This window comes from Rhynchophorus ferrugineus, unplaced genomic scaffold, assembly GCF_030347505.1.
Source record: "Rhynchophorus ferrugineus isolate W39M unplaced genomic scaffold, kcgeb_rfMv2 rfM4, whole genome shotgun sequence".
NCBI lineage: Eukaryota > Metazoa > Arthropoda > Insecta > Coleoptera > Curculionidae > Rhynchophorus > Rhynchophorus ferrugineus.
In genome coordinates, this window is record NW_027472583.1 from 52,167,791 (window position 1) to 52,304,647 (window position 136,857).

The following is a 136,857-nucleotide window of genomic DNA, read 5'->3' on the forward strand; positions in this document are numbered from 1 at the left end:
ACTCACCAAACATAGAGCCCTCTCATTATCACTTGCTCAGATCGATGAATTTGGCTTGGCTGATGCACGATTTCAATATCACCCAAACTAATATCTTTTTTTCGACGTGATATTGTTTCCATGAACCATGTTCATATTTCTCCACCATGTGTCCAGAAAGATGAGAAAAAGCTTTGTTACACCAACATTTCTCAATAAATAACTTTTTAAAGTGAAAAAAAAACGATTAGAATACATGCCGGCACCTAAGAGTTCCGTTATATGACTTCAATAATAAAGAAAAATATTTAGCTTTATTCTTATCGGAAAAAAGAAACAATAACAAAAATATTTTTTGTTTTGTTGTGGCATAACAATTGTCACGCTGGAGAAGGTCAAATTGTTTGCGCACACATGGAGTGTTATTTAATATTTACACCAAATACCTTTTGGGCTGTGGATATTTGAGATTAAAGCGCACTTAAAATTTGTATTCAAACTTGTAGAGACGATACAATAATGTGAGTTTCTTATGGGCGGTATTATTTCATATCTAACAGACTTACTTATTTTAGATGAAAATATCTTTGATTTTTTGGTTGCTGACATCACTGATGTTTATACAAATAGATAGTGAGCCGTGGGGCAGGTCTTTTGGATGGAACAGATGGAAAAGTTCCAATTTGGCTAGACACCTGAATAGAAAACGCTTTGGAGGAAAAGGATTCATTTCATTTGCAGCAGGCTTTGGATGAATATAATTTTACTCTATTTTATTTTAGGTTCTGAATTGTATTATAATTTCCTTAGTTAATGTAAGTTAGTGTTTTAATATAGTTTAAAAATATATGTATTATTATGAATAAAGGTAGATAAAGCTTTGTGTGTTTCAAATTATTTTTACAATCAATATAAATTTTATTTTAGTTTTGGCATTGACTTGTTATATCATTTCATTTATATATCCTTTTTCATTCATACATATCTAGAGTTTCTTATTCCCTTTAGAAGCTTTTAAAACACAATGTTCTTATCCATTAATACAAAAACTATTATTTAGAATGCTTTTTGCTTGCTGTTTAAAATGTCGATTTCGATATAGAAGCTTGCGAAAAAATACGATTTTTTATTATTTACTTCTCATTCAACTTGGTAACGGGAGAAATAGTATATATGGTTTTAAAACAACCTTACCCAATTATATTTGAGTTGAGAGAAAGAATAAAAATAGTTTAAAAGAACAAAAAATGCGACAATATATCTTTTAAATATAGTAAAACTGTATATAATGATACATAAAAATACTTGGAAAAATCACTCAATGAATCTATGTTCTAAGATTTAGTTATACACGGATTATTAACAGGGGCATCTACTAATCTAAATGATACGTGTTATAATTGCATGTTATTTCAACTATTAGTTGGTTTTTGTTAACACATGGTTTCTGATTGAGAGAAATAATAAAAAAAAAAGAAAAGTATGTTGAATTTTAACATATTTTTAAAAATATTATTGGTATTTAAGGCTCTGGTCTGCGTCATCAAATCTTTGTATTGATTAATGGAAAGAATAGAAAAAATTCTTCAATTTTGACTTGAATTGCTTCACTACTCGCTATATTTTTCAGATTTGGTTCCCAGGAACAAGCCAGTTTAAAAAAAGTGACCTAAAGAAATTATTTTGTTTCCAATGAAGAAGTGATTAACTAAATTGAGGTCCATTATGAGAACAGACAAATTGTTCATTAAAAAGGCAAATAAAAGTTAGAGGATCATTGGAAAGAATGAATAAGGTCGATTTTTTGTAAACAAAAGTTTTTCTTGTTTATCCAATCTGATTTATTCACCAGCATTGCAATTAATATATTGCATGAAAGTTTTTTTTATTCAACATAATTCTCTTCAAGGGTAGTCACTATAATCAGGATCCTCCAACTTTTTGATACCATTTGTCTTGTACCATTTGTCATTTGCTTCAAAATAGGCCTCAGTTTCGGCAATTTCATCTTCATTCGAAATCAGGAAATATTCGCTGGGGGCGAGATCTGGAGAATACGGTGGATGAGGAAGCAACTCGAAGCCCAATACATGGATTTTTGCCATTGTTTTCACTTATTTGTGATAGAGTGCATAGTCTTGGTGAAGCAGCACTCTCTTTTTCTTCAACTACGGCCGTTTTTTGACGATTTCGTCCTTCAAACGGTCCAATAACATATGTACCAGTCGCTGTTGATGGTCCTTCCTTTTTCAAGGTAGTCAATGAAAATTATTCGATGCGCATCCCAAATAATACAGACGCATAACCTTGTCAGCCGACTGTTTTCCCACGCTTTGGACCGGGTTCATCGTTTGCAGCCCACTCGGATGACTGTCGATTGGATTTCCGAGTGAAATGATGGAGCCATGTTTCATCCATTGTCACATATCGACGCAAAATTTCGGGTTTATTACGATTTATCATCTTTAAACACTACTCCGAATAATCAACTCGTCGTTGTTTTTGGTTAAAAGTGAGCTCGCGGGGCACCCAATTTGCACAGAGCTTTTTCATTCCCAAATATTCGTGAATGATATGATGTATACGTTCAGTTGCTATGTTTAGAGTGTCTGTTATTTCATTAAATTACAATTTACGGTCTTTCAAAATCATTTTGTTGATTTTTTAAGTGTTTTCGTCGTTAACAACTTCTTTTGAGCGTCTATTGCGTTCACAGTCTTCGCTGCTCATTTTACTACTTCTAAACTTAGCATACCAATCCTTTAAGGTAGATTTTCCCGGGACACTGTCAGGAAACTCAGTTCAAGCCAGCTTTTTCTTCAACTGTATTTTTCCCTTCAAAAAGCAATATTTTATCAACACGCGAAATTCCTTTTATCCATTTTTTTCACAATAATAAAAGTTGCTTCATTCAAAATGCTATAATTCATAAACTAATGATCCGACATCTGTCAAATTTATACACGCATTTTTTGAGGGTTAGGGCTAACTAAAAACATTTGGATTCTAGTAGCCCCATCTATGTGTCAGGCCGGGGACTTTTCAATTGGGTTTTTAGAACGACACAGAAGCGGAATGTTTACGGATATAATTTCTTGATGGGATATAAAGCTGCTGAAATCGACTTAAATTGTTACGTTTATGCCCACTGACTTCTTTCATTGAACAAATTGAACAAAATATTGGTATAAAAAAAGTAGCTATATCAATTGTCTACAATTTTACAACTAGTATCTTGCGTATGTCAAGACTTTGCATCTAGTATCAATATCTCTCTTATATCACAATGCTCGTACATAAGTGAAGAGTTTTGAAGTATACTGTTGCGTCTCGAATGGAAAGTGTTGTCGCACGCAACATACCCAACAGGTATATCACTTGATCTATTTTGAAATTCTGAATGTTCTTTTTCCAGTGAATCGCCATGTTGTCAGAAACATATTTTGATTAACATATATAGCAACAACTTTTTTTAATAAATGTATTTTTGAAGGGAAAAATGATTAGAGTACCTGCAAGCATTTAATATATTCAAAACATAATAAAGCCTTGAATTTACGAAAAACTGTCTTTAAATTAATTGAGAGTTCTTAAATAATAATATTTTTTATTTTCTAGAATTAATAGAAACAGATATACAATGCTTGTGATTTATTTTTTAAGGAAAACATTTTTTTTGCTCGGTAAATACCAAACTGGTTTCGATAGATGTTAATGAACAGTTTTTCGATTTTATTTCAAGGACCAAAATATTGTCGAGTACCCAGAAATTGACCAAAACAATTCTCATCTTTCCTCAAGGCCGTTTCTGTACCATGGTATTTAGTATCAGTTATTTTCGCGTTTATTGTTTCGTAAGAGTGACAGCACAAAATAGATCATGACTGAATGCTGTCAAATAAAAAAAGGGTAAGTTGTTTCTCGTTTTTTTTTCATCTCTTTCATTTTCATTATCCCGAAGGTTTTAACTTGTAATTTTTTAGTTATCGATTGTTACTGTTAGTGATAGTTTTGTTGATATTAGCGGAAGCAAAATCGTGGGATGACGGATCACCGAGTACCAGGTGGAGGAGAGGACCGAGACCTGGCAGTGGTCGTTCTGGTCGTAAACGTTTCGGTGGCACTGGTTTCATAACTTTCGCGATTCCAGGTTTAGGATGATAACCAAGAATTTTTCAGTAAAACTGTATTTATTCATATTTTATTTATTGAAATATATGTAATAAGCGTAAGATAATACGATATATATGTGTAGAATTATATTATACTTTATAACATAACTTTACAGGGTAATTTTAGAACAACAGTTGAGTCAAAACATTTGTAAATACAGCTATTTTTTAAAAAATTTCCATTGTTTCATTGTCCATTTATCGAAATAAATGTTAATCTGTGAATGCAATATCTTGTAAATATGTTTTTTTTTTCTACATCAGGTTTATATTCTTTTAGCAAAGTTATCAATAGGTGATTTGGTACATTCATGTTTTATAAGATGTCGAGAAGACATTAGTACAATATATATTAATCAAAATATTTTCTATCCGTTTCTATAATTTTTTAACCATCTTTGTTATGACATGGAACATGGAATGATTTACATGAGCTGAATAAGAAGTATAGGACAAGAAAACAAGACTAGAAGATAACAGAGGAGATTCTGTTGAAACGGTATAGGTTCTTCTAAAACCAAACGCGGTGGAAGCGTGGAATACTACTGCAATTGTAGCGACCGCTACAACCCTTTAGGCCACCACGTATTCACCTGCATCAAGTTCAAAGGTTGGCAATGCTGGTGGATTGGTACAATGCGGTTCCCAGCTATAAAATACCACCATAATGACGTCTCGCAATCTTTTCTTTTCTCTGTCCCCTTGTAACGGTACCACTTCCACAGCGCTACCGTACTTCCTTTACCTAACGTAATATCCTGTCCATTCTCCCGTCAACCACATGTATCATTTAATATCATAATGAACAAGTTTTTATTCAACCAGTATTTTCAGTTTATATACGAATTCCTTCCACAAAATAGTAGTGAGTGTTCGGACAAACAATCGCATCGACAGCCAACATTCCTACAATTGGTGACCCCGACGTGTTCGAAGTGCCTAACAAATAAATCAGCTCAACATAAGTCACTCGACAGGTGTTTGACAGGTAAATGGAAGGATAGCACGAGGAACGGAACTCATCAACATGGTTGACGTTATCCCACGAGACTAACGCGATGGACGAAGACCACATAAGCTCATCATGCATGACATCAACGCATGAACACCCTTGCATCACGAAATGAGACACCTAATTCACCACACTTATAGGTACCCTCAAACAAATCGGAACGCCCCAAGATGAACGACGTCCTGTTACAACTTCGATGTCAGCTGATCCCGTAAAACTCGTCACTCAGGTTGAGACTCCCATCTCATAAGCAGTCTCTGGGCGATTCATTGCGTGATTGCGGGTACACTCCCGAACCTGCTTCCACGGAAGTTCCACTAGGAGGGGAGTGATGTAGCGACCGTTACAACACTTTAGGCCACAACAAATTCAACTACACCATGTTCAAATGTTGGCAACGCTGGTGGATTGGTACCATGCCGTTCCCGACTATAAAAGACCATCACGACGACTTGTCGCTCTCTTTTCTTTTCTCGGCCCTCTTGTAACAGTACCACTTCCACAGCGCTACCGTACTTCCTTCACCTTAACCTAATATTCTGTCTATTCTCCCGTCGACCACATGTATCATTTAATATCGCAATAAACAAGTTTTTATTCAACCAGTGTTTTCAGTTCCCGTACGAATTCCTTCCACAAAATAGTAGTGGGTGTTCGGAAAAACAATCGCATCGACATCTATACATTCCATTTGCTGCGAAACCATCACAGATAAGCTTTTTGACTATTTACAACTACTTTTAGACATCTCACTCGTTACACCATTCTTAACAGATTGCAGTGCAGGCCGTGGCCTGCTAGTCCCTTGATATAACATCTCCCTCTTAAGGGAAAGACCACAGGGGTGGATGTCGTTATGGTCCTATCTGGACAGCTTATGGTTCTAATAATATTATGTTTGAGTATTGCCTGTACATTTGCCCGCTAGTTTGTTTTTGAAATGGCATTGGTTCTAACCAAATTTCCGTGGTGTGTCTCTATAAATTGAATTTCCAAGTTTTGTTGACTCCAAATTCTATTACTCGACTAAGAAACTGAGCTACTACCAACTGATTTTGGTGACCGTTTTTTTTTTGAACTGCAAGCTCCTATCTAAATTCCAGTAGGTATCAAGTCTAGGGGTGTTTTTCAAAGTTTGAATGTTTTCTACTTGGAATAGTTTATGGCTAGGTGTCATACGATAGATATAGCATGTCATGTATTGGTGTCCAGCTGCAATACTTTTGCCCGAATTCCATTTAACTGTCCCAAAGGATTCTTCGACTAATTACGAAACGGTTGCCAATCCAACGTCAACCTAGTTTTTTTTCTTGATAATTGCAATTTTTTTTCTTGATAATAATTCTGGTTAATTGGATGAATTCAAAAAAGAGCAGTGTTATAATCGATATATAATATAACGAGGAATTTATTATATGCCAAGTTAGTGGGACCAATTAATAAAACATTAATGTAAATATTAATATTAACTAATAGTTCTAAAAAATACACATATTTTTATTAATAAATGAAAAATTCTTTGTAACTTCAGGAGTATAAATTTATTTTTAAAAATATTACTACATATAATTGCCAGAGTTTTAGAGCGATAATAGACTTTATGTTTGGTGTTAAGCTATCCTGGTATTTCCATCACGATCTCCAGATCCTAAACCGCCTTTGTCCGCAGCTCCACCAGCTCCGCCTTTGCCACCTTTGCCGCCGGAGCTGCCGCCTTTACCTCCACCACTGCTGCTTGAACCACCTTTAGATCCTCCCGTACTCTTCGAGGGGAAACCCAAGATGCCTTGTAGGGCTAGGAGCACGAGAATGAAGAAAAACTACAAAAGAAAATGTTTATTCAGGTTTTCGTATATTTAATATTAAAGTAATTCACTCTCAGAAATAGCAATTTATTTGCTTGACAAGAAATTAATTACGGAATTTTGTAAATGCTATTTTTCTTAAGAAGGTATTCTAATCTAATAATTAAAAAAAAAATCATATTTTCGAAGCTTAAATGCCCTTTAAAGGTTTTTCAAAATTTAAACTTTTTTTTTACTTAAACGATATAGTAAAATAAAGTTCTATTGACTTTAGTCACATCAACCGCTTGGATTTTTAAGTGATTTACAGCTTAACCTGGGCTCCGCACCAGGGTCCTCGGCATTAAACCTACCGATTGACGAGTGACCAATTTTGGAAATCATCCCAGAATACATCCGGTCTTACCCAGCCTGGTTACTGGCGTGACTGGGATCATTTTCCTTATCGGATTTTACAATCTTGCCTAGACCAATCACAAATATTAAACAATCACAATCAAATACATTTTACGATCATGCCTAAGCATCATTCGAACCCGTGACTAGAGCAACAGAGGAGGACCTTCCTGTCGCCTTTACCACTGCGCCACAAGGCCGGCTTCGGAGATATAGGTGTTTTAGTGATGCGGCATCTAAGAACGAAATTTTAAACGCGTTTTTCTTGAAACTGCTTTTTTCGAGACGGTTGACGTGTGACCTCAAGTTCTACTCAACCGATTTACTTGAAATTTGATGTGAGTTTTCTCGAAATGAGACTTATAAAACATACAACTAAGCAACAATTTCTTACTCATCAAAAGATTTATATCATCAGACACGAACCATTCCAACAAACTGATTAAAAATTCAGGAAAACTTAACCTTATTACTGAATCCCAAATACAATACAAACACAAGATAAGGTAACAAGTTGATGTTATATTACACCAATGAACTAAATAAGGAAGACAAGTATAATAAAGAATTGTCTCGTCACTGGAAATAATTAGGTATTAAATGCCTATGACGATGGGAATGAAGAGATAATGAAAGACGATATGATTTTATTAAAAAACGTCTTTATTTATCGAATGAGTGGCTTTCTCTCAGAGAAATTTACTAATATGAAAATTGGCAACCATTAATAAATGATGGATAATTATTTTTAAACATTTTAAATTTTTTGGTATCACTAGGTTCGACGTTAACGATATTAAGTATATAATGGATATGAAGAAATATTTATAAGTTCATGAGTTCTAAGAAAGCCATGTGGTTATTTATACAGTACAAAGGTTTAATTCATTGGAAACATATCGAAAAAATCATTCCATTCGGGCTAAATATGCAGGTGTTTAACCAGCTATAAAATAAATGCTTTTAAGATAATTAGTGCTTTAAGTGGTTACCGTAAGCATATTGTATAGTGGTTGTAATTATTAATTTATAATAACTAAAAGGTAAATGTTCACGTATTAATCTATATTTATATATTATAACCTTCAACAAGTTATTGCTGATTGTGTGTATATTTTACGATAACAATTCATTTATATGCAAATAGTATATATAAGAAATTCACCGTCTTTGTAAAAACTATTATAAACTAAACTTTGTAAACTAGTAGAAAAAAAATGTGTTTATTATTATATTGAACAGCCATATTTTTTGACACTTGAGAAATAATTCCTTTTTATATTTATTTTGTAACATCGATAGAAGTTCCTTTTAAATCAGATTCAAATACATGTGAGGGAGTACTAATTGTACTGCTAAATGAAATGAAGTATAACAAAGTTGCTGTTATAGTTAGACATGCCACGAGTACAATTATTTGTAGCTGAAGTACACTGTGACTCTATCGAAGGCATCTTTATGCCGCACACACTTAGAAACCATCCTTGAAAAACAAGCCGACATACTATTATCCCCAGGACAATCAATAAGCCCTTAATCTATCTATATATTTTACTACAATATGTTCATTATTGTTGGTTAATAAGATATACTGGGTGTACAAATAAATTTTCACCCACATTTATAGTTAAACTTGTCTGATGTAAAACATCTTATTGAAATTTGCTGACTATCAATACATACTCTTAAAATAGTAGCAATAAATATTGCTTGAAATATGATTTTTTTATATGAATCCTCTATGGGAACTTCTGGTTGACCATCTAATTTGAATTCCGATTATGATTGTTTGTAGAATTATATGGTCAGACTCATTTGAGTGAGAAATAATTGCATTGAGTGATTTAAATAGTTTAAGAAGGGTTTTGTATCGAAGAGAATGAATGCAGTAAAAATTGAAACTGCGTGGTTAATCGAATTACGAATAATATTCAGTCTCAAATTCTTAATATTACCACGATGTCTTTTTATCCGAAATTGTTTGAAATCGACCTTCGGCAAGTTCATTGCCTCACCGAATCTCGAAATGTTATAACAGCGAAATAAACAAACTTGTTTTCCTCTTTATCAAAGCGTTTTGTTGTGTTTAGGTGTTTAGTGGCCTTTAATATGATATATACAGTTTTTTTTAATTCTATATATAGAATTGACTTACATATTAATAACATAAATCTAAATTTACAAAGATTATAATGATATAATTACTTATGACAATTGTTTGAAACACTTACCCACAATTTCATTTTGAATATTGCAGTAACGAGCAGCAAACTTGTAATTTATATAGCCGTTAAGGGGACTTACAACAAATACGTCATTATGCATATTGATATTTGAATCACATGTGTCTTCGTCTGGCTTATGTAAATGGGTTGAAAAAAAAGTGGCCACAGCTAATAATGGTTGGTTTGTTTACATGAGATATTCTTGGAACAAATCGCATTAATATTTTTATATAAACAAATGTTAATATATTTGATACGTTTTATAAACAATAACAATAAATTTAAATGTGGTTATACAATAAGAGAGTTTTAAGAGTAAATTTTATAGTAAGAATAAAGTTGGAAATAATGTTATAGTAGTGTGATCAACTAATCGTAATAGTTTTTCCAACAGATAGGTTGAAAAGACCAGTTATGAAATGATATAAGTTGACTAGTTTATGATAAATTCGTTAAAATAAAATAATAGAGACTTAGAGGCTCTTAATTTTTTAACAGCCACTTGTTATTGAAGTTGAAGTTGCTGCTTGAAATGTTATTTTTGTGTTGAATTTAAAAGGCACATGGTACACATATTGAAACTAATTATTCGTCATCTAATAATTTTTGCTTAATATTGTTCTTAACGTAGGATATTTAAGATTTCGGACCCAAACTTTAACTAGCCTTTGATGGACGTACTCCTTCAATTTGTTAGAGTTTGCCTTTTCAATATTTTTATTGAAAAGAGAAATACTGGAAATAAAAAAACAAATTCATAAATGACTATGTCAGAAATTTAAAAGATGATAAAGAAACTGACTACTCACTCTAGAAAGCCACAAAGTATAAGAGACCTATGTGGGAATTGAGCACGTGATAATCGCCAAAAAGCAGAAGCATTTGCTGAATATCTAGAAAAAACTTTCAAACCAAACGAAGCTAATATTGAACATAATTTATCGGACATAGAAGCTGAAAATACGATTACTTAATTAGTCACGCCGAAAGAGTTAACCAAAATTATCAAAACTGACATTAACCCCAGGTAATCACCAGGCTACGATTTAATAACAGGAGAGTTAATGCAAAAACTAACAAGAAAGAGAATTATAAAACTCACCAACTTGATCAATACAGCATTTAGATTAAAACATGTGCAAGATATTCCCAGGCATTTGCAAGATGGCGGAAATTATAATGATTCCAAAACCTGGGAAGTCACCAAAACGAAATAAAATCCTATATATCTATATCACTACTGCCAGTAATATCTAAGGTTTTTGAAAAACTCTTGTTGAAAAGAATAAAACCCATCATAGAGAGAAAAAACCTAATACCAACACACCAGTTTGGGTTTATTAACAAACACTCAATAATTGACCAGGTCCACAAAATAACAGATGTTATTGAAAAAGCCTACAAAAGTGAAAAAGTATACTCAGCTATATTCTTAGATGTAGCACAAGCCTTCGATAAGGTTTGGCATGAAGGCCTTGTTCATAAACTACAGAGAATGCTACCACAACAACACACCGAACTATTAAAATCATACATTACAACCAGAATGTTTAGAACAGTCAAAGAGTCAACAAGAAGAAGCTTACTCTACAATAAAAGAAGCCAAAGTAGGTGTAACTCAAGGAAGTGTATTGGGGCCAAGGCCTTATTTACATTACACTTGTGATATACCACAAATGAAAAATATCACGATGGCTACATTTGCTGGTGATACTGCGATTATAGCTGTCGGAGACAATAGTGAAGAAGACTCACGAAAATTACAACAGGTAAGTGACAATATAAATAATTGGACACAAGCTTGGAAAATAAGAATTAATGAAAGTAAATCTGTACATGTGCAGTTCACCTATAAACAGATCGTACAAGCACCAATAACATTAAATAACATTATCATTCTATATAGCAACAACGCTAAATATCTCGAAATGAATCTTGATGGAAAACTTCACTAGAAGGAACATATAAAGAAGAAAAGAAAAGAACTGGAATTGAAATATAGGAAAATGTACTGGCTAATTGGAAGAAAATCTCAATTATCAGTATATAATAAATTGCTATTATATAAGCAAATATTGAAACCTATATGGACATACCCGAGTTCAATTATGAGGATGTTCTGCAAAGAGTAACATTAATAAAATACAAATTTTTCAGAACAAAGTCCTGAGAGGTATTGTGGGTGCACCCAAATACTATAGGACTGATTACCTACATCGAGACCTTCAGATACCCACAGTCAGTCAAGAAATCAAGAGAATTGCAAGGGGGCATGAGGAAAGACTCCACTCTCATACTAATATTGAAATATTGCAACTTTTGGATACCACCAGAACAGGACACAGACTCAAAAGAATCAAACCATCTGATCTTGTGTAGTGTTGTGTAGTTAAGTGCATATATTAAAAAATTCAGTAGTGACATGTATAAACATTATTTCACAAGAGAGTTAGGGCCGATGGGTCCTCCTAGTTATATACATAGATTTAAGTTAGCATAAGGACAAATTGTAGGTTAGACGGAAACGACTAGTAACAATGTATTAATTAAATAATAATAAAAAAAATTATCATCACACCATCTTACTTGGTGTTTTTTCGCAGACCATTTAAGTTATATCCTATATATCTTATCCTCATTTCTACCATGGATATGGAGCATTAACAATTTTCTGATGAATTTTTTTGGATAATTTGGGTCATATTGATATTAGATTTCTTTGTCCGACCCTATAATTGCACACTGTAGGCCCACACTCGTTTCAAAATTTGTTTATATAATGCATGGGATCAAAAGTCTCGGGCCTAACACATTGATGGCGCTAATTTTGTTGCACTAAACGCTTTTTCAGTTGGTACTAACATTTAAAAGAAAGCTATTAACATTTCATGGTATTTTACTCATAAGTTAGTGAGTTATTGTGTTAAGAGTGATACTACTTTTATTATTTTCAAAACAATGGATCAAAAATGAATTCCTGTTTTGATTTTACACTGTTTATAGATGGGAAAAGCGATAACGGCAAAGCAAAGCAATGACTTGAAAAATGTTATAACGACTCCGCTCTACCAGAAACAACAATAAAACGTTGGTTGACTTTCAAATGAGGTGGTAACTCCAGAAAACATTAAAAAAATCAACAAAATCGTTTTGAATCTTCAAAAATTAAAGTTTAGTGAGTTAGTTAACATCGTAAATATATCAAAAGGACGTGTTGGTTTTATATTGCACGAGCATTTGACTATAAGAAAGCTCTGTTCAAAGTGAGTGCCGCGTTTGTTCACTGTTGACCAAAAACAAGAACGCGTTAATGATTCTGAGCAGTGTTTGGCAATATTTAAACGGAATTTTTGGAAAACATGGACTCATCACTTTACTCCGGAATCAATACGATCGTCATATGATTGGACAGCAACTGGTGAACCTCGCTCAAAGCGCCTGAAAGCACAACAATCGGCTGGAAGAGTGTTGGCCTAGGTATTTTGGGATGTGCGTGGTGTGATATTCATCGACTATCTTGAGAAGGGAGGTACCATCAACAGTGAATATTATATAGCATTATTGGAGCGTTTGAAGGGCGAAATTACAAGGAAACCACTGCATATGGCAAATAAATAAAAATTGTTTCATCAAGATAACGCACTGTGTCACAAGTGAATCAAAGCAATGGCAAAACTACATAAATTGGCCTTCAAATTGCTCCCACATCCACTGTATCCGCCAGACTTGACTCCCAGCGACTACTGGCTATTCGCAGGCCTAAAAAATAATCGTCGGTAAAAAATTCCGCTTGAATGAAGGGCTTAACGCTAAAACTGAGGCCTATTTTGCGGCAAAAGATAAATCATTCTACAAAACTGGTACTGCAATGTTAGATGGGACTGGAATGATTGTGTGGCTCTTGATTGAGATTACGTTGATGAATAAAGCAAATTTTGATAAATTGCGTTTTCTTCCGCTGGGGACTTTTCAGCCCATGTAATAATATAAATTTGTTGTGAAGTGATAATTCGGATTATGGCTCAAGTAATCGCCTCCTTGAGCCTCATAGGAAGTCCTGCTCGTTTCTTCTTAACAGAACATAACATAACTATCCATTTAAGTTTGGCGTATAGTATCAATACCCAATTATTTTGCTGTGTTCGCATATGGAGTTACTCTAGAACTATTTACCGGGCAGGTAATTTATGTTTTGTTTGTAAAATCTACATGTGTACACTTCGTAACATATAATCTTATTTTCGATTTTTTAACCCTTTTAGGAATGTTACCAAAGTCAGTTTGTAATCTATTTAGTTTTGTTTTGTAACGAGTAGGACAATATCATCAGAAAAAGTTGTCAGACTTTTTTACATTTAGAATTATTATTGATATAAAGTAACAGGTCAATTGAAGTCTCCGGCTTGACACATACATGGCGCTACTAGAATTATATCCATATGTTTTTTAGTTAGCACTAACCCTCAAAAGATGCTAAGTTTAGCCGTGGTGAAATGAGCACCCAAGATGGAGAACGCAGTGGACACTCAACAGAAGTTGAATTTGACTTACTGTAAATTGAAATTGAAAGACATAGCAGACATTCCGAGTGGACTGCAAACGATGAACTCGCTCCAAAGAGTGGGAAAACGCAACAGTCGACTGGCAAGTTTATGGCGTCTGTATTTTGGGATGCGCATAGAATAATTTCCATTGACTACCTTGAAAAAGGAAGGACCATCAACAGAGACTATTACATAGCGTTATTGGACCATTTAAAAGACATCTAAAGGAAATTGCCGAAAAACGGCTGCATTTGAAGAAAAAGACAATGCACACAACTGTTGCTTCACCAAGACAATGCACCGTGTCACAAGTCAGTGAAACGGATGACAAAAATATATGAATTGGGCTTCCAATTGCTTCACCGTATTCTCCAGATCTGGTCCCCAGCGAATATTTCCTGTTCTCAGATCTCAAAATAATGCTCGCTGGAAGTAATTTTCGTCAAATGAAGAGGTGATCGCCAAAACTGAGGCCTATTTTGAAGCAATGGACAAATCTTACTAAAAAATGGTATTGAAAAGTTAGAGGTTCGCTATAATCAGTGTATCACCTTTGAAGTGAATTATGTTGAATAAAAAAACTAATTTTGCCAAAAAAGATGTTTAGTAGTAGTACTAGTTAATGAGTATACTATTTCATCTCAGATAGTCATTAATACGTCTATATATTATGAATAACTACATTTCAAAAACTGGAACACGGGTACACCCAACAAGGAAAGGAGCCTCGCATAATTCTCTTCAAGGTTGAATATTGACCATTTTAATACGACTTCTTTAAAAGACATATTTAATATTCATACATGGTAGTCGTTATGGTCATACATCAGAATTCATTTCATTAAAATTAAACCCTTATTACTGTTTTTACTTTCATTTAAAATAAAAATGTGTATTTGTTCACGAATTATTGCAAGTAAAATCAAATCAGAAACAAAGCAATAAAAATCCCCTTGATTGGTAGAATAAATAAGATATTCAGTAAAGTACTGTAATGATCAGAATACAAATTACTGCTATATTGTAACATATTTTTAAATTCATAACATGACACAATAGGATTAAAAATTATTAAAGTTTATGCATTAATATAGTAGTATAATATTTTATAAATCCGTCTTCACTTTTCAGGATGTGTCATTTCGTCGAAGTGTAAACAAATTTTTTTTCAGTACGTTGAAAATGTTGCTGTAATTTGCTGAGAAAGATGCATTTACAACACATTTTACCTTTTACTTCAATTTGCAATAAGAAAAAGGCGACTGAAGGCTACCGAATGCTGTGTGAAACTTTTGGCATATGAATACTGGCTTGGGCGTTTTAAAAATGACTTTGAGACCGAAGATATAGAACGTTCTGCACAACAGAAAAATTTGAAGAAGATAAGTTAAAGACATTCTCGACGACATTCTATATAAACTGCAAGAATATTTCACGGAATTGTTGGAAAAAATACAACAAATCATATCCAGTCGCTTCAAATTTTCGAATGACCCAAAAGCTTGCGTATTTTATGCTACTGCGATTCTTTTCGTGATTGCGGGTGCATTCCGGAACCTGAACCATATAGAGGTACGTTCCACGGCAGCTCCACTAGGAGGGGAGTGATGTAGCGACCGCTATGACCCTGTAGGCCACCACGCATTCACTTACAGCAAGTTCAAAGGTTGGCAACGCCGGTGGATTGGTACCATGCGGTTTCCGGCTGTAAAAAACCACCATGACGACGTCTCGCTCTCTTTTCTTTTCTCTACCCATTTGTAACAGTACCACTTCCATAGGGCTACTGTATTTCCTTTACTTTAACCTAATGTCCTGTCAATTTTCCTTTCGACCACATGTATCATTTAATATCGAAATAAACAAGTTTTTGTTCAATCAGTTTTTCAATTCCCGTGCGAATTTCTTCCACAAAATAGTAGTGAGTGTTCGGACAAACAATCGCATCGACAGCCACACATTCTGACCGACCAGAAGAACATTTCTACATTAGGAACAACTTAACCTAATTTTTAAATTCGATGGTTTTAACATTAATCTACACAAAACAACGGCTTTGCATTTTTATTATTCTTCCAGTGTTATTCATTTCTTCATTGCACCCCATTGTATTTTCGACATTCGTTACTTTTGTTACTTGATTTGAAGAAATCTACTGCTAAAGCCCATCAACTATTTTTAAAATCCGCTGGCTAGATCACATGACAACTGTTGACTTTGAAACGATTTAATATTGAGGATTTTGATATCGATGACACTGAACGGTCTAGAGGACCTAAAAAGTTTGAAGATAATAAATTGCAATATAGATCGGGCGAGAACCCAGCTTAAAATTTCAAAGTTTTTAGACAGCTTAATGAACCTACTAGTTTTAAACATTTGCATGCAATTTTGGAAAGAGTAACCACGGCAGAAATTGATTGAAAATCTGTTTTCGAGCTATTTTAGCATCGGTGGTTTTATTTCTTGCTAGAAATAAAATATTTTTTTGTGAGATATTGTTACTCTAGATGAAAAGAGAGTCCCTACAAGTTCCAAGAGCAAAAAGTCATGAGTTAGTCCGGGAGGGTTAATATATATCGACGCCGAAGTGGATTATTAATGGACATAGAGTCTTTATGGCAATTGATAGGATTAGCAAGGTGCAGTGTAACAGATCAAGTGAAAAATCCCCGGTTTGGCAAAATGAGTTTTTTTATTCAACATAATTTCTTTCAAGGATGATACACTGATTATAGCGACCCTTTAACTTTTCGATACCATTTTTGAAGTACGATTTGTCGTTGGATTCAAAATATGCTTCAATTTCGACGATCACCTCTTCATTCGACAAAAATTTCTTCCTAACGAGCATTCTTTTGAGATCTGAGAATAGAAAATTGTTGCTGGCGTGCCAGATCTGGAGAATACGGTGGGTGAGGAAGCAATTGGAAGCCCAATTCATGGATTTTTGCCATCGTTTTCACTGACTTGTGACACGGTACATTGCCTTGGCATCACATTCTTTTTCTTCAAATGCGGCCGTCTTTCGACGATTTCGTCCTATAAACGGTCCAATAACGCTATATAATAGTCGATGTTGATGATACTTTCTTTTTCAAGGTAGTCAATGGAAATCATTCCATACGGATCCCAAAATACAGACGCCATAACCTTGTCAGCCGACTATTGTGTTTTCCCACGCTTTGGAGCGGGCTCATCATTTGCAGTCCATTCGGATGACTCTCAATTGGACTTAAAGGAGTAAAATGACAGAGTTATGTTTGATTCATTATCACATATCGATGCAAAAACTCGGGTTTATTACGCTTGCTCATCTTTACACATTGCTCCGGATCATCAACTTGTCGTTAATAACCGAAAAGTTTACAAGTGAGCTCGCGCGACACCCACTTTGCACAGAGCTTCCTCATACTCAAATATTCGTGAATGATATAATGTACTTCTTCAGTTGATATCTTTAGAGTGCCTGCTATTTCATTCAGTTTTCATTTAAGGTCATTTCAAATCATTTTGTGGATGTTTTTAATGTTTTAGTCTGAAAGAACCTCTTTTGGTCGTCCACTGCGGTCACCGTCATGCGATGCTCATTTCACCACGTCTAAACTTAGCATGTTTCATGTTACTTGATGTATGATTTCCTTGGGACAGTGTCCGGAAACTCGGCATCAAGTCAAGTTTTTGCTTCAAGTGTATTTTTTACCTTCAAAAAGCAATATTCAACACGCGAAATTCTTTTTTATCCATTTTTTACACAATAACAAAAGTTGCTTCACTAAAAATGTTATAATTTACAAACTAATGATCCGACAGCTGTCAAATTTATAAACGCATTTTTTGAGAGTTAGGACTCACTAATAAATATATGTATTTAATTCTAGTAGCGCCATAAATGTGTCAGGCCGGGGACTTTTCAATTTATTTTTATTACGAGATTCTAAAATCGGACGGTTTGACCGTTACTGCAGACGTCTTGGAATTCAAAGATTCAAAACTCATCAATATAAACCGTAGAAATGAAACTGCACTTTACAATTAACAAAGCAATTTTATTAAGCATAATTCCTTTATATCACAGTTTTTCAAGCTACTCTACTATTTCCACTTCTATCTCCGGCTCCATGGCCTCCATGTTGTGCACCTCCACGGTTTCCGCCAGAACCTCCTCTTCCTCCATTAGCTCCACTGCTGCCACCTCTCTGTCCACCACCGCGGCTGTCTTTGGATGGCGTAGCCAGCATTCCTTGCACAGCCAAGAGGACAATCAAAAAGAATACCTAAATTAAAATAAAAAATTAAGCAAAAACATTGAGAAATAAAAACAATTAATATTTTCAACTTTTTATCAATCAAAACTTATTAAGCCATAACAAAAATGAAAACGTTTACTTACGAATAGTTTCATGTTTAAGATTATTTTTCTATCTACCAGGCGTCAACTTTTCACTGTCTTTAAGTACAAGATGAGATGTGGGGATTTACACTGCTGTTATATATGCAGAAGTCGTCTCTGTATATAACAAGTTATGAGGTCAAGCGTGATAATGAACAATAACAAAAATATACATAAAGTTTTATTTGTTTATTAATTATCTTCGATGTATTCTTAGAATATCAATATTGTTTGTTTCAGTAATTAATTTATACTTTGGTTTATATCATTCATATTAAAATGATGCAATTTTATTTACAAATATGTAAGAAAGTCTTGTGAGGTATATGGTATTAAAGTAACATTAATATAGATATAGTTATATAGAGTGAGTGATTCGTTAGTTTATTCTTGAAGTTATTATTTCGAAATAGCTAATGATGATTTTCTTTCGGTTCTTCTAGCATTCTCATTTTTATTGTGCTTGGGTATTGACGTAAGTACAACATAATAGTAATAAATCAATTTGTAAATTAAGATTCTACTAAGTATATCTAATGTAAGATGTAATAAAAAATATGAGTAACAATACGATTGAATAACGACGTATTTTTCTAGTACTGAACCGGGACTTCAGACATACAATATTTCCTTTCAATGTTTTTCGATTTTTCCTGGCCCGTAAAAGTGAAAATAATTGATTGAGCAACATTTAATGATTCTACAACTTATTATTTTGTTTGGCATGAGTTTTCGCTCAGATCCTATTCTGTATCTCCATACTATTGTATATATCGAAATGATAATTACTGATGCTTTGATGGCATTTTTTAAAAGTGGCTTTAGGTAAAGAACGTTTAATATAAACTTCCATAAAAAATACGATGTCTTGTAAGTCTAAAGGAGAAATTCGTTTTTTCATCGAGATTTCGTCTTATCTGCTTTGGAAAAATTATCAACGACCTTGTCAGTACTGATATTATCGGACTGTATGAACAAGAATCACATATTTTTGGGTTCTCCCTCAAAGGAGAATACGTGAAAACGAATGAGCCGATCTTCTGGCGGGGGCAGAAAAGAGGACTCGATCAGTCAGAACGTTGTGCATTGAAGAAAATATGCTAAAAAGTATATGAAAGGTATTATAGACAACTGGATGAACTGAATTGGGAACTTCCTTTGAACAGCAATAAACTATGGGAGGATGAGAAGATCTTTTACCACCATCCCATCATTGATATTATCAGTAGGTTCAAATTGAGAATCCTTATTCGACTGAGTATAGGGCACTGCAAACTCACCCATGAGCACTTGGTGAAAGGACAAATCCCCCATGTATGGCTATTGTCAAACGCAGCTGAGTGTCAAACACATCCTTTTAGGCGGTCGGAAGCATGAAACCATGAGACAGCAGCTCAAGGTGCCAAAATAATTGGAATAATTATCCCAAATGGAGGAAGTCGACCTGCTGATTGACAATTTGACAGCCGCGAACCTGCTCCAACATTTATAGTGTTCTCTGAGGGACTAGTTATTTTATTAATGTCTTCTTACGGTCTAAATTATTTGTTTTAAATGTGCTATCTATTCTTGTTACTTTACACTCATGTTATATTTATACCATATTTTACAATACAATATTATTTTATTTTCACAAATAATGTTCTACTGTGTAATGTCCCATATTTGGATTAAGCTTTTATAAAGGGTTTTATAAAAGGTTTAAATACCATATTGTAACCGATCCTAAATAGCCCAAGAGGTTGGCTGCAAATAAATAAATAAATACAGGACTGATTACTTACACTGAGACCTTCAAATGCCGACTGTCATTAAGGAAATCAAGATAATTGCAAGGAGATATGAGAACATACTCAATTCTCATGTCAATATCGAAGTAATCGTAATACAGTAACACTTGGATAACACTAGAACAGGACACGGACTCAAAAAAAAAAAACAAAAATGTTTATTTTATGTAGTATAGTAGAGAGAAGTGCCTTTAATAAAAAAACAGCACTGTTAATATGCTCATTAACTATTGCATAAAAGACTAAGATAGGGCTGATGGGTCCTCCTATATATATGCCTAAATTTAAGTTTTTGTAAAGACAAATTGTAGGTTAGTCGGCAACGACTAGTAACAATGTAATACATAAATTAAAAAAAAAACACAATATTTGACTTTTTAATACAACAAAGTAATATTATGAGAAACCTTAAGTACTGCTTAGACAAAATTGTACATCTTTAGACAAAATAACGGTTTTATCCTTTTCAATGCAAATTCTAAACCATTTCATTACCATCATATCCTATGAGGAGCCCTTTTACAGCTTGTATATCCGTTTTTTTTCTTTTCTGGCTATGGATATTAGCCTAACATGTTGAACCAATGATCCTTAGACGTTTGGTTCGCGGCTTCTTTCCATTTCATAATTCGTAGGGACTAACACCATCTACAGATAAAAAACAATAACAAACTACATCTAACAAATAAAAAATTATTTACCACAGAACCAATTGAAGTTACTGCTATTTCACATCAAAAAACAATAAATGGAATAAATAATTATTCCAGTAAATAATAATATTTAGAATATGTAGAGGCTTGTCAATACAGAATAATAGAAACCACAAAAACGATACTAAATGTTATTGAAAATGACAACGGATAAGGTAATTATATTAATATGTCCCAGTTACAAAAATTTAGACATTCATATATTAAATTTATTCTGTGAAAGTGAATCATGATCTGTTATTAAAAGTTAATGTAATCTATATTTAATCTGGTAGAAAACCGGATATCTTCTGGAATGATAGCTAAGCCGGTCAATCGTCAGTCAGTAAGATTACTGTAGTTGAATAATAAAAATTACGTATTTGATTTATATTATTTCCACGTTGTCTAGGAAAAGCTTCTACTGATCTTGCGGCGCATATTTTTCTTAAAACAAAATCTTATCAAAATTTGAACTAAATTAAAGTTAAATAAACAGGATCAGAATTCCATTTTTTACCGACTTCAAAAAAGGAGGAGGGGTTAATGTATGTTGACCGATTTCTCCGTCAATTACGGACCGACTTTCAAAATTCTTTTTTATTTGAAAAAGTGCACTTCCGAGATGATCCTATTAGAACCAAGTCAGGATCTGGTCGGGGAAGGGGGTTGGGAGATCGAGGGAAAAACTCAAATTTCAATGGCAAGTACGATTACAATCCTATTTTTTATCTAAAATAATTAGGTATTTGGGTATAATGTTATTGCTGAGCTGACGTGACGGAAAATCGGAAGTCGTTTTGTGCAAAAGCCATTCAGTTTGCTTTTTAAGCACTAAACTATAGCATATAAAACTTCGTAGAAATATTGTAGACAGCTGCTTCTATCGTGTAATGGTTAAATCGTTTAGTTTCCAAACGGAGGTCGCGGGTTCTATTTCCGGCGAAGACAATAACTTTTTGTTGTTGTTAAGTTAGAACATTTGTCAAATCACCTAGCGGACCGCGGGGCCTAACACTAAAAAGATAAAAATAAAATATTTTTAACAAAAAAATTGAACTGACTTCGAAATATAAATAATGAACTCACCAAAAATTAATAAAATAATCATCAAACTTAGACTTTTAATACAAAAAAAAGCATTTTAAAATAAAACATGTATATAATAATCGTTGTAATAACTAAATAAAAATAACCAAAATCTTTGTTTAATCTATCTACTACATGTATTTTATATTTTATATATTTTATATTTATCTATTTACAATATTATTTTAACTACTACCAACTGATCAGTTGGAAGTCGGTGCTGAGCTCAAACTATACAAAAATAGTAATAGTAATGTAAGTTTCTGACATATATACAAAACTAATTTACGAAACACACACACAAATAAATGTTCATTATGTGATTATAGTACAGAATATGAAATTCATTTTGATTATTAATCCTAACCTGAAGATATAGCATGGGCGCAACCAGCACAAAAACCACTAGGAATATTACATGGCCATAATCACGTCTAAGGGGATTCCCATCTACAAGAAAAAACCCACTAACGCTTCGAGAACTCAATTAAACCCGTTGCCGCTCTCGTGCGTTTTGAAATTGCTTATTACTGTCGTCTATTAATCAACGGTATGCGTTTTGAATAGTCTATACGAGCGATCATAATATTTTTTACGTTGTCAGCTATAAAAAAACATAATTTTCATGAAAAAAAAAAGCGTTTAATTATAAAAATACAATAAAATATAGTTTTCTGACCGTTTATTCTGAAAGCATCCAGTCGATAAGATGGGATCGCTGACCTTGGCTTTGAATTGCCACCGTAACCACAATCAGCCTAATATTGTAAAATTATATGGCGAATGCGCCGCATTCAGCGAATTTTATTGCTAACTATTACAGTGGATATGATGACAGTAACACATAATTAAAAAAATATTGATTTATAATAATACAGGGTCGAGAGATTCTAGATTTTAGCAGAAAGAGCGGCACACATTTTAAAAATACCAATCAGATACGTCGAAACACTGACGTCATTTCATTTCACAAATTTAAATTAAATATATTAAATATATAATAAATTTTGAGGTTACGTTTAACAAATAGCTTTATTAAATACACCTATCTAAATAGTTGAAGACTGTGTATAAACGAACTAATGAATTAATCTATATACAACAACAAACAACAATGTGTTTTTTCTCTTGACTGAAACTTATATTTGTCTGACAACTACATAACTTTAAAGTCGCTAGAAACTAGAAAGAAATATTTACTTTAACACTTTCCGTAAGTTAAGTACAATAATCAAATACAAATACATAAATTCTACAGCAACCATAATTCACCACACAAAACTCGCAAATGACTCCTCTGAAGTAGTTTGGTCATGATGTCTGGTAGCTGCGACTCTGTCGACACATGTTGAATTCCGTTGTTAGTTGTTCCTGACTGTAGGCCTGATCTGGTCGAGTCTCAAGAATTAGATACATTAATGCTTCGATTGCTTCTCTAGAAACTTCTGCTTTGTATTATCTTCTTTCCCTGATTGCAAGGAATATAATCATTCAAAGACTGAGGCTTTTTTAAGTTGACCCATCTCTTAGCCTGGAATCTAGTCCCTTTTCTTGAAGCTCTGAAACAACTTCATTAAAGTCTTCTTTTGAACTGTTTCTCTCACAATATTGTGATTCATCATTAGCAGTTTCCTTATCTGGTTTCACATCTTGAAATGGTAGTTTGATATTTTCATTAAAACCTCCAGATTTCTCTTCAAGTTGTACATCTTTAGACAATATAACGCTTTCATCATATCAACGATATCATCATCACCATCATATCTTATGAGGCGCCCTTTTACGGCTTTTATATCTGTTTTTCTGTTTTTCTGGCTATGGATATTAGCATAACATGTTGAACCAATGATCCTTAGATGTTTGGTTCGCGGCTTCTTTCCATTCCATAATTCGTCTAGACTATAGAGATATATATATAAGACGTCTAGACGTCGGGACTAACACCATCTACAGATGATTGCCCCGTTCTGTTATAATAATTCTGTAATATATAGCGCGATGTTAACTAATTCAGCCCATAATCCTGAAGGATAGGTCATTTCTGGATTTGAATATTTCAAGGTCCTGGTCATTTCAAATACAGTTCTATTGTCTCGCTCACAAACTCCATTCTGCTCAGGAGTGTGGGGTACCGTCAACCTTTGTGTAATTTCGTTTTTGCGTAAGATAAATCACTCAATATCTCATTTTCTGAATGCCCCAATGTCTGCCTTAGAAAGTCCTTCAGTGCTTCAATTACCTCTGGATTTTGTGATATAAAATAACAATACCTAAATCTTATATAATTATCGTTAATAAAAACAAAGTACCGCTTCTTTTCGAATGATTCAGCAAAAGGTCCACACATATCTGTTGATATTAGTTCACCTGGAGTTGACATCTCTCTTGTACCAAATGGTGAACGATGTGCCTTTTCATATGTACATGGTTCACAGATTTCTGCTTCATCTATCTTGACATCAATACAAAAATCTTTCTTGAGTTTTTCTTTTACATGATGTTTATCTTAGTGACCCCATCTCTCATTACACAACTGTAACAGATCAGATTTACCTTCGACAACAGAACATAATTAACTCGATGTTCAGGTACTACTGGCTTAATGGAAACCACATAACTTCAATTCACCATGAATCTTTATAGAACAGGACATAGGCGTTGACTCAAACTTACTATACTTATGTCGGTCATGAGCAGCTAGAATAGAAAACACATTTTTGGAAATATTCGGTACATACCAGACATCCTTTTCAATGTTATTTCCTTACATCTGTCTTTAACTGTTGATGAAAACCGAATTGTTCCTTTTCCATAAACATTTAAAAATTCTATTCCAACACTTTTACTGCATTGTGGTTGACTGAAAGCTTCATAGCTGACAAAATAATTTGGCCTATTTGTCACATGCTTCATAGCCACACTTCTGCAGAAAAATCTCACCGCACGTCGTTAATAGTACTGTGTTTGTCTCCACTGTCTTGTCCTTTTTCTCCTTCCGTGTTTCATCCTTAGACAGTCGTCCGTCGGCAATCCACTTTTGAACTTTGCGTACTAACATTAAATCAGGTAATTAATTTTCGTTGTTTGACTTTAAGTCCATTATATAATTCATTCGACAAACCTGTCAGTTTTGTAATATATGTTGCGACATCTTCTCCTTGAATCCAACCAATCCAAGCGTCTGCCGCCAACGCGCTCGGTTTCACCAACTTGACGTAGATTGCATCTAAAGCTCCCTCGTGGTAATCTAGCAAACAAATCCATTTAACAGAATTAATAAGAGCACTTTCAATTACAACACTTTAAATACAATACATAATCTGTGATTGGATATGTTTAGCATTCACTTATAATCTAATTATCTTTTTTATTCTTTAACATGAAATCTTAAACTATCTTTCTACGTAATTTCTTTAACTTTACTCGGCTTTTACCGTAACATCACTTAGGTGCCTGGCAGTACACAGACACACACACACACATACATACACACACATATATATATATATATATATATATATATATATATATATATATATATATATAAGGTTGTAAAAATATTAAAGTTTTCTTTTTTTTTAATTTCCATTTATTACTTATTAAATTTTCATCTAAAATTATCCACCTATTATTTTCTTTTTTATATTCTCAATTCATTGTCTACTATTTATTTATTTATTTATCCATTTGTCGTTATCTATTTTATTCTACTCTATTTTATTATTTCTTAGAATTCCCCATAATTCTTACATTATTGTAATCAAAAATAATACTTTTATGGTTGAAACTGTAATATAAATTAAAACTATTTTATAAACCAGAAACAAACGCCAAACTGATGGTGTCATTTGTTCTGGACAGTCTGTTGTAGCAATAAATATTTAAAGCGCTAGAAATTTTCAAAGATATAGTGGTCGTAAAAAGTCTGATGGATGTTAAGTAAAAGCGTGAATGTCACAGGATTCCAACAACTTTCCAATCACACCAGGATGATTTTTTAAATTGTTTTTCTCTGCTCACCAATTGGTAAGCTTAATAACGTGGATAGTGGTTCAATAAGTCATTTTCGACCTCATTTTAAACAGTAAGTCAAATCTAAGTTAGCTTAAATTAACAAAAGCTGGACTCCTAGATTGCTAACATCTTAGATATATTAAAAATACTTTTAGGACCTTATGAGGGGTCGACGATAGCGCATTATTCGGTAGATCAAATTGTCATGGTATAAAATAATACTTAAAACATCCTTATTAATATATTTAATTAAAAATAAAAACTTTCAATTAAACAAAGCCCTATTTTTATTTACATTTTTATCAGTTTAATTCAGTCTAAACTGCTAGCGTCTAAAAGTTGGTGATGACAGGTTTGACGCCACCATAGCCGGAGGAAGGTCCTGAAAATTAAGGAAACCATATTAAATACTATTTAATCCAAAACTGTTAAATGAATATACAAATTGGCAAATTCGTGTCAACTTCTTAACTTTATTTGATGCACTGAACTCAGATCTTCAATCCTTGTATCAAGAATTGTTCTAGTTTTACAGTTCTAGCATGGTGACAATACTACGCTTTTATAACTGCTGTTAGCTGACGACATTGCGTCACACATCATTTAAAACTTGTTTTTGTTCTGTGATTGTGCTTCAGAATGCGTGAAAATGCAAAGACAAAATTACAAAGTCTATTCAAAGTGTTTTTGTTAAGTTTGTGGAGGTCGTATGCTCGATAAACGTGGAAAAATCAAGACAAATGCGCTCAAAGATGCGTATTTTCAGTACTTGGGATTTGTTGTTGTAAACAATGAGAATTCATGGGTACCAACATTATAACGCGTGAAGAACAAAGCTGTGCAGGTGAGAATGTATACTTTTCATTTTCTGTTCAAATGTTATGGAGAGAACAGGAATATTATATAGAAAATTGCTACTTTTACTTTATTGTTCAAAACTTTCTCCTTAAACACCAGTCACCGGATTACAAGTATGTAATTGGTAATTTGAATTGGCAATTGGAACTCGAATGGGTTTAAACATTTATTTTGTCAAATCATATCTGATTTTTTCTCACAAAACTTAACAAAGCCACATGAGCGACGAGTTAGGAGAATGATTACACCAAGATATAGCGCAATGAGCTGTCATTGTTCGACCCTAATGTTTGAAACGGATCACAAGAAGCATAAAGGACTTTTTTCAACCTCTGTGCATTTCTCATTTATAGTTTTTAATTCAATAAATATCCGTTAATGATTAAAAACAGTAAATTGATGCATTATTATTCGAAAACTAGAAACTAGAAACAATTAAAAAATTTGGCTCTTCAGGTCCAAAACCATGTATACTTGTGATATTAAAGCTTATTAACTCGACTTTGTCTAGTAGCTCTTAAAATAAATATAAAGATGTAATATTAGACTATATATATATTAAACTAAAATAATAATAAACACGTTTTTAAAAATGTACAATTACGTTGTACTTTTGCATTTCAATAATTTTATTTTAAAATTTGCTTAGAAACGCTATCTATTTCATGTTCATTTCATCTATTTCATATGTTCATTAACATCTTTAATGGCAAATAATATAATTATTAGTTAGAATTGTTAGTAGCAAAGAAGAATATTAAATAAGAAGAATATTAATAAAGTTAGAAATGGTTTTTTTGGAATGATATAACTTGAAACTATAACTTAGTCGCATGATTCAAGTAATGTGACAAAATAACCTGAATTAGACAATATTAGAGGTATTAGTACGAGGAATGAATTAGTTATACACTCGAACAGGAATAGGAATGAAAGTTAGATTAATTAAACATATTTTCCTCATTTGCTATTATTTTTCATATTTTTGGCAATATTGTGTTAATAGAACTCTGTCAGTTTTCTCGCTATATATTCGGTTGCCTATTATCGTACTTGTTCAGCAATTTGGGAGCGTATATAGGTCAAACCAGGCAAAATCGATCTGTTTGGTAGTTAAGCGAGTTATGTAATATAACTTTATTCGATTAACGTGTAGTTGACTTATTCAACAGTGGTAGTTTGTTAGTTTCTAGCCATTCTTTACATAGTTGCACATTAATTTTTCATCACCAGTAACACTTTTTCTTCAAACTTATGAACAAAGAAACAAAATTCATAGAACAAAGTTGTTCATCAGCGAAAACGTCAATTCCCAACACATTTGCAAGTTGTAGATAACTGCAAGTTACTAAACCAAACTAAACCCATCGACTGGGATATGATGGTGTAGCATCACCACCACTGGCTTCCATGCGTGTCTGATGGTTTTTATCAAACAGAAAACAGAATAAATGTAACATAATATTGGAGGATAAAGAACATTAATATTAAAATCGCGACTAATGGATGATATTGATTACTCCTTCTAATATTGTATGACCTATTTAATACTGTGGCAATTGTGGCAGGAATTTGGCTACAAAATGGAAAAATAAGGACGCTACGGTAGAGAAAAATGAAATTACCACAAATGGCAGGAAGGATGTGACAATTCTTAAACGATATCTCAGATTGTAACATAAAAGATAGTATATTACCTCACCCAACTTTAACCTAATTTAAAGGTTATATATTTTACTGTATTGATACCGATAATGTGTTTGTTAATACTGAATATATTTTTTTAAATATTAGATAATATAACAAACCTAAATGAGTGTTAGGGGCTGGTCCTAAATGGCTGCTTCCAGCCCTTGGTGGTCCGGCATGAGAACTGCCAGCTGTTGGTGGTCCAGCATGAGAACTGCCATATCCTTGTGGGACTGGACTAGAGAGAACACTACCAAATAATCCCAGAATAACAAACAATACAGAAACCTAAAAATAAATAAACACATAGATGTATTAATTAACAAATATATATAAAAAACAAACATTCCTTGTTCACAAAAACAAAATATTTGTTTAATTTATTACATTAGTCCACATATTATAATTAAGATTAAGTAGTAGATATTTAGATTAAGAGCTTTAAAAAATAACTTTAAACCTTTAATAACATGTAATAATATGCAAGAATATTTTATAAAACTTTTGTTATTATTTTCGGAGTTTATAATAGTGATTTTTGTATTTTTCTTGTTCTGTTGCTTTTAAAGAAGCTAGAACAATTCCTTTAACTGAAATAATTTAAACGAGAAAATGTTAATTTTGAAGTAGAAGTATTAAGTACCACGTAATAGGTACAGAATTACTATTTAAAAAAAATTTGGAAATGAATTAAAAAGGACAAGGACAAAAATTATATGGTGAGAGAAGAAATCAGTTTCTTCCATCAAGTTAATGCATTGCAGTTTTAAAGAATAATACCATGGAATAGAAATTCGAATTATTTCAGGATATCTAGGATTTGTGCTCTGCTGGCTATTTTTGATTTCTAAATTTAATAAAGAGAAGGTCATTTGAAATTTTACTTCTAAAATCGTCTAAAATTACTAAAACGCTAGAAAAAGTACTTTGTCATAAACAAAATAGGAGATGAAACTGTTCGAGGACGAGTTTTTATTTGTATTTATGTAAATGTAAACAAGCAGAATAAGCAAATTGAGAGTGAGAATGGTCCTCAAGAAATTCACCAAGTGTTCTCATATTTCTCTAAAAATGAAGTTAATAGAATTTTGTCTTTAGAGGGTTATTTACAAGATTTAAGTACTGTAACATTATTTAATGTTAATTATTAAAAAATAATTTTAGTTTGTTTCTAGGCTCTGTATTATTTAACAAAATATAAAGTAATACATAAAATTAAATAATGTATATCATATTATATATATATTTTTATTCAAGTTTATATAAATAATATATAAACACATATATAATATATAAATAAAATATACAAAATTTTACGAGAACTACAGTTCATAAATCTTTAAAATATTAAACTTACGATTATTTTGTAGACTGTAGCCATTTTACAATCACTCTGTACCAGTATACCAATCGAAATATTAATAACTATATGATAGACAACGATTTTTGTATGTTCTTTTTTATGGCACAGTAAATATTCGACTATTAACAGTACTAGATTACTCCGGCATTACATAAGCGTAGTCAAATATAATTAATTTTTCGTCAATATTTTTTAGATTAAAGAAAATTATCAAAAATATTTTGTTAACGTTCTTACTCTACTATTAATTAACACATGTTTTTTCAATTATTATTTTTTTGGAATCTACAACGAATTACAATGTAATATTGTTTTTTATTATGTTTGGTTGTGAACACTGTAATGGTTACTTTATAACTTCACAATGTTTGCGTTGTTGTTTCGCAGTCGAATATGGTCATATAGCATTTATATGTTAATTGTTGCTAATATTGCGAAAGTGTTTAGAAGATACTGAATTAACATATTTATTAACATATAATTGTTTACATATAGATGATCAAGGATTATCATGATTGTTTTCATAGATCAAGGTGTGTGTTATTACTTGGGCATTCAATAAGTTCGCTAATGTGGAAAACAAATTTTCGGAAACGGAAATGAGAAATAGATTTATTATTTGTAAAAATAACTTTCTCCAATGCTCCTGTAACTTATAAATTCAGGGGGCTTGTGAAACATTCTTCTGCTGTAGTTATTACCTCTTCTTTTACTGTAAATCGCTTCATATGAAAAAATTTTTTGACGTTCTGGAAAAGTGGGAAGCTACATTGAGGTAAATTTTGAGAAAATGCGAAATGTTGAGGCAATTCACTAATTTTGTTTTTGATTGTTTGTTTTTAATGTGTAAGCAGGTGAGTGGTGTTGATGGAAAATTATGTTTTCTTCTAAAAATTTGGTATTTTTTGCGAATTTCTTGACATATTAATATTTTTTGACACATTTTTAAACACAAGTTCACTTGGATGTTAAAAATTTTAGTTAATACTAGTTCTTAGCCTCAAGTAGTTTTCATTCAAGATCACGACTGCAGGCTAAGGTTCATTTATAGTAAGTGAACCTTTAATAGCTGTCAAAATAACAAGACTCAAATGAAAATTCGAGAAACTGTTGAAAAGCATGCTATGATGTTGAATTAGTTTTTCACTATGTCGCCAATTAATTGGTTTATATTATAGAATATTATAGAATGACTAGTCTGGTACTAAGTATAAAATCTAATTAAATTTTCTACAAGAAGTATGTTATTGAATTCCATCTCATTAAGCCATATCTCTACTTTTATAACTCTATTACTTCATATTTCCATTAGGTTTAACAGTTATTATATTTTAGCCAAATAAATGCAATACTTTCAGTGTCAAAATGGGAATATTTTTATCTCCAATCTTTAAGATGAATTTATTTAACAAACTTTATCAGATGTTTTATAGTGAGGGAATTATAGTTATACCAGAAAAAGGGAAAAAGACCGTTGATCAAAACGACACATATATTACTGATCAGTGTTGGAAATTTATATGAATAAAATTGATTTGAAAATTAATGAAAAAATAGCTTTTTTTCCAACCCATTATTTATGAGAATGCTTGTCTCTCCATTGTTGTTCAAATTTTGGTTGAATTTATAATGATTTATATTGTTATTTCATAATATAAAAAAAAAGAAATTTTATTATGAGCCTTTATTTGTTAGGTGGTTTTTTATTCCATTGTAAATAATATATGTTCAAAGATGTTGGAGAAATTTCAGTTTGTTTTTTAATTAAAGGATTTTGGATAAAGATTTTACGATATTGTTAATAACATATATTGGTGAAGTAGTAAAGTTCAAAGAAAAAACAGAATCAGCACGAAATAAACCTTCACATAGGTTACACTAGATTAAACAGATTAGTTTTCATTCAGAAATGGGTCATAGTAGTTTTCGAACATGGCAAAGCTTAGATACAATGAGATTTTAATTATTTTTTTTAATTAAATAAGAAAATCCACCAGCAGCAATAAAGCACCAGCAAAAATATAAGTTTTTGCTACTATAAATTTTTTTAAATCACATCTCCTGATATGTGTTAAATGGTCTGAAAGAAGCAATTATATTTTTATTGATGGCACTCTCTACGGTTTTTATTTTGCTGGTACACTTGTTCACTTTGTTGTCTTCATAATATCCTTTCTCATTCCCATCTACAACCACTACATCTCTACGAAAGTTGTGAAACAATAAAAACTATAGTAAAATTTTCAATAAAGTCTTTTAATTAAAATGAAATGATCAATAATCTTTAATTAATATAAAGACAGTTCCAATGAATACATTAAAATATTTTTGATTTTATCTACTTTATCTTATTAATATTAATATAAATTCTATATGAAATTAATTCAATTCAATAGATAAATAAAGTATAATGAGTATTAATATTTACAGTAGAATTCCATTGTTTATTTAGATTTTTATCCTTTTTGATAACAAAGCACATATTACTATGTTTGTTTAGTAGTTGTTTTTTTCTCTACATGTAAATCGTTTTACTCGTCTAACACGCTTGATGATCGATGGCTAGAGTTTATCACCGAAAGGTTATCTAAACAATAGCCATGGTTCCATGAAACTTTTTATTTATTTAAACATATTAGCATCGTTTAATAACCGCCTAAAATTTCTCAAATGCGTATAATCTTTTTAAACTTGTTTCTTCGATTTTTTTTCATTTTACCTGCTTTCGAAGGTCAATGTTAAAAGATCTAATGAATGATATCTAACATAAAGATTTCTATCTTTAATTTTATTCACATTTATAGGTCTCAAGTTTAAGTTATTTAAGATTCTGTGTTATAATTACATTTAATTTAATACCACTCAAGATAGTTGTTGTATTAGTTAAGTAATTTGCTTTAAGAGAATTTCCTTTTGAAAGATCGTTTTGGAATAGCAAGAAATGATTTAGTGGAGATGATATGACGGGTGCAACGTGCCATCAAGGTTCAAATCCGGTTCATAACGCAAATTAAAGTGGTTTGTGTGATCACGTACCTGTGTGTCTACTTATTAAGTTCTTGCAGTAGTTTTTTCGATTGGAAGGTTTAACGACCAATGCGGATGAAGATAAAAGCAAGCGATTTAAAGAAAATTAATCGTTATTATAGCAATTATAGTAGGCTGTTCGATAAGTTTATGGAACACCATTTATTCGCCAATAGTTTTAAATTAACATATACCCTGACATATGAGATTTTACGTAATTTAGTTTATTTTAGCTTGGATATATAACATCATTTTAATATAAATAAAATAATGAAACAGCAATGTTATAAAACATAATTTATTCTAACGTTACAGTACATCTAATGCATATATTATCGAAGGACTTAAACTACATTTCATTAAACAACCACAATAATTTGTAGGTTAGAGTTATTTTATTCTATTTACATTGAGCTCTTTTCTAAACCACCTATGATATCCCCTGGACGCTTAATCTATCTAATTAATAATTGTACATCGAAGTAATGTATTTTATTTTCATTAGAGAACATACTTATCTATTTATGTTTAGTTCTTGTTTCCGTTGTTGGTTTGTTTCCTTGTCAAATCATCTTTATATTACTGTATTTCTCCTTGGATTCTTCTGTTATTACCTGTGCACATTTTTCTTGATGAAATTTGATTTAATTACTGTATTCTCCCTAATGGACTAATGTCTGAAAAACACTCAGTAAAAAAGTAATCATTGCCTTCTCTTGTGTGTCTGATAGAGTTCATGTAAACCGAAGGGTGTTGTTTTACACAATATATTGCTTTCAACAAATAATTCTTTGCCACATCCCATAACAATTCAGTTTGATCAAATAAGCAGTGATACGTTGACGAATACGTTGCACTATGTGGCCATATTATTCAGTCATCTGATCTACTGTGTATCTTTTTTCTAAACTATTTCTAATGAAGTAAATTTTATACAACACAATTAATCTCAATTATATTTACCAAGTGACAATTTTAAATATTTCAGTCTTTAACATGGTATCCTCTAAACTCCTCTAAAAGCTTCTAGAATGAAGGATAAAATATCTGCAATGAATTATTAAAAAATATTATGATTTACAAAGCCCAATCAAATGTTATTCTAACTTTTATCATTTTCCATCAAGTTTTGTTTTCTTTATACTCATTTTATTAGCATCTTACCAAGAGCAGCCTAATGTTCTATTTTGAAATACCTATGTCTGTACGCAAGTGGTAACTTATATCCCTCAAAGAGCTGCATGTCCCTAAGTTTTCTATAGACACTTTCTATAATAAAAGTTATCTCTGAAATAATTGTATTAAATTATTTTTATATTAAAAAAACTACTCATCGTTTCCATAATTCCATAACTTTAATCTTGATTGGATTATTATTTTTTTTAGTATTTTCTTTTTGCTGAATCCAAAATTATATTATCTCGCTTTAATTTGATTTTTAGTGACCATACTAATATTCTATATACTTCAAGTTCAGTTCAAGTTCAACAAATTGTTACAATTTTTCGACATTTTCAACCGGAATATTCAAAAATATTAAAGTTTTTGAATAATATTGGTTTTATTTTATAATTTGTTTAATTTTTAATTTATAATTTGAAATTTATCAAAACAACCACAGCGCCAAACCGACGTTTGACAACCGAACGACAACTACTTCAGGCTGTTTCGGTTACATGTTAGAACTTTTCTGAGAGCATTGTGTCTCTTTTTAACTAGAAGAAAATGAGAAGGAAAATATTGACCGGCACTAAAACGAATTTACAAACTGCAGTAGGCAATACATCATACATCTTGATAACGTAAGATTACGTAAGTATGTATTTGTGGCTGCTCAAACCGTATTTGATATCTGTTTTTATCACTCACAATTTTTCACTAAAAATTGGGATGATTCGGAGAGTGCAAAGATTCTTGCTTAGCTTTTTGTCCGATGTAAATTTTTTTACTCTCTGTTATACTTTACACCATAATTAATCACTCATAAGGTTGATGATTTATCGTCCCTAGTATCTCCATTCGACTCCTTTTTGTCCTGATGAAAATATTCCATGTACTGTTCCCACACATTATCTAAGTTTCTCAGGAGAAGTTTTATAAAGGTTGTGCTTTGGCGCTCATCAGACAACCAACAGTTTTGAACTTGTATTAGTTAATTTCTAGTTCATGATTATCTGATCTTAGTCATTAAACATCAGGCCCAACAAAAATATCTTTTTTACGTTCTGGTTCGGATAAATTTATAAATTTACGATCTAATATAAGTTAAATATCATATTTGGGTAAAACACAACAAATTTGAATAACTATGCCAAGCAAATTTATTTTATATTATATATTCGGTTCCAAACTGTGGAAGATAACCATAGATACAATAAATTAGGTCATGGGTCAAACCTGATTGCATTGCCTGTAAAAATTGATGTTTATATTTTGAATTAAAACGTCGATATTAGTATGTCGTTAACATATAGAAATCTAAAACTTTGATTCTTTATAATTGAGTTTCTCTATATATAACGAATATTGTGTATATTGGAAAAATGTATTTATTAAAAATGTTGGCCATTTGATTCTATACATGTTGCCCATCTTTCATGCAATTCTTGGATCCCATCCCAAAAAAAACTGTTTTTCCCTTGAGCAAAACCATTTATACAGCCATTTCCTAACTTCATCGAAATGAGCGAAGTGCTGATCTGTAAGCACGTGTCTCATTGATATAAAATGTTGATAGTCGGACGGGGCAAGACCTGCTGAGTACGGCGGGTGCAATAATATGTCCCATCCAAGCGATTTCAGCGCTTGCTTGACCGATTTTGCTATATGAGATGGCTCGTTATAGTGTTGTAAAATCACTTTACCGTGTCTCCGGGCACATTCTGGGCGTTTTTCGATCAATGCATGGTTCAAATTGATCATTTGTTATCGGTAACGATCACTATTAAGTGTTTCACCAAGTTTCAACAGTTTCTAATACACCACGCCATTCTGGTCCCACCAAACACAAAGCATTGTCTTGCGAACAAAACGATTTGGCCTTGGAGTGTATAGGCCGGCTTCGCCACTTCCTATTGAATAATTATAGAAATTTGAAGGTATTTCTGTTATATTTAGATGTTAATAACGTGGATTACTTTTTCATTCTAGTTACATTTCATTAGTTCTATTTATTCGCCAATAAACCAAGTGGAATTTCCAGATATGCAATAGCAAAAAATTATTTATAGTTGCCAAAAATTGCTTTTCTTCTTAGGATAATTTCACTCAATTCCAATACTCTTACGAGTATTTCAACAGTCTTTCAATTTTCTAGATATTCCTATCCCCGTAGTATTTTTTGATGCAATACAAAATACTCCTCTAGATGTCTTACCTTCTCATTTATTAAAAAAACATTTAGGAAAAATAGGAGTATATTTGTTGTCCTTGAAAGATTAATTATATAGAGAAGCATCAAAATGAATTTTGGGAATTGACACAATTATCACACACAAATATACATTGAAGTAATAGTGATTAATTCTTAACAACATGACCTTATTTTTAAAAATATTAACTACAAGCATCCAAAAAGATGATAACACGAAATTCCATAATATTATTCGTAACTATGTACAAAATAAACAATAGAGAGTGCGGACTTTTTATAGGGAGTCTCAACATTAACGTATTAATGAATATTTATACGTGAAAATTTGAATACATTCGATTATAATGACTATATGCGATTTTTTACGTCATATATTCTTAATATAATTGCTTATTTATGCGAAGAACAACTTTATAGGGCATCCTAGTAATTTCCGGGATTTTGCTCTAGAGCATATTTTAATTTTTGTCCCATTAATTCAGTTTGATACTGCTTAATTTATTCTTAAACATCTATCTTATTCAAATGATCGTTAGTATTCTGAAATTAATTTTCATTACCTGAGATAACAGGTTAATTGAAAAGTCCCCGGCCTACAATACTAAAACACATTTTTTTGGAAAAATTAGTTTTTTTAATCAACATAATTCCCTGCAAGGGTGATACACTGATTATAGCGACCCTCCAACATTTCGATACCATTTTTGTGGTACGATTTGTTTCTTGCTTCAAAATTGGCCTCAGTTTCGTCGATCACCTCTTCATTCGACGACAATTTCTTCCCGGCGAGCATTCTTTTGAGATCTGAGAATAGAATAGAAGCTGGGGGCCAGATCTGGAGAACACGGTGGATGAGGAAGCAATTGGAAGCCCAATTTATGGATTTTTGCCATGGTTTTCACTGACTTGTGACACGGCGCATTGTCTTGGTGAGGCAGCACTTTGTTTTTCTTCAAATGCGGCCGTTTTTCGACGGTAGAGGCGCCATAATCTTTCCAGCCGAGTGTTGAGTTTTCCCACGCATTGGAGCGGGTTCATCATGTGCAGTCCACTCGAATGACTGTCGATTGGGTTTTGGAGTGAAATGATGAAGCCAAGTGTCATCCACTGTCACATATCGATGCAAAAATTCATGCTTATTACGCTTGATCATCTTCAAATACGGCCCCGAATCATCAAGTCGTCATTGTTTTTAGTCAAAAGTGAGCTCGCGCGGCACCCACTTTTAGATTTCTCATACCTAAATATTCAATTTACGGTCATTCGAAATCCTTTTGTGGATTTCTTAAATGTTTTCGTCGGGAACGGCCACTTTTGGGCGTCCACTGCGTTCACCGTCTTCGGTGTGCTCATTTGACCACGTCTAAAGTTAGCATACCAATCGTTGATGGTTGATTTTCCTAGGGCGTTGTCCGGAAACTCGGCATCAAGCCAAGTTTTTACTTCAACTGTATTTCTTACCTTCATAAAGCAATATTTTATCAACACGCAAAGTTCCTTTTTATCAATTTTTTTCACAATGACAAAAGTTGCTTCAAAATGCTATAATTCACAAACTAATGATCCCACAGCTGTTAAATTTATACACGCATCTTTTGAGGGTCAGAGCTAACTAAAAAATATAGGGATGTAATTCTAGTAGCGCCATCTATGTGTCAGGCCGGGAACCTTTCAATTGACCTGTTATATCGCAATTGCATAATTTCTATATATGCAACTCACCATTTAAAAGAAACAATAAATATGATGATGTTTTAGTAATAAAGTGGTAACATAAATTTAATATATATGAATATTGGTTATGCATTCAATAATTATGATTAGTTGTGCTGATATATGGAAGGGATTTGTGATTGATTTTTGATACAAATATAGATAGATAGGTACGTTGAATTAGGGGGATGGGGGCGTTAATTATATAAATATATTTTTTAATAATAAATTTACAATTTATTTTTTAGTGCAATAGTTTATATATATATATTAGTTTTAATTGTGTGATAACAGGATATTAATCAAAACATTTTCTACTTATATGTATTTGAATTATATATAATAAACTTTGTTTCATTTGTGAGAAATGATCTGATATACTGTATAATAGGATCAACGTTTTGCTTCTTTTTTTAAATTTCTCTAAAATTATAATTAACTAACAAACATGATGTTAGCATTATTTTAGCTAGTTAGCAGCTAACTTTAGTGAATCATTGAATTGTTTTATGTTAAAACATAATTAATTTGTAGATTTTCGTCAGTTTTGACCTTGGAAAGTTTGTAAATCCAAAAGCCTATTTATATATTAGGAAAAAATATACGCATTAGATATCCCAAGAATTCGGGTGAGTCATTTTAAGGCTATTACATAATTTTATTGTCGACTTTTTCCTAATTTATCTATCTTGATATAAATTACGACTGAACGCAATTTTTTTACCACTTTTGTGACATTCCATTCCGTAATTTTTTAAGAATAGAAAGCATTCAAATTTTGTTAAGATAATACGATAAATGTATAGTAAAGGCTCAGATCTAATTTCGAATGAATCCTGTTCAGTAGAAATTGAGATATCATGTCAAGTTTCTGGATGCCGCGGTTTCTGGACACCGTCACTAACTCAGCTGTATATCCCAAAATAATTTAAATTGAAAAAAAAAACCTTTTAAGTGTTTTTAAAGGGTTGAAGATATTTAAAAAAACGATTTTTCTAGACTAGAATTTAATATAGAGATGATAAGAAATAATAGTAACTACAGCACATGGTACTAAATAAATATTTCTGGATTTGGCGCATGCGCATGCCAAAGAATAAACTATATTGCCTTCCTTTTCTAATGGCGGTACATTCTTTTCGAGTTGATCGATACAGTCGATCAAGTCAAAACAACAAAAAATCTAGAATATTTAGGTTTTGTGTATCATTAATAATTCGATAGTAATAATAATTAAATTGTTGTCTTGTTTTTGGTGGTCTAACATTCATTGGTTTTAAAATATGAAAGAACAAGGGTAAAAAATCCAAACCATCAATTTTATTTATAGCTTTATAATGATAACAAGAACAGAGAAGAAAATGATTCTTGTTATGTTGGAAGTAGTTAAGTTATTTATGAGGTTTGTCCATCAAGAATAGTAGCAAAAATTGTAGAACTGGTAATAATTAAACATTTATTTTAAACATAATATATTTTGGTAATGATTTGAAATTTATTTTATAGCTAAGATTTATTTAGAATTTGTTGAGAGTGAAAGTCGAAGATTGCGAAATTCGGAGAATCAGAGAAGAAGAAATGAGACCAGCATTTTACTAAGATTTAAGAACAGTGTACAGTGATACTATGAAATAATTAAATTTGTTAAAAATGTAGACCTTGATCAATCAAACAAATATGATCTAATGACAAGGAAAATATAATGCATTATTATATAAGCGTATAGGTAAATGAATTATTGTTTTGTAACAATAATGTTGTACTGACTGAAATTTCTTTCAGTGTAAAAGTACGATAATCCATTCATTTTAGGCTAGTAAATGTACAATATGTTAATCGAAAGCTCGAGGTAGTCAATTCTTTAATGGCGTCTATGGATCAAGAATAGTAGCGGTCATAGTTGATCATATTTGAATATTTTTAGGAGAATTGCACTTGGCATATATAGTGGTGGCTTTTTCGTTTGGTTTTAATTATATTGGTTGTGTTTGATCTTAACGACTTAAGTCCTTTTATTGAAATGTGTATTTATATGGTTCTTGAAGTTCTTGTTAATTGTTCAAATATGTATATTAATTTAAATATGGCGTTTTTATAAATATAGAAGGGCATATAGAAATTATTTTTATTATTCCGTTTTATTCAATGCTTTTTTAAACAAAATATGTTATTTCCAAAATTTTACCATTTTTATTTACTTCCTGAACCTATTTAACTTAAATATATATTTTCGACATAAATCTAATAATCCCGATAAGTAAATAAAGCTATATTTACGGATGCGTCAAACTCGGATCTTTCTCTGTTCTAAAATTAAATGGAGCTCAATATGCGCATGCGCTAAATCCGGAGATAGTTGTGAAGTAAAGTACCCTAATTTTATTTTCCTTAATTTATTAAAGTAGTTCCTCACTACTGCTTTGTTGGAGCTTGATGGGATTATTTAATCATCGAAAAAATTCCTATGTTATATTCAAAATGTATAGATCACTAGACAGTTATAACGTATCTATATGCTATTTGTCTTTGTTTCATTTTTGATACTGCATTCTTCCTCTCAACATAAACAGACGATATAAAACAAATTAATTCAAAATTTATATATTCAAATATTTTGCCAAAAGAATGTTAAATAATATTTTTGGTTTTACACAATATTTACATTACAGCATAACAAGTATCAAGTGGGCGTCACCTTGGTTCCTAACGCAAACAGTGGCTTTCAAATTTTGCATTGTGTTTAGTTCGCCTACATTTGGAAGTTGTGTTTAATAGATAATGTATTCATTATATTTTAATTATTTTTATGTGTATAATTGAAGGCTTAGAAATAGTTTATATTTTTATAACAGGGCCTTTTATAAACTTACCTTATTCAAAATTCTACAGTCATAGTCTGAAGAATTCCTTATTTTTAGAGAATTTAGTTTTATGTTTTGGCATAACCACCATTACTTTTGCTTAAATTCCATTGTATACAATATTAACATCCACTTTTTGCAATTTATGAATTGTCAACACCAAATAAAACACTTTTTATTCAGTTAGTTTTTGTACTTTATTCCTATTAACATTATCCTAAGAATCCGCCAAGACCTCCGAATCCACCGATGGCACCGACGGCGAATCCACCACCCAAACCTCCGAAACCACCTCCGAATCCTGGTCCGTAGCCGTAGGGTCTGTAACCGCCATATCCTCCGTATCCACCATAACCGCCACCGTATCCACCACCGAATCCACCATAACCTCCTCCGAATCCGAAATGATGATGCGGGCTTGGGATGGCTACAGGTATAGGGGTTGAAGATACCATCTGCATCGATAAAACAACTGCAGCTATCAAAGCAACTATCTGTAAAAAAATAGTTGAGTCTTCCATCTGATACGACCCGGCGATTAATTAATTTACCTGAATTTTAAGAGACATTTTTGAATTTTGTTGTTTTACACGGTAATAGGACGAACCAAACTGTGATATGGTCTTAAGTATTCCCAGATTATATATATATATGTCTAGGTCTTGAAGGAAAAATGGCAAAACCTTGCGACTTATTAGAGCTTCCATCTCTGTCTAAACCAGTTAGGTGACATCTGAACTAGACCGGTAAAATCCTATGAAAAATTTTACCAAAATAAATGCGAATTTGGGTTTTTTTCTCGCCTTACCTGATTATAAATTAACATTAGTGGACTATGACTGGTCGTTTTTGTGGGGATTTCATGTCTAGTACGTAGCGGCATTATTTGTACAAATAATTAGAGGAAATTAATCAATTCGCCCGTTCATTGGTTGCAACCAGTGGGTTTGTACTATTGTTGCAGTGCTTGACAGAACCATGATAATGATGCATCTTTTGGTGTAACACAACATACTAGGTTTAATATAGTTTTGTTTACAGTGCTTTATTTTTATTACATAAAAATTAACTTGTGTAAGTAATATTAAATAATTTTGGCATTATAACTAAATTCGTTTTGTGAAAACGCGCTCAATATTTTAATAACACACTATTCAAGGGTATCTAACTAACACTAGTGATTACAATGTGGTCGAAATTCGACCACAACTTATTAAGTAAGTCATGTATTTCTCATAACAAAGTAAACGGAATAATTTATAAATAGTACGTTACTAAACCTTATTTTTACAATATTTCCAGTATAAGATCAGAAAAGTATTTAATAAATAAATTTAATTAAAGTAATAAAGGTCTGTATATTAAAATATATTAAATTAACTATCTCAAGGATTATCACTCACTAATCATTTCTAAATGACATTTAATTTAATCTAATTTCTATGAAGTTTCAATAATCACCAAAGTATTAATGTTTGTATATTAAAACAGACAATATATGAATAAAACAATTTTGATATTTGACTTTGGCAAATACATTAAAACAAGAATGAAAACAATTAGGTAATTTATTTTTTTCAATTTAGAAATATATATTAAAGCAATGTGTAGGAATTTTCGTCGGTCGAAATGTGTGGCTGCCGCTGCGATTATTTGTCAGAACACTCACTACTATTTTGGGAAGGAATTTGCACGAGAAGTGAAAACACTGGTTGAAGAAATACTTGTTTATTACGATTTTAAGTGATACATGTGGTCGACGGGAGAATGGACAGGATATTAGGTTAGGTAGAGGAAGTACGGTAGCGCTGTGGAAGTGGTACTATTACAAGGGGATGGAGGAAAGAAAAGAGAACGAGATGTCGTCGTTATTGTTTTTTTATCGCCTGGAACTGCATGGTACCAATCCACCGGCGTTGCCAATCTTTGTACTTGCTTGTGGTGAATTCGTGGTAGCCTAAAGGGCCGTGGCGGTCGCCAAAATGTATTTACAATCATTATATTAAAACTTATTAAGTCAATTGAAAAGTCCACGGCCCTACCCATAGATGGCGCTACTAGTATTAAATTCATATGTTTTTCAGTTAGCGCTAACCCTCAAAAGATGGGTGTATAAATTTGAAAACTGTCGGATCATTAGTTTGTCAATTATAGCATTTTGAGTGAAGCAACATTTGTTATTGTGAAAAAATTGATAAAATGGAATTTCGCGTGTTGATAATATATTGCTTTTTGAAAGGAAAAAATACGGTTGAAACAAAAACTTGGCTTCATGGCAAGCTTCCGGACACCGTCCCAGGAAAATAAACAGTCAGGGATTGGTATGCTAAGTTTAGACGTGATGAAACGTGGACGTCCAAAAGAGGTTTTTACCGATGAAATCATCAAAGGAATCCACAAAATGATTTTGAATTACCGTAAATTGAAACTGAATGAAATAGCAGACCGTCTAGAGATATCAACTGAACGTGTACGTAATATTATTCAGGAATATTTGACTACGCGAAAACTTTGTGCAAATTAGATGCCGCGCGAGCTCACTTTTTACCAAAAACAACGACGAGTTGATGATTTAAAGTAGTGTTTAACCCGAGTTTTTGTATCGATATGTGAAAACGAATGAAACATGTCTCCATCATTTCATTCCAAAATAGAATCGAAAGTCATCCGACTGGACTGCACGCGATGAACCCGCTCCAAAGTGTGGAAAAACGCAAGAGTCGGCTGGTAAGGTTATAGACTCTACATTTTTGGATGCGCATGGAATAATTTTCATTGGCCACCTCGAAAAAAGAAGGACCATCAACAGCGACTATTATATAGCGTTATTGGACCGGTTCATGCACAAAGTCGCCGAAAACGGCCGTATTTGAAGAAAAAGAAAGTTCTGCTTCATCAAGATAATGCACCGTGTCAAAAATCCGTGAATTGGACTTCGAATTGCTTCCTCCCCACCGTATTCTCCAGATCTGGCCCCCAATGAGTATTTCCTGTTCTCAGATCTCTAAAGAATGCTTCCTGGGAAGAAATTTTCGTTGATTGAAGAGGTGATCGTGGGAACTGAGGCCTATTTTGAATCAAAGGGTAAATCGTACTACAGGAATGGTATCGAAAAGTTGGAGGGTCGCTATAATCAGTGTATCACCCTTGAAGAGAATTATATTGAATAAAAAAACTAATTTTGCCCAAAAAATGTGTTCTACTATTGTAGGCTAGGAACTTTTCAATTGACCTGTTATGTGGACTTCATTGGTTTATGTATATAATTAAATTTCTTGATAATATATATTTTTATAAAATTTCTTTTAAAAATTTGCCTTATTTAAAGTTCTACCATTACTTTTCAAAGATTTACTTCCATTCCTAGGATTTAGTTCTTATATAACCAGTTTTGGTTTTATTTCATTACTTCATACAATTAATATCAACTTTTAACAATATGTAAAATATTAGCACCAAATAAAACACGTTTTCTTTTTAAATTAATTTTGTACTTTCTTCCTATTAACATTATCCTAAGAATCCACCAAAGCCCCCAAATCCACCGATGGCACCGACGGCGAATCCACCACCCAAACCTCCGAAACCACCTCCAAATCTTGGTCCGTAGCCGTAGGGGCCGAAGCCACCAAATCGACCATACCCACCACCGAATCTACCATATCCTCCTCCGAAACCGAAACGACGATAGGGGCTTGGGATGGCTACTGGTATTGGGTCTGACGATACCATCTGCATCATCAAAACAAGTGCAACTACCAAAGCAACCATCTGCAAAAGAAATAATTAGTTTTTTGTTTGATATGAGCGGACGATTAAAACACTTACCTGAATTCCAATAGACATTTTTAATTTTGATAATTTGCACGGTAATAGGATGAACCAAACTGTAACTTAGTCTTAAGTATTCACAGATTATATATATATGTCTACGCCTTGAAAGAAAAACAGTAGAACCTTGTGACTTATTAGAGCTTGCATCTTTGTCTAAACCAGTTAGGTGACATCTAAACTACACCGATAAAATCCTGAAAACATTACCAAAATAAATGCGAATTTGTTTTTTTTTCACCATAACTTATTATAAATTAATATTAGTGGACCATGACTGGTGGGTTTTGTGGGGATTTCAAGTCTTGCACGCAATGGCTCTTGTTATTTGTACAAAAAATAGACAAAATAAATCAATTCACTTTTTCATTGGTTGCGTCCAGTGAATTTGTACTATTGTTGCATCTTTTGACATAAGCATGATAATAATGCAAAATTTTATCTGAATATACAAGGTTTAATATGGTTTTGTTTGCAGTGCTTCATTTTTAATACTTTAAAATCAACTTGTGTAAGTAATAATAAATAATTTTGATATCATAAATAACTTTCTTTTGTGAAAAAGCAATTAATATTCTAATAATACACTATTCAGTATTATTAGTATATATCCAATACACTCTCTTTCGAGAGTTTTTCTTTGTTTATTTTATATTAAATTTTATCTACTAGACCATCGATTAACTTATTTATTAACTCTACGTAATAAGAGGAATAAAATTTGGCACGGTTAAAGCTTATATCGAGAAAGAATTTTTAGGCTTAATACGTTTGTGTAATATGCACTAGAAATAAGTATATTCCAATAAAACGAAACGCACCTAAATTAATCAACCGAGAAAGTCGTGGGGGTTAAAAGTTTGACTAAATGTTTCTTATTAATATTCTAATAATGCACTATTCAGTATCATTAGTATATGTCCAACACACTCTCATTCGAGAGTTTTTCTTTGTTTATTTTATATTAAATTTTATCTACTAGACCATCGATTAACTTATTTATTAACTCTACGTAATAAGAGGAGTAAAATTTGGCACGGTTAAAGCTTATATCGAGAAAGAATTTTTAGGCCTAATACATTTGTGTAATATGCACTAGAAATAAGTATATTCCAATAAAACGAAACGCACTTAAATTAATCAACCGAGAAAGCCGTGGGGGTTAAAAGTTTGACTAAATGTTTCTTATTAATATTCTAATAATGCACTATTCAGTATCATTAGTATATATCCAACACACTCTATTTCGAGAGCTTTTCTTTGTTTAATTTATATTAAATTTTATCTCCTATGCCATCGATTAACTTATTTATTATCTCTTCGTAATAAGAGGAGTAAAATTTGGCACGGTTAAAGCTTATATCGAGAAAGAATTTTTAGACCTAATATATTTGTGTAATGTGCACTACAAATAAGTATATACCAATAAAACGAAACGCACCTAAATCAATCAACCGAGAAAGCCGTGGGGTTTAAAAGTTTGACTAAATGTTTCTTATTAATATTCTAATAATGCACTATTCAGTATCATTAGTATATGTCCAACACACTCTCATTCGAGAGTTTTTCTTTGTTTATTTTATATTAAATTTTATCTACTAGACCATCGATTAACTTATTTATTAACTCTACGTAATAAGAGGAATAAAATTTGGCACGGTTAAAGCTTATATCGAGAAAGAATTTTTAGACCTAATATATTTGTGTAATGTGCACTACAAATAAGTATATTCCAATAAAACGAAACGCACCTAAATCAATCAACCGAGAAAGCCGTGGGGTTTAAAAGTTTGACTAAATGTTTCTTATTAATATTCTAATAATGCACTATTCAGTATCATTAGTATATGTCCAACACACTCTCATTCGAGAGTTTTTCTTTGTTTATTTTATATTAAATTTTATCTACTAGACCATCGATTAACTTATTTATTAACTCTACGTAATAAGAGGAATAAAATTTGGCACGGTTAAAGCTTATATCGAGAAAGAATTTTTAGACCTAATATATTTGTGTAATGTGCACTACAAATAAGTATATACCAATAAAACGAAACGCACCTAAATCAATCAACCGAGAAAGCCGTGGGGTTTAAAAGTTTGACTAAATGTTTCTTATTAATATTCTAATAATGCACTATTCAGTATCATTAGTATATGTCCAACACACTCTCATTCGAGAGTTTTTCTTTGTTTATTTTATATTAAATTTTATCTACTAGACCATCGATTAACTTATTTATTAACTCTACGTAATAAGAGGAATAAAATTTGGCACGGTTAAAGCTTATATCGAGAAAGAATTTTTAGACCTAATATATTTGTGTAATGTGCACTACAAATAAGTATATACCAATAAAACGAAACGCACCTAAATCAATCAACCGAGAAAGCCGTGGGGTTTAAAAGTTTGACTAAATGTTTCTTATTAATATTCTAATAATGCACTATTCAGTATCATTAGTATATGTCCAACACACTCTCATTCGAGAGTTTTTCTTTGTTTATTTTATATTAAATTTTATCTACTAGACCATCGATTAACTTATTTATTAACTCTACGTAATAAGAGGAATAAAATTTGGCACGGTTAAAGCTTATATCGAGAAAGAATTTTTAGACCTAATATATTTGTGTAATGTGCACTACAAATAAGTATATACCAATAAAACGAAACGCACCTAAATCAATCAACCGAGAAAGCCGTGGGGTTTAAAAGTTTGACTAAATGTTTCTTATTAATATTCTAATAATGCACTATTCAGTATCATTAGTATATGTCCAACACACTCTCATTCGAGAGTTTTTCTTTGTTTATTTTATATTAAATTTTATCTACTAGACCATCGATTAACTTATTTATTAACTCTACGTAATAAGAGGAATAAAATTTGGCACGGTTAAAGCTTATATCGAGAAAGAATTTTTAGACCTAATATATTTGTGTAATGTGCACTACAAATAAGTATATTCCAATAAAACGAAACGCACCTAAATCAATCAACCGAGAAAGCCGTGGGGTTTAAAAGTTTGACTAAATGTTTCTTATTAATATTCTAATAATGCACTATTCAGTATCATTAGTATATGTCCAACACACTCTCATTCGAGAGTTTTTCTTTGTTTATTTTATATTAAATTTTATCTACTAGACCATCGATTAACTTATTTATTAACTCTACGTAATAAGAGGAATAAAATTTGGCACGGTTAAAGCTTATATCGAGAAAGAATTTTTAGACCTAATATATTTGTGTAATGTGCACTACAAATAAGTATATTCCAATAAAACGAAACGCACCTAAATCAATCAACCGAGAAAGCCGTGGGGTTTAAAAGTTTGACTAAATGTTTCTTATTAATATTCTAATAATGCACTATTCAGTATCATTAGTATATGTCCAACACACTCTCATTCGAGAGTTTTTCTTTGTTTATTTTATATTAAATTTTATCTACTAGACCATCGATTAACTTATTTATTAACTCTACGTAATAAGAGGAATAAAATTTGGCACGGTTAAAGCTTATATCGAGAAAGAATTTTTAGACCTAATATATTTGTGTAATGTGCACTACAAATAAGTATATACCAATAAAACGAAACGCACCTAAATCAATCAACCGAGAAAGCCGTGGGGTTTAAAAGTTTGACTAAATGTTTCTTATTAATATTCTAATAATGCACTATTCAGTATCATTAGTATATGTCCAACACACTCTCATTCGAGAGTTTTTCTTTGTTTATTTTATATTAAATTTTATCTACTAGACCATCGATTAACTTATTTATTAACTCTACGTAATAAGAGGAATAAAATTTGGCACGGTTAAAGCTTATATCGAGAAAGAATTTTTAGACCTAATATATTTGTGTAATGTGCACTACAAATAAGTATATTCCAATAAAACGAAACGCACCTAAATCAATCAACCGAGAAAGCCGTGGGGTTTAAAAGTTTGACTAAATGTTTCTTATTAATATTCTAATAATGCACTATTCAGTATCATTAGTATATGTCCAACACACTCTCATTCGAGAGTTTTTCTTTGTTTATTTTATATTAAATTTTATCTACTAGACCATCGATTAACTTATTTATTAACTCTACGTAATAAGAGGAATAAAATTTGGCACGGTTAAAGCTTATATCGAGAAAGAATTTTTAGACCTAATATATTTGTGTAATGTGCACTACAAATAAGTATATTCCAATAAAACGAAACGCACCTAAATCAATCAACCGAGAAAGCCGTGGGGTTTAAAAGTTTGACTAAATGTTTCTTATTAATATTCTAATAATGCACTATTCAGTATCATTAGTATATGTCCAACACACTCTCATTCGAGAGTTTTTCTTTGTTTATTTTATATTAAATTTTATCTACTAGACCATCGATTAACTTATTTATTAACTCTACGTAATAAGAGGAATAAAATTTGGCACGGTTAAAGCTTATATCGAGAAAGAATTTTTAGACCTAATATATTTGTGTAATGTGCACTACAAATAAGTATATTCCAATAAAACGAAACGCACCTAAATCAATCAACCGAGAAAGCCGTGGGGTTTAAAAGTTTGACTAAATGTTTCTTATTAATATTCTAATAATGCACTATTCAGTATCATTAGTATATGTCCAACACACTCTCATTCGAGAGTTTTTCTTTGTTTATTTTATATTAAATTTTATCTACTAGACCATCGATTAACTTATTTATTAACTCTACGTAATAAGAGGAATAAAATTTGGCACGGTTAAAGCTTATATCGAGAAAGAATTTTTAGGCTTAATACGTTTGTGTAATATGCACTACAAATAAGTATATTCCAATAAAACGAAACGCACCTAAATCAATCAACCGAGAAAGCCGTGGGGTTTAAAAGTTTGACTAAATGTTTCTTATTAATATTCTAATAATGCACTATTCAGTATCATTAGTATATGTCCAACACACTCTCATTCGAGAGTTTTTCTTTGTTTATTTTATATTAAATTTTATCTACTAGACCATCGATTAACTTATTTATTAACTCTACGTAATAAGAGGAATAAAATTTGGCACGGTTAAAGCTTATATCGAGAAAGAATTTTTAGGCTTAATACGTTTGTGTAATATGCACTAGAAATAAGTATATTCCAATAAAACGAAACGCACCTAAATCAATCAACCGAGAAAGCCGTGGGGTTTAAAAGTTTGACTAAATGTTTCTTATTAATATTCTAATAATGCACTATTCAGTATCATTAGTATATGTCCAACACACTCTCATTCGAGAGTTTTTCTTTGTTTATTTTATATTAAATTTTATCTACTAGACCATCGATTAACTTATTTATTAACTCTACGTAATAAGAGGAATAAAATTTGGCACGGTTAAAGCTTATATCGAGAAAGAATTTTTAGACCTAATATATTTGTGTAATGTGCACTACAAATAAGTATATTCCAATAAAACGAAACGCACCTAAATCAATCAACCGAGAAAGCCGTGGGGTTTAAAAGTTTGACTAAATGTTTCTTATTAATATTCTAATAATGCACTATTCAGTATCATTAGTATATGTCCAACACACTCTCATTCGAGAGCTTTTCTTTGTTTATTTTATATTAAATTTTATCTACTAGACCATCGATTAACTTATTTATTAACTCTACGTAATAAGAGGAATAAAATTTGGCACGGTTAAAGCTTATATCGAGAAAGAATTTTTAGGCTTAATACGTTTGTGTAATATGCACTAGAAATAAGTATATTCCAATAAAACGAAACGCACCTAAATCAATCAACCGAGAAAGCCGTGGGGTTTAAAAGTTTGACTAAATGTTTCTTATTAATATTCTAATAATGCACTATTCAGTATCATTAGTATATGTCCAACACACTCTCATTCGAGAGTTTTTCTTTGTTTATTTTATATTAAATTTTATCTACTAGACCATCGATTAACTTATTTATTAACTCTACGTAATAAGAGGAATAAAATTTGGCACGGTTAAAGCTTATATCGAGAAAGAATTTTTAGACCTAATATATTTGTGTAATGTGCACTACAAATAAGTATATTCCAATAAAACGAAACGCACCTAAATCAATCAACCGAGAAAGCCGTGGGGTTTAAAAGTTTGACTAAATGTTTCTTATTAATATTCTAATAATGCACTATTCAGTATCATTAGTATATGTCCAACACACTCTCATTCGAGAGTTTTTCTTTGTTTATTTTATATTAAATTTTATCTACTAGACCATCGATTAACTTATTTATTAACTCTACGTAATAAGAGGAATAAAATTTGGCACGGTTAAAGCTTATATCGAGAAAGAATTTTTAGACCTAATACGTTTGTGTAATGTGCACTACAAATAAGTATATACCAATAAAACGAAACGCACCTAAATCAATCAACCGAGAAAGCCGTGGGGTTTAAAAGTTTGACTAAATGTTTCTTATTAATATTCTAATAATGCACTATTCAGTATCATTAGTATATGTCCAACACACTCTCATTCGAGAGTTTTTCTTTGTTTATTTTATATTAAATTTTATCTACTAGACCATCGATTAACTTATTTATTAACTCTACGTAATAAGAGGAATAAAATTTGGCACGGTTAAAGCTTATATCGAGAAAGAATTTTTAGACCTAATATATTTGTGTAATGTGCACTACAAATAAGTATATTCCAATAAAACGAAACGCACCTAAATCAATCAACCGAGAAAGCCGTGGGGTTTAAAAGTTTGACTAAATGTTTCTTATTAATATTCTAATAATGCACTATTCAGTATCATTAGTATATGTCCAACACACTCTCATTCGAGAGCTTTTCTTTGTTTATTTTATATTAAATTTTATCTACTAGACCATCGATTAACTTATTTATTAACTCTACGTAATAAGAGGAATAAAATTTGGCACGGTTAAAGCTTATATCGAGAAAGAATTTTTAGGCTTAATACGTTTGTGTAATATGCACTAGAAATAAGTATATTCCAATAAAACGAAACGCACCTAAATCAATCAACCGAGAAAGCCGTGGGGTTTAAAAGTTTGACTAAATGTTTCTTATTAATATTCTAATAATGCACTATTCAGTATCATTAGTATATGTCCAACACACTCTCATTCGAGAGTTTTTCTTTGTTTATTTTATATTAAATTTTATCTACTAGACCATCGATTAACTTATTTATTAACTCTACGTAATAAGAGGAATAAAATTTGGCACGGTTAAAGCTTATATCGAGAAAGAATTTTTAGACCTAATATATTTGTGTAATGTGCACTACAAATAAGTATATTCCAATAAAACGAAACGCACCTAAATCAATCAACCGAGAAAGCCGTGGGGTTTAAAAGTTTGACTAAATGTTTCTTATTAATATTCTAATAATGCACTATTCAGTATCATTAGTATATGTCCAACACACTCTCATTCGAGAGTTTTTCTTTGTTTATTTTATATTAAATTTTATCTACTAGACCATCGATTAACTTATTTATTAACTCTACGTAATAAGAGGAATAAAATTTGGCACGGTTAAAGCTTATATCGAGAAAGAATTTTTAGACCTAATATATTTGTGTAATGTGCACTACAAATAAGTATATACCAATAAAACGAAACGCACCTAAATCAATCAACCGAGAAAGCCGTGGGGTTTAAAAGTTTGACTAAATGTTTCTTATTAATATTCTAATAATGCACTATTCAGTATCATTAGTATATGTCCAACACACTCTCATTCGAGAGTTTTTCTTTGTTTATTTTATATTAAATTTTATCTACTAGACCATCGATTAACTTATTTATTAACTCTACGTAATAAGAGGAATAAAATTTGGCACGGTTAAAGCTTATATCGAGAAAGAATTTTTAGACCTAATATATTTGTGTAATGTGCACTACAAATAAGTATATACCAATAAAACGAAACGCACCTAAATCAATCAACCGAGAAAGCCGTGGGGTTTAAAAGTTTGACTAAATGTTTCTTATTAATATTCTAATAATGCACTATTCAGTATCATTAGTATATGTCCAACACACTCTCATTCGAGAGTTTTTCTTTGTTTATTTTATATTAAATTTTATCTACTAGACCATCGATTAACTTATTTATTAACTCTACGTAATAAGAGGAATAAAATTTGGCACGGTTAAAGCTTATATCGAGAAAGAATTTTTAGACCTAATATATTTGTGTAATGTGCACTACAAATAAGTATATACCAATAAAACGAAACGCACCTAAATCAATCAACCGAGAAAGCCGTGGGGTTTAAAAGTTTGACTAAATGTTTCTTATTAATATTCTAATAATGCACTATTCAGTATCATTAGTATATGTCCAACACACTCTCATTCGAGAGTTTTTCTTTGTTTATTTTATATTAAATTTTATCTACTAGACCATCGATTAACTTATTTATTAACTCTACGTAATAAGAGGAATAAAATTTGGCACGGTTAAAGCTTATATCGAGAAAGAATTTTTAGACCTAATATATTTGTGTAATGTGCACTACAAATAAGTATATTCCAATAAAACGAAACGCACCTAAATCAATCAACCGAGAAAGCCGTGGGGTTTAAAAGTTTGACTAAATGTTTCTTATTAATATTCTAATAATGCACTATTCAGTATCATTAGTATATGTCCAACACACTCTCATTCGAGAGTTTTTCTTTGTTTATTTTATATTAAATTTTATCTACTAGACCATCGATTAACTTATTTATTAACTCTACGTAATAAGAGGAATAAAATTTGGCACGGTTAAAGCTTATATCGAGAAAGAATTTTTAGGCTTAATACGTTTGTGTAATATGCACTACAAATAAGTATATTCCAATAAAACGAAACGCACCTAAATCAATCAACCGAGAAAGCCGTGGGGTTTAAAAGTTTGACTAAATGTTTCTTATTAATATTCTAATAATGCACTATTCAGTATCATTAGTATATGTCCAACACACTCTCATTCGAGAGTTTTTCTTTGTTTATTTTATATTAAATTTTATCTACTAGACCATCGATTAACTTATTTATTAACTCTACGTAATAAGAGGAATAAAATTTGGCACGGTTAAAGCTTATATCGAGAAAGAATTTTTAGGCTTAATACGTTTGTGTAATATGCACTAGAAATAAGTATATTCCAATAAAACGAAACGCACCTAAATCAATCAACCGAGAAAGCCGTGGGGTTTAAAAGTTTGACTAAATGTTTCTTATTAATATTCTAATAATGCACTATTCAGTATCATTAGTATATGTCCAACACACTCTCATTCGAGAGTTTTTCTTTGTTTATTTTATATTAAATTTTATCTACTAGACCATCGATTAACTTATTTATTAACTCTACGTAATAAGAGGAATAAAATTTGGCACGGTTAAAGCTTATATCGAGAAAGAATTTTTAGACCTAATATATTTGTGTAATGTGCACTACAAATAAGTATATTCCAATAAAACGAAACGCACCTAAATCAATCAACCGAGAAAGCCGTGGGGTTTAAAAGTTTGACTAAATGTTTCTTATTAATATTCTAATAATGCACTATTCAGTATCATTAGTATATGTCCAACACACTCTCATTCGAGAGCTTTTCTTTGTTTATTTTATATTAAATTTTATCTACTAGACCATCGATTAACTTATTTATTAACTCTACGTAATAAGAGGAATAAAATTTGGCACGGTTAAAGCTTATATCGAGAAAGAATTTTTAGGCTTAATACGTTTGTGTAATATGCACTAGAAATAAGTATATTCCAATAAAACGAAACGCACCTAAATCAATCAACCGAGAAAGCCGTGGGGTTTAAAAGTTTGACTAAATGTTTCTTATTAATATTCTAATAATGCACTATTCAGTATCATTAGTATATGTCCAACACACTCTCATTCGAGAGTTTTTCTTTGTTTATTTTATATTAAATTTTATCTACTAGACCATCGATTAACTTATTTATTAACTCTACGTAATAAGAGGAATAAAATTTGGCACGGTTAAAGCTTATATCGAGAAAGAATTTTTAGACCTAATATATTTGTGTAATGTGCACTACAAATAAGTATATTCCAATAAAACGAAACGCACCTAAATCAATCAACCGAGAAAGCCGTGGGGTTTAAAAGTTTGACTAAATGTTTCTTATTAATATTCTAATAATGCACTATTCAGTATCATTAGTATATGTCCAACACACTCTCATTCGAGAGTTTTTCTTTGTTTATTTTATATTAAATTTTATCTACTAGACCATCGATTAACTTATTTATTAACTCTACGTAATAAGAGGAATAAAATTTGGCACGGTTAAAGCTTATATCGAGAAAGAATTTTTAGACCTAATACGTTTGTGTAATATGCACTACAAATAAGTATATACCAATAAAACGAAACGCACCTAAATCAATCAACCGAGAAAGCCGTGGGGTTTAAAAGTTTGACTAAATGTTTCTTATTAATATTCTAATAATGCACTATTCAGTATCATTAGTATATGTCCAACACACTCTCATTCGAGAGTTTTTCTTTGTTTATTTTATATTAAATTTTATCTACTAGACCATCGATTAACTTATTTATTAACTCTACGTAATAAGAGGAATAAAATTTGGCACGGTTAAAGCTTATATCGAGAAAGAATTTTTAGACCTAATATATTTGTGTAATGTGCACTACAAATAAGTATATACCAATAAAACGAAACGCACCTAAATCAATCAACCGAGAAAGCCGTGGGGTTTAAAAGTTTGACTAAATGTTTCTTATTAATATTCTAATAATGCACTATTCAGTATCATTAGTATATGTCCAACACACTCTCATTCGAGAGTTTTTCTTTGTTTATTTTATATTAAATTTTATCTACTAGACCATCGATTAACTTATTTATTAACTCTACGTAATAAGAGGAATAAAATTTGGCACGGTTAAAGCTTATATCGAGAAAGAATTTTTAGGCTTAATACGTTTGTGTAATATGCACTACAAATAAGTATATTCCAATAAAACGAAACGCACCTAAATCAATCAACCGAGAAAGCCGTGGGGTTTAAAAGTTTGACTAAATGTTTCTTATTAATATTCTAATAATGCACTATTCAGTATCATTAGTATATGTCCAACACACTCTCATTCGAGAGTTTTTCTTTGTTTATTTTATATTAAATTTTATCTACTAGACCATCGATTAACTTATTTATTAACTCTACGTAATAAGAGGAATAAAATTTGGCACGGTTAAAGCTTATATCGAGAAAGAATTTTTAGGCTTAATACGTTTGTGTAATATGCACTACAAATAAGTATATTCCAATAAAACGAAACGCACCTAAATCAATCAACCGAGAAAGCCGTGGGGTTTAAAAGTTTGACTAAATGTTTCTTATTAATATTCTAATAATGCACTATTCAGTATCATTAGTATATGTCCAACACACTCTCATTCGAGAGTTTTTCTTTGTTTATTTTATATTAAATTTTATCTACTAGACCATCGATTAACTTATTTATTAACTCTACGTAATAAGAGGAATAAAATTTGGCACGGTTAAAGCTTATATCGAGAAAGAATTTTTAGACCTAATATATTTGTGTAATATGCACTAGAAATAAGTATATTCCAATAAAACGAAACGCACCTAAATCAATCAACCGAGAAAGCCGTGGGGTTTAAAAGTTTGACTAAATGTTTCTTATTAATATTCTAATAATGCACTATTCAGTATCATTAGTATATGTCCAACACACTCTCATTCGAGAGTTTTTCTTTGTTTATTTTATATTAAATTTTATCTACTAGACCATCGATTAACTTATTTATTATCTCTGCGTAATAAGAGGAGTAAAATTTGGCACGGTTAAAGCTTATATCGAGAAAGAATTTTTAGACCTAATATATTTGTGTAATATGCACTACAAATAAGTATATTCCAATAAAACGAAACGCACCTAAATCAATCAACCGAGAAAGCCGTGGGGTTTAAAAGTTTGACTAAATGTTTCTTATTAATATTCTAATAATGCACTATTCAGTATCATTAGTATATGTCCAACACACTCTCATTCGAGAGTTTTTCTTTGTTTATTTTATATTAAATTTTATCTACTAGACCATCGATTAACTTATTTATTAACTCTACGTAATAAGAGGAATAAAATTTGGCACGGTTAAAGCTTATATCGAGAAAGAATTTTTAGACCTAATATATTTGTGTAATGTGCACTACAAATAAGTATATTCCAATAAAACGAAACGCACCTAAATCAATCAACCGAGAAAGCCGTGGGGTTTAAAAGTTTGACTAAATGTTTCTTATTAATATTCTAATAATGCACTATTCAGTATCATTAGTATATGTCCAACACACTCTCATTCGAGAGTTTTTCTTTGTTTATTTTATATTAAATTTTATCTACTAGACCATCGATTAACTTATTTATTATCTCTGCGTAATAAGAGGAGTAAAATTTGGCACGGTTAAAGCTTATATCGAGAAAGAATTTTTAGACCTAATATATTTGTGTAATGTGCACTACAAATAAGTATATACCAATAAAACGAAACGCACCTAAATCAATCAACCGAGAAAGCCGTGGGGTTTAAAAGTTTGACTAAATGTTTCTTATTAATATTCTAATAATGCACTATTCAGTATCATTAGTATATGTCCAACACACTCTCATTCGAGAGTTTTTCTTTGTTTATTTTATATTAAATTTTATCTACTAGACCATCGATTAACTTATTTATTAACTCTACGTAATAAGAGGAATAAAATTTGGCACGGTTAAAGCTTATATCGAGAAAGAATTTTTAGGCTTAATACGTTTGTGTAATATGCACTACAAATAAGTATATTCCAATAAAACGAAACGCACCTAAATCAATCAACCGAGAAAGCCGTGGGGTTTAAAAGTTTGACTAAATGTTTCTTATTAATATTCTAATAATGCACTATTCAGTATCATTAGTATATGTCCAACACACTCTCATTCGAGAGTTTTTCTTTGTTTATTTTATATTAAATTTTATCTACTAGACCATCGATTAACTTATTTATTAACTCTACGTAATAAGAGGAATAAAATTTGGCACGGTTAAAGCTTATATCGAGAAAGAATTTTTAGGCTTAATACGTTTGTGTAATATGCACTACAAATAAGTATATTCCAATAAAACGAAACGCACCTAAATCAATCAACCGAGAAAGCCGTGGGGTTTAAAAGTTTGACTAAATGTTTCTTATTAATATTCTAATAATGCACTATTCAGTATCATTAGTATATGTCCAACACACTCTCATTCGAGAGTTTTTCTTTGTTTATTTTATATTAAATTTTATCTACTAGACCATCGATTAACTTATTTATTATCTCTGCGTAATAAGAGGAGTAAAATTTGGCACGGTTAAAGCTTATATCGAGAAAGAATTTTTAGACCTAATATATTTGTGTAATGTGCACTACAAATAAGTATATACCAATAAAACGAAACGCACCTAAATCAATCAACCGAGAAAGCCGTGGGGTTTAAAAGTTTGACTAAATGTTTCTTATTAATATTCTAATAATGCACTATTCAGTATCATTAGTATATGTCCAACACACTCTCATTCGAGAGTTTTTCTTTGTTTATTTTATATTAAATTTTATCTACTAGACCATCGATTAACTTATTTATTAACTCTACGTAATAAGAGGAATAAAATTTGGCACGGTTAAAGCTTATATCGAGAAAGAATTTTTAGGCTTAATACGTTTGTGTAATATGCACTACAAATAAGTATATTCCAATAAAACGAAACGCACCTAAATCAATCAACCGAGAAAGCCGTGGGGTTTAAAAGTTTGACTAAATGTTTCTTATTAATATTCTAATAATGCACTATTCAGTATCATTAGTATATGTCCAACACACTCTCATTCGAGAGTTTTTCTTTGTTTATTTTATATTAAATTTTATCTACTAGACCATCGATTAACTTATTTATTATCTCTGCGTAATAAGAGGAGTAAAATTTGGCACGGTTAAAGCTTATATCGAGAAAGAATTTTTAGACCTAATATATTTGTGTAATGTGCACTACAAATAAGTATATACCAATAAAACGAAACGCACCTAAATCAATCAACCGAGAAAGCCGTGGGGTTTAAAAGTTTGACTAAATGTTTCTTATTAATATTCTAATAATGCACTATTCAGTATCATTAGTATATGTCCAACACACTCTCATTCGAGAGTTTTTCTTTGTTTATTTTATATTAAATTTTATCTACTAGACCATCGATTAACTTATTTATTAACTCTACGTAATAAGAGGAATAAAATTTGGCACGGTTAAAGCTTATATCGAGAAAGAATTTTTAGGCTTAATACGTTTGTGTAATATGCACTACAAATAAGTATATTCCAATAAAACGAAACGCACCTAAATCAATCAACCGAGAAAGCCGTGGGGTTTAAAAGTTTGACTAAATGTTTCTTATTAATATTCTAATAATGCACTATTCAGTATCATTAGTATATGTCCAACACACTCTCATTCGAGAGTTTTTCTTTGTTTATTTTATATTAAATTTTATCTACTAGACCATCGATTAACTTATTTATTATCTCTGCGTAATAAGAGGAGTAAAATTTGGCACGGTTAAAGCTTATATCGAGAAAGAATTTTTAGACCTAATATATTTGTGTAATATGCACTACAAATAAGTATATTCCAATAAAACGAAACGCACCTAAATCAATCAACCGAGAAAGCCGTGGGGTTTAAAAGTTTGACTAAATGTTTCTTATTAATATTCTAATAATGCACTATTCAGTATCATTAGTATATGTCCAACACACTCTCATTCGAGAGTTTTTCTTTGTTTATTTTATATTAAATTTTATCTACTAGACCATCGATTAACTTATTTATTATCTCTGCGTAATAAGAGGAGTAAAATTTGGCACGGTTAAAGCTTATATCGAGAAAGAATTTTTAGACCTAATATATTTGTGTAATGTGCACTACAAATAAGTATATACCAATAAAACGAAACGCACCTAAATCAATCAACCGAGAAAGCCGTGGGGTTTAAAAGTTTGACTAAATGTTTCTTATTAATATTCTAATAATGCACTATTCAGTATCATTAGTATATGTCCAACACACTCTCATTCGAGAGCTTTTCTTTGTTTAATTTATATTAAATTTTATCTACTAGACCATCGATTAACTTATTTATTAACTCTACGTAATAAGAGGAATAAAATTTGGCACGGTTAAAGCTTATATCGAGAAAGAATTTTTAGACCTAATATATTTGTGTAATATGCACTACAAATAAGTATATTCCAATAAAACGAAACGCACCTAAATCAATCAACCGAGAAAGCCGTGGGGTTTAAAAGTTTGACTAAATGTTTCTTATTAATATTCTAATAATGCACTATTCAGTATCATTAGTATATGTCCAACACACTCTCATTCGAGAGTTTTTCTTTGTTTATTTTATATTAAATTTTATCTACTAGACCATCGATTAACTTATTTATTAACTCTACGTAATAAGAGGAATAAAATTTGGCACGGTTAAAGCTTATATCGAGAAAGAATTTTTAGACCTAATATATTTGTGTAATATGCACTACAAATAAGTATATTCCAATAAAACGAAACGCACCTAAATCAATCAACCGAGAAAGCCGTGGGGTTTAAAAGTTTGACTAAATGTTTCTTATTAATATTCTAATAATGCACTATTCAGTATCATTAGTATATGTCCAACACACTCTCATTCGAGAGTTTTTCTTTGTTTATTTTATATTAAATTTTATCTACTAGACCATCGATTAACTTATTTATTAACTCTACGTAATAAGAGGAATAAAATTTGGCACGGTTAAAGCTTATATCGAGAAAGAATTTTTAGACCTAATATATTTGTGTAATATGCACTACAAATAAGTATATTCCAATAAAACGAAACGCACCTAAATCAATCAACCGAGAAAGCCGTGGGGTTTAAAAGTTTGACTAAATGTTTCTTATTAATATTCTAATAATGCACTATTCAGTATCATTAGTATATGTCCAACACACTCTCATTCGAGAGTTTTTCTTTGTTTATTTTATATTAAATTTTATCTACTAGACCATCGATTAACTTATTTATTAACTCTACGTAATAAGAGGAATAAAATTTGGCACGGTTAAAGCTTATATCGAGAAAGAATTTTTAGACCTAATATATTTGTGTAATATGCACTACAAATAAGTATATTCCAATAAAACGAAACGCACCTAAATCAATCAACCGAGAAAGCCGTGGGGTTTAAAAGTTTGACTAAATGTTTCTTATTAATATTCTAATAATGCACTATTCAGTATCATTAGTATATGTCCAACACACTCTCATTCGAGAGTTTTTCTTTGTTTATTTTATATTAAATTTTATCTACTAGACCATCGATTAACTTATTTATTAACTCTACGTAATAAGAGGAATAAAATTTGGCACGGTTAAAGCTTATATCGAGAAAGAATTTTTAGACCTAATATATTTGTGTAATATGCACTACAAATAAGTATATTCCAATAAAACGAAACGCACCTAAATCAATCAACCGAGAAAGCCGTGGGGTTTAAAAGTTTGACTAAATGTTTCTTATTAATATTCTAATAATGCACTATTCAGTATCATTAGTATATGTCCAACACACTCTCATTCGAGAGTTTTTCTTTGTTTATTTTATATTAAATTTTATCTACTAGACCATCGATTAACTTATTTATTATCTCTGCGTAATAAGAGGAGTAAAATTTGGCACGGTTAAAGCTTATATCGAGAAAGAATTTTTAGACCTAATATATTTGTGTAATATGCACTACAAATAAGTATATACCAATAAAACGAAACGCACCTAAATCAATCAACCGAGAAAGCCGTGGGGTTTAAAAGTTTGACTAAATGTTTCTTATTAATATTCTAATAATGCACTATTCAGTATCATTAGTATATGTCCAACACACTCTCATTCGAGAGTTTTTCTTTGTTTATTTTATATTAAATTTTATCTACTAGACCATCGATTAACTTATTTATTAACTCTACGTAATAAGAGGAATAAAATTTGGCACGGTTAAAGCTTATATCGAGAAAGAATTTTTAGACCTAATATATTTGTGTAATGTGCACTACAAATAAGTATATTCCAATAAAACGAAACGCACCTAAATCAATCAACCGAGAAAGCCGTGGGGTTTAAAAGTTTGACTAAATGTTTCTTATTAATATTCTAATAATGCACTATTCAGTATCATTAGTATATGTCCAACACACTCTCATTCGAGAGTTTTTCTTTGTTTATTTTATATTAAATTTTATCTACTAGACCATCGATTAACTTATTTATTAACTCTACGTAATAAGAGGAATAAAATTTGGCACGGTTAAAGCTTATATCGAGAAAGAATTTTTAGACCTAATATATTTGTGTAATATGCACTACAAATAAGTATATTCCAATAAAACGAAACGCACCTAAATCAATCAACCGAGAAAGCCGTGGGGTTTAAAAGTTTGACTAAATGTTTCTTATTAATATTCTAATAATGCACTATTCAGTATCATTAGTATATGTCCAACACACTCTCATTCGAGAGTTTTTCTTTGTTTATTTTATATTAAATTTTATCTACTAGACCATCGATTAACTTATTTATTATCTCTGCGTAATAAGAGGAATAAAATTTGGCACGGTTAAAGCTTATATCGAGAAAGAATTTTTAGACCTAATATATTTGTGTAATATGCACTACAAATAAGTATATTCCAATAAAACGAAACGCACCTAAATCAATCAACCGAGAAAGCCGTGGGGTTTAAAAGTTTGACTAAATGTTTCTTATTAATATTCTAATAATGCACTATTCAGTATCATTAGTATATGTCCAACACACTCTCATTCGAGAGTTTTTCTTTGTTTATTTTATATTAAATTTTATCTACTAGACCATCGATTAACTTATTTATTATCTCTGCGTAATAAGAGGAGTAAAATTTGGCACGGTTAAAGCTTATATCGAGAAAGAATTTTTAGACCTAATATATTTGTGTAATATGCACTACAAATAAGTATATTCCAATAAAACGAAACGCACCTAAATCAATCAACCGAGAAAGCCGTGGGGTTTAAAAGTTTGACTAAATGTTTCTTATTAATATTCTAATAATGCACTATTCAGTATCATTAGTATATGTCCAACACACTCTCATTCGAGAGTTTTTCTTTGTTTATTTTATATTAAATTTTATCTACTAGACCATCGATTAACTTATTTATTATCTCTGCGTAATAAGAGGAGTAAAATTTGGCACGGTTAAAGCTTATATCGAGAAAGAATTTTTAGACCTAATATATTTGTGTAATATGCACTACAAATAAGTATATACCAATAAAACGAAACGCACCTAAATCAATCAACCGAGAAAGCCGTGGGGGTTAAAAGTTTGACTAAATGTTTCTTATTAATATTCTAATAATGCACTATTCAGTATCATTAGTATATGTCCAACACACTCTCATTCGAGAGTTTTTCTTTGTTTATTTTATATTAAATTTTATCTACTAGACCATCGATTAACTTATTTATTAACTCTACGTAATAAGAGGAATAAAATTTGGCACGGTTAAAGCTTATATCGAGAAAGAATTTTTAGGCTTAATACGTTTGTGTAATATGCACTACAAATAAGTATATTCCAATAAAACGAAACGCACCTAAATCAATCAACCGAGAAAGCCGTGGGGTTTAAAAGTTTGACTAAATGTTTCTTATTAATATTCTAATAATGCACTATTCAGTATCATTAGTATATGTCCAACACACTCTCATTCGAGAGTTTTTCTTTGTTTATTTTATATTAAATTTTATCTACTAGACCATCGATTAACTTATTTATTATCTCTACGTAATAAGAGGAGTAAAATTTGGCACGGTTAAAGCTTATATCGAGAAAGAATTTTTAGACCTAATATATTTGTGTAATGTGCACTACAAATAAGTATATACCAATAAAACGAAACGCACCTAAATCAATCAACCGAGAAAGCCGTGGGGGTTAAAAGTTTGACTAAATGTTTCTTATTAATATTCTAATAATGCACTATTCAGTATCATTAGTATATATCCAACACACTTTATTTCGAGAACTTTTCTTTGTTTAATTTATATTACATTTTATCTCCTAGACCATCGATTAACTTATTTATTATCTCTGCGTAATAAGAGGAGTAAAATTTTGCACGGTTAAAGCTTATATCGAGAAAGAATTTTTAGACCTAATATATTTGTGTAATATGCACTACAAATAAGTATATACCAATAAAACGAAACGCACCTAAATCAATCAACCGAGAAAGCCGTGGGGTTTAAAAGTTTGACTAAATGTTTCTTATTAATATTCTAATAATGCACTATTCAGTATCATTAGTATATATCCAACACACTCTATTTCGAGAGCTTTTCTTTGTTTAATTTATATTAAATTTTATCTCCTAGACCAACGATTAACTTATTTATTATCTCTACGTAATAAAAGGAGTAAAATTTGGCACGGTTAAAGCTTATATCGAGAAAGAATTTTTAGGCCTAATACATTTGTGTAATATGCACTACAAATAAGTATATACCAATAAAACGAAACGCACCTAAATCAATCAACCGAGAAAGCCGTGGGGGTTAAAAGTTTGACTAAATGTTTCTTATTAATATTCTAATAATGCACTATTCAGTATCATTAGTATATATCCAACACACTTTATTTCGAGAGCTTTTCTTTGTTTAATTTATATTAAATTTTATCTCCTAGACCATCGATTAACTTATTTATTATCTCTACGTAATAAGAGGAGTAAAATTTGGCACGGTTAAAGCTTATATCGAGAAAGAATTTTTAGGCCTAATATATTTGTGTAATATGCACTACAAATAAGTATATACCAATAAAACGAAACGCACCTAAATCAATCAACCGAGAAAGCCGTGGGGTTTAAAAGTTTGACTAAATGTTTCTTATTAATATTCTAATAATGCACTATTCAGTATCATTAGTATATGTCCAACACACTCTCATTCGAGAGTTTTTCTTTGTTTATTTTATATTAAATTTTATCTACTAGACCATCGATTAACTTATTTATTAACTCTACGTAATAAGAGGAGTAAAATTTGGCACGGTTAAAGCTTATATCGAGAAAGAATTTTTAGACCTAATATATTTGTGTAATGTGCACTACAAATAAGTATATACCAATAAAACGAAACGCACCTAAATCAATCAACCGAGAAAGCCGTGGGGTTTAAAAGTTTGACTAAATGTTTCTTATTAATATTCTAATAATGCACTATTCATTATCATTAGTATATGTCCAACACACTCTCATTCGAGAGTTTTTCTTTGTTTATTTTATATTAAATTTTATCTACTAGACCATCGATTAACTTATTTATTATCTCTGCCTAATAAGAGGAGTAAAATTTGGCACGGTTAAAGCTTATATCGAGAAAGAATTTTTAGACCTAATATATTTGTGTAATGTGCACTACAAATAAGTATATACCAATAAAACGAAACGCACCTAAATCAATCAACCGAGAAAGCCGTGGGGTTTAAAAGTTTGACTAAATGTTTCTTATTAATATTCTAATAATGCACTATTCAGTATCATTAGTATATATCCAACACACTCTATTTCGAGAGCTTTTCTTTGTTTAATTTATATTAAATTTTATCTCCTAGACCAACGATTAACTTATTTATTATCTCTACGTAATAAAAGGAGTAAAATTTGGCACGGTTAAAGTTTATATCGAGAAAGAATTTTTAGGCCTAATACATTTGTGTAATCTGCACTACAAATAAGTATATTCCAATAAAACGAAACGCACCTAAATCAATCAACCGAGAAAGCCGTGGGGATTAAGGGTTTGACTAAATGTTTTTTTAAAAAAATCATTAAATAAATTAAAGTATAGTATTGGTTAATGACTTGAATTCACTTGATGAAGTGAATGTTTGTTTTTTACATTTGAAATGATATTAAAATGGAAAGTGAACGATTAAAACATTATTAAATGAAGTTATTTAATTATAAGCAATGTTTTGTATTACTTGATTTTTACATTCCGAAAAAAATATTGATTTTCGTTTTTTTTCTGTAACGTTAGTTCACATAAAAAAAACACTTCCAATAGAAACAGTTTTTCTGAAAAACCTGGATAAAGACTCGCCACGCGCGACAGCCTATATCTTCATTGTGTGAATAAGAAAACTTTTGAAATTTTGTTTATAAAGTCTTGTATATGTACAATATATTAATTGGATAAAAAGGTATAAAAATGGTCCAAAATATACAGTCCTACCCCTATTTATCCCTTCAAGGTGAGATTAATAATTTATATGATGAAACAATTTTAACAAAAGAATTGAACCGACTTCAAAAAATAAATAAGGAACTCATTAAAAAGTAAAAAATAATCAAACTTAGCTTTTAACATAAACACTTTTTTTAATAAAATATGTACATATTAATCGTTGTAATTACTAAATAAGAAAAAAACCTATCGACTACAAGTATTTTATATTCTATTATATACACACAATTTAGCTTAATACCTACCTAAACCTATTTATCTATTTACAATATTATTCAAAGTCGGTGCGGACCCCAAACAGTTATATTAATTTAGATTTGTTTGGTTGGTAATTAAATTTTTTTTATATCACAAAATTATATTATTATTTTTGTATTGTTTGGGCTTACCATCGACTTCAAAGTGCTCAGTTGGTAGTAGTTAAAACAATATTGTAAATAGATAAATAGGTTTAGGTAGGTATTAAGCTATATAGTAGAATATAAAATACGTGTAGTATATAGGTTAAATTAGATTTTTGATTAGTTTTAGTTAGTTTTTACAATGATTATTAAGTACATATTTTATTTTAAAAGGCTTTTTTTTGCTAAACATCTAAGTTTCATTATTTTTTAATTTTTAGTCAGTTTCTTATTTATTTTTGAAGTTGGTTCAATTTTTTTGGTAAAAATAATTTATTTTTCTCTTTCTAGTGTTAGATATTTACTCAATAAATTACGCAGTTATTTTATTTAATATTTCAATGGGTAGGCCAAGTAAAGGTGCACTTCATATAACGAAAAAAAGGAACATAGAAACAATGATTGAACATAAGGAATGCTTCAGTTCCCGGCCCAAAGCCTACGTGATTTGGCAAAGGTTTTAACTAACCAATAACAAAAAATTATTGTCCCCATTATATATATATATATATATATATATATATATATATATATACCATAGAAGCAGTTGTCTACAATATTTCAACGAGATCTTATATGCTATAGTTAACATAGTGCTTAAAAAGCAAACTGAATGGCTTTTACACTGAACGGCTTCCGATTTTTCGTCACACCAGCTCAGCAATAAAATTATACCCAAATATCTGATTATTTTAGATAAAAAATATGTGAAAACTTTCTACGTCCCTTTGAAATTTGTGCGTTTCCCTCGATATCTCCCCTTTCTCCCACAGATCCTGATTTGGTTCCAATGGGACCAATTCGGAAGTGCACACACGATTATTAATATACTTATAATAACGTTTTCACATGTGTAAATTATTTTGAAATCCTATCAAAAAATGTTTCAATTCCTAGTCCATAGCTGGCTTTTCTTTTTAATTTTTAAATATTTCATTGTTATAGACTTCGAAAAAGAGGAGGTTCTATGTTCGTTTGGTTTGGTTCGAAGTAATCATTGATGCATTTTCGTACCTCTTCAGCATTTAGAAACCGTATTCCTAATCCCTTTTTCCAACAATACTTTGTTCAGTTCAATTAACGCCGGTAGACACCTGTAGAAACATTTTTATTCGGTTTTAATATCTCCTATTATACCACAGCTTGCTCATCCCATCATATGCATATCAATACATGGCCATGAATATTCCACTCTGTTTTTTACCTGAAAAACAATGAATGATATTTTCAGTTAGCTCGCATTGTAGCTATTTTCATTCCTTTTGAATCTTTCCCGAAGCACGTAAATGTTTGAAAATGTTCATCAAATGTTAAGCCGCATGAAAATTCTTTAGAAGTTTGAAGGGTTTTTGTTCACCGAGGCTTGTAATTTGTCGTCTTCCAACTATTTTGGTCCTCGGGACTGTTTTTTTATGAAGATTCACCAATGTAGAAATCAGGGTCATTTGGGATATGACTGAGCAGCACAATAAGTTTATAAAAGAGCATCAACTTCGGCCACAGATTTCTTCAAAACGAATAACATAAACAATGACTGTAGAACATGCAATTTTAAATATTTTATGATTAGTATCTGCATACACTGGATAGCTGGATCTGAGAAGAGGAAATAGTCGCTGAGGGCCAGATCTAGGGAATACGATGTGGAAGCAATTCGAAGCCCAGTTCGTGCATTTTTGCCATCGTTTTCACTGACTTGTAACATGGTGCACTGTCTTGGTGAATCAGTACTATATTTTTCTTCGAATGCGGCCGTTTTTCGGCATTTTTGTCCTTCAAACGGTCCAATAACGCTATGTATTAGTGGCTGTTGATGGTCCTTCCTTTTTCGAGGTAGTCAATGAATATTACTCCATGCGCATCACAAAATACAGACGCAATAATCTTGACAGCCGACTGTTGCATTTTCCCACGCTTTGGAGCGGGTTCATCGTGTGCAGTCCACTCGGATAACTGTCGATTGGACTTCGGAGTGAAATGATGGAGCTATGGTTCATCAGTTGTCACATACCGATGCAAAAACTCGGGTTTATTATTTTATCTTGATTAGTTTGATCATCTTCAAACACTGCTCCAAATTATCAATTCGTCATTGTTTTTCGTAAAAAGTGAGCTCGCGCGGCACCCATGTACGATGTACACGTTCAGTTGATTTCTTTAGATTGCTACTATCTCATTCAATTTAAATTTACGATCGTTGAAAATCATTTTGTCAATTTTTTAAAATGTTTTCGTTGGTAACAACCTCTTTTGGGCGTCCACTGCGTTCACCGTCTTCGGTGCTCATTTCACCACGTGTATTCTTAACTTACCAATATATTATGGTTGATTTTCCTGGGGCAGTGTCCGGAAACTCGGCATCAAGCCAAGTTTTTACTTCAACTGTATGTTTTCCTTTTAAGAATCAATATTTTATCAACACGCGAAATTCCTTTTTATCAATTTTTTTATAACAACAAAAGTTGCTTCACTGAAAATGCTATAATTCACAAACTAATGATCCGACAGCTGTCAAATTGATACACGCATCTTTTGTTGGGGTTGGTTAGGGCTAACTAAAAACATATGGATTTAATTCTAGTAGCGCCATCTATGTGCCAGGCCGGGGACTTTTCAATTCATATGTTATATGATATATACTATATAATTATTTTAGATAGAGAAGTATTCGAACCATCGGGTTAGATTAGTTTGCTTAAGAGTAACAAAATAATGTAAACAATTCTGATTCTTCGCATTTTTACCAATGGATATCGCTGATCAAAGTACGTACAAGTATCTAATATTAGGACTGCTTGTATTAGGAACTTGAATTTAAATATGGTCAGGCTCATCAAAATTTGTTGTTTGATTTTTTGTTTGAATTTTGATCTAGCAGTTCATTTTTCTTTTCATTTACGCAACAAAAGGAAATATAAGAATAAACTGTAGTAAAATATATGCAAAAGCACCTGTTATGATTAAAATAATTTACTAAAATCTAGTGGATTTTACGTGCTTCTCTCACTATAGGTGTATATATTAGATTTGGCATCGGTCACATATTTGATGTTTAAAATTTCCTAATGACCTAGCGGTATTTTGCATTCTGCCTATGCTCACGTCATATTTAACCCGTTTATTGACCAAATTTAAGTCCTTTTGAGATACGAAATAAAAAAAACTAGTTTTTTTCAATAGTGTTGTTGATCATATTGACCATAATATAAGATCGTGTTGGTTGTGATTTTCTGCTCATTCGTTCGTTGTTGTTTGGTGTGATAATCATGTCTTTTATTGTAAGTTTTGTTTTCGAAGTATTTAATAACCAACTAAAGTTTATACATTTTTGCGTTGTTGATATCTAGTTCTCATTCAGTTTTTATTTCAATAATTTTCAAAAGTGAATCGAGGCTATTCCGTATATAATATATTGTATTTTTGTTTCTAGTGTTCTTGGTGCTTTGTGGATTTTTAAATTGTATTATTACAAAAAAGACAAGTGTAACTAGATTTCAAGAAACCTATTGTTTTCCAAACGACCTCAAGGTTTTAATTTTCGATATAAAATGTTAGTAGGAAAATATGTTTGCCTTAATTTCATATTCAAGCCTCCACAGATAGTTTAGGGAAAGAGTAATTTAGCTTTTTTCATGTTTCAGTTTAATTCGAAGCGAATTTATTATGTGTGCCACTTTTATGACCTTTTGTTTTTTTTTAATAATCTCTCGAATTCTTTTAATAAGAACTCTCGTAGGCATTCTGGACAACAATTGAATATATCAGTTTTCACAAGCCTTTTTTGAGGTAGGTTTTGCTCTCTTAACAAGGAGATTATGTCTTATGTTATTTGGATATAGCTTTGTTTCTGTAGTTAAAACAATAGGTTCAATATCCAAACGTACCTCTCAATGCCCTTTAAGCTGTTAGACGTTTGCTTGTTGCCGTTAAGTTAACTCCCAAAACAGAAGATACATACAAAAGATTTCGATAACTAATAACTTATAACTCTAACTAATAACTCTTCAAGGGTTTGGCACAAATCCTCATTGAGCAATTTTCGTTGACGAACTAAATACGACATTTTTTCTAAAACATAAATAATACTTACTTGCTCTTTATTTACTTAATATTTAGTGCAAGACGCCCTTGTTTCCTGTTTGTTTACGTTCAAAACGTGGAAAATCAATCGCTGGAGGAAACATCAAGATTCTAATTAATTATTATGCTTTAAATTAATTATTTTCAAATAATGTATGAGCAAATTGTATCTTTCAAATAATAAGATCGGAATACTGTTATATATTATTGTACGAAGTTTTAATTTTTTTTCTTTTTATAGACGCTCTTTGGTGTTATTCTGATCTTGGGTAGTTTTACCACCCAGAGCATCGCTAACCCTGTACCCCAGTTTGGTTTTGGACCCGGTAAGTAAAATTTTAAGGAATTCATTTATATATAAATATGAAATAAAGTAAATTGTGAAGTCAATAGGAATAAATCAACGACCACTCAAGCTAATACACATTTTTGCGCAGTCAAGGACATCAAGGACATGTACTACATACATAAATAGTGTCTTTTCTTTTTTTGTAAATAACAATTTTTACATTGCTTTCCCATTACTTTTCCTGCTTTCTTCTCCTCTCGTATTTTCAAAATATGTTCGTTGATAACCGCTCTGGAAGTAGGTCCGGACGGAACCTTTAGTAACCTTTTTATGATAGACAAACAAAAGTCGTAAATTGGAATACGATTGCCTGAATATTTATTATAAAGTGAGATCAAGTTTCATGTCTATTTTTCCACTTTTAGGACGAGACCTTTCGATATTTTTCCCGCCATATGCAATTCTGTAATACATATAAATTAAAAAGGCAAAATCGAATACAACAGGTAAATGATTCACCTATAGTCTTCAGATAATATCGATACAACTGAAAGGCACATTGCTAATGCCGAACTAAATTCAAGGCTTAGAAAGGCCACCGCACATATAACGCGCTGGTGCGTAATTGGCGTCCAACGAAAGCAACCACTAACTGTTGAAATATTATCAAGTTATTCAGTTTATACAAACGCCAATCAAGAAGGCCTTAAAATTGAATTTTCGACAATCATAACTTTTATTGTTTGATTGGAAGTAATCTACTGCCGAAACCTATGAAACACTTTTAAAAACTATAATTATTCTGCTCCATCGTATCCTAATTGTAGGTTTTGATTATTAAAAGTGGTGATTTCTAAGATTTATTTGACACCAGCTCAAACCGTCAATGAATTTTTATAATGCCTAACAGTTGATTAGTTAACCATATCCAGATATTTACATGAGATGAGAGTGTTCCACATTTTCATTGATGGCCAAAGGCAAAATGCTTTGAAGCAAATTATTATGACTAAAAATGAAAAATGCTTCCATTAAAACAATCCAAAGTGCAAAATGGTATGGATTAATCCAGAAGGAATCATATCAACACGGAAGCTGGATATTTACCTTGCTAATTGACCAAATTGAACAACGTATTGTTGTAAAGGTAAATATATTGTCGCCACAGTAACAACAATGAACTAACATAAAATACTTGAAATTCTTTATTTGTACTATATAAAGATGGTGAAAATCAACACTATGTTATTATGCTACCAGTATTATGAGTACCTTGATTTATTTTAGATGAAATCTAATGCTTTACAATTACAATTATTGCTTATTTATTTTTATAATCAAATATCAAATAACAAATAAAAGTACGAACGTTTTATCAGTTTCATATTTGCTGAAAAAATGAATAAAATTAGTTTAAGTTAAATGTTAAACGATTTGACAGTGCTAGCAAATATTAGAATAAAAGTAATTACATAATTCATTGTATAGTTAATACATAGGCTTATTCTACATTTTTGACACTCGATGTATAAAAATAAATATAATTAACAATATAATTTGTAAGCTTTCTTCTAACACTATGCATTGAAGGCCAGTGCTGCGCGTTGTAACATCTTAACCTCTGCCAGCATTGTATCAACACACACATGATACAAGTTGCTGTTTTCTGATAGGTGAATATGTGGTTGCCTATCGTAGTAGTGACAGTCACAAGAAACACTATTTGCACACCACGTAATTTGAAATATGCTATTCATTAAATTGACATTAAAAATACATGACTCTTAATTATTGTTCATTTAATTAATATGTTGATTTACGTTAAAAAAACACAGAATTAATTACTTTTCTCTTTGTTGTTAGGTTTTGGCGGAGGCGGTTTCGGCGGCGGTTTTGGTGGAGGCGGCTTTGGAGGACCCGGAGGATTCGGAGGTTTTGGCAGGCCCGGAGGTTTTGGGGGTTTCGGAGGACCGGGTGGCTTCGGCGGATTTGGAGGACCAGGATTCGGTGGCGGTTTTGGCGGTCCTGGATTCTTCGGTTAAAATCATCGTTTAAGTATTAATAAGAGTTATAATAAATATTTATTGTCCTTCTTTTGTGTTTCATTTTAATTTTATTTTGTTATCTGTAAGTGTTCAAAATAACTAGTCCTTCCAATGAAATAGTCAATGCGCGTGTCAATGTTTTAAACTCGAAGCAAATGTTTCCTTCTCAATTTACTCAGCTGCACTTTTAATATTAATATAAGCCCTGAAAGCGGGTGAATAGAAATAGCGACACAGAACAAAGGTTAAGAATCACCTTTATTCGAGAGTAAATTTATGAAGTGTATACCATTTTGATTGCGCTCCACCTTGGTTATGTGACGTTTATCTCAGTTTCGCTTCAACGCCTAATTTGTGAAAATATTTAGTTCCATTATTGCCACTTAGTGGAAATTGCTTCAATGGTAGCGGGACTTTTGCCTAATGTTGTATAACCAACGAAAATATCTGAATACTAGAACTTTAAGGCATTTTTTAAAAAATACCATTTTTATAAGCATACTAGCGACCCGCCCCGGCTTCGCACGGGTACAATGCTGATACTAAATTAAATACACTACAGGAAAAATATGAACGTTGTATATAAAAACATAGCGGCCCGCTCCGACTTTGCACGGGCATAAAATATATATGCCTATGTCACTCAATGAAAACATGATTAAAATCGATCCAGTATTTTTGGTTCATTCATTACTGCCCTTGGCCTGCACGCATTAAATTTGGAGTAAAACAATTCCTCTTCCCCTATACTTACTATGAAGATTTCCTGCTATCTTTGGAATATCTAAATTCATACAATTTTTATTACATTACACATTTTTAAACGCAAATTTTAAATTTGTAATATCTCCGAAAATATTTGTTTAATTTACATGCTGTAAGGAACCATATTGATCTATATTAATTGCACACTGTATTTAAGGTACTTAATTCGATAAGGATTAATGCCGTATTGCTTAAAATAGCTTCGTAAATAAGCCATTTTCTCACGTAAAAAGTAAACAATAAAAATGGTTAATGTGGGTTATCCCTAAAAGATAAACATATACCATCGCGGACTTTTTTGTAGACCTTTTTATGGTGTACAATACTGTAGTACATTAATTTGATCTAACTCGTAGGGTTAGGCAGCGTTTTTGCTAATTGCTAAATAAGCCTAAAAAATAGGTTAATTTACGACATCACGTTAGAAACCTCTAAAATTAGCAATGTTGCCTTAGTATATTATGCATGTATTATACATATAAACCTTCCTCTTGAATCACTCTATCTATTGAAAGAAACCGCATTAAAATCCGTTGCATAGTTTTAAAGATTTAAGCGCACATAGGGATATAGGGACAGAAAAGGCGACTTTGTTTTATACTATGTAGTGATATATCTACACGTTGTGTTACACAATATTACCTGCTATTACAAATTTATTAGTTCAGTTTGAAAGGCGTTGAAGATTTATAGAAAATAACATCTGAATTCCGTGGAACTCGAAATACAAAGCCTGAACTAACCATTAATTTAGTGAATATTGTTGATGATTTAAATTAATAATACATCTATAAGAGCAAATATTGATGTGTGTTATTTTTGAGCGTATTTTCCAAAATACTAGCATGAATAAACAACACAATTAGATTGTTGCGCTTGATTTTATGCCAATGACCGGAATACAGTCGTCTGAGATTGTGAATTAATATTAAGGGATTTACAAGATTACGCAATTTATGCAATGTTGTAACAGAAACTGTTGTAATTATATTTGTATGATATAGTTAATTTTTTAGTTTAATTTTTGTTACGTACATTATCATTTGCCACTTAAAGAGAAAAAAGAGAAAAAACCTAATACTTACACACCAGTTTAGGTTTATTAACAAGCATTCAACAATGTCAAGGTCCACAGAATAACAGATGTTATTGAAAAAGTCTACGAAAGTAAAAAGTATGCTCAGCTATATTCTTATATGTAGCACAAGCCTTCGATAAGGTTTGGCATGAAGGCCTTGTTCATAAACTACAGAAAATTCTACCAAAACAACACATCGAACTATTAAAATTGTACGTTACACTCAAAATGTTTAGAGTCACAGAATGTTACAGTCAAGGAAGTGTCATTACACATTGACCAGTGCTTTATCTACTTTACACTTGTGAGATACCACAATTGGAGAATATTTTACGATGGCTACATTTGCTGATGATACTGTGATTATAGCTGTCGGAGACAATAGTGAATAAGCCTCACGAAAATACAACAGGCAAGTGACAATATAAATAATTGGGCACAAGCTTGGAAAATAAGAATTAATGAAAGTCAATCTGTACATGTGTAGTTCACCTATAAACAGACCGTACAAGTACTAATTACGTAACATTAAGTAATACTATCATTCCATATAACAACAACGCTAAATATCTTGGAATAAATCTTGATGCAAAACTTCGCTGGAAGGAACATATAAATAAGAAAAGAAGAGAACTGTAATTGAAATATAGGAAAATATACTGGCTAATTGGAAGAAAATCACAATTATCAGTACATAATAAATTGCTATTATATGAGCAAATACTGAAACCTATATGGACATATGGAGTTTAATTACAGGGTTGCTCCGCAAAGAGTAACGTAAATAAAATACAAATTTTTCAGAACAAAGCCCTGAGAGGTATTTTGGGCGCACCCAAATACTATAGGACTAATTACCTACATGGAGACCTTCAGGTACTGACAGTTAATCAAAAGTTAGCACTAATTAGCCCTGTTTTAGTTAGCCGTAACTATCGGATCATTAGTTTGTAAATTATAGCATTTTGGGTGAATCAACTTTTGTTATTGTGAAAAAAATGCATAAAAAGGGATTTTGCGTGTTGATAAAATATTGCTTTTTGAAGGGAAAAAATACATTTGAATCAAAAACTTGGCTTGATGCCGAGTTTCCGGATACTGTCCCAGGAAAATCAACTATCAAGGATTGGTATGCTAAGTTTAGACGTGGCGAAATGAGCACCGAAGACGGTGAACGCAGTGGACGCCCAAAAGTGATTATTATCGACGAAAACATTTAAAAAATCAATAAAATTATTTTGAATGACCGTAAATTGAAATGAATGAAATAGAGACACAGTTATCAACTGAACGTATACATTATATCATTCACGAATATTTGGATAAGAGAAAGCTCTGTGGAAAGTGGGTGCCACGTGAGCTCACTGTTGACCAAAAACAATGACGAGTTGATGATTCGGAGCAGTGTTTGAAGGTGATCAATCGTAATAAACCCGAGTTTCTGCGTCGATATGTGACAATGGATGCAACATGGCCTCATCATTTAAAAAAAATCATTTCGGAAAAGGAAAAACCATTAACAGCGATTGGACCGTTTGAAGGACGAAATCGCCGAAAAAACGGCTGCATTTAAAAAAAAATAGAAAGTGCTGCTTCACCAAGACCATGCACCATGTCACAAGTCAGTGAAAACGATGGTAAAAATCCAGATCTGCGGCCCGCGAATATTTCGTGTTTCAAAGAAATTTTCGTCGAATATAGAGGTGATTGCCGAAACTGAGCCCTATTTTGAAGATAAGAACAAATCGTACTACAAAAATGGTATCGAAAATTTGGAGAGTCGCTATAATCAGTGTATCTCTCTTCTCTAATACGTCTTAGAGTCTCAGATCACCTACAAGCTAGCGATCACTTCCCCATTCTAATTCAATCTCCAACCTAACTACCGTGCCACCCTCCTCAAGAATCTACTCCCAAATAGTAACTTAACGATGCAGACTGGAACCTCTATAGCGCCAACTTCCAGGTCCTTATTTCCACAGGAGACGTTGATGGAAACATCGACCGCTTTATTTCGTCCTGGTAAAGTATATTATTAATTATGATAGGAATATGTTGATCTTTTCGATACATAAATTTGGTGTGGACATATTTAGTCTCAATCAACTGCTTCTCCACTGCTTGGTCCAACTGTTAATATTGTTTACTGATATTTGCAATTTCATTGCTGTTTTCTTATAATCTTTACCTACAGCCATGATGGTAGTATGGTCAGCAAAGATAGCTATTGTACTTTGTTGGAACTAAGGAACATCATCCGTGTACATCGTGTAAAGGATCGACCCCAATACACTACTCTGTGGCACTTGTGATAGTATTTCATTCAATTACCAATGGGCATTCCCCTCCGTATATACGAGTTTAATGATTCTCTAAATTGTCTGGATAGCATCTTCATTTAATATTGAGCACCTCATGTCACTCCTTACGAAAAGGCTACATCTAGGAAAACTAGACAGAACAAAATCTTCTTCCTTTTTATGACTTTTCCATTATATCCTACTCTATGAATTCGATCCATAGTTGGGTGTTTTCTTATAAAGCCAAAGTCTTGGGCTGGAATTATTATGAGTGACCTAAGTACAATAATTATTAGTGGGCGAATAAGAATATGACACCTATTCTTATAGAAAAAAACACTCACATCACTCACTCAAAAATCGACAATAAAAATTCTTTGTTAACGCATAATTCATTTACTCCATAGATCTTTATTTCTTGTACCTCTCTCCAGAACTATTTTTGAAAATAGGTTTAAATTTCAACGATCACCTCATTATCTAAACCAAACCCGCTTCCGGGGATCACTCTTTTGATGTCTACAGAGAGCCAGTAGTCGCTGGGAGCCGGACCTGGACTATAGGGTGGATGGTAGAGCTAGTAGTACTAAAGCTGCTGTAACGTTTAAATAAATTATGTACGTAACAACATAATTACAAATTATAATTACAAATTTGTAAACGTAAACTGTGATGTCAAACCAGACATCATCGAATGTTACAAATTATGTCGTAACTGATAATTGATGATGATCAAGAGATTTATGCAGATAAAAAAGAGTTAATATCAAAACGTATAAAATTCGAATTATATCAATGATACATAGTGGTATCTCGTTCTCATAGTCGCGTTTTTTTGTTGTTTTCATTCTGATCGATTAATGCTAATATATTTGTCCTATCAAATAAACAACAATCTACGAGTATTTCGAGATAATAACAGATTCCTTGCAAGGTGCAGATGCTAATGAGTCTTTTTGTTTAGAGCGTATTTTCCAAATATTGACGCAAATAAAAACAGAAACACCACCATTGTCCTTATTGGCCTTATTTTTGTATCAATGACCTAAGTCGGAACGGATCAAACCTGATATTTGTCTATTTTGGAGCCTCGAGCTTTATATGGGTGCGATTTTTTTTGTTTGCCGACTAGACAGAGCTGATTATATATAAACTACCTGGTGGCCAGTCTTCATATTCATTTCCGTTGCATATTTTCGTACTACATCGACAACATGAAATCGGTAAGTCAACAGATGAATAGTGACGACGCTAGGCAGATGTTTTATTTCGAAAATTTGTATTTACCATAGCTCACTTTGGCGCTGTTACTTGTTTTGGCCTATTGTGCTGTTATTGGTTACTGTAATCCAGCAGCTGAACCTCAGTTTGGATATGGACGCGGTATGCATATCAATATTTTTTTCTATATTCGAAATGTGAAATGTGTTATGGAATCATTTACTACAAGGCTTTTATTTATAAGTTTATTTAGTTTAGTGAAATAATAGGTTGGTGGAAAATAATTCTTGTATGATCCTTTCTGCTAAATTAGTATGTTTTTTTGATTAGGAGTTACCTTAATAGTTTTCCAATCACAAGTCGTAACATTTAATTTCTTATTTAAAACCCATAAATATTTACCAGATGGTAGATCCTAATATTCGGAAAAATAATAGGTTTCTTCTTAACACTTTCAATATTTTGCTGAACATTACAGGCATTAGTAAAATATCATCAATAGTAGTTTAATCAATACTAATTTACCATCTATTCTTTATTTTAATTACTTTTTAGAAAATTAGTTTATAAAAATAATTGTTTCTGATATTTTAAATGTATTCCGTTTAAGCAGTTCAAATATTATGATATTAACATAGTTTGTGAGTGTTAATATATATTAGTCGCATAAATATAACTCTGATCTTTTTGAGCAACTAAAAAACAAACCCCTATTGATAATAACATCATAATGATTCATGACCAATAACAATTCCATACAATATCCATTGAATATAGCTGGTGGAATATCAGACAACCTTTCTGCAAAATTAATTTGTTTTATCTGTTAGGTTATTTCTTTCATTTCAACATATATTCGAACTTTTTCTGTTTTTTCTCTTTGCTTATGATATCTTAATTATTAATTTCAGATGTGTTTTAATATTCAAATGTATGTAGTTTCGTAATAGATAATTTGTCAAATTATTAATTCTTGTAGTTAGGTTTAGAACACTTGCACTGTTAAAAATAGTGCAAGTGATATTATAATATATTTTTCAATACTGCAGTTCCAATTTAATAAATCCTTAACAATGATAAAGTTGTCTATCCTACTTTTTTGAAAAGAAGCAACACGATGCCTTAAAATTTTTATCCAAATTAAGTTTGGTTTGTTGGAATAAATTTAGATATTTTCAGCCAGCTAACTAAATTTATGAATAAAACACAAATTAAGTGAGTGACAATTATTATTTAAATCCAAAGATGTAAACAACAACGTTGGTGACGTCTAGACATATTTGTGTACGTAATACATTATAATATCAATATGCTGTTTTTATTATTAGTTAGTCACATTTAAGTGAAAGTTACAATCAAAAAATATGATGTTAACAGTAATTAATCAACTTTCAACAATCAATAATCAAAGTTAACTTTGTAGTATAATAAAACATAAATTCAAAATATTCCAGTTTATACCAATCTCAGAAATACTTATAGTACTTTGTTGAGATTTGCAATGACAAGAGATAAATATTTTCTGGTTAATTGATACTCATCAATTAAATGCTCAAAATTTTGAAAGTTTCTTCATATTTTGACATATTGTAACTTCAAGTAAACAAAAAGGGCTGATCGTACCTAATAATTACTCTGTATGTATACTTGGTAATATTGAATATTTCTAAAAATATTAAAATAACATGCTAATTGAGTTGAAGTTTATATAATAGTAGAAGTTTTGAAATGTTTGAGGAATGTTTCCAGTTGGATTCATGACAAAAGTAAACATAATCGAATAAAATTGTTAAGTTTTGGACAAAATAGTAGGGCTAATTAATTTCAGCTTAAGCCATCAGATATATTAATAAAATATTTATAATAAAAAAAATTAACCGCCTGCAAAAAATAAAAAAGGAAGAACTCAATAAAAATGAAAAAATAATCAAACTCATATGTTTAACAGAAAAAAAAAATATATACAAAATAATCGTTGTAATAACTAAATAAATAGAGCTAATCTAATTCTTATTGGCCATTTCTAATCTCTATTTGAAACAATTAAATATAACCCAAAATGAACCATTACATTTTTCACTTTATAGTTTATAAATTCCATCATAGTTTGCCTCAAGCTTTGAGCTTCTTTTGATAACCAGTATTATGTAAATGATCCAAAACATTTTCATAATCAGTTACTAGAGAACCCAAGTTGAAATATGTCGGTCTGCGTTAAAACAATTTCATATACTACTCAACATCAATAATTTTAAATTGAAACAGGACCATTCTGACACTTTCATTACTCATTACTCGCGACTATAAAGCCATGCATTGGAAAATACCGAAAATATTTTCCCGACCTTATATACAAAAAAAAAATCCCGTTCGTCTCAGAAGAATCTCAAAAGTCTGTTCAACTTCTAAGTATATGTTTCCACATTTATGTTAAAAGAAGACCAATATTGCCACTATTCTAACATTTGTTAATAGAATTTTCAAGACTTTAATATAAATATATATCATATCCTATTAAACTATTGCATAAAGAGCATATTTAAGATTGAAATAGTGCCTGGTAAATTTCTTAAGCATTGTTTGATCATCAAATTGAGCTAATATAGTCACTAAATTAAGTTATCATATGTTTATAGAAAAGATAATTCACTGAGCTGATTTTCTACATGTGTTCATGACACAAATTTTATGACAGATTGTTCAAATCTAGAGAACACTACAAAAACGGCAATACCGATTCTGAAACGTTTTGTATTGCGGAAATAAAATGAATATTTTCGAAAAAACCTATATTATTATTACTAATTTATGTGTTACTAATTGTTACTAGGTTTTGGTGGAGGATTCGGACGTGGTTTCGGAGGAGGAGGTTTCGGACGCGGATATGGAGGTGGATTTGGATACCCCGGTTTCGGAGGAGGTTTCGGACGCGGATACGGAGGTTTCGGGGGCGGCAGAAGATTCGGCTATTATGGATGAATATTGACTTTATGCTCGTACTTATAAAATAAATCAATTTAACAAATTACCGATACTAATTTTATTACAAAATTCCTTTATTTTATTGTATTGTCTGGTGGCTTTTATGTTAAAATTCTGGATTATGCTTAGTGTTGGATATAATCGATATAACACTTTTCAATAATTGATATATAATTCGATCATTTTAGATAACTGTGTGTATAAGTGTTTAAATTTATCCTTTTATCTGCAATTATTTCAGATTTTGTTAAACAATTACGATTACTAATTTGAATGTTACCAAACTACTTTTATGAAATTGTCCTTTGCAGTATACGTTGCACCAAGTAACAACATTTGGAAACAACTATTATACTTTTAATTCTTGACCAAGAGAATCATTAAAGAATGGTTAGAATCATTTCCCATCCTAAAAACTGGCGAGCATAATGAATTCGGTGGTGGGACCAATTTTGGCAGCTTTAGATTTCAACCGGCATCACATGTCTGAGTAGATTTATGACTGTGATCGAATACCTTATAGTATTGTGAACAGATCATCATTTCCCCAATCAAAAGTAATCCAAATAATCTAGAATATTTAGATTTATGTGTTACATTAATAATTCTATAGTAATAATAATTAAATTGTTATGTTATTCTTGGTGGTCTAACAAATATTGGTTTTAATATAGGGAAGTGTAAGTGCAGAATGTAGGGTTAAATTTTTAAAAGTTATAAAATCCAAACAGCATCAATTTTATTCATAGTGGTAATTTTAGCTGCCAAATTGATAAAACATCATTTTCAACGACCTGGAATAGGTATCAACACATGCCAAAATTTAATGATAACAAGAATAGAGAAGAAAATGATTTTTGTTGTGTTGGAACTAGTCAAGTCATTAATGAGGTTTGTCCATCAAGAATAGTAGCAAAAACTGTAGTAAGTGGTGATAATTAGACATTTATTTTAAACATAATATATTTCCGTAATGATTTAAATTTTGTTTTATAAGATTTTATAGTTAGAATTCGTTGAGAGTAAAAGTCGAAGAATGTAAAATTCAGAGAATCAGAGAAGAAATTAGACGGCCTTTTGCTAAGATGTAAGAAGAGTGTACAGTGATACTTTGAAATAATTAAATTGCTAACAAAAGTAGACCTGGATAAAATAAACAAAATATAAATTTATCAGCGACACCCTAATGATCGAATGCAAGGAAAATACAATGCATTTTTATATCAGAGTATAGGTAAATAAACTATTGTTTTGTAAAAATGATAATGTATTGACCGAGATGTCTTTCAGCTTAAATGTACGATAATTCATTCATTTTAGGCTAGTAAATGAACAATACGTTAATCAAAAGCTCGAGGTAGTCAATTCATTAATGCGATTTGTGAATCAAGAATAGTAGCGATCATAGTTGATCATATTTGGATCATTTAAATATGGTGTTTTTATAAAAATAGAAAGGCATATAGAATATATTTCTATTACTTCATTTAATTAATATTTTTTAAATAAAATGTGTTATTTCAAAAAATGTTCCCTCCTTATATATAGTTCCAACATTAAGTCATTTATTTATAGTATTTGTGAATTTTTATTTATAAAAATAATGATGATGTATAATATGGTGTTTTTATAAAAATAGAATACCTGAGTTTATATAAATTAAATTATTTAGTTTTATTCAATACTTTATTAAATAAAATGTGTTATTTCCAAAATTTTACCATTTTTATTTACTTCCTGACCCTATTTTGATATATTCGACATTACATCTAATAATCACGATAAAAAAAATAAATAAATAAAGCTGTATATACGGATGCGCCAAACTCGGAGATGTTGTGGAGTAATGTATCCTGTTGTACGATACTTTATCCCAAAATATAATTCTAGTAATTTAGTTAATTAACAACTTCGTATCTAATTCCATTATATTTGAGGTTTATTCAGTACTCTATGGCTCTGCGATGGCCCGACCCAAATTAAAATTTAATTTTGAAGCTTGCTTACGACTCATTATGTAACATTATGTGTATCGGAACCTTTCAGAATTTTATACGGTCGACCTTCACCTTCCGAAAGGTCAAAGCAAAATTCTACAGAACAGGAATATTGTTTACTGTTTTTCGGCTATCGCTTTGTCGCTGGTTATCCTCTGAAGTGGTCTTGTTTTGGTTACATGCTCAAATTGTGGATTCTGTTTAGTCTCGGGCATAATCGATAAAATAATTTTCAATAATCGATATATAATTTCATTATTTTTAGGTATCTGCAACCAGCAAAACACAATAAATATATTATTAGATTATAAGTTTTATTATCAGAAAGTTTAATAGAAATAATCGGATGCTGTACTTAATGTACCTAAACTAACATAAATAGACGTTTTATTGTTAATAATTTAAATATGGAGTTTTATTAAAAATATTCCAAATATCTTATTGTAACTTTAGACAATATATTTTCAGAAAGTCTGTTTCCGATATAACTATTAATGATGGCACTTTTGGAAAACATTATTTCATATGGAACTGATGCACTGAAAACGCAAATATATTTTTTGTATAGTTGAATTAATTCAAGGACAATGTTTTAATTTTCAGGTCAAAAAGTCAAGGGGTCAAAGAATATCAAATTTAAATGAAGAAATAAAGAAATTATTAAATTAAATTCATAGAGTAATAGAGATGCAACTCAATAGGGCACTCTGGTGCAAAGTTTTGCTTTACCCAACATCCAGAGGGCGCCATAATAGGCAATTCAAGTAATTTGATTGGTCAATTTAAATCTCCATTATAGACACCTGTAAGAAACATCTTTTACTGTGAAGACATTTGAGTGGCTCATTAGTAATGCTTGGCACGTGACACTTTTGACGTCATGTTTAATTGACCAATGAAATTTAAATAAAAAACAATTTATTTCTGATATAAATTTTTTAGATAAAATTTAATTAAATATACATATAAATATAATTAAAAACAAATAAATATAAATATAATCTGTAACAATAAATATATATATATATATATATATATATATATATATACATATATATAAAACCATAAGCAAAAAACTTTGTTGCATTGTAAATCAAAATTATCTCTTCCGTCTTTGTCCTTTTTCATATTCGTTTAGTGCCATCAATTTAATGGGATCTATCAGAATTCTGCCTTTTTGTTTTCTGATACTGAAATCAAATTTTGAGTCTTTCCATCTTAATATTCTGATTTGTTCTGTTTTACTCAAAATTATATAGCACACCTTGTTAGTACTTTTAATATTTTATCCGAGAGATCATTATGGAATGTACAACTGAAGGGTTTTAAATTTACTTTATCGACATACGTCGATGATATATCTCGACTCAGTTTAGTTTATTAACATATTCAGAGCGTTAACGTTCATCTGCAATGATATTCATAAAACCTTACCTTTTTCTTGGTTTAATAGTTTTTATTTGTACCTATTCTAGTCTCGTCTTTACTCATTAACTAGTAGCTTAATTATTAACATTTTTTTTATTTTTTAAAATTTTCAGATTTTATTTTATGGAAATGGAAAAACTGAAGAGAAATTATATTTTGAAATATAATTTTTAACGCGTTTATGTTGTATTGAGTTTAACCCAATCAAAATCTATTTTAAATTGGGTATTCTGTATTAGAATTTAAAAAGGCTTATTTTCAATATTTTAAACTTTTAAAACTAAATTATTTTTGTACTTTCAAGGTAACTGCATGTATCTTAATCATGTTAACAACTATTACACAACGTAACCTAACTGCTAAATTCGATTGGTTAGTCTAGGAGTGAATGGATTTATTACTGCAGACATTTATTAAACAATTGATCGATGAATTGTTGAAAAAAAGAGCAACATCAGCGAATTACCATCGAAAAGTCTGTAAAGCATTTCACGTTTTGCATGACAAAACTTGGCCACAGGTTTTAAAAGCTGTGAAGAATGAAACATAGCTGATAAGTCAGCATCTTTCATTCGACATGGTATAACGTTGTTGCCAGAAAGACGGGAAAAATATAGAAAATGATGGAGAATATTTTAATATTAGACCAATTTTCCTAAATAAATCTTTTTTTATAGTAAAATAATGATCAGAATAAATTAATGAACATCTAATATCTAGTACATTCGGACTGATAGCATGTTGAAAAATTAAAATGTACTTCTCTGAATAAATTTACCAAACATTAGGCGTAAACCTTCTCTGTAAACCAATTCTAATATTTTAAAATAATCTAATAATCAAAAAAAAATCTGTGGATTAGAGCGTTTTTAAACAGCTGCTCTTTTAAAAACGGAAAATATACTTTTTTTTTGTGTAAATAACCATTACAGAAACCGAAGAAAAGTTTGATAAATATTATGAGGACTATGCATTATGGACTACTCAACTTCAATGGTTAACAAATGGTTTCACTTAGTTTTTTCGTTCAGAACTCTCAGGTCGTCTAATAGAGGTCGTTACACCAGAAGTCGTCGATAAAAATCATGAAATGATACTGAACGATCCAAGAATGAAAGCACTGATGCTTTATGCTCAACTGAGCAAGTACATACGAGATGAACGTGCATCAAGGAAGGCCAAGTTGTGTTCGTCGGTATGCCACAGTTTTTTTGGGATGAACACAGTGCTATTCATATCGATTATATTGAATCACAATTATTGGGATTTTTTTGATTTTGAAGCAAAAACGACCGCATTCAGCGAAGAAAAAAGTGTTCCATCAAGGAAATGCATCAATGCCCACGTATGTATTCTCCATAACAAAATCCAATAAATTGAGCTACGAACTGTTACCCCATACAGCATATTTTCCATATTTAGGTCGCTGCGACTATCTTCTGTTTCAAAACATTAAGAAACAGCTGGGCGGTACGAAATTTGGGTCGAATGATGAAGTTATAATTGAAACAAATGCCTATATTCAGGACCTGGAGAAAGCCTACTATATTAAGTTGGATTATGTAAGGAGATTATGTTGTAAAGTAACTGCCCTCGTGTTAAAAAAAATAAATAATTTATTGTATATGAATTTTATCAAAACTACTGAAGAATTAAGTGAGAACTTAGCTAAATGTGTTAATATTTACAAACAATATAACATGTTATTCTCATTGGTGACCAGAGAATATTAGAATAAATACATAATAACGTAAATATTATGATATCAACATAACGCTTCAATTCGCTGATACGTCCTCTTAAGAAAGGTGAAAAACGAACGAATGCCTAAACGGCCTTCAACCAGTTCGTCGTCGCTAGAACTACAACATTTACGATCTTTTTTCTTGCAGGCAGTTCGAAAAAACTTGTAGATCTTCGGAGCTTTTAATTCGGTTGGTATTAATGATCTCGGCTTGAAAAGCATGTTTGTAAGAATGGTCGTTTATATATCACATTAAGTATTATTTTTGTAAGTAATTTTAGGTATATTGTTAGTAATCTATGCGAAAGATAGTTAAACAAACAGACGATACGTGAATAAAAATATATAATACATTGGCTGAAAATTTCCGGGCGATTATTATTAGAAAACGCGTTTTTTTGTTCAGAATTAGGTTTACTCAGCAACGTAATCTCCATCAAGAGCCACACCAACATTTCAGCTCCACTCTATCATTTCAATACCACTTTCGTAGAACGATTGATCTTTTGCCTCAAAATAGGCGTGTCACCAGTTGCTGTCCACTCAGATGATAATCGTTTTGATTCCGGAGTGAAGTGAAGGATCCATGTTTCATCCATTCTCACATATCGACGCCAAAATTCCGGTTTGTTACGTTTAGACACTTTGAAAAGAGCTTCCTCATAGTCAAATGGTCATGCCATATAAAACCAACACGTTCAATATCTTTAAGATGTTAGCTAACTCACACAACTTCACATTTCGATCATTCAAAACGGTTTTGTGAATTTTTTAAAATGTTTTCTGGCTTTACTATCTTATTTGAACGTCCACTGCGTTCTGCATCATCGGTGTTTCTAAGACCACGTTTGAAGCCAGCAAACCAATGTTTTATTGTTGTAGAGCGGAATCCTTATAACACTTTTCAAGCTATATTAAACGGTATTTTTTCCCATCAACAAGCAATGTAAAAAAACGAAATTGTTTTTAATCCATTGTATTGAAAATAGCAATAGTACCACTCTTAGCACAATAACTCATAAAATTTGAGTAGAATATTATGAAATTTTAACAGATTTCTTTTGAAGGAACTGAAACAGTGACAGACTTGAAGCTGAAAAAGTGGCGAATGCTATAAAACTAGCGCCATTTATATGTTAAGCCCGGGACTTTTCAGTCCATGTGTTATATCAATGAAAATGTTGCTTAGTGCTACCGTCGTCAATACACCAGGTGTACCGGAATGTCATTACCGGTTTTTCCAACAGATGTCACTGGGCTTAAGTATACAACATTATTATTTGATAGATCAACATTCAAAACTATACCTGTTATACTCATAGAGCAATAGCAAGAAAACACAATCCATTGGTCTCTGGTGAAAAGAGACATGGAGTTATATCAGCCATTCAAGTAATTCGATTGGTCAATTTATATCTCCTTTACGGGTACCTGTGAACGGTGAACGGTGAACTTTCTGAACAAACCAAAATAATCTTTTCTGTCTTTTCCTTTTTTCATACTTGTTTAGTACTATCAATTTAATAAGATCTACTAGAGTTCTTTATTTTTAATTTTCTTTTATGAGTTTTTTGTTTTGTCCAAAAAGTACAAAGCGTCTTATTATATTTAACATTCTACCCGAAAGATAATTATGTAGTGTATAATTAAAAGGTTTTAAATTTACATTTTTTAAAGACATTTGACAAAAAGTATATTTTATACATTATCGACGTGGCAACATTGCGGGATAAAATAAAACAGATAGCTAAAAACCTACTGAGAGTGTAATAAAACAATTTTCTGGGGCATGAGATATTGCTTTGCTTCTGGTAATACAACCCCCGTTAGGATTGAATGTATTGCTGTTTGAGCACTTTAAATGATTTCTCAAACATACTAGCCGAATCCAGGAGCTCTAATAGATTCAAAAAAATTCAAACAATCTTGGTTAAGTAGTCTTAAGCCAATATATTTATTCGGATACTTACGCAATTTTTTTCTTTTAACGCAATAACTATTTAAGTCCGGAATTGCTTTGCACCAAAATTCCTAGTGTATTGAACTTGGGTTAATCCTCCCTTAAAAGGTTTTCGGTAGTTAGTATTTCAGTGGTTGATGAAGTATCAAATAATTGATCCAAAAATGAAAGTATATCGCCGTTTGCGTAGCTTCTTTCGAAAGGGGATTGGTTTATAAAATTAAAATATTAATATTTTATATTTTAAATGATTATTAATGTGAAAAAACTTACCCCAACTTACAACAAAACATGCTGTAAGCTGCTGTAAGCAAACATGCAGTCAGTTTAGGATTTTCAAAATTATGAACCATTTTTTAAAGACAGACAAATACTTCCTCGAACGAAAACGGATACACAACAGTTTCTAGATCGAGAAATCACTTTATTTATTGCACTACCGACTTATATGTACTTATCAACTAATAACTTGATCTCTAAACGTTTTAAAAATAAATATAAACGTATTAATCCTTATGTCAGGTATACTAATAAACGCACTATAAGAACGAAATGAGCCAATCAGATCAGATAATAATAAGTTAAAAGTAGCGAAATCTAGATGTTGGACGTCGCGAATAATTTCCTCAAAATTTCCTATAAAGTTAAATGTTTATATCTCTGTGGCTATACATATTATACTAACCGAAAGTAACACTGTGAAGGACAATTTCTGCAAGAATTATTTTTCTTATTTAATTAAAAGAAAAAAGCCACTGAAAGTCATTATTTGCTGGCAGAAACTTACGGTGAATATGATCTAACCTTAAAAACATGTGAGGCGTGGTTACGAAAATTCAAAAGTGGTGGTTTCGATGTGTAAGGCAAACAACGTCCTAGTAGAATGAAAATTAATGAAGTGTGAAACCGCAAGAGTTATTGGATGAAGACCAAAACCAAACACAAAAACAATTAGCAGAAGTAATAAATATCGTATTTGAATTAAAAGAGAAACGATTAGCAACCAATGAGCAAGAATAAGTACAGCACAAAAGATGGGAAGATGAGTGCCACATCAATTGAATGACAGATAGATCGTCTGTGAAATGCTGCTTCAACAGTATGATTATAAGTCATTTCTGCATCAAATAGTGACAGGTGATGAAAAATTGATTTATTTTGAAAACCCTTTGCACAAAAAATCATGTTTATCACCAAGCGATCGATTTCAAAACCAAGACGTTTGAGATCTACGTTTGGTGGGACCAGAGTGCCGTGGAGTATTACGAACTGTTGAAATCTGGTGAAACGGTGATCTCTACTGACAACAAATGATCGATCTGAACTATACATTGATCGAACAAAATATCCAGAATGGGCCCGGATACACGGTAAAGTGCTGTACAACTAGCACGATAACGCGCCATCTTATAAAACAATACCCGTCAAGGAAGTTTTGAAAACTCTTGGATGGGACATATTATCACACCCGCCGTACTCTCTAGACCTTGCCCAGTCTGACTATTAACTTTTAGAATCAGTGGGACACGCGCTTGCATTTTTGCCAATTTGCCAGTTTCGAAGAAGTTAGAAAATTGATCTATGGATGGTTTTGCTCAAAGGACATAGAGTTTTTTGGGATGGCATCCATACAAGAAATAACAATATTATATAACATAATATAAATATTATTATCTAACTGAAACGCTTATAATACAAACACACCATTCATTATGTCACAGCGTTTAGTTGAAATAAAATTATTTGCAACCATGAATTGCCCTTGTCTACTAATCGGTATTTGATGACCTTTTGAATTATAGTATTTTTGGTTCCCCAAGTTTTGGTGTCCCCAATCTACTGATCAATGCCACTAATACAATCAGCATTTCTTGGCTCTATTACAAGCATCTGTATATATTATTCGAATAACAAATATTTTATGATTACCATTATTATAATTAATATAATTACTAGAGTACTAATTTTTTTTGAGGCATTATGAATATTATATTTCCATCTACGCATTACTTTCTATATATTTACCCATTTGTTTTATGTATTGACTTTGTGATATCATCCTCATTATATTTAATATATTTGATCGTTATTATTTTGTTACAGTGTATGTTTGCATGTAAATTTTTTCTTTAGATCTCTTTAGTTTTGTAGGTATGTTCGTCGGGCAGGTCGATCGGTCGAGATGTATGGCTGTCGATGCGATTGTTTGTCCGAACACTCGCTACTATTTTTGGAAGGAATTTGCACGAGAACTAAAACACTGCTTGAACAAATACTTGTTTATTTCGTTATTGAATGGTACTGTTACAAGGGGGTAGAGAAAAGAAAAGAGGCCGAGACGTCGTCGTGATGGTCTTTTATAGCCTGGGAGGGCATGGTACCAATCCACCGGCGTTGCCAACCTTTGAACTTGTTGTAGCTGAACGCGTGGTGGCCTAAAGGGTCATGGCGGTCTCCACATGATTCCCCTCCTAGTGGAACTGCCGTGGAATGTACCTCTATGTGGTGCAGGTTCCGGAGTGTAACCGCAATCACGCAAACAATCGCCCTGAGACTGCTGGTGAGATGGGGATCCTGACCTGAGCGAGGAGTTTTACGGGATCAGCTACCATCGAAGTTGTAGCAGGACGTCGTTTGCCTTGGGCCGTTCCTATTTGTTTAGGGTACCTATAAGTGTGGTGCCTTACGTGTCCCGTTTCGTGATGCAAGGGTTCATATGTTGATGTTATGCATGATGAGCTTCTGTGGTTTTTGTCCATCAGGCTAATCCCGTGGAATAACATTCACTTTGATCACGTCGGGGTCGGCCAGGTCGATCGGTCAAGAAGTCGATGCGATTGTTTGTCCGAACACTCCTTACTATTTTTGGAAGGAATTTGCACGAGGACTAAAAACACTGCTTGAATAAATACTTCTTTATTTCGTTATTGAATGATACATGTGGTTGACAGGAGAATTGATAGGATATTAAGTTAGGTAAAGGAAGTACGGTAGCGCTGTGGAAGTGCTACTGTTACAAGGGGGTAGAGAAAAGAAAAGAGAGTGAGACGTCGTCGTGATGGTTTTTTATAGCCTGGAACTGCATGGTGCCATTCCACCGGTGTTGCCAACTTTTAAACTTGTTGTAGGTAAATGCATGGTGGCCTAAAAGATCGTGGAGGTCGCCACAGTTTTAATGAAAATAACCACATAATTTTGAGAAAAAACATTTTTGTAGTAACCTTCCAGCAAAGTATTGCCATTTAAATAGAGTAGTTTGTTTTGAAATAAATGATGAAGAGAAGCGATCAAGTCGGGATGATAGGGGCGGTACTTAAGCTTACATAATTTTGTATGATAGGTGAATTCTAGATACTCTAGTAAAATACAATCAATGCCGCTATTCACTCAGGTGCTAAAACTGTTGAGATATCTATAGCCCAAAACAGTAAACTCATTTATGACGTCAAAACGTGGCAATGTTGCCGCATCAACTTTAAGTTTTAATTCATTTTGGCTTTGACATATAACAAAATTATGTTCTACATAAAATAATGTTAGAAAATATAATTTCCACTAATTGATTCCTCCAAATTCTATAAAAACTGATTTTCAAACCAGAGAAAAAACATGTTATTGTTCTTTTCTCCAATGGTAGTCCCCCTTGGATTTAGAGGAAAACACTGCCCTGCGCCATAAATAAAACCATGCATGTTTCCAGAATGACGAACAATATATCTGCGATGAATAGTAAATATTATATAAATATAATAATAAATAGTATGACTAACGAAACCTAATCAAATAACGTTTACCATTTTCCATCAAATTTTGTTGGCTTATTATTAGTTTTATTATCATCTTGCCATGACTTTGCAATGACTCAAAATTCCATTTTGTAATAACTATGTCTCATTTAAATTCACAAATTGAACCAATAAGTCTTCCTTCATTTTAATATTATATGCTTTTAAAAATCATATTCTTTTAAAAGTGTTATCTGAAAGCTCCACTACACCTCTTTTTTTAGTGTTTCCAATAAAAAACCACAGCAATAAGGGGGCCTTCACTATCTTGTTCCTGTTCAAAGTAACTAATAAGAAACGCAATCTGTTTCTGGCTCCAGCTATTTAAGGGCTTCGGCATTTTTAGTCTGACTAACAATAATCAGCGATTTAAAATTTACAAAACAAGCAAAGGCCAAAACAATGTTTGCCGGTTTATAATCTGTAATTATTATCACTAACGTTTTGTAGAATTTTGCGGGCGATTGACAACCAGAAGACTTCTGTAAACTAATTCGGTACGTGTCAGACAGCATTGTGCCTCTTTTTAATTAGAATAAAATGAGAAGGAAAATATTATCTGATTTTAATACAACTTTACAAATTGCGATAGGCAACACACTTGACATAGTGATGACGCGTATTTACTGTTATTTTGAATATACTATAATATCATTGAGTTCATTATATAAAATATAAAGGTATTATTTATATTATTTGATTTCTGTATTGTGCGTTATTCTCGGTTTATCCTTATTTTATATATAAGGTTAAATTATAGCCAAGGTTATTAATTAATTTATTTTAATTTTAAAATAATACATTTTTGAAAATTTTGTTTAACTTTGAAACTATTTTGTTCTATGGAAGGAAGTAATGACTTGTTGAATTGAACACCACCGTACCGTTAAGGTAAATACACCACCTCGTTTTCGAATACACAATTTTTCTAGCCAATGCCGTAAAATTAGCGCAATATATTCATACTTTTATAGAAGTAATCTTATAAAAATATTTTTTGTTTATATGTAAATAAATACATTTTATTTCTAATGGTCCATACCGTTTCTCTTTTTTCCCGTAGTAAAATTTAAGTTATATTTAAATATTTTTATAAGCCATATACTGCATTAACTAAATATTGCTCCTTGAATGGCATGGCATGATTGAGTTATACTTTATTCCTTACGAAGTAAGTTTTTTCAAGGCGAAATCGGTATGCCACCTAAAAATTCATATCTAACGATTTGACGTACATTAAATATAATATATCCTACACATTTTTCAAGAAAAATCTTTTCTTTAAAAACAAAAGAACGTAATATTTTGTTATATATCGGTTTGAAGGCGAAAGCAATATATTACCAAATTAATCTGAATCTATTGGAAAAATTAGGACACCATTTGTGTATAAAATATTTGTTTGAATTAATGAATAGACCGTTAATGTGTCTATAAAGTAGCATTGTGAATATATTAACCTTCCTATAGACAACATAACTGTAAATTTATTAACAAATCCCAGAAATATCAATATTTTAATGAAGATCATTTGAATATATATATAAGTAGCACAAAATCGTTTTTTATTCAATAAGTATCAGAACTCTAGTCAGCTGTTGAACCGAAGGCGTGATAAGAATGAATCGAATTGTGCTGGTAATGTAATTCTTTAAAAAAATTCACTACTTATTTTTAAATAATATTATTTCCAATAGATCGTATGCTTTACCACACTGGCATGCATAGCCTCATCTAGCGCTACACCTCAAAGAGGTGGATTTGGAGGGCCGGGAGGCCAAGGAGGATTTGGAGGACAGGGAGGTCAAGGAGGATTTGGGGGCCAGGGTGGATTTGGAGGTCCGGGAGGTCAAGGAGGATTTGGAGGCCAAGGTGGATTTGGAAACCAAGGCGGGTTTGGAAGTCCAGGAGGTCAAGGCGGATTTGGAGGTCCAGGAGGTCAAGGAGGATTTGGAAGCCAAGGAGGATTTGGAGGTCAAGGAGGATTTGGAGGTTCTGGAAGTCAAGGAGGCTTCGGAAGACCGGGTGGTTCTGGAGGACAAGGCGGTTTCGGAGGACCTGGGGGACAGGGCGGATTTGGAGGTCAAGGTGGTTTTGGTGGTCGTGGAGGTCGTGGCGGAGGAGGACAGTTTGGTAGAGGTTTCGGAAAATGAAAATAAACGAGCCATACCGCAAATTACGAGATATCAATTATGTTAAAATATTGATAAACTACAATAAAAATAACCTTCGTTTATACCAGATTTTTTAATAATTTTCTAATGACAAAATATATTAAATGGGGAAAAATACCAAATAAGATTAATGAATTTTAAAACCTTAAGAGTAAAATAAAATTGGTAACTTAATTAATTTTTACTCGTTCTGATATATAAGTTATTAACTTGTAAACTAAAACGTATCATATAAAATAACTACATGAGATATTATTATATGAATAACATCTAGGTAAAACAGTATAGTTCCTTGGTGCGTAAATACGATGTAATACATGCGAATTAACAACAAAATTATATAGGACACCGGAAAAAATAAGAACAAATTCGCAGTGCCACAAAATTGATTCATATAATTATTAATAATGTTCACGTTCATATATATATATATATATATATATATATATATATATATATATATATATATATATATATATATAAATCAATCAGGTCAGATTATAAATAATCACATGGCTGAACAATATGATCACGGAGTGCAACATATCATTGCCTATTCAATCAAATCGATCATATACATATGAGGCTGAGATAACGAATTATTATAATGAATTTGATGGTCTAGAGGAATATAAAATGAACTGCAAAATACAATGGTATAGAAATGTTTGGCCTAGCTAAAAGAAGCATTGCCTAAATTAACATCTTCGATTTGGATGAACTGCCTCAGACACACAGAAGAAGAAATTGTCGAATGTCCAATTTAACAATAGACTTGAATAATGATTCTGATAGTGCCAGTGACTATAAGATTTGTGTATTTGTAATATACTTTGGATCAGAATATACATCCAATATTCCAAGAATCTATATATATATATATATATATATATATATATATATATATCTAATTAGGAATTCCAATCAATATAATATACATCATATATATATAGGAATGTATAAAGGGAGGATGGATACTAACACTTCAACAGATGATATGGAATAATTCAGAAGATTAAGAAGACCAACATTAGACAAGAAAACACACCAACGAAGAAAACAAGAAATCTAACGTATAAAACTAAATATGTTCTCCAATGACAATAAAATCACTCCGATGATTCGTTAATTAGGTGGGTTCTATTCAAGAGAAGAGAACTATTCAAAGATTTTGATGTATATATAGCAAAACAATCCTAACCTATAAACTATTTTGACTGTATAATTAACCGTAGTTTAAGTCATAAAATAAATCATATTTGATAACACAATTTTTGTTTCATTATTTTATTTATATTTAAATTTTGTTATACATCAGAGCCAAAATAAACTAAATGTCGTTTATGTTGTTGCGGCTTATTAAATGTTAAAAGCTTGGAAAGTATAAGAACGAACTACTATAATTAAAATATAGATAGGCCGGCATGGTTGGCGCAGTGGTAAGGGCGACAGGACGGTCCTCATATTGTTGCGATACACGGGGATTCTAATCCTGCTGGCGGTCATGGTGGTAAATTTATGTTTGTAATTGTTTAATATTTGTGAATGTTCTAGACAACAGTTTAAAATTCGACAAGGAAAATGATTCCCGTCAAGCCAGTACCAGGCTGGGTAAAACCGGATGTCTTCTGGGATGATTTCTAAAGTTGGTCACACGCCAGTCGGTAGATTTAATGATGAGGACCGTGGTTCGGATCCCACGTTAAATTTTAGGCCCAGTCCAGATAAACCCATAGTTGGTAAAAGGAGACTTTAATATATGTATATATAAAAAAATGTTCACTAAAACATTTATTTATTTACCTTAGTTCACTTATTATTACTACTTATTCACTTATTAGTTACCTACTGTGGATTCTTTTTCAGGATTGTTTCTAAAAAAATTAAATTATGTGAAACACAAGCATTTTATTTATATTTACCAGGCAAGAATCTGAAATATCTCTTCCTCAAAGTGCTGCTTATTCCTTTTTGAGTTTTTGAAAATACTCCTCAAATTATCAGCAACTTCCCAGGAAACAACATCTAAACATAAAAAGCTAAATATGCTCTCCAAAATAAAATATATTATATATTATAACATTATTATCGTTTCATTATTTTATTTACATTATAATTATAATTATATGACCAATAAAAACTAAAAATCAAAATTTATGCGTCAACTTTGCGACGTTCATAAAATTTAATTACGCTACTTCACTGTTATTTTGAAATGACAATATATTGCATGTTGTGAAAAGTTCTAAAATTAAATTTAGCTAGATTGAACTCTATCAACGTTTGATATGTTATTAATACAATTAGACCTTTTAGATTTACCCTGGTATTGTTCAATAACATTAAACATATCAGGAGGTTTCGGTTAACTTTTATGTACAAATACCTCGTTTTTTTACCTAATTCATTAATAAAAGTGTGAAAAATGGGCTATGACCTTGAAGTGGTCGATTTCCTCGTAAATTTATTAATAACATAGGAATACATATTTTCGCATTTAATATAAAAGCCGGATTCATGTGATAGACTCCAGTGGGTAATCTGATTTGTTATCGCAAAAATTTTATTAGTTTTTCATTCAAAAAATAATGACGAAATTTGTAAGGATTGATACAAAATATTATTGGTTAAGATTCTAATTCTATGGATGTTTTTTTTAGGCAATTTTAGTTATGACCCTTGTGATTGTCGCTGTAGCTAGTCCTGCACCACAAAGAGGTAAATATAACGAATAAAACTCTTTTGTGTAAAAGCGTAACGTAAATTTTGAATATAGTTATATTTTAATTATTATCAAATTGTTACTAGTCTTTAATGAAATACAAGTTAGTCGCACTTTTTAGTGTTTTCCATCTAGTGCAGTTCACTACACAACCTCACAATATCACACAGTTAGGTTCCCTCGAGTCTGAGGCCTAGTTCAGTTTTGTCCAGAAGGAGCAGCATTTTGGTGTTTATATGGAAGTGAAGTCTTACTTCACTTCATATAAACTCACTTCAGAATATTACTTTTCGCGTGGAATCGCCACAACTAATTTCAATCATTTCAATTTCAATTTAAATTTTTCCTGACTTACATGTACGGATTATTTTGATTTTCCTACAATAAATCAATAAATTTATGTGTATTTTAATTGGAGTTCCCCCTTTTCGGCCTAATTCACCTGGAGATTCTTAGCATTGTTACTGTGTGAGGGTGAATTCAATATGCACTGATTTATTCTCGTTCACTTTCATTCTCCATGCTTGGATCCACTTATGTCCTGGTTGCTTCTTTGTTTCCAATATTTGTGGTATATCACATGTATGGAGTAGGTAAAAAACCTGTAGTAGATTTGCTTTTGTTTCCGTCACAGTTGAGTAAGATTTTGTCCTCCAGATTTTGTCCTTCACATCCGGGCTGTTACTTAAGACCAGTTCAACGTATTGCTTTGGTAACACTTTATGCAGTTTATATAAGAATATAACTAGACAAATATTTGTATTTTCAATAGACTTTTTCAATAATTTCTGTGACTTTATTTACCTGGTCAAATGTTGAATGTTTGCTCATAAAACTAAACGGATATGTAGGTATTAAATGTTTTCTATGATTGCTTTTAATTCATTTAACAGGAGATTTTCTAAAAGTTTTAGTTTAACTGGTGGCAGTGAAATTGGCCTTTAAGATTTTCCTGAACTTGGAGCTTTTCTAGGTTTTGTTTATTCTAATTTTGTTGTTCATATATTAGTTTTCAACAATCCGAAATTATCAACAATGTTATCATTATTTAAGGAAGGCCAATTAATATATTAATGATATCCAGCTACTATCGTATTATTCTGATTATTTCTCTTCGTTTAGGATTTGGTGGTGGTCCTGGAGGTGGTCAAGGTGGATTTGGAGGTAGCCAAGGAGGATTTGGAGGAAATCAAGGAGGATTTGGTGGTAGCCAAGGAGGATTTGGAGGAAATCAAGGAGGATTCGGAGGAAACCAAGGGGGATTCGGCGGTCGTCCTGGTAGTAGTCAAGGTGGTTTTGGAGGAGGCCAAGGTGGTGGGCAAGGAGGGTTCGGTGGACCTGGAGGGCAAGGAGGTTTCGGTGGATTTGGTTAAATAAAAAAAATTGTGTCATATTGAATGTTAAGATATTGTAATAAGAATGAAAACAAATCTATGTCTTTTCGAATAAAATTTAAAAAAGCATATGTCCAATACTTGATTCCACAATAGTGCACTGTTTGTGATGTAAACACGCTCGATGTGACGGTCGTGATAATCTAGATAATCAAATATTCCTGATGCTATGATGATGATGAACGATACCAGTGAAAGACTGACAGATCTGCCAAAAAAAGGTGTAGTTTTTGTTATTATGAATATCTTCGTAGCCAAATAACATCCCTGTATATTTCATATATATTCACTTGATTAAATTATTTAAAGTGTCTCGTAACTTCTCTGGATTTGCTCTCACTGTTGTACTCTATATAATCTTAAAACATGGTATAGTTTTCCGATATTACAATATTATTTCAAAGGGTTCTTGTCTCTTCAACCTCCGGATAAGTCTACTGATATCAAGCATTTGTAGTACTTCGACGTCTTTAAGTTCACGCAATCTTTCTTGATATTTTTGGTAGAAAATGCACGGGTTCAAACCTGTATAATTGCCATAGTAAGAATCCATAAATTAAACTACGTGTTACTGCCCCACCAGCACATTTTCCATATTAAGTTCACCGCGACTGTCCCCTGTTTTTAGACCTGAAGGAATGGCTGTGTGGTATTATATTTTGGTTGATGAGAAAAGAGGGTACCATCACTGAAACAAATACGTATTTTGAGGCAATAATCGATAAAATGTCAAAAGGAGATTATGTTGAGAAATAAAACTCTTGTTGGCAAAAAAAATGTACATTTCATTCGTAAAGAACTATCACTTGACGGGTGCTCGATTCCCCAAGCAGAATCAGCTAAACAGCTCGGAATATATCTCGTTGGTAGTTTAAACTGGAAACATCATTTTAAACAAAAATATAGCAAACAAGACTCAAAGTCAAGCAACTATACTGGTTAGTCGGAAAATACAATCAACATGACCTTAAATTAAAGATATTGGTTTATCAGACAATCATAAAGCCTATTTGAACCTATGGAGTGCAAATATGGGGTTGCCCTAAAACATCAAACCAACTAGTAATCCAACGCATCCAAAACAAAATTCTACGATTAATTACCAATGCTTGTCGCTACGTAACCAACGAAGAGCTGGACCATGATCTCGGAATCAAATGGATACACGAAGTGATCAAAGATTTCGCCTTCATGAAACAATGTTGCTAATCACAGCAACGTGGAAGCAATACAGCTACTGGACAACACGCAAGAAATCAGAGTATTGAAGCGAACCAAACCACACGAACTAATTTAGTGTATAAGTGTATTTTTAACTTTAGCTTAAGTAGATTAGTTTTATTCTAATTTGGGAAATACATACTGATGAATTAATCCCATACACGCCTTGTATATTAATGCAAGTACAACAGAAGATTGTACTAAGCAAATCTAATGCAAGATGTAATTAAGTAAGTAACAAGCATTGTCTAGTAATATTTTGGGTTTAATAACTACAACCAAGAATATTTACAAAAATGTATATTTAGTTTTTTACATAAGTTTAAGTATCGCAATATATCCATATGTTTTGGATTAATTAATTAAATCAATTTGCCTTACATTATTTCCCTGATAGTAAAATGTAATTTAAGCAAAGTTTTAAAATTCGAACTGTTACATTTATTTTTTACCAAAGCCTCCTCCCCGTCCCCCAAAACCACCTTGGCCACCTCCGAATCCTCCTTGACCGCCTCCGAATCCTCCTTGGCCACCTCCAAATCCACCCTGGCCCCCTCCGAACCCACCCTGACCTCCACCACGACCACCTCCAAATCCTCCTTGTCCTGGACCACCAAATCCTGATGAAAATAAAAGTATAACAGTTCATATTTAATCAAATATGTCATTAGTATTTTTCTCAAGTGGTTACTTTTTAAATTATGTATTACATCACTACGAGATTTATTAAATATGATAACTAGCTGATCCGGCGGACTTCTTACCGCCTAACATTCAATAAATGTCGTATTACTTATTACCTTAACTGAATTTATCATTTTATGGAAGTAATACATCACTACATAGTATAAAACAAAGTCGCCTTTTCTGTCCCTATATCCCTATGTGCGCTTAAATCTTTAAAACTACGCTAATTTTAGAGGTTTCTAACGTGATGTCGTAAATTAACCTATTTTTTTAGGCTTATTTAGCAATTAGCAAAAACGCTGCCAAACCCTACGAGTTAGATCAAATTAATGTACTACAGTATTGTACACCATAAAAAGGTCTACAAAAAAGTCCGCGATGGTATATGTTTATATTTTAGGGATAACCCACATTAACCATTTTTATTGTTTACTTTTTACGTGAGAAAATGGCTTATTTACGAAGCTAATTTAAGCAATACGGCATTAATCCTTATCGAATTAAGTACCTTAAATACAGTGTGCAATTAATATAGATCAATATGGTTCCTTACAGCATGTAAATTAAACAAATATTTTCGGAGATATTACAAATTTAAAAATTGGGTTTAAAAATGTGTAATGTAATAAAAATTGTATGAATTTAGATATTCTAAAGATAGCAGAAAATCTTCATAGTGAGTATAGGGGAAGAGGAATTGTTTTACTCCAAATTTAATGCGTGCAGGCCAAGGGCAGTAATGAATGAACCAAAAATACTGGATCGATTTTAATCATGTTTTCATTGAGTGACATAGGCATATATATTTTATGCCCGTGCAAAGTCGGAGCGGGCCGCTATGTTTTTATATACAACGTTCATATTTTTTCTGTAGTGCATTTAATTTAGTATCAGTATTGCACCCGTGCGAAGCCGGGGCGGGTCGCTAGTTGAATATAAAATAAATATTAAGTTCAGTACATTCTTAAGATAATTACGCAAAAAAATGTATAAAAGTACAAAAATCAACTATATCAATCGATTTAATTATCTTCATTGAAGCACCTTGTGATATATGACATTTTTTGTTTTTTAATCAGGTGCAAGAACAAAGAGAGCGGATGCTTTGCCTGAACACGTGAACACGTGAACATGCCACGTGCAACTGACCATGAGAAAAACATGAATTTTCTAAGTTGTGACCAAAAACAGTTAAGGTCTTGTGATTTGTTAATCGTTATGGCGAAAACAAGACGAATCGGGAACTGAATTGGTTTAAACTCAAAGGCGTTGGGTCGGAATCCTCGAAATGATAACTAACTCATCTTTAAATATTCCTCTGGGTATCGTCGCGTGAATCACGTTACTCGTCAATTTCTTATCACCAAGCGCGTTTCATTGCGTACTTTTGGTTGGTTTAGATTTCGAAGCATGAAGACTACCGAGCCAGTCTTCAGTTTTGAATTGTGCGGTGGTAAACCAGGCACATCCAAGGAGTTAAAAAAATCAATTGGATAATTTGTGTCTCCGTTTTCGTCTGTTATACAGGCAATTGATTTGAATGAATGCAGAGTACCAAGGACTTGGTTCTGAATTATAAAGTTTAAGTCATCCACATCTTTATTCTTAGTAGTCAAAATTGCTCGCTCACTTAACCATTTGTTATTTGTGTGGTTAGCAATGATGTTCGGAAATATTTTTCTAATGAGCTCTTCTTTCAATGTGACGAAACTGCAGACATTCGGGAGGAAACGAAATAAATCCGCTCGATTCGTCGACAAGAACACGGCCATTGCCGATAGTCATCAATTGCTTGGAGAATACTTCAGTGTATGATTAGTTCAACAATGCAACCGCCATGTTTGCTGTCAGTTGAAATTTTTTCACATAGCGCCATAAATTTAATGCTTTGAGACATCGGCAGCTGTCGATCTTTTAACTACTGGTATAGGAATGGTAAACTCGATTCCGATTATACTCGAGTTTTTTCGTAAAATAATCCATTCTTGACATTCGATTTTACGGTTAAGTGACTACTTTAAAATTCTACATACGATCACAACAAACCTTGCGATAAAAAGTCATACAATTATAGAAGTATTTATTGTTTCGTATTTATTTATACTAAATATTATTTCTTCTATTACAACAGGGCCTAACGCTGTACGGATTTATTTTAAAAAAGTAAACAAAGGATCTAATATCCAGTGTCACCAATATGGGATGCAACCGAAATATAATAATAGTACGAGCAGTTTAATTAAACATTTCAAGAAAGCATATAAAATGTAACAATAAGTGAGGGACGACAGGGACTTCAAATCTATACCTACTTTTTTCCTTGCGTTTGTCTTTATTTATATTTGGATGTCAGTCATTTTATGATATAATTTAGTGCTTAATTTTGTACAAGTTATTTGTTCTACCATCATTTATTTACAGCTTCGCTTATTAGAAGCTTCGAATCAACTAGTTCCTCAACTAGTATTTCATTAAATTAATTTTGAAGTTCTGAGACCTATTGATTGCTAAAGTATTACAACTTCATTCTCAAGTAAACTATTCGTTCACATTTATCCGTATGTTTACGGTAGGTGGTCATCGTAATAATTTAATAAATTTAAGTTATTAGTTCACAGCATTGCTATTCAAAAAATAAATTCATTAATTATTAAAATTATTTAGAATCGATTAATATCGAAAGAATATACTATTGCGCTGGATTAATCGATCCTTAGAATCGAAAAATATAAAAATGAAATCTTAATCGAGAATCGATTCTTTGAGAAACCTTTCTATCCCTAAGCTGACAGTGTTTAACCGTAATCGCCAGATAGTAAAATCATTAAGCTACCAAAAATTCTTGTTATTGTGTAGATTTTTTAACTTTTGATCAAGAGCTTCCAATGCGCGTTTGTGTGTCATTGTGCATTCGCTCCAGATAATGATTTTTGAGGCTACTAAAATGTTTGCCATTGCAGCAGACCTTCTCGTGCAATTTGCCATTCGGCATCAGTTAATTGATTCGAAATTTTCGCAGCCTAATTGCATTATGGCTCTGTTGGAAAATATTAGATATTCTTTGTCTCGGCATTATTAATAATAATTAATATTAATACACACACAAAACAAATCACAGACAACTTTTCCAAAGTGGGACCACTCGGCTTGAAATTGGTCATTTTGACACATTTTGTTTCTTCTTCTCTCATTTAAATTTTTTCGTCAATTTTCCAATATTTTAATCAGTTATTCTGCTATTCGGGACGGAAACAAATCCAACAAATCAAAACCCATGAAAATCGGTCCAGCCGTTCTCGAGATATAAGTGTTCGAACAAGTCCGAATTTGTTTTATATTTAAAAAAACAAAAACATAATAAAAAATAAAAAAAATTAGAAAAAGATAACTAAAAGAAAAAAAAAATACAGCAGAAATTATTATTGAATATATGTGTCATTTAAATAGTCTCTATATTCACCTGATTTAGTATTCATCGACATTCTCAAAGACATGTCTAACAGATAACATAAAATATTCGTTGCAAAGATTCTTGATCAAAAATTTATAATATATTTCTGTTGATTTGTTGTTAAGTAAGTTCACTAACACAAATCATAGTGTCTGGTATTTGTAGAATAGGTAAACCCTCGGTAAGCACGTGGATCTAGGGAGAAAAACCACCAAAAGACTTGAAGAAAATGACTGAATTACTATTTTCTAAGATTTTCTTTTCGAAAAGTGTCAGTATACTTGAGGTTTGAGAAAATGGACAACGTATTAGAATTAAAATGAATTGAAAGTACATCTGGGAGGAAATATATTTCAATAAATAACAAAATTTTCTCTGAAATGTACATAACTGATTATAACTACCTCTACAATATTAGTTTATCTCATCTTAGCAATGACATCAGATATTTGCCTGATATATCAACCAAATCATTTTTACCTATTAAAAAAATCTATTTAAATGTATTAAATATTGCATAAAAGAGTATGTGGTAAAATACTGTGTCGATGGTACCTATTTATAATTGCACGAATGAATATTATAACGTTGTACAAACATCAGTGAAGCTATCAATTAGTTGACATAGTCACCTGGTTTAGTAGTATATTTTTAGAGACTATTTAATTTATATAACAAAAATGTAATAATGTTTTGTGAGCGGTGATTATTGAAGTAAATTTTCTCAAAATAATATCTTAAGCTTTTGATTCACATTTTAATCAAAAGTTTTTAATATGAATAAAAATAGATATAAACATTCTTACCTCCTTGTGGTTCTGGACTAGCTAGAGCTCCAATCACAAGGACCAGAAGTAAAAATACCTGAAATCAAAAGACGCACGAGTCAAAACACCTTAACCAATAATCCTTTGTCAACACTTACAACTTTTGCCATGTTTAACACAATCTCAAACGTTTCAGCAGTCCTCTAGATTATCTACTGTGGTCTCCCGAATGGTTTCGTGTGTTTTATATCCATGCAATGCGTTTTTGAATTTCATTAAAAAATTGAAGAAGGAAACGTCCGCTCCAAGGTCACTGTCAGGGGCCATCATCAAATTTTTTCGCAGTTCAATGGATGAATTAGGCAAAAAAAACTAGATATCTATATATAAAAGTTAACAAAACACGACTATTGATATTATATAATCAATGTCTGGTTGGGTATTTTGATTTGATTTGGTTTGGTAATACAGAGTAGGTTAAATAACTTTGGGGGCTTTTTCAAAAATTTCTTCATTTGATGAGCTCCAGCTTATGCAAATATCGGTTGAAAGTAGTGAAACTAAAATCAACATCTATAGATTTGACCAGAAAGTGTGTATTGTTATTTTAAGATTAATGAACTTAAACCACATATTTCCTACTGTGTTAGTTGTATTCTACAAAATATTGTAAAGTACAGCCCATCAAATAAAACAGTCAATCACGTCATAGATGACGTCGAATATCTCGCCAATTACAATTAGTAATAATGTAAAGTTCGTTTTAAACTCGTAGAGGATTTTTCCTTTTTATTTTGTACTAGTTTAAAAGAGTTAGAATGCCGTCTGATACGTTGGAACATCAGTACATAACATTCGATTTGCATTCGATAACATATTCGATAAAATTTGACTTGTCCTGGTTGGAGCAAGAGCAAGAGAGAAAATTCCTCAAATAATTAGTGGCAATAATTAGAGGTTATAAACCGTCAAACGTAGTTTTGAAGCTATACTTAATTTTAAATCCCAAAGCCATTAAATAGTCAGGGTCACATACTGATTGCTTCTGAAATCAGTGGTTGAATCTGGAATTACTGATTTAGAAAGGTAAGTATTTATACTATTAAAAATTAAGTTGCTATTGTTGGACATATTCAGTGTGTAATCTCTCTTCTTTCCCAAAAAATGAAGACCAATATATGTTGGATTCGCCAAAGAGAGGGGCGGAGAATTAAGATCACCTTGATGTTAGTTATATTCGTGATCAAATTTGTGAAATGAATATGAATAAATGATAAACTTATCCAAATATTTGTTTATTTGAGGGATGTTAATCATGCCTTCAAACATTGTTAGCAAAAATAGTTTCTAAATGGTGTAAAGATAACCCACGAAGAGCGCTAATGAAACTTTCTGATATTACTTTCAGAAGAATAACATTTTTAAAAGCATGTAATAAAATTAAGATATATTCGTTATTTAAATTCAACATAAGGATATTTCAAAATGGAACATTGAGCCATTGAGAAAAAGGTTTTTGTTAGTTATAACATATTTTAATAATTCATTGCGTTGCAGATATATCATGCTAGTAGCTGATTTTATTCCTGGAGCATAGTTTGTATTTGTCTGTAAGTTCAAGTGTTACTAAGATAGAGAATTTAACCAGAATATGTTTTGCCCTGGTTTTAAAATCAAATGTTACAAACCTTGGAGAAATACTGAAAATCACTGAATTAAATTTTCGAGTGGACTTATGACCCAGTGCTGACTATGGTAGACAAACAAGGTGGTGGGAGTGGGAACAACTAAAGGTAAGTATATAACATAGAATGACCGTAGAAATAGATGTGTGTCTCAATAGCCAAACCTCAACTAGTGTCAAAGCTAGGCCCTTGTTTCTAATTTTATTTTAGTTTAAACTTAACATCTCCATTTAGTTTATTAACCAACATTATAGCAAATGACCAAGTAGCAATTATCTTCTATTAATAGACTACCGTCAATATACCTAGGGTACAATGTTGCAATACTACCTAGAAATCAATCTCTTACCAGCCGTTAGAAAAATGTTTATTAAATTACAAAAATGACACTTCAAAGAGCTCTCGAAAATATAAACCGAGATTATTTCCATCGAATCAAGATTGTCTGGATAAGATTTTTACATCTTGTTAATTAATGGGATAACAGGTAAAATGCAGGAAACCTGCTACTCTCTTTTTTATTGATTTTTCTTCTGCTTTTGATTACATTCGCTGGTCTTTATTATAATCAGCTTTAGAAGAGCTTAAACTGTAAAATAATATGTCGAATTCATTTGGTATTAGAACTGGTACCTGCTAAGGAAATATCGTTTAAAATTTTGACAGTTTATATCCCACCAAACATTGGAGATTGTTACAGTCTAACATCTGTGAGCTTATTACTAGTTTAATTGCTTAGATAAAATTTCCATGCTTAAGGCAAAGTATGCTTGTTTTACTTCAATATCATATTAAAAAGGGTGTTATTATTCGAATATAAATGATTAAGTGCACAGTCAAGTGACAAATCTAGATGACGGTTTCAGATTATATATTAATGGTTTGGTTCTGTTTGTTGAAATAATTACGGAAAAATTAATCTTTTATAAAACTAAATGAGCAGACCCCAAAAACATGAACCAAGAGCCCATTGGACGATCTGAAACATGAGAACTAACATTGTCTTAACACTGTAGAGACTTCTACATCACCAACAAAATCAAATACTCTCTTCGTGTGGTGGTTAATGATGGTTAAATTATTTTGTATGGAAATAATTATTGAGCGATCCATAAACAATTAATAAACATAACATTCTTCATGGAACTTTTGGTTGCCTACCTGCTTATCCATGTTTCCTTGAATAAAAATTGGTCTAAAGCTGAAGAGTCTAATGGAACATTAGAAGAACACGCCAAATAATTTCAATTTTAATCAATTCTTCTCTATGTTATTCAAAAATTACCATTAATTTATTACAGAGAAGGTTCAACAATAACATATCACTTCATCAAACGCCACAGTTTACCACCACTTGCAAAATAATATAATCAAACTATTTAATTAATAAACACATTATGAATACTACCTATAAACACTTTTGTTTTCCACTCTTAATACTAGGGTAACAAAAAGCCGGATCATATTACAAGATTGGGTATATAAAAATAACAAGATATTTATGTTTTACAATAATTTATTTAATAAATCTTCCATTTATTTTTCATTTCTTCACCAGACCAAAAATATATATTGGGATATATTTTAATCACTGTTGTACTTTAAAATAGAGTTGAAAGGTAGCATCTGACATATCTATTTTCTTCCAAAACCACCTCCAGGTCCTCCGAAACCACCTTGGCCTCCTCCGAAACCACCTTGGCCTCCTCCAAAACCACCCCCTGGACCACCTCCAAATCCTCCTTGGCCACCTCCAAATCCTCCTTGGCCGCCTCCAAATCCTCCTTGGCCACCTCCAAAACCACCTCCTGGACCACCTCCAAATCCACCTTGTCCTCCTCCAAATCCGCCTTGGCCTCCTCCAAAACCACCTCCTGGACCACCTCCAAATCCTCCTTGGCCACCAAATCCTATTATAGTAAGTGGTATGTAAAAGAGTGTTTTGAGCTAATAGTGTTAAGTTCCTCAGTGATTCCACTCTTCGATCATCTTATAAGAAGTACATTTTTATTGTTCCACAAGAGGAGATACTAAGAATATACGTTACATTAAAATTGTCTAATGTAAAACACCATATGAAACATTTGTTTGAGACATTTTTGCATTGCTATATTTCTCATACATTTATACTACACCAGTTTTAACACGAATATATGTAATTCAATATTTTTTTCATTTAAGGAATCTGTTTCCTTATTGATTGCTTGTTTAAGTAAATGAACGTTGGCTTTAATGTATTGAAACAGTGGTTTTTAACCCGAACAAAACCATTGATAATTGATATTTGACACAAACATTATTTAACGTTATTTTAACCACTTTACCGTTTTTGTTTGATTTATCATTATTTATTTGTTATACAATTACAAAAACACTTTTTTCGGCGACAGAGAAAATAATTATGAATATAGTTTAGCATAAAAAACACCGACAATTGATGCCCTTGGACCAATATTGCAAGGATTTTAATATGTATTATAGTAATTTTTTAAATTACATATGTCTAAGATACTGTATTATCAAGTTATATAAAAGGAATTTAATAATAATGTAGCAAAAATGTCGATACACTAGCCATCATTAATTTGATTAAAGTATTTGTAAATGAATGATAAACTTTTGATGTTTGTTTTAGTACATGAATGGCTATTTTTATAAAATCTGTTTGTTTCTCTCTATTTATTAAACCATAGAATTATCAACATTAATAGATTTATACATATTTACCTCCTTGTGGTGCTGGACTAGCCACAGCGGCAATCACAAGAGCCAAAAGTAAAACGAGCTGAAACAAGAAGCACATGGATCAAACCTTAACCAGAAAAATTCTAGCCTAGCACTTACAGCTTTCGCCATATTTCTGGTAAATAATCACAACCAACCGATTCAGTAGCGGACTAGATTATCCACTGGAATCTCTCGTAGGACTTCGGTTATTTTATATCCATGTCTAAAATACAGTTTTGCATTTCATTAACGATCACAAGAAGAAAACGGCCGTTACAAGGTCGCCGCCATATGCCATCATCGAAATTTCACGCAGTTCATTGGGCGAATTAGGCAAAAAACGAGAAATCTATATATAAAAATTAAGCAAAAGTTACCAGTTATTATAATCAATGTTTGGTTTGAACTACCAGGACCACTTTAAAAGGTTTTTTCATCTATTTTATTTGGTGCTTAATAAGATTAATTTTAAAAATGTAAAAACTATGTAAGCAGTCATCTAGAGAGTGTATGCATCTAAGCATAGCAGTTCGTATTGAATGATGTTTCTGCGCCAAATATTCACTGCAAAAAAACTATTAAAATGTTGCAAACGGTTATATATTAGGAGCACTAATGGAAAATAAAATAACTCATATTAAAAATAAGTTATAGGAGCAAAGGTGCAAAGTAAATAGCAAATATTATATGCAAAATAAAATAAAATTTTACTGAAGGGATTGAAATAATTTCATCAAGTAATGATCAAGTGTTAGAAGGTATTTTCCAGTAATTCTCACATCTTCTCCATCAAGTTGCATCAAGGAAGACACAGATTTTTCATAATGGTGGATGTCGAAACATAAGGATGAAGTGAGCTCATTGACACTGTCAAAAAATGGATTTATCTAGCTTGGCCTGTTTATATCTTTTGTTTAAATAGAGGAACAGTGAAAATCTGTCGATCCCACTGTAATTTGTAACAGGACACTTATCTTGTCATTTATTTAATAATTGAGAAACTGTTTTAATAGCAAAATGGTATATTCGTATCACTTCAGACTACTAGCCAATTAATGCCCAAATGATATTCCTTTTTGGCAGATGACCCAAAGAATGACTCACGCAGCTATGTTATATAGATTATTAAATCATTTTCTTATGTCCAACATTTCAGCAGATCTGAGGATATATCCAGCGAAATTAAAAATATTTCGCTTGCCACAAGAAGACAAATTAGAATCGAATGGGATGTTTAGTGAATACAGTTAGAGAAGTTTGTTTATTTTTTTGATATAATAGATGTATAAAATGAAATAAATTACTTTATAACGAATTTGACTTAAAAATTATTTAGAATTATATAATTTAGGTCTAAAATGCACCGTTTTGCTCGATGCAAATTGAGTTGTCCTTTTGAAGGTAATTTCATTATATCTATGTAATTACTCTACGTAATTATTCTATTATGTAGAGTTTATTTTTAGTTTCTAATCAGGCGAATTTTTTAATCATTAATGTAATTTTATGGGCAAAAAAAACCAGTTTGGGTTTATTAACAAACATTCAACAATTGACCAGGTGCATAGAATAACACAGTTAACATAGAATAGAATAATAGAAGAGAATAACAACAAGTTAAAAATGTATGTTAAAAGGATATATCCTATGTAGCACAAGTTTTCGATAAGTATTCATAAGCTACAGAAAATATTCCCGAAACAGACACAGAACTATTAAAATCTTACAAGTCAAACAAGAGGAAGTCCACTCTACAATAAAAGAAGTTAAAGCAGGTGTAACACAAAGAAGTGTATTTTCACCAATTCTTTGGCTACTCTACACGATGGCTACATTTGCTAGTGATACTGCCATTCTGGCTGTTGGAGATGATAGCAAAGAAACCATACTCGAAAGTTACAACAAACAAGTGACTATATAAATAATTGGAGCCAAGCTGGAAAATAAAAAATAACGAAAGTAAACCTGCGCAGTTCAAGTATAATCAGACCGCACACACACTAATAACAATAAATAATACTATCACACCATATAGCAACAACTCTAAGTATCTCGGAATGAATAATGATGCAAAACTTCGCGGGAAGGATTATATAAAAAGGAAAAGGAAACAGCTGGAGTTGAAATATAAGGAAACGTATTGGTTAATTGGAAGAAAATCGCAATTATTAATACATAATAATTTGCTATTATACTACAGGAATGATTACTCACACTGAGGCTTTCAGTTACTCAGGAAATCAAAAGAATCGCAAGGAGACATTGGGAGAGACTCCATTCTCATATCAATATGAAGTATTCTGGGACAACACCAACTCTTTTATAACATCTGAACAGGACACAAACCCAAAAAAAACCAAACCATTTGATCTTGTGTAGTGTAGTGAGGTTTATTTAATTGAAAGGGCAGTAGTGTTAATACCTAAATATTATTACACGAGAGATTAAAACAGGGCCGATGGGATTGGCGAAGTATATTATACTATGAACTTCCTAACTGTTCTAACTTATTTATTACATTTTTATTTGATGCATTGTGGATCGTCAGTTACCATCTGCTCCAGTACTGGGTCGTTTATATTGCGATCAGTAGCGATTCTCAGATGAGAAGTCGATGAACTTCTACTTGTATTCAGGCTTTTTCAATACATTCCAAACGACTTTTTATGCAAATAGAAACAATGCTTATATAATGGTAAGACTCAGTCATTCTCAGTGTATGTACAGCGTGGTGTATCGTTGGCATCGAAATTATTGTAACGAAATCAACACAACCAAAGCTGCATTTATTTGGTTGTTGCAGTATCAAAACACCACAATTATTATTCAGATTTCCTTACCGAAGAAAAGCTGTAAAAATATAACGTGTTTTCTCTTTCTTGGTGTCCATCTTTAACAAGAGTCATCAAACAAGTTCACAAAACTACCAAATAATTTTTTTAGTGCCAAGTGTTGTCTTTCTAATGAGAGATAAAATTCATTAAAACAATATATGCAATTTATTATTGATAAATTAGTGTAACCAAATTTATAGTATGCAGAAATACTTTTTTTGTTGAAAGTTTCGTCCAATGGCATTTTCTTGACATATCTCAGAAACTGAGAAAGAAGATATTATGAAAAATAGAAATGAAATCGACCCTAATAAAACGAGAATCTTAAGCTGGCATAAATTATGCAACTATTATAATTAATTTACAACTAATTCACAATCTGTATATATAGGTAAATAAATTTGATACTTATTAAAAACAAGTTTTTTTAACAACGTCTATATCTGTTATGAAGTTGTGCCTTTATTTAAAAGGATCCACATTAATTTATCTAACTAAACTTAAATAAAATATTTACTTACATTACTAAATATCGATTTTGGTAATCCATAGAAATCAAATATATAGAGGCTGATATTATCTAGATGAATGAAAAACGAAGCTAAATACCTGAGACAGTATTGTTATCAATAATTGGCGGGTGACAACGAAATGTTGTTATTCTTTTCATATAACTTGATATTCTGCAGAAAATATGAATAAAACATGAACAAAAAGAAAACAACCCATCCCGTGACTGCTATTGGTCGAAATATAATCTCAATACAGACGCACGGTCATCTTTACAGTTATACGGGTCTTTTTTTCATTCGTGGAAACCAGTATATAAACCTGAAAACAACCGATCTGGTCATCAGTGTTTGATGAAAATAACCTACAGTTCGATATCGACCCTTTTGCAGTTCAGAATGGCTGGTTTGTTGAAGGTAATTTAATTTGCTCTCGATTTTTCGCCGTATTATTCGGACTATAACTCGATTTATTTTCGCAGTTCTTCGTTTTGGTGGTGATGATGATGGCTCTGCATGTGGCCTTGGCTGAACCATTACCTGAGCCTGGATATAATAATAACTATGGTGGTAAGTAACTTGAAAACTATTCATTATTATAAAACAGTTGAAAGAATTAATAATTTAAAGGTGTACACTCTGGTTAGTACAGCGGTAACTTTATTTCCAAAATATTTTATACATATTTTAGATTATTGCTGTTGATTTAACTCATATCGGCTCGCGCTTCTTCTGGTCTCTTTCCTCCTTTTACCTTTTTGAATAGTTTTTTGTTGCTGAAACTTTTTAATTGTCCTTTGTAGACTAGAAATGCTATAGAGTGCTTGTCACGGAACCATTCCCATTTTTCTAAATAATGCAAGACACTATTAAAAACGTGTAATGCAGCTTCCAGTTTGATGACTACCTTCTATTAAGTCTTTATGGGGAAACAATTCTAAATTCTCAGCTTCATGTTGATATACCGTATCAAATACCATATCATATCAACTGCTACATGACTGTAGCAACTTTTTTGTAATAAAATCCTGTTCTGGGTACACAAGCTAACATACATGATGTACCGTCAGAAAGAAACTGAAGTATTCAAAACACCCGGTAAAACAAAACTTATTTGTGTGTAGAAAAAATGTTATAAATTTGAGATGAACATAAACTAATCTGTTACATCTGTTATCTCATCAATACTAATTTTGCCAATCAATCTTTCTTGACAGGACTCTAATAGTTAGGTTATTAACCCATAAAATTTATAGTCGGAAGTATTACTATCCGGTGAAATAGCGGCAAAAGAAATGCATAGAATAAAACTCTTGGAATATATCTTTTCATATATGTAATACTCTTACAGTTTACTCATTTCTTAGTTATAATTTTATTTTCTCAGTATTGTAGATATTGAAGACCTAACTTTTAATTATTTTAATCAATATTCACAGGTTAGAAACAACATTATGTGTTCTTCGATTTTGATATTTTATAACTTTTAACATTGATTTATCAACTGCTAAACTGTATAAAAACTCCTTCAGACTTAGAATTGGAGTTTTGTGGAATAAATTTTACATTGATTGATTTTGAAGTTTGATAATAAACAACATTATTAGCGAATGTCGAAAATGAGATGTTCAGGGTCTCATGAGCAGTATATAGAGTAAATCAAAGTACCTCTGAGTTTTATAAGAGGTGATTTATTAAACTAAATTATTTAATATTAATTTAGTAACTTGAGGACTTATATACTGAGGAAACTATATTGAGATATAAAATGATTAGGAAATTCTGACACTATTTAATATCTACGCAGTGAAACGAAATGTTTTACAATAGTCCGTCTCGTAATTTGTCGAATATTGTATAATTGCTATAAGTCAATTCATAGAATATCTATAAATAAAATTGGAAACGCAAACAAAGCCGATTTTCAAGAACTTTTAACTATAACCGTGAAATATAATGAGATTGAAAATTTAATTAGCATATTTCATTAGCAAACCACTGTTAAAATTTTAATATTCAAATATATTCATGGTTTATGTTCGTTATTTCATACCATATGGATGAAAAAAAATAGATAATATACACAGTATCAGCTTTGTATTTTATTAATGATATTCTTTTTTGTTGTTGTTGAAACAAGCCGTTGTATATTAAAAGTAAATATACATTTAGTAAATTGATTTAATTAATAATTTCCGATTAACTTATCGACAAATTACTTTCAACTGCTAATTTAAAAATTCAGCAATTGAGGAAAGATTAATTACTTGAACATTTCGCCATTATATAACCGCATATATTTCTGTTTATAAATAATATTAAGATTCAACATAAAGCTCACAGTTTTTTTTGTGCTGATAATAAAGAAATATGCCAACTTTGATCCTCCAAACACACTTTATTGGGGTAGTACTCTTGATAGGTGGTACGTTGTCCAAAATTCCGCATGTTAGATTATGCATTCTATTCTAGGAGTTGGTGTTATATATACAACATATATGCTATAATATATATAATAAATTAATTAAATTTGATCACTTGTCAGTCGCCAATCTTTATGATTTACCAGGATAGATTCTTATAGTCTATTGAAAGTTTTTTTTTTAAATACGTCATGGATATTTGTGACGTCGAAACATTACAATGTTGCCGCAACAACTCTGAGTTTTAGTTCAGTTTGGCTTTGACACACAAAAAAATTCTAATCTAAATAAAATAATTGAACAAAAATGTTATCAAATACAATCTATTTTAACATTATACTACATCTAATACATATATTATCGAAGGACTTAAAACTACAATTAAAGAAACAAGTATAATAGTTTGTAGATTATTTTTAGTATATAGTTTGTAGTAGATTTGTTTTGTTTACATTTAACTCTTTTCCACACCACCCATGAAGTAGAGTTTCTAGGCGTGTTTTTTTATGTAGTGGTATCTCCCTGGAGGATCCCAATCCACCTAATTAACAATTGTATATCTGAGAAACGTATTTTACTTTCATTCGAGAGCATATTTACATTTTTACGTTTAGTTCTTGTTTCCTTCGATGTGTTCACTTGTCAAGTCATCTTGGTATCACTGTATATTTTCACTAAATTCTGCCTAATGCATTTACCATATCTACAAAACAGTTAGTATTATTCTCTCTTCATACGTTCTAACTTAATGCTCATGTTTAATTCTGAACAATTGCAATAATCTTTCACGCCCTATAATACAAATTTCTACAATTATATTCAATTAATTATGTGCAAATCTTTAGTTGATTCCCCTCTCATCACTCTGCCTCAGGAATTTCCAGCATTGCGCAACATTATCACATATCCTGAAAGATGCCTTCAGTCACTTTCACTTTCTGACTCACTGCCCAATTCAATCACTAAACTGTTAATTTTTAATCTGCCTAAAACATGTTCACGATTCCACCATTTATCAGATTCTTCCTCTGCATTTTCTTACCAAGTTCATCCAATCGAAGGTGTTATGGTTGACAATACTTTCTCCCACATATCCAAACAGTCCTTGATGGAATATTCTTCTCAACCAGCAATATATCTGCAATTAATTATTAACAAATATAATGACTAACAAAACTTAATCGAATGCTATTGTAACTTTTACCTTTTTCCATAAATTTTTGTTGTCTTTATACTTTTTTCAGCCGATATGTTATATAAATTGTTCACATATAATTTATAAGAGTGTGCAAATAACACAAAAAAAATTATTAACAAAATAACATAAAGATAATTCAGCTTAAATTTTTTTCTTTTAATTTACAGGTGGTCACGGAGGTTCCCACGGAGGTTCTCATGGAGGATCTCACGGAGGCTCCCATGGAGGTTCACATGGTGGTTCCCATGGCGGTTCACATGGAGGGCCTTATGGAGGTTCACATGGTGGTTCTCATGGAGGTTCTCATGGCGGTTCTCATGGCGGTTCTCAAGGCGGTTATGGAGGACGTCCCCATTATTGAAACCAAATCTAAACAAAAATGTTCATTTCAAACATACACTGAAATAAGGTTCCTTCATTCCAACTGTAACATATCGATGCAATCTTGAAAATAAATGCATACAAACATTCATGTTGCTTTAATATTACCTAATGATAATATCCATTACCAGTTTGAAGTAGACAGCTGTCGGATCAATAGTTTATGAATTATAGCATTTTGAAGCAACTTTTGTTATTGTGAGAAAAATGGATACAAAAATAATTTCGCGTGTTGATAAAATATTTTTTTTTGAAGGGAAAAAATACATTTGAAGCCAAACTGCCCAGGAAAATCAACCATCAAGGATTGGTATGCTAAGTATAGACGTGGCGAAATGAGCACCGAAGACGGTGAACGCAGAGGACGCCAGAGGAGGAGAGAGCCAAAAAAGATTGTTACCGACGAAAACAATAAAAAAATTCACTAAATGATTCTAATTGACGTGAAATGAAATTGAATGAAATAGCAGACAGTCAAGATATAAGACATTAACAGAGCACAAGATATTAACTGAACGTGTACATCATATCATTTACGAATATTTGGGTATGAGAAAGCTCTGTGCAAAGTGGGTGCCGCGCGAGCTCACTTTTAACCAAGAACAACGACAAGTTGATGATTCGGGGCAGTGTTTGAAGATGATCAAGCGTAATAAACCCGAGTTTTTTCGTCGATATGTGATAATGGATGAAACGTCGCTCCATCATTTCACTCCAAAATCCAATCGACAGTCATCCGAGTGGACTGCAAACGATGAACCCGCTCCAAAGCGCGAGAAAACACAACAGTCGGCTGGCAAGTTTATGGGGTCTGCATTTTGAGATGCGCATAGAATAATTTTCATTGACTACCTTGAAAAAGGAAGGACCATCAACAGCGACTATTACATAGCGTTATTGGGCCATTTGAAGGACGAAAGCGTAGGAAAACAGCCGCATTTGAAGAACAAGAAAGTGCTGCTTCACCAAGACAATGCACCGAGTCAGAAATCCATGAATTGGGCTTCAAATTGCTTCCTCATCCACCGTATTCTCCAGATCTCTGGTCCCCAGCGAGTATTTCCAGTTCTGAGATCTCAAAAGAATGCTCGCTGGGAAGAATTTTTCGTCGAATGAAGAGGTGATCGCCGAAGCTGAGGCCTCTTTTAAAGGAAGGGACAAATCGTACTACAAAAATGGTATCGAAAAGTTGAAAAGTCGTTATAATCAGTGTATCACCCTTGAATGGAATTATGTTGAATAAAAGGAACTAATTTTTCCAAAAAAAATTTATTTTACTATGGTAGGCCCGGGACTTTTCAATTGATGTGTTAATTAAGAGACGCTGTTTGCTGCATTCTCTTAATTTTTATTGTTTAGCAAATAGGTACTCAAAACCGACAAAAAATTAATAAAATTTCTAAGCATCTGTAAGCATATTCTTGATGATGCTCGTCTAATTTTAGTTGGAATTTTAGAAAAAACATCAATATTTTTTGATTGGTATTGGATTTTTTTGTGCTTTTCACTATAATAAACCAAACAAATGTTAAAATAGAAAAATATTCCAATATATTGAAAACTAAAGAAATAAAATAACAATTGTATAAAATAAATATCGTTATATCGATACATCAATATTATTTTCATTCAGACATCCCATAACTTCAGTATTATTTTGAAGTCATATGAAAAAAAAAATAAAAAGTACGTATGTTTAAACATTTTAAAGCACACATTTTGAGATAATTTTCCTGCGTTTTTTGTATTCTCAGACTGCTTACTCTCATCCAATAGCTTTTTGTTCCCTTTAGGGCGTACTGTCAACTGTGATATAATGATATAGTGATAATAACAAATAGACTTTTCATATACATGACAAAGACGACATATTTATTTCCAAATTTATTTTATTCCCTGTAAAGATTGAAATTATTTCACACACTAGTTAAATTTTCAAGTTTACATGCAATGCTTGGATGTAAGAAATGTGATTAAACTTTGACGTAAGCGTGAATATCAATGAAAAGTGTTCAAAACAAAGTTCTTCGATTTTATTACATCGCCTCTGAATATTTTTCGTGCTATAAAGATGCACGAATATCAATCATTACACAATATAAGGACTACCTTTTTGTCTCGTTATTTTAGTATCACCAGCTTCCTTAAGTTTATTTTTATTTATATTACGCCTTTGTACTGTATTTTCAACTGCTACGTACTAGTGCCAATCAAGTAATGTTTCTACTACAGTTTGGTAGTTAGAGAAATGTCTCCGGCCTAAATTCGGCTTTTAACAGTTTTAGTTTTCTTAGCAGCCTTAACTTTTTACATGAGAACTTAATTACACTCGTATAAGATCTAGCTAATGATCTTTAGCAACAAGGAGCATGCATGCATTTTCATGCATGCCTATTTTAACAGGCATGGTTTCAGTGGATGATAATACGTATCTAGAAGAAATGCTGTTTAGAATTACTGTGGACTGAGGAAGAAATTGATTGATTGATTTTTTTCAAATATAATGTTAGTAAGACTATCACTATCACTGGACTACACTGTATCTTGCTGTCTCTCCTATATGCAGCAAGTCTTTATGGCCGTGAATACCTTTGGTGTCAATGTGGATGGCTCTTCTGGACTAACCCATGACTTTTTGCGCATGGTATAGTCGTATTAGATTCACTGTCGATCGTCAATCACAATACGTCACATAAAACTCTTTTTTCAAATCAGCCAACATAAATAATTAATGTACAAAATTGAATCTTAAACATTCTAGTGAAAATGACATATATATGACGGTAAAGCAAGACCTTCAAATTTAACAATTGGGTTCTTTAGCCCTTATTTATATTTTTACTTAAAACTCATAATAATATAAGAAATTAAACTTCTTTAATTATAATTTTTTTTAAGGTCTTAACTGACATAAAGAAATGAAGACCTGTTATTATATATACAACAGAGATATAATAGAGTTTCAACACTACAGCTTGTACACTTGTTAATAAAGAAATGAAGACCTGTTAGATCGACAATTGATATGATTGATGATATAATTGCTACTCCCACTCCAATTCTAACTAAATATAAAATGTAGCGATGGAATGACGTAACAAGTGGATCTCTTCATTTTTCAAAAATAATCCCGTTATTCAAGTTCTGGGAATCCACCAACTTAACTCTTAGTATATGTACACTTATAATATAAATATCAATAGGCTTTTCATCGTTGTTATATAATAATTATACTTCTTCGAAAAAATTTAGTCGCTAATAGACCAAAAAAAACCAGTTTGCGTTTAGACACGCTGAAAAAAAATGTTTACAATTGTAATCGAATACGATTATTAAACGTATAAATTAGGATTTGTTTAAAGATACCCTACAGTTTAAAATCAACGTTGCTACTTGTTCCTTGGCTGAAAATATGGCTGCTCTATTTCGTGTGAGAAACTATTTTATTTAACATAATTTCCTCAGTTATAGTTTTTATTTTACCAAATTCTATTGAAAACAATTATTTCCTCTCCTAGTTGTTGTTAAAATATTTTTTGTTTTGATTGTATTAATTATTATTATTTCATTTTAAAGATCAATAGAAATTAAGTATTAAAACATATTGATATTAATATTGTAAATCCATCAAATCAAAATCAGATGTTAATATTTATCATTTTTCGTTCAAATGATTATTTATTGATTTTACATCTTTTTATTAACATTAACATAACTTCTAAGTATTTCTGAAGCATGCATCACTTAAATCATTCTGTAACAAATGAAAAAATGGGCCAGAAGGAATCTCCTACCGTTGTCAATTTGTTGCTTGTTATCATAATTTCATTGAGTGTTAATATCTTATTGATAATCCCACTAAATATCAAGCATGAGCTTGCGAATGGTTTTTTTTTTAATTATGATGGTCATAGCTGTTTAAAACAAAATTGATTTAGTTTTGGTTTGTCATAGTAGATGTATTTTTCTTTGCTAGCTAGAACACGCTAGAAAAAACTCGTCTTTCTCAGTTTGCAGTGATATGTCTGTGAAAATATATGCACATCGATTAATACTCACGTGTTTATTAACTATGTTGTGTAGATTATAATCACTTATAAATATTAGGTTACATATTATATATCATTTGGTGAGGAAAAATGGGAATTTCCGTAGTTATAATAAATCTAAAATCAAAAAGTCGATAAAATGGTCAGCTCTGGACAGAAGTATATTTGAAAGCCATTTCAAGGAACATATGTAAGCCACTGTATGTTACGCACGATACAACAAAGAATATGGAGAATTTTCATTTCATCTTATTTGACTAAATTGACTAAATATTTCTTACAGGTATTAAACTGTATTACTCCTTCCCATTTTCTGAATTATACAGAAGAAATGGTTAAGTAAATATTCGGAGGTTACTGATCTTAAATTGGATTAAAATATTCCCATTTTCACTATTCCCAAAGCTTCTGAAGCCTGGCTTATTCAAATTGCTTATTCAGCCATGGATGTCACATTTTGTCTATCATAACAGATCAATTGTAAAGTCCCCGGCCTACCATAGTAAAACATATTTTTTTGACAAAATTAGTTTTCTTTATTCAACATAATTCCCTTCAAGGCTGATACACTGATTATAGCGACCCTCCAACTTTTCGATACCATTTTTGTAGTACGATTTGTATTTTTTTCGGTGATTTCGTCCTTCAAACGGTCCAATAACCCTTATGGTTGAAAAAAGCGGAGTATATATTTAATATGTAACGTGTAAGATAACAATTAATAATAAAATTCTCTAAAAAAATCTAATAAATCTAAAATTAACAGTAACGTATTTCATAGCAGATAAATGTAAAAAAGTACTAAATCTGATAGTTTGGATTATTGTTAGGTCTGATTGCATTAAAAATTGAATGTCATTGTTCAAATTTGTTAAAAGGTTTTATATTCCCAAATATATAGTTTACATCTTCAGTTAATTTTTAACTATTAATAATTTATTTGAACTAATCATTACATATACATTATATTTTATGAATTCAAATTAAAATAATGAAAAATATTAATTGATTTTATATTTCAGCCACTCATTTTATTTGTCGTCCTTCTGGTCGTTATTGGTTACATTTCTGCTGAGCCTGACAAGAAGCATGGTAATTATACACCTATTATTATATATCGTATTGTATCTAAAGAATAATCTGTTTCGATGTCATCAAATATGTTTGTATTTAAAATATATTTTCACCAATAAATATAACTTAAATATATTATAAACATAAAATAATAATTATCTAGAACACCTTGTTTAGTCGTCAGAATGGAATGTAAAAATTTCAACAAGAGTCTCATTTTTCATCAATTTTCATTATAACTTTTAAACTGGCCACATCAAAAATCTATTTGTAGCAATATGGACTTCATCAGATATATAACTATCTAATTTTACTCACAAAATTCAACTGATTTGAACTCGTAAATCAAACTCAACAGAATTTAATATTCACTGACAGAAACGTGAATTACTTTCTCCCTCATCCAGTACAAAAGCTGTTAACACTTATTTTAAAAAGCGAAATCTTAATCGTTTATCTATTATATTACTGTGATCAAAAAATGGTAATTATATCTAAAAAAAACGTAAATGAATTATTTATTGTGTCAAATTTATTTTGTCCTCTTCGATATAATATCTCGTAGTAATTACTTCTCGTTTTTGAGTGATTGTTTGAGTAGAATTATCATGATTAAATAAGTAAGTCGAGATCGAAAGCTTCAGACAATCATTTGTGACTCAGAGGAATTCATAATGGCGATTTTTATGTTTTTTACTATTTTTTGACCATTGTAGCAAAGCGAAAAATAAATTCGAAAAGATAAATAATATATAACGAAACATTAAAGTGAATTTTGAAAAATATTAAATAAACGTTATGTACAAAACAGGAGGCGGCCATTCAGTGAGCAAAAATAATCACGATTCCCGCTCAGGACAGCAGCATTCCGGTGGTCAGCACAAGTCGCAACCAAACCAGAACCACGGTCAGAATAATAAAGGTCACAAAAATAACGATTCCCATGGACATGGAAATAATAACAAAAATAATAATAAACATTCTGGGTCTTCCCATGGCCATCATTAATATTAATTTATAATTTATTGTTTTATATTAAATAAACAGATAAAGTATTTGCTTAAGTAGAATTGGTTATTTTTATTTATTCATTAATATTTGTACGAAGAGTAGTTTAGATACACAGGGAATCATAAAATTATTAAATTATAGTAATAATATAGAAGTAAGATATTCTAAAAACTAATTTATATTTAAACTAGCGACCCGCCCCGGCTTCGCACGGGTGCAATGCTGATACTAAATTAAATACACTACAGAAAAAATATGAACGTTGTATATAAAAACATAGCGGCCCGCTCCGACTTTGCACGGGCATAAAATATATATGCCTATGTCACTAAATGAAAACATGATTAAAATCGATCCAGTATTTTTGGTTCATTCATTACTGCCCTTGGCCTGCACGCATTAAATTTGGAGTAAAACAATTCCTCTTCCCCTATACTTACTATGAAGATTTCCTGCTATCTTTGGAATATCTAAATTCATACAATTTTTATTACATTACACATTTTTAAACGCAAATTTTAAATTTGTAATATCTCCGAAAATATTTGTTTAATTTACATGCTGTAAGGAACCATATTGATCTATATTAATTGCACACTGTATTTAAGGTACTTAATTCGATAAGGATTAATGCCGTATTGCTTAAAATAGCTTCGTAAATAAGCCATTTTCTCACGTAAAAAGTAAACAATAAAAATGGTTAATGTGGGTTATCCCTAAAAGATAAACATATACCATCGCAGACGTTTTTGTAAACCCTTTTATGGTGTACAATACTGTAGTACATTAATTTGATCTAACTCGTAGGGTTAGGCAGCGTTTTTGCTAATTGCTAAATAAGCCTAAAAAATAGGTTAATCTACGACATCACGTTAGAAACCTCTAAAATTAGCAATGTTGCCTTAGTATATTATGCATGTATTATACATATAAACCTTCCTTTTGAATCACTCTATCTATTGAAAAAAACCGCATCAAAATCCGTTGCGTGGTTTTAAAGATTTAAGCGCACATAGGGATATAGGGACAGAAAAGGCGACTTTGTTTTATACTATGTAGTGATTACACATGTAATTAATAAGATTTGATTAAAAACTAAGACACAATTTATAACAGTCCGCCACAAGTCAAGCATCAATCGGTAATATTTGAATATTATTTCAAAATATTAACTTGTTTCAATTTTATTTGCGTCATTCACATGCATAATATAAAGAGGCACACATTACGATATCCCACGTAATAAGTTGGGAGCAAGTTTTGCGCGTCTGGATCATCAGAAGGTACAACATTAGTAAAGAAATAGCATATTAGAATATTTTATTTAAATGTTAGAGAATATTTCATTGAAAAACATTCAAAACAGAAAACATTATCAAATATTATTATGTTTAACTTCCATTAACCCACTAATATAATTTTAAACGTGAATATAATGAAATATTTATTATTTAATATACTACAAGTAATGTACGCAAATCGTATACCAATCATGTATCATTCAATATTAATTAACACTTTTAGTTTATCCAAAGTTTCTTTGTAGATGTTTACTATTACTCTGATTGGAAAGTCCGAAACCAGACAGAACAGATTGCGTCTCTAATCAGTCACTTTGAATAGGAACGAAAGAATGGAGGCCCCCTCTTGCCAGTAAAATTCTTATTTCGGCAACTATGGGTTTATCTGGACTGGCCCTAAAGTTTAACTTAGGTTTCGAACCATGGTCCTCACCATTAAGCCTACCGACTGGCGAGTGATCAACTTTAGAAATCATCCCAGAAGACATCCGGTCTTACCCAGCCTGGTTACTGGCGTGACTGGGATCTTTTTCCTTGGCGGATTTTATACTATTCCCTAGAACAATCACAAGTTTTAAACAATCACAAACATAAATTTACGACCATTCCTCAGCAAGATTCGAACCCGCGGCTATCGCAATAGTAAGAGGACCGTCCTATCGCCTTCCTATCCTATCGAGAGATAAGCATTTTTACTGTTAAGTATTAATTTGCTGCGAATTTTGTTGAAAATATTTTTAGCATGTTGCATCTGCACTGAATATTAGTATGAACACGGTCGCTGAAATATCTAAAAAAGTTAAAAATATGATCTTGACTTCACCGAAAAATAACCGTTCTAATAGAAAACGTATGACAAATCAAAATCAGCTTGACGTTAGGTCCATTAGAGATTAAATATATGAAATGTATAATAAAAACAGTGAGTAGTTTTTTATAAAAACATAATTTAATAGAATTATTTTAGAGAAAACTGTTGGTCTGAAAAGTCGAATATGTCAAATTAAATCAAATCAAATTTTAAAAGCGTATAATCACATGAAGGAAGAGTTATTAGTACAATTTATGTATTTAGATGAGATATGGATATTTCAAAAGGGAACCACTATACCCATTGTATACCATATATTATCTTACTTCATTTTACTATATGCTTTCAAAAATTATATTATTTTAAACGTAAAACCCTGAAGTTCCATTAGACCTCTTCGATACTTTTCAGACCAACAGTTTAATTTGAAATAATTGTATTAAATGAAGTTTGTATTGAAAAACTACTAACTGTTTTTTTACATTTCATAAATATATTCTGATAGAGCCAATATTAAGCTGAACTTGATCAATTTTTTAATTTTTTGAGATATTTCAGTGACCGTGTCCATACTAATATTAGTTGCACCTGCAACACACTAAAAATAGTTTCAATAAAAATCGCTGCAAATTAATATTTAATAGTTAAAAATGCTTGCCTCTCTAACTAATTTGAAATTTATCAAAACAAGCAAAGCATTAAAATAATGTTTACTCGTTTATAACCTCTTATCACTATTGTATTGAGGAATTTTACATACGTTTGACAACCGGACGACTTTGACAGACTTGTTCGCTTACACGTTCGAACTTATCAGTCAGCATTGTGTCTCTTTTTAACCAAAATAAAGGGAGAAGGAAAATATTGTCAGATTCCAAAACGAATTTACAAATTGCAGTAGGCAATACACTAAGCATCTTGATGACGTATGTACAAGAAAACTTAACATAGACTATATGTATTTCAATTCAATTATCCATGTAGATTTTTAATAATGAAAACTATTTAAGTACTATTAAGAATTGCATCTTGTTTAAGCAGAAAAAACTTCAACAGTTGGGTTTATAATCATCTTCTCTGAAATATAAAGGACAAACCTCCACCTGCGGAGGCTAGATATAGGAGCTCAGAGAAGATTTCCTTAATTTTATCATTGTTTACTTTTCAAGTATTTGTATACTAGAGCAGAACGCTTTGAACACTTTTACATCATTTTTACCTTAAATATGACGTCGTAATAATAAATAACTCGAGAATTTTTCGGTGGTTTTAGCTTTTATAATGTTTATATTAATAGCACAAAGATGCTAATTTTGTCACAGCTGGATATGTAAGGGGTCAGTCGACAATATAGAAGTGATTTTTATTGTATGCTACAGTTCCGAAGAAGCCTTTTGCCAAATAGATTATTCCATATACAACTCTAAACTATACGCTTTATGATTTGGTTAAGAAAAATCATTTAAAAAATTATTTTCTATTTAGTCACAATTTTGTGTAAAATTTTGGATATATTTTTATATATTTTTATATTATTTTTATATATTCTTTTTAAATTTATATATATATATATATCGTTTTGTATCGCCATCCAAGTCCCCTTTAATTTTCATTTTATAACTTAGCTAAATATCTGTCTTATTTATGGAACGGTTAAAGAAAAACAAAAAACATTCCAATGAAATAGAGATAACCCAATTATATTATGTCTTTATTTCTATCCAAGTAGTAAAATACGATTAAACATAATTTAAAATTATTAAAATAAATAAATTGATCTCTACGGCGCAGAGATCCAAGCAATTATATCCGTCCTTTTCTCTCTCAAGGAAGGAATTCGTACATCTCCATCTGTTATTACGATTAAAAAAAAATAGTCGAAGCGTTCATTTGACTGAAATAGTAATTACTATTTTCAGTCGACTACATTCTTGACTATCTTGTTTTCATAGTTATTATAAACTAATTTATGTAATATCTATTTATGTCAATAAATTTCTTTTTAAAGTGACGAAATGATCAGTATACATGCAATCACTTAAAGAATGTTATTATAATCATTTTAAATTGAAAATCGTACTAAAACAAATACCATACTAAACCCATTCTATTAGTGATACATACACACGGTGGTTTTATTGAACAAACCTTATACATTTTTTATTGATCTTTCAATCAATTTAATGATATTCCCAACGATTAAGGGACATTATTCGAATATACTTAACAAAACCAAATATCATTAGCTGGTTATTAAGCACGTGTTAATAGTATTAGAGACTTCCTTATATATATTTAGAACAGTCGCCATGTTTACCTATTCCAGAAAAGATATTATTTTCTTCAAACCACATCTATATCTTTGTAACTTTCTTGGACTGGGTCCTTTATATAATTTTAAACGTAGGCAGCTAAGACGGGACTTATTTTATCAGGCGTACAAGATATTCCTATCTATATATATTCTCTATTGCATCTCCGGTTCGGTTTATTACCGATTACAAATCACATCATATGGTTATACATTATTATTCGGTAGTTTAGATGTTGAGATGATCGTTTTGGGCTACCTGGGTTGTGCCGTTATGGTTTTCTCGAAACGCAGACGTTGGGAGTCGCTATTGCAGACGCTGGCTCTTCTCGAGAGCACATCATACTTGAATACCGAGCAACACAAAGTGAAAGGGTTGTTACGGAATAGTTTTCTACATTTTTGTCTTGTACTCGTCTTTTATCTTTTAGTGGTTGCGTTAAATTGGACGTATTGGTATACGTTTTATTCTGTGACCTATTATCACACCTTCAGGTTAGTGTTGATATGTTACAGCTTCTGTTCTGCGAACCTATTGATTAACCTGGTGTTATCCGTGAAGTCCAAGTTCAAAGACGTCCGAAAGAAGTTGTTACTATCTAAAAACGCCCATTTTTATAACGCTATTAATATTATCAGAAAATGCCGATTGATTTACAGCCATTTGATGGAAGTAGTGAGGATTATCAATGTATTGTTTGGTCCATGGTTATTAGTGACCTATTTGCATTATGGTATGCAGGTCTTTCATGCAGCTGCTGTTCTAATAATCAATAAATATGACGGGTATATTCAAGGAAATCAACTAGTAGTATTTGTAATTCTCGCTGTCTTTATAATGGTAAGTACAAGAAAAACCTTATTTAACCTATATATTACACGTACTTTACATTTTACTATATACACACAAATTAGCTTAATACCTATCTAAATCTATTATATATTTAAAATATTATTTTAACTGCTACCAACTTACTTTAAAGTCGGTAATAGGTCAATTGAAAAGTCCGCGGCCTGACACATAGATGGCGCTACTAGAATTAAATTTATATGTTTTTAGTTAGCCCTAACAGATGCATGTATAAAATTGACGGCTGTCGGATCATTAGTTTGTGAATTATAGCATTTTGAGTGAAGCAACTTTTGTTATTGTGAAACAAATGGACAAAAAGGAATTTCACGGGTTGATAAAATATTGCTTTTTGAAAAAAACACATACAGTTGAAGCAAAATATATTAAATTCTTATTAAATATATTAAAGATCTTTGGCGATGCGTATGGAATAATTTTCATTGACTACCTTGAAAAAGGACCATCAACAGCGACTATTACTTAACGTTATTAGACCGTTTGAAGGACGAAATCGCAGGAAAAACGGCAGCATTTGGAGGAAAAGAAAGTGCTGCTTGAAAGACAATGCACCGTGTCAAAAATCCATGAATTAGGCTTCGAATTGCTTCATCATCCTCCGTATTCTCCAGATCTGGTTCCCACCGACTATTTTTTGTTCTCAGATCTCAAAAGAATGCTCGCTGGAAAGATATTTTCGACGAATGAAGAGGTCATCGCCGAAACTGAGGCCCATTTTGAAAAAAAAAGGACAAATCGTACTACAAAAGTGGCGTCGGAAAGTCGGAGGGTCGGTCGCTATACTCAGTGTATCGCCCTAGCATGGAATTATGTTGAATAAGAAAAACTAATTTTGCCAAAAAAATGTGTTTTCCTATGGTAGGCCGGGGACTATTCAATTGACCTGTTACGAGTAACAAATTAGATTTGTTTTGTTCGTAATTTATTTTTGAGCATATGACACAAAATTATATTATTATTTCTGAATTGCTTGGGCTCAATAATGTTAAAATATACAATTAGATGATTGTATATACCCATAATATTTTAAAAAATATCCTCTGACTCCTATCCGTTGAAGAGTTGTGTCTTCCGTCACACCATCTCAGCACCAACGTTATACAAAATATCTGGTTATTTTACATAGAGTAATAGAAACGGAACTTAATAGGGGACTCTGGCGCAAAGTTTTGCTTGCTCAACATCCAGAGGGCGTCATAATGGGCCATTCAAGTAATTTGATTGGTCGATTTAAATCTCCATTATAGGCACCTGCAAGAAAAATATTTTAATGTGAAGACGTTTGACTGGCTCATTAATAATATTTGGCACGTGACAGCCTTGACGCCATGTTTAATTGACTAATGAAATTTAAATAAAACATTGTTTTTAAATAAATTTATTAAATAAAATTCAATTAAACATAAATATAATAAGTAAAAATAAATAAATATAAATATAATCTATGACAATAAATATAAATATATAATGTCAATTTATCTATACAATATAAAAATAAATATATCTGTAAAATATAGAAAAATAAATACATCTGTTTACTCAAAGAATAAAGCCTTGTTAATACTTTTTATATTTTATCTGAAAGATCATTATGGAATGTACAATTGAAGGGTTTTAAATTTATTTTTCTTTAAACATTTTACAAGAATTTTAATATATTATGAACATGGCAAAATCGCTGAGTCAAGTAATTAATCACACTTGCTTCGAACATCCTGGTTGTGGGCCTGGAACGATGGAAATAGGCACTACAAATATAGTAAGACAGTTTATAAATTAATGGTAATAATTATTAACAGAAATATGACTGACTCCTTCAATTTAACTTCTATATCACTTTGATTTTGATCCACTTCCATTTGTATATATTCTAGGCTCGTAAAAGTGTATCATAAAAATGTCTGTGACACACGCGCTAACGATCATAAATCGGTTTCATGTTTAACCCAACCCGTTTAAGATATTATTCTAGAGACAAAAATATTGATCGTGTATATGAAAATTGAGGATTTTCCGCGATTTGTCCGAATTACACCATGAAATCCTGACTTGGTTCTGATGGCACCACCTCGGAAATGCACTCTTTAGAATAAAAAAATAAATTTGAAAATCGATCCAGAATTTACCACGAAAGAAAGAAGAAGAAAAAGAAATCAATGAATCTCCTTTTTTTATGAAGATTATTAATAAAAGGACGAATGAAGCAAACTCTGTATGAGGTACTGCTAGAATTTAACATGTCAAGTCAGACAACCAAACAGGAAAAGTAGTTCAATTCTACAGACACGGTTTTGGTGAAGTTAAAATTGTATAACACGTAGGATAGTCCTGCTGAGGCAATAGGGAAATAAACAAGATATAGTATATGATTGAATACCTAATGTCTTCCATAATATGGACACCATATTCATATATATTTTTTTAATAAGGTATTGAGCCACAATCTTGACGGAATCGATTCGTAGACTATCTGAATAGATTCCAATCGAATGTTATCCCGTTCTTGTACCTAAATATTCGGCAATTTCTTCAATGATGTTGGAGATGGAGACTCCTTACTCTCAGCTCTAAACCTCCCCGTAATTGTTTGATTATGTTGAGTTCTGGCTATTATACTGGCCAGGGAATATATTTTACGATATCTTGATGCTTCACAAGCTTCGAAATAAGACATTGGTTGGTAATAATCTACCGTTCACAATAACAACCTCATGATTGAGGAATTAATATATTAAATCGCAGTAATTTCCACCATGCTCGATTCAGCAGGCAGTCTGGTTAGTTAGCTTCTTTTGGGGTTCATCATACATAAACCCAGCCATTTGTAAAGAACAATATAAATGTTTCTCTAGCAGTTTATTGCTCGCTTTCATTATAAATGATTTCAAAACCGCAGCCCTTTCATAAATGTTAGCTTTGTGGAACTTCCGTTAAAGTGTTTTATATTGTCTGACCACATTACATTTTAATATTTGTCGGTATCTCTCAATTAAGACCAATCCTTGACTGTTTGTGGTCTCAACTCAGAAAAAATACATATTTTTAACCGATTTCTGGAAGAGGAGGTTCTATGTTCGACTGTACATATTTTTTAATGTATGTTCGCCGAATTCTCCGTCAATTATGGACCGCTCATCAAAATTCTTTTTTTCTTTTTTGAAAGAATGAGCTTCCGAAGTGGTCCCATTGGAACCAAGTCAAGGAAGGGGGGCAAAATTGAGGAAAACCGTCAAATTTCAAAGGCACTTACAAAGTTTTCACATATTTTTTATCAAAATTAATCAAAATCAAAATCAATTATATGTGTCTAATGTTATATGCTGAACTGATGTGACGGTACATCAGAAGTCGATCAGTGCAAAAGTTATTACTTGCCTTTTATCACTAATCGTATCGTAAGAGATGCTGTAGAAATACTGTAGGCAACTGTTTCTACGGCGAAACGGTTAAAACGTTCAGCTCATACGCGGAAGTCATGGGTTCGATTCCTGGCGAAGACAACAGCTTTTTGTTGTTCTAGTTTGATTAAAATATTTCTCAAATCTCTTAGGCTAGGTAGCGGTCCCGGGACCAGAAGCGATACTTATTTTCAATTATTATTTGTTTATTCCTATTTTTCCTCATAAGGGCTGCACCTTTACTTTGTCCACACATTTTAATTTCTAATACCAAAAAGATAACATTAAATATTTTTAATAAAAAAATTGAACCGACTTCAAAATATAAATAAGGAACTAACTGAAGGGTAAAAAATAATCAGACATTTAACACACAAAAAAAACTTTTTAAAATAAAATATGTACATTATTAAAATTGTACATTATTAATCGTTATAATAACTAAATGAAAATAAGTAAAAGCTTTATTTAACCTATCTATTACAAGTATTTTATATTCTACTATATACACACAATTTAGCTTAATACCTAAACATCTTTATCTATTTACAATATTATTTTAACTACTACCACTTTGAATTTTATCACTTTCAAGTCGGTACCGAGCCCTAACAATACAAAAATAATAATATAATTTTGTGACATATGCACAAAATTAAATTAGGAACAGAAGAAATCTAATTTGTTGCCCGTACCGACTTCAAACTGATTATTTGGTAGTAGTTAAAATAATATCGTAAATAGATAAATATGTTTAGGTAGATAATAAACTAAATTGTGTGTATATAGTAGAATATAATATACGTGTAGTAGATAGGTCAAATAAGGTTTTCGTTTATTTTTATTAAGTTATTACAACGATTATAATGTATATATTTTATTTCAAAACGTTTTTTTTTGTTAGAAATCTAAGTTTGATTATTTTTTACCAAGTCGGTTGAATTTTTTTGTTAAAAATATTTTATTTTATGGTTAGTTGTACGGGGCATGTTCATGTGTCGGCAACCCATCCGCTCTATTTTTTTACGCTTGATAGAAAAACAAAAAATGTCTTATATCACAAGGTGTTTCAATGAAGAGAAAAAGATTGATATGGTTGGTTTTTGTACTTTTATATTTTTTTGTATTATTATCTTTACGTTCATTATATTGCTTCCATAAAATGATAAATTTAATTCAGTGAAGATATCTGGGCCTCTGGGCTTACCAATACACTAAACCGAAACTGCCTCACAGTTGACCCCTGTGGACCGCTACTGCTATTAAATTTGGAAATATTGCACCCGCTGATTGGACAGCCATTACTGAGTACGAGAACCCGACGATTCTATTGATTCGCGAAATTGAGTTACCACACGACTGGATACTGTCTTATGGGGGCAAAAGTTGTGACTGCAGCGACGGATGTGGTCGTTTCAGCCTGGAAGAGGGGGGAGGTTAGCGGTGACTCGGTGTTAAGCCCCCAGCATGTCGACCAACTCGCGAACAAGCGCGTTTTTAGAGGAACTTGAGCTGAGTTGTTTATGGAATGATTGAGATATGAAATGCTTGATTTCTGGAGTGTCAGTTTCCCTATGAATTTGATTATTTCTAACAAACCATGGAGTATTTAAGACCGTTTCTCCTGGTTGGATGTAACAAACTTGAAGTAGACATTAGATCCGTAGAGTAGTACGGACCGAATTAACATCTTGTAAAATAAGCATTTGATGGAGATGGGAAGTCTGGTAGAAGGGCAGATCAGAGAAGATAGCAGGTTTGATATTCCCGAACCTTTCCGGATGGCTTTCTGGATTTGGGAATGCCAACTGAACCGTCGGTCGGAGTGAAGACCTAGATACGTGACGTTATCCAGCCATGGAATTATTGCGGTGTCGATCTTAAGTTTCGAGACGCGCAGTGCGTAACGCTTCTTGTGGCCTGGATTTTCAAGTGGTTGATTCGTTCTGCAAACGTTCATGAATTGTAACTTCGAACCTGGCGGTCGTGAAGAAACCAGCGGCGGCAGCGTAAAACCCGACGTCAATGTGTTCTTTTCTCGGCAGATCTGAAATAAAGAGGTTAAATAAGGCTAGGGCCAGCGGGGAACCTTGGGGTATGCCAGCATCGACTTGTTTTCGACTTGAAAATGTTTTCCTGATCATGACCTGGAAAGATCTGTCCGATAGGTAGGACTTAATGAGAGCGGTTACGTCTTCTGGGAGGCTTTGTCGAAGATTTTGTGAGGGTAATTGTTCATCAGGAATGATGTTGTTTTCCTTTGTGAAAGAGTTGAGAGCGTAGAGTATTGCCCTCTCGGCAAGCTTCGAAATGTGAATATATAACACAACATTCATTGACTATTAGGCAGTACGAAGTTCGCCAGGTCAGCTAGTGAGCAATAAAATGAACTATTCACATAGTTACTAGAAATGGTGTGATAAAACTATTTAATTAAAAATATCTAGAACCTATGTCGCGCGCCCACCTCCCAGTTTGTTAATAGAAGTAGTATGAAAATCAATAGGACGATATCAAAATATAACGAAACACATTTAACCTCAATATTAATTTGATATAAAGTAAAAAGTAGCCTTGATAGCTTTGTAAATATGACCAGATGATGAAATATTGATTTTAACCGATCTTCGTTGCAATGTTAAATCTAATAATAAATTCCTAGAACAATAAAAAGATTTTACATCATATTACAGTCTTCTTACTAAATTATTGCAAATCACAGCGCATTCACCAATATTACAGAAACCGTTAATGCTGTATTGAATAAAAACATTTAGCCGGCTTGGTGGCGCAGTGGTAAAGGCGATGGGACGGTCCTCCTACTGTTGCGATAGCCGCGGGTTCGAATGATGATCGGGCATGGTTGTAAATTTATGTTTGTGATTATTTAAAATGTGTGAATGTTCTAGGCAAGAGTGTAAAATCCTACTAGGAAAATGATCCCAGTCACGCCAGTAACCAGGCTGTCTAAGACCGCATGTCTTCTGGGATTATTTCTAACGTTGGTCACTCGCCAGTCGGTAGGGTTAATGTTGAGAATCGTGGTTCGGAGCCCACGTTAAACTTTAGGCCCAGTCCAGATAAACCCATAGTTGGTAAAAGGAGACTTTAAAATGTATATAAAAAAAATAAAAATATTTAGTTTATTAGTATTACTTTAATTTCTACATTAACAATAAGCCTAAGTCGATTATGTTAAATTTTAATTGCTATAACGCTATAAAATTACAATCATATGCCGACTAGACAAACTTTAATTAAGTAATGGAGACCTAGGTATTTTTAATTAAATAATGGACACTATTTCGTCGCTCATTTGTTTGTAGTAGCCAGAATGCGCCTAACCTATTCTCGAAGTAACGTGTTGTTCTTCAGACCTCATGTTTTTGTGTCTAATCTAATTGGTTTGGGTCCGTTATATGATTTTAAAAAGAGGCAAAAATATTCATCGTTGACACATGGTTTTTATAGCATATTGGTGATGATTACAATGATCTGTTGTCTTACCCAGTCCGTGTATTTTCGACAAAAAACTCTGTGGACTACATACAAAGAGTTATTTGTAGCGTTTGATGTTCTGATGGCGATTTTTGGCATTATATCTGTTGCTATAACAATGTTTCACAATTCTTCTTCTTGGGAAGTGATATTTCAAACAATGGCTTTCCTGGAAAGTCGATGTAATTTAGATACCGAAAGGAGCATCGAACGAAATTGGTTAAAGAACAGTGTAATACAATTTGGTGCTGTTTTCACCATATTTATTTCTATTTCTTTTCTTAACTTCTACTATTGGGGTGTTTTTCAATCCTTCTCTATAGCTTATATGTTTAGATTTATTATTATAATATACAGCATAATTTCGGCAAATTTGATTGTAAACTTGGCCAAAGCTGTTAAATGTAAGTTCAAGGATGTCGAGATGATATTAAAGGCATCGAGGCACGCTCATTTTTATCAAGCTATCAGCATCGTGAGAAAATGTAGAATGATCTACAATGATTTAGTAAAAGTGGTGAAAATTACTAACAAGCTTTTTGGATCATGGTTTGTTTTAACGTATTTTCATTATGGCATTCATGCTCTCCACACTTCAGCATTACTATTGGTGAAGATATTGAATTATAGACAAAAGGATATGAAATATTACTGTTTTGTTGTTCTAATTATTGTGACAATGGTAAGTAGTTATAATTAGATTTTTTATTATTATATTCCACAAAATCATTTAAAATGTTAATAGATATTAAAAACTAAGTTTACGTAAATCAAGAAACAATACTATGGCTTTTGTTCATTTTTACATTCTTCTAATCGTGAATGAAAAATAGTTAATATTTAAAATATAAAATATTAATTGAATTAAACACTGATTGTTTCTAATTCTGAAGAAGACTCTGGGTTGCATATACCCTGATTTTTTTTGAATCACTGCCAACTACTTTTTCTCTCGACTTTTATTATTAGACACATGTTAAAGTGTACTTTTACACTGAATCTACTCATAGGAACTCATGTATTTTATATCTGCATTTCAACAACATGACACATATAGAATATGTTTTCATATGTTCAAAAATTAACGTAAAATATGCCTTTAATTAAAGTTCTAATTAAGATATGTTAATCGTTATAAAATTCATCTTGCATGTCTAACAGTGTATGAAGGGATAACTTGTGTAACAGCCCTCATAGAGCTGCATATCCATAAGCTTTTTATCAATACTTTCTAGACTATCGGCTTGGTGGACGTAGTGGTAAAGGCGACAGGACGATCTTCCTGCTGTTGCGATATTCGCGGGTTCCTGCTTATTAATCCTGCTTGGGCATGGTCGTAAATTTATGTTTTTGCTTGTTTAACATTTGTGATTATCCTTAGGTAAGAGTGTAAAATCCTAGAGAAGAATTATCCCAATCACGTCAGTAACCAGGCCGTGTAAGACTGGATGTTGAAAGTTGGTCGCTCGTCAGTCGGTAGACCGCCAGACCTTGGTTCGGAGCCCACGCTAAAATAGTAGGTCCAGTCCAGGTGAACCTTAGTCGTATATTAGTAACATGATAAATAATATATCCTATAAAACTGCAACAAATTAATACTTTATAGTATCAGTAGTACTTTATAGTTTACCTCTCTACCGCATTTTACTAGCAAGAGAGGGCCCACATTATTTTCTGATTGATCTGATTCTAACATTTTCATGGCTTTGGCAATTCTAATCAGAGTAATCATAAATATTAAACACTAATTTAACCTCTAATTATTATCATTAATGTTTTAAATAATTTTTATGTGTGACAACAGTATCGACCAGTACTATTACTCTAGTTAATTTGCATTCTCTCTAATTAACTAGAGTAAATCTAATTGTGGAATTAGAAGGAAAAATGCGCTCCAAGTTTAAAATAAACTTTACGTTTTTATAGAGAGAATTTGGCAGTACAGTCGATGCCATCTATGACGTGCATTTGAAAAAACAATTCAAAAGAAACCTGAAAATAA

General features: G+C 31.5%; 5 protein-coding genes and 12 long non-coding RNA genes across 18 annotated transcripts; 7 read left to right on the forward strand and 10 right to left on the reverse strand.

Moving 5' to 3' along the window:
- Positions 1-3,738: 3,738 nt before the first annotated feature.
- On the forward strand, positions 3,739-4,279 carry LOC143196209 (uncharacterized). The gene is made up of 2 exons (XR_013005694.1): positions 3,739-3,888; positions 3,963-4,279. It is a non-coding gene; the product is annotated as an uncharacterized LOC143196209 (long non-coding RNA).
- Positions 4,280-6,553: 2,274 nt separating this feature from the next.
- Positions 6,554-9,748, reverse strand: LOC143196207 (uncharacterized). Its single transcript, XR_013005692.1, has 2 exons — positions 9,596-9,748; positions 6,554-6,983 (listed from the first exon to the last, which is right to left on the reverse strand). It is a non-coding gene; the product is annotated as an uncharacterized LOC143196207 (long non-coding RNA).
- Positions 9,749-18,161: 8,413 nt separating this feature from the next.
- LOC143196208 (uncharacterized) lies at positions 18,162-18,668 on the reverse strand. The gene is made up of 2 exons (XR_013005693.1): positions 18,527-18,668; positions 18,162-18,410 (listed from the first exon to the last, which is right to left on the reverse strand). It is a non-coding gene; the product is annotated as an uncharacterized LOC143196208 (long non-coding RNA).
- A 6,304-nt stretch (positions 18,669-24,972) lies between these two features.
- LOC143196210 (uncharacterized) lies at positions 24,973-25,418 on the reverse strand. The gene is made up of 2 exons (XR_013005695.1): positions 25,219-25,418; positions 24,973-25,148 (listed from the first exon to the last, which is right to left on the reverse strand). It is a non-coding gene; the product is annotated as an uncharacterized LOC143196210 (long non-coding RNA).
- A 923-nt stretch (positions 25,419-26,341) lies between these two features.
- Positions 26,342-30,398, reverse strand: LOC143196204 (uncharacterized). The gene is made up of 3 exons (XR_013005689.1): positions 30,016-30,398; positions 28,778-28,946; positions 26,342-26,493 (listed from the first exon to the last, which is right to left on the reverse strand). It is a non-coding gene; the product is annotated as an uncharacterized LOC143196204 (long non-coding RNA).
- A 2,934-nt stretch (positions 30,399-33,332) lies between these two features.
- On the reverse strand, positions 33,333-33,702 carry LOC143196214 (uncharacterized). The gene is made up of 2 exons (XR_013005699.1): positions 33,563-33,702; positions 33,333-33,507 (listed from the first exon to the last, which is right to left on the reverse strand). It is a non-coding gene; the product is annotated as an uncharacterized LOC143196214 (long non-coding RNA).
- Positions 33,703-41,167: 7,465 nt separating this feature from the next.
- On the reverse strand, positions 41,168-41,928 carry LOC143196184 (uncharacterized). The gene is made up of 3 exons (XM_076403850.1): positions 41,804-41,928; positions 41,547-41,749; positions 41,168-41,489 (listed from the first exon to the last, which is right to left on the reverse strand). The coding sequence occupies exons 2-3, from the start codon at positions 41,700-41,702 to the stop codon at positions 41,208-41,210; spliced, it is 438 nt and encodes a 145-aa protein (XP_076259965.1). The 5' UTR covers positions 41,703-41,749; positions 41,804-41,928; the 3' UTR covers positions 41,168-41,207.
- A 2,462-nt stretch (positions 41,929-44,390) lies between these two features.
- On the reverse strand, positions 44,391-44,975 carry LOC143196198 (uncharacterized). Its single transcript, XR_013005683.1, has 2 exons — positions 44,824-44,975; positions 44,391-44,766 (listed from the first exon to the last, which is right to left on the reverse strand). It is a non-coding gene; the product is annotated as an uncharacterized LOC143196198 (long non-coding RNA).
- Positions 44,976-69,839: 24,864 nt separating this feature from the next.
- Positions 69,840-73,145, forward strand: LOC143196199 (uncharacterized). The gene is made up of 3 exons (XR_013005684.1): positions 69,840-69,962; positions 71,006-71,090; positions 72,917-73,145. It is a non-coding gene; the product is annotated as an uncharacterized LOC143196199 (long non-coding RNA).
- Positions 73,146-78,337: 5,192 nt separating this feature from the next.
- LOC143196201 (uncharacterized) lies at positions 78,338-81,490 on the forward strand. The gene is made up of 3 exons (XR_013005686.1): positions 78,338-78,464; positions 78,534-78,624; positions 81,293-81,490. It is a non-coding gene; the product is annotated as an uncharacterized LOC143196201 (long non-coding RNA).
- Positions 81,491-93,938: 12,448 nt separating this feature from the next.
- On the forward strand, positions 93,939-94,596 carry LOC143196183 (uncharacterized). Its single transcript, XM_076403849.1, has 2 exons — positions 93,939-93,996; positions 94,056-94,596. The coding sequence occupies exons 1-2, from the start codon at positions 93,979-93,981 to the stop codon at positions 94,509-94,511; spliced, it is 474 nt and encodes a 157-aa protein (XP_076259964.1). The 5' UTR covers positions 93,939-93,978; the 3' UTR covers positions 94,512-94,596.
- Positions 94,597-96,148: 1,552 nt separating this feature from the next.
- LOC143196213 (uncharacterized) lies at positions 96,149-96,559 on the reverse strand. Its single transcript, XR_013005698.1, has 3 exons — positions 96,455-96,559; positions 96,336-96,406; positions 96,149-96,282 (listed from the first exon to the last, which is right to left on the reverse strand). It is a non-coding gene; the product is annotated as an uncharacterized LOC143196213 (long non-coding RNA).
- Positions 96,560-96,984: 425 nt separating this feature from the next.
- On the forward strand, positions 96,985-98,717 carry LOC143196194 (uncharacterized). Its single transcript, XM_076403866.1, has 3 exons — positions 96,985-97,132; positions 97,193-97,250; positions 98,377-98,717. Exons 1-3 carry the CDS (start codon positions 97,121-97,123, stop codon positions 98,625-98,627), a joined length of 321 nt encoding a protein of 106 aa, XP_076259981.1. The 5' UTR covers positions 96,985-97,120; the 3' UTR covers positions 98,628-98,717.
- Positions 98,718-100,152: 1,435 nt separating this feature from the next.
- LOC143196202 (uncharacterized) lies at positions 100,153-105,020 on the reverse strand. The gene is made up of 3 exons (XR_013005687.1): positions 104,933-105,020; positions 104,814-104,871; positions 100,153-100,489 (listed from the first exon to the last, which is right to left on the reverse strand). It is a non-coding gene; the product is annotated as an uncharacterized LOC143196202 (long non-coding RNA).
- A 2,937-nt stretch (positions 105,021-107,957) lies between these two features.
- Positions 107,958-112,679, reverse strand: LOC143196193 (uncharacterized). 2 transcript variants are annotated; one of them, XM_076403865.1, is made up of 5 exons: positions 112,542-112,679; positions 109,304-109,409; positions 109,187-109,244; positions 108,331-108,369; positions 107,958-108,264 (listed from the first exon to the last, which is right to left on the reverse strand). In XM_076403865.1, exons 2-5 carry the CDS (start codon positions 109,313-109,315, stop codon positions 108,095-108,097), a joined length of 279 nt encoding a protein of 92 aa, XP_076259980.1. In that variant the 5' UTR covers positions 109,316-109,409; positions 112,542-112,679; the 3' UTR covers positions 107,958-108,094. The 2 variants fall into 2 exon arrangements, with proteins under 2 accessions (XP_076259980.1, XP_076259979.1); XM_076403864.1 differs by having other exon boundaries at positions 107,958-108,369.
- LOC143195733 (uncharacterized) lies at positions 111,012-116,620 on the forward strand. Its single transcript, XM_076403167.1, has 4 exons — positions 111,012-111,081; positions 112,789-112,946; positions 113,012-113,099; positions 116,318-116,620. Exons 1-4 carry the CDS (start codon positions 111,012-111,014, stop codon positions 116,509-116,511), a joined length of 510 nt encoding a protein of 169 aa, XP_076259282.1. The 3' UTR covers positions 116,512-116,620.
- Positions 116,621-119,815: 3,195 nt separating this feature from the next.
- Positions 119,816-122,724, forward strand: LOC143194860 (uncharacterized). Its single transcript, XR_013005399.1, has 3 exons — positions 119,816-119,961; positions 121,603-121,672; positions 122,466-122,724. It is a non-coding gene; the product is annotated as an uncharacterized LOC143194860 (long non-coding RNA).
- Positions 122,725-136,857: the final 14,133 nt, after the last annotated feature.

Excerpts from the sequence above, each read along its gene's own strand:
- LOC143195733 (XM_076403167.1), top strand. The coding sequence starts at position 111,012 with ATGGCTACATTTGCTAGTGATACTGCCATTCTGGCTGTTGGAGATGAT. Across the intron at positions 111,082-112,788 it reads CAAAGAAACCATACTCGAAA|ACGCACGGTCATCTTTACAG; the intron begins GTTACAACAAAC and ends ATCTCAATACAG. Across the intron at positions 112,947-113,011 it reads GAATGGCTGGTTTGTTGAAG|TTCTTCGTTTTGGTGGTGAT; the intron begins GTAATTTAATTT and ends TTATTTTCGCAG.
- LOC143196194 (XM_076403866.1), top strand. Across the intron at positions 97,251-98,376 it reads TAGTCCTGCACCACAAAGAG|GATTTGGTGGTGGTCCTGGA; the intron begins GTAAATATAACG and ends CTCTTCGTTTAG.
- LOC143196193 (XM_076403864.1), bottom strand. Across the intron at positions 108,370-109,186 it reads TAGTCCAGCACCACAAGGAG|GATTTGGTGGCCAAGGAGGA; the intron begins GTAAATATGTAT and ends TTACTATAATAG.
- LOC143196184 (XM_076403850.1), bottom strand. The coding sequence starts at position 41,702 with ATGGAAGCTCTAATAAGTCGCAAGGTTTTGCCATTTTTCCTTCAAGAC. Across the intron at positions 41,490-41,546 it reads AAATGTCTCTTAAAATTCAG|ATAGTTGCTTTGATAGCTGC; the intron begins GTAAATTAATTA and ends ATTTTTTTACAG.